Source organism: Equus asinus, chromosome 12, assembly GCF_041296235.1.
Source record: "Equus asinus isolate D_3611 breed Donkey chromosome 12, EquAss-T2T_v2, whole genome shotgun sequence".
NCBI classification, from domain to species: domain Eukaryota; kingdom Metazoa; phylum Chordata; class Mammalia; order Perissodactyla; family Equidae; genus Equus; species Equus asinus.
In genome coordinates, this window is record NC_091801.1 from 50,774,618 (window position 1) to 50,913,911 (window position 139,294).

At 41.5% G+C, this 139,294-nt stretch overlaps 1 protein-coding gene and 1 pseudogene across 6 annotated transcripts; both read left to right on the forward strand.

Moving 5' to 3' along the window:
• The first annotated feature begins 8,294 nt into the window (after window positions 1-8,294).
• LOC106848076 (putative peptidyl-tRNA hydrolase PTRHD1 pseudogene) lies at window positions 8,295-8,600 on the forward strand (annotated as a pseudogene).
• A 59,136-nt stretch (window positions 8,601-67,736) lies between these two features.
• ATP6V1C1 (ATPase H+ transporting V1 subunit C1) lies at window positions 67,737-111,316 on the forward strand. Of its 6 annotated transcripts, none has more exons than XM_014827771.3 (14): window positions 67,759-67,957; window positions 70,352-70,543; window positions 81,513-81,683; window positions 82,753-82,820; window positions 88,397-88,482; window positions 90,776-90,870; window positions 92,365-92,456; window positions 93,464-93,562; window positions 95,417-95,485; window positions 101,720-101,812; window positions 101,897-101,990; window positions 103,875-103,972; window positions 105,083-105,209; window positions 106,342-111,316. In XM_014827771.3, the coding sequence occupies exons 3-14, from the start codon at window positions 81,552-81,554 to the stop codon at window positions 106,435-106,437; spliced, it is 1,149 nt and encodes a 382-aa protein (XP_014683257.1). In that variant the 5' UTR covers window positions 67,759-67,957; window positions 70,352-70,543; window positions 81,513-81,551; the 3' UTR covers window positions 106,438-111,316. The 6 variants fall into 6 exon arrangements, with proteins under 6 accessions (XP_014683175.1, XP_014683257.1, XP_044599793.1 ...); XM_070481433.1 differs by having other exon boundaries at window positions 67,790-67,957; window positions 70,394-70,543; window positions 106,342-109,473; XM_014827689.3 differs by lacking the exon at window positions 70,352-70,543 and having other exon boundaries at window positions 67,737-67,957.
• The last annotated feature ends 27,978 nt before the right edge of the window (window positions 111,317-139,294 follow it).

The window sequence follows — 139,294 nt, forward strand, 5'->3', positions numbered from 1 at the left end:
CTTTAAATTTCATCTCCATGCTGAGGTCTTTCCAGTCCTGACCTCTCACTCCAACACCAGAACTCCCCATCTCATGACTGACATTTCCATTTGCATGTCTCACGGCCTCTCAAACTTAACACTCCCCAAACAGAACTTTTGATTTTCTCCCCCTCCATCCTTCCTCCTTCTATTTTCCACTCTCAATATATGCCGGTGATTATTTCCTCAGTTGTTTGACCAAAGCCCCCAAATCATCCTTGATTCTTCTCTTTCACTTGTCCCCCGAATGCAACCCATCAGTAAATCCTGTTGACTCTACTTCCGAAATATGTTGAAATCTGTCCCTTTCTTCCATCTCCAGGCTAGTCCAATGCTACTCAAGTGTGATTCAGAGACCAGCAACATCAGCATCACCTGAGAGGTTATTAGAAATGCAAAAATCTTGGAGTCCTCTCTTGAATCAGAAACTCTGGGGGTGGGACCCTCCAGAGGATTCTGAAACCCTCTAAATTTTGAGAAGCACCACTCTGGTCCAAGCCTTTATGATTTCTGTCCAACCTACCTCCATAGCTTCCAGTGGTCTCCATATTTACTCTCTTGCCTCACTATAATCTGCTCTCCTCCTAGCAGCCAGAGTGATTGTTTTTAAAAACAATTAAATCAGATTATGCCACACTCATACACTCCCTCATACATCCCCTCCCTCACTCCCTCACCAGTTGAAAGCTTTCCATAGCTTCCCATTGGACATAGTACAATCCAGGTTCTCTCTTCTGGTCCACAGAGCCCCAAGGTGTGACCTGGCCATATCTGCCACTCCGGCCTCTGCCAGAGCCTCCCTTCCCCCTTCCTCTGGGCTCCCGGTAAACTGGCCTCTCCCTTCTGCAGATGTACTCAGCTTGTTCTGACTTGGGACCTTTGCACTGGCTGTTTCTCTGCCTGAAATGCTCTTCCCCTGAACTTCAGTAGCTGCTTCCCTCACATCATTTACTTCTCAGTCTAACTGGGACCTCCTTTAGAGAGGCCTTCACCAACTAACCAATCCCAAGTAGCCTCTCCTTACCAAATTATACAGTTTTAACCCTCTGCATAGTACTTATTACTATCAATTTTTTCTTGTTTATTTATTGTCCAATGTAATATAAGTTTTATGAGAACAGGGACCCGGTTTGTCTTATTCACTGCTATGTCTGAGTGCCTGAAGCAGTGCCTGGGTTATAACAGTTGTTCCATGAATATTTACTGAATAATGAACTTCCTTCTTCCTTACTTGTGGGCCTGAGGTCACTATTTGTGAGCCAGTGTCCACTCAGATACCCACTTACTCCTCTCACGTGTCTGCAATTCTGGGAGCCTCCAGTCAGTGTCTCATCTCTGTAGGCCCTGGTGGTCCCCTCAGAGCATATCTCAAAAGAAAGCAAGAACCTGAGAAGATATTAACCTCTAAAGGAGGCAAGAAGGTGAGAGGACATTAGCCGGGTACTTTCTTGGAACTTCAGGGAGGGAATCTGAGAGTCAAAGCATAAGGGCCTCTATTTTTGTTGTGGTTGTTGAGTTTTGGTGAAGTTGCCAAGTTTTTAAGAACATGGGCTTTGTGGTCAGAGAAGCCTGTGTTCGAACCGTGGCTCTGCCACTTATGGCTGTGAGACCCAGGGCAAGCTACTTACACTCTCTAAGCCTCAGTTTCCCTATTTGTAAACTGGGGATAATAGCAGTACCTACAACCCAGAACTATTGAGAGGCTTAATGAGATGTCTGTAATGTACTGGCAGATGGTAAGCCACCCCATAAGTGTTAGCTATTATTGTTGTCAACAATACGAGACAGGAAACTATGAATAGCACTGAGGACTCAAAAAAAAATAAAAAAGGTACAACCATACTCATAATAAGAAAAATGCAAGCTGGAGTACCTTGAGATGTTATTCGTTACCTTCGAACTTGGCGAAGCCTAGAAAGTAGACCGACACTGCTGGTGGGGATAGAAGGAAGCAGGTGGGAGAGCAAATTGGTACAACAACTGCCCTGGAGAGAACATTGCCAGTAGCTAACAATACCCTTTGGCTCAGCTAATCCTCCTCTCTTTATGCTACAGATATTCTTGCACATGTGCAAAATGATGTATGTTAACGTTATTCATTACAGCAGTGTTTGAGTATCAAAATATTGGAAGTGACCTATATGTCCATGAGTAGGGAGCTGGTTAAATAAATCATGATATACCTATATATTGTAACAAATAAAATGAGAAAGATCCTTTATATACTGATGTGGAACACTTTCCAAAGTGGATTGTTAGGTAAAAAAGCAAGGTGCCAGATTGGTTGTATATAGGATATAGCAAAAAGTAGGCAGTGGGACAAAACCAGATATGTGCATGTATTCTTTTGTATAAGCAGAAGATCTCTGAAAGGACAGAGTAGAAGAAAAAAATTGATTGTACACTCTTTCGTATCTCTTGAATTTCGAATCATGTAAGTGCATTATCTCTTTAAAAAAAAGATGAAGATTCTGATTTTTTAAAACGTAATTGTTAGTACTAATGCTCAATGTCTCTTACTTGGTGAGTGATGACTGGTTCTAGGAATGCTGAATCTCTCTTAATAATTACTAATGTCAGAGGCAAAAGCAACGATAACAAAGACACTAACAATCCAGACATTCTTTGGGTTCTGTGCTTGACAGTGTAATAGTTAACTTACAAAAGAGATGCCCACATGTAAATAATGAACTGTGCCTGCGAATCTGTATCAGCCTGCAGAGAATGTTCTGAATTTCTCCTAAGTTTTTGAAAACAAATTTTTCCTTTCTCATTTTTCTAGCTAAAAACAAATAGTGTGTATCCAGACGGTTTCAAGCAATGTAATTTTGACTATGCTCTTTTGGAAAGAAGCAAGAAGGAAATCAAATATACTTTTCTTTACATTTCTTTTGCGTTCTTTTTAGCTAGCGATTTTGTAAGAGAACCTAAGAGTTTAGAGGAAGGTGAAGTCAGCCCTCCAAAGGGCATGGCCTCCCCATTTTGAGAGTTTCTCTGCATGACAGCCCCTTTATTCCTGCCGCATTCTGCCTGTCCCCACAATTTCCTTCTATGCATTGTCAAACCTTAAGCGTTTTTTTCCTTGCTTCTGATTTCTTTCTAACCCCCTGACTCCCTGCAAGCCTAGTCGCTCTGTATCCTGCTACCTAAGACTCAAAGGTATAGATGGGTGTTGATATTAATTGATTATTTAATTCCATAAACATTTATTGAGTTCCTACTATATATCTGGCACCATGTCAAGTGCTAGAAACTCAGAGAAGAATAAGAAACGATTCTGATAGTTGTACCGGATAGCTCATAGTCCTTTTGGGGAGACAGAATTATAATACAGAATGACAAGCACATGAATGTTATGTAAGCACTAGGAAGGGGCACCTAACCCAGCGTTGGTGGGAGGAGGGTGTCAAGGAGGGATTCCTGGGGAAGTAAGGTCCGAGCAGAGTCTTAAAGGGTAAGTGGAAGTTAACCCAGGGAGTGTAGTGGGGACAGGAGGATCTGGAGGGTGAGGAGGACCAGTCAGGGTTGGGCATTGGAGGTGAGGTCTAGAGTGCGGAGGGGCCTTCTGTGGTGAGGACAGTGGTGTAGCTCAGCAAGAGCAGACTTGAAGGTAGGAAACAAACCTGTGTGCGTGTGTGTGTGTGTATTCCTTCAGCTTAATGAGGGCATGATGATGTGTGCAGCAGAAGTGGCAGCAGATGACAGAATGGAAAGTTTCAGGAAGGAAGAAGTAACCAATAACATCAAATGCAACCAAGGACCATCCACTGCCAAGTAGTAGGTCATTGGTGACCTTTACAAAACACTATCTCAGGAGTGGTAGGGCCTGAGCCAAGTTCTGGTATATGGAATAATGAAAGGGAGGTGGGAATGTAGGACTCAGATAATAACGGTTTATTGACCATCTTCTGTGTGCTGAGGTTCTGTGTTAATGCATTTAATTCTCACAACAATCGAATAGGTAGATATTATCCATAGCCTTATTTTACAGAGGAGGAAACTGAGGCCCAGAAAGGTTAAGCAAAAGATCATACAGTTAGAAGTGGCAGAACTGGGAGCTAAAGTTTCCAGAATCCAAATTCTTGACCACTAAGAAGCTGGGATTCCCGTATTGTGGCAGTTGCTAGAGAGTGACATGAGGCCAAGGATATTAATTTTTAAATTAATTTTTAAGGCTACCAGAGATTGGAGCACGTTTATAGACTGAAGGAAAGGTGCCTGGAGATGTGGAGAGAGTGATGATTAATAGAGCAAGGTCCAGGAAGATAAGGCTGAACCCTTATTGGCAATAAGAATGTCATCGGTAACCTCAGAGACAGCAGGTTCAGCAGTGCAGGGGAGGAAGCCAGCCAGAAGTGGAGTGAGGAGAGTGAGAGCTTAAGTGTCACCATTAAAGCACAAGAGGTGGGACTGGCGATGGGTAGGATGGAAGCAGCCAGACTGCAGAGACAGCAGAAAGAGACAATGGTACATGCGACTGCTTGTAAATCTGGGTTTTGGAAAACAAAGTTCAGGAGTTGGTAGGCCAGGGCTGAGGGTCATGGCTTATCTCAAGTAACATATGTGGACTGAACTAGAAACAATACCCTAAACCAACCTCAGCTGGCTCCCTGAGGGCAGCCTGACCTTTTCCATTCCTCAGATCTCTTCACAAGAGTGGATACCTTACTCTAATTAGTAAATTATTTACAATCTTTCTTTTTTTTTTTTTAAGATTTTATTTTTTTTCTTTTTCTCCCCAAAGCCCCCCAAGTACATAGTTGTTTATTCTTCATTGTGGGTCCTTCTAGTTGTGGCATGTGGGACGCTGCCTCAGCGTGGCTTGATGAGCAGTGCCATGTCCGCGCCCAGGATTCGAACCGACGAAACACTGGGCCGCCTGCAGCGGAGCGCGCGAACCCAACCACTCGGCCACGGGGCCAGCCCCTTTACAATCTTTGTTATGAGCCAAAAAGGTGCTGGTTTTGTGATTGGCATTTAACAATTCCGGGTTATGTTCTGATGCTAGCCGCTTGCTAACCATAGCTGTTACCTTGTATCAAGGACTGGTATACATGTGTTGAACCCTGTGAAATGCATCTGCCCCGGACAAGGGTGAGGCTGGGCCCTTCACTGCCCTGTCTGACGTCTGCGTCTCAGCCAGGAAGCTTCACAGCCAGAAGTTAAACCCACATCTGTCTGACTCTAAAACCAAAAGCTCCCACCAGGCAAACACACCTGTCATCCAATACTTCCATCAGATTTCCTTTCAAAGCATCATATAGGAGGAATTTTAAATGAAGGGCTTGTAAGACTTTCAGAGAAAACAGACAGGATATAATTATTGTTTCACATTGTTTTTGCTTCAGAATACATAAAATACCTTTTTAAAAAAAATTTAAGAATTTTTTATCAGTCAAAATTCAAATGTTTATTTCAGATAAATTAAAATGGATGATGTTACCACACAGAACTGTCACACTTTGCTGTGTTTTCTCCCAGACTTTCTGTAGGCACATACAGTGTGTATGTGTATATATGTGTGTATGGATATATTTCTTTCCACAAAGAGCATCATAGTGAACATATACACAAAGATTACATACCATCCATGAGCATGGTCTCCATGCTGCTGCGCATAACCACCACAACACATAAAGTATAGTTTCAACGCCATTTTTGATGGCTGCCTTGAAATACTTTTATAATGGGCTTATCTGTGCCACAATGTGCTTGGGAAGATAAATGATGATGAATAAGAATATCTTGCAATTTACTTAATAGATGGTAGGAGGAAGTCTGTTCAAATTTTTTAATAATTTGCCTGGAGTGCCCTAATGTTTAGTATAGATTGGAGGGTGGTAAAGGATAGAGGTTAACCATACAGGCTCTCAGAAGCCAGACTGCCTGGGCTTGAATCCCAGCTCCCAGTGCTCCAATTTATTAGCTGTATGACCTTGAGCAAGTTGCTTATCTTCTCTGGGCCTCAGTTTCCTGATCTGTGTAAAGGGCAATAATAGGACCTAAATGAGTTAGCCCATCTAAAGTGCTTAGAACAGTGCCTGGCTCCTAGTAACATTCAATCCATGTTTGTCTTTCAAAATGCATTCATCTGTATAATGTAAATGTTCAAGTTGCTGAGTCATTTAGTTCAAAAAACCCAGAGTCAATTTGACACAGCTAAGGCAGAGATAGCAGTTTTTTGGGTTGATTTCTGGGATGTGGACTGCGAGTCTGTATTTTTACAGAGTTCTCCAGGTGAGTGAGTGTGCCAGTTTCTGAGCTGCTGGTCTAGAATACTGGACACAGTTGGAGGGAAGTTGGATGGTGGGTAGACCAGAAAGATTCAGAACAGTGTGTTTGAGATGGCCCCACCCAGACACACAGTGGCCCTTTGTTAGCAGCAAAGCAGACTGATGTGATATTTAAAACTGGAACTTTGTCAGCTGAGAATCAGTTGAGATACAGAGGCCCAAAGCAAGGAAAGGTGGAAGAAACCTACCGAGTAGGTTTCTTTCTGAAGTTAATCAACCTTTTTTTGTAGGGATATTTTTTTCTTCTTTTTGTTCCATTGGTTTTGTCTAGCTTATTTTTAAAAAGTATTCAGAGATACATTTTTCCTTCTTGTGATAAGACCTAATGTTTATTTAGTATGTGTTGAGCACTGTGCTAGGAGATTTTAGGCTATTTCATGTAAACTTCCAGACAACCGTAAGAGATATATACCATTGTTCCCATTTTACAAATGAAAAAACTAAAATTTGGAGATGTCAAATAACATGCACAAGGTACAATATTCATTTTCCCTTTCTTCTTTAGCAACACAATGCCAATTTTATTTGGAATGATAGTGCACCAGTGAAAAAACTACATTTCCCAGTGCTCCTTGCAGCTAGATGTGGCCATGTGTCTATGATCTGGCTAATGAGATACAAACGAAAGTACTAAGTGGGCCTTCTGGGAAGATTCTTTAAAGGGTGTTCACTCTGCCACGAGGTCCTTCTCCATTCCTTCTTCCTGTTGCCTGAAATGTAGACGTCGTGACAGGAGCTTCGGTAGACATCTTAGACTTTGAGGATAAAAACCAAGTATTAGATGATGGTGGAAAAAGAAGGAACTTTGGTCCCTGATGACTGTGGAACTACTATACCTGCCTGCCCTGGGCTGCCTATCTCTGACTTACACTAAAGAGAAACTTCTATCTTGTTCAAGTTTCTCTTATCTACTACAAACATGATCCTAACCATAATACTAGCTTATGCTTATATTATGCTTTATCTAAGCTGACTATATGCCAGTGGTTTCTATATATGGACTCATTTTGTCCTCACAGCAACCCTACGACATAGGTGCTGTTATTATTCCCATTTCACAAATATGGAAATTGAAGCAAAGAGAGGTTCAGTGATTTGCCCAAGGTCACACAGCTAGAAGTGGCAGAGCCAGCAACACACAGTTAATAGAATCAGACGTGGGAGTAGAATGCATGTCTGACCCCCAAGTCCAGGCTCATGGCCGTTATGCTATATGCTTCTTTCATACTCAATATGAATATGTTGTGCTGTGTGGTTTTCCTTACCTAAACTTTACCTTCTTTAATTCTTTAATTTTCCTTACTTAAACTTTAATTCACAAAATGGAGGACTACTAACTGGTGGCCATTAGAAGGAAACTCATGGTTTCTCCAGAAAATCAAAACAGCCTTCTTAGGGCCCACCTTAGAGTTCTAACTCGTTAGTAAAACCTCCAAAAGAAATGCCATGGGCGAATTCCAAAAAGTTAATTATTTTAAAAAGCATTCAAGACATCCCATCTGCCATCACTTGCATTACAAAATTGTTTTGCTTCTTTTATCAAGCAGAGCTCTATAATAAACAGAAGTGAGCCATCCATTATATGAGCCATTATATGCTGCTAGGAGAACAACACTGAAAAACAGGAAGTGAAAAACAGGAAAGAAGCCCCCTCTCCTTTCTCCCTCCCTCCCTCTTTCCTTCTCCTTCAGATGCCTCACATTGCAGAACGTAACAGGAAGCCAGCTAGCCGGGAGGTGGGGAGATTTAGTTTGCATCATCCCAACCCCATATTACAGAGAAGAGCTTAGAAGCTTATCTCAGAGACCATAGATAAATACCCAGCACAGGAGCATCAAGTCCAGTTAGGAGACCACTGCAGTCACCCAGGAGAGAGAAGATGGTGGCACGGACTATGGCATTAGCAATGGAGATAGTAAGAAATAGGGCAGGAAGACGGCAGCCTCTGGCACAGAGCTGCAGTTCCTGGTGCAATACTTGATGTTACGAAAGAATCTATCGCAGGCTCTGTTCTCCTGGCAAGTGGACACGTTGGTAGCACAGGCTTGTCACACAGCCACCGCACACAGCTGCTTACCCCGCCAGGAGCCAGAGCATGTGCTCAAGGTGATCCTTGAGACCCCAGAGGAGATGGCCCTAAAGGAGCTGGCTGAGACCCTGCAACAGAACATTGACCACATGCTGTGGCTGGAGCAGAGGGAGAATATCACCACTTGCATTGCGCTGAGGCCCTACTCCAAGGGAGAAGTGACCCAGTATGTGGAGAAGTTCCAATTATTCAAATGACTACTGTTATCAGTTGCTTTGATATATTTGAATATCAGCTGGATCCAGAAACAGCATGCCTTTCATCCCTAAGCAGCACCCGCTCCTTTCAATGGCAGCTCACTCTTCCCTTTACGTTATGACAATTTCTTGAGGATCCAACACATGTTCATATTAAAGTTGTCATTATTAAGTTAAAAGAAAAAAGATGGCAAAAGGTAGATTTGAGATTAGAGATAGAACTGATAAGAATTTCCTCAGAGAGCTTATATATGAATTTAATGTTCACATTATCAATACAGCTACCAGATACTTGCTCTTTGACAGCGGTAAGAGCCCAAGAAGGGCTGGAGAAGCTCCCAGAGTCTCAAGCAGAGGAAAGCTGTTAGCACTCCCTGGCCTGATGGGGCAGGGGAGGGAGCTGCAGTCAAGGAAGAGGGGACACTGACAGGAGCTAAGGTACACACAGGGCAAGCAGGGAGCAGAGAATAAGTGCCCTGCCTGGCCTTTCTCGCCTCTTATCCCCAATCTCCTGCTGTACCTCCCAACCAGAATCCAGCGGGTCAGGGAGTCCAGGTTCTGCAGTGGGTGGAGACCAGCCTGCCGGGCACGGGGCAGGAGAGGCAATGGATCTAGAGGGGCAGACAGAGAATATCTAAAGTATATGCTATAGACAATGAATTGTTTCTCTACATACCACTTTATATTTGTATAGCCCTTGAAATATCTAAGGTAGTTTCAAATCAATTATTTCATTTTATACTTAAAAGTGCTGTGATGTCTAATTTTATGTGTCAGCTTGGCTGGGTCACAGGGTGCCCACACATTTGGTCAAACGTTATTCTGGGTGCTTCTGTGATGGTGTTTCTGGGTGAGATTAACATTTGAATCCATAGACTGGGTAAAGCAGATGGCCCTCCCTAATGTGGGTGGGCCTCATCTAATCCACTGAAGGCCTGAATAGAACAAAAAGGCTGACTCTGCCTCAACTAAGAGGGAACTCCTCTGCCTGACTCCTTTCAAAATGGGACACCAGTTCTGCCCCGTGCCCCGCCTCCATTCCCCTCCATCTCCCCTAGACACCCCCCCCCCCCCCCCCCCCGATTCCAACTTACACTGAAACATCAGCTCTCTTTTGGTCTTCAGCCTGTTGGCTTTGGGACTAGAAATACGCCATTGGCTCTCCTGAGCCCCCAGGTTGCTGACTGCAGATCTGGGGACTTGTCAGCCTCCATAATCATGTGAGCCAATTCCTTATAATAAATCTCTCTCTCTCTATGTACTCCTATTGGTTTTGTTTCTCTGGAGAACCCTGACTAATCCAAGTGCCTTGTGAGATAAGCATCAACTTTATCTCCAGAAAGAGGTGAACATGACTGTTTGGAAGCTTCAGTAAGAGGACAAAAGTTAAAACGAAGGTCTTAGTTCTCATTCTTTTGCACCATCTATTTAAACCACACTTACTCTGTTTATGTAACTCTCAAGAGTGGCAAAGTTTCCTGTGATTGTGTCTATGCTTCTTTCTAAAACAGCATCTACCCACTCAGCCAAGTAAGGCCTCGAAACTCCTCTCTTTTCTCCTCATTCTAAATTGTTACCAAACTTTCCAAATATCTCTTTAACCTGTTCTCTTCCACATTTCTGACAGTTTAGGCCCTCTCCTTTTCTTCCCTGAAGTATACTCACAGTGTGTAATTGCACATTTGTGTAATTGTTGATTAAATTTGTCTCCTACACCAAGCTTAGGGGCCACAACTCAGTATTGTGACTCCAGCTCTTGTCACACATGGAAGCCTCAAAATATTTCTTGTTGAATTAACCAGTCTTGCTGTCTAGTCTCTTACTCTCTCTAATCACTGCCAAGAATGAACTTTTAATATGCAAATCTAATCCTTCCACTTCTCTGTCTAAAAGCTCCTTTCGGTCTAGCAGAAGATGCAAACTAGAGGCCGGTGGCCATGTCTAAAGATGTTTTGTTTAGCTCCCATAACGTACCTTTAAAATTTGGAATAATTGCCAACTTAAAAAATCTGAGTCTGTATGATAAAAATCAGGAATTCCAGCTTTTCTTGACAAGATTGGGTAACCTGGGCAAGTTTCAATGTCTTATCCTGACTTCTAGGGTCTTGTATTGTCTCACTGTGGCTACAGTCACTCCTTCACTGCCTCTTGGGCTCCAGATCCACATAACTTGTTTACAGGAGACAGTATGTTTTCCTGCCTCTGTGCTGTTGTCCTGGGAAGTCTCGGATGCACTTCTGACCAACATCCACTCCTCATCATCCACCTTAGGACTCCTACTCAGCCTATTAAGACTGAGCTAGGGGCCGGCCCTGTGGCCTATTGGTTAGGTTTGCGAGCTCCGCTGCGGCGGCCCAGGGTTTCACCAGTTCGGATCCTGGGCACGGACATGGCACTGCTTGTCAGGCCATGCTGAGGCGGCATCCCACATACCACAACTAGAAGGACCTGCAACTAAGATACACAACTATGTACGGTTGGGGGGGGGGGCGGCCGGGGGATTTGGGGAGAAAAAGCAGAAAAAAAAGGTTGACAAGAGTTGTTAGCTCAGGTGCCAATCTTTAAATAAATAATAATAAAAAAGACTGAGCTTGGTTCACCTCCTCGGGAAGGCTTCCTCCCTACCAGTTGTCATTCCTCTTCCCAAGGTACTACTCACATTGTTTTGGAATTATTTGTAACCTATAGGACCCCTTTCACCAGATTAAAGTACCAATACAATCGCATCTCTTCTGAGTGTTAAATGAATTGCTCACAGCCTCCCTTCCCCAATTAATGGCAACTCCGGTTGCCCACATTTGAGAAAGAGAACTGGAAAACCTCATCAGTACCCTAGTAGGCCCCTATTTTCCACCATGGTCAATTTTGTTACTACTCTACAGGGTTGATATTGAAAGTTGGTTTCGTAAAACAGTGTAGATTTGCCTGCTGCTGAGATGATCGTCTTGCGAGATAATATTCCTCACTGGCCATGCGGTCCTCTGAGGGAAGATGACTTTATTCCTGCAGTGTTGTCCTTAGTTGGAAATGTTTCTCTTTGACTCTTTAACTTACAGACTTGTGCTCATCCTTTCTCTCAAAGCCCACCCCCCATACCAGGCTGGTTGGGACATGAGGGGCTTCCCAGGGGCTCCCCTTTTGCTCCTGCTAAGTTCCTCTCTGGAGCCTTTTCTTCCTTTCTCATCAGGGGACCTCAGTAGGGACCATCCCATTTATAAGAGAGATTATAATAACGTTGAACCTCACAAGGAAGAGGATCCAAGTCTCTATTCCTCCCTTCCCAGGAAGTTTCTGGTCTCCTATACAAAATATCTTCTTTCTCAGCTGCAGACCAGCTCTGCACTGGAATGGTTGAGAGGGATGGGCTTTCTCATGCTACAGAGAATATTCTATGACTCTCTTCCTCCAGAGCAAAGGGTACCTTCTTTTCTATATTTACCCAAAGTGGAGGGACTATCTAGGTGATTCTTCTCCAAACAAAGGCTTGCTCCAAAGTGACCGGTATCTTCTATCTGGAAAGTAGGCTCAGGCAACTTGTGAATCTGACAGTCTTTCCTGATAAGAATTTTTTAAGTTGCACCTTCTTGTAAAATAGACTCAGAAATGGAGATTTGCATTGCAGACTATTTTTGGAGAGTGTTCTCAGGAACAACACCTATAGGGGAGTGACAGAAGCACGAATGGGCAAAGGGAGGAGCTGAACTGTGATGCAGTTGCAGCTGAGGCCTCAGCTGATCCCGCAGGGAGCTCTGGGACTGGGATGACCCTTCAGTGTTGTCTACAGTGGAGGTAAGAAAGATGGTCCTTGTACCCTCTCAGCAACCAGTCACTGTCATGGAATGTGGACTGCCCCAGCTCTAGAGGTCATAACCTTGCGGGAGGCAGCTCCTGTGAGCCAAGGGCAATTCCTGAGGATGTACTCATCTGTGAGCCTTTAACGTTAACACATTCCCATAGGTGGGGGCAAAGTGTCTTAGTCTTGATGGGGGGACTGGCAGTGTACCACAGTGTCCATGATACACCTATCCAGGCACAATTTATTTATAGTTCTGTCCCGTCTCCTGTACTCTAAGCACTTTGAGGGCAGAAACCAGGTGTTCCCAACAGAGTACCTGAAATATAGTATCCACTCAGTTAGTAATTAACAGATGAATGAATAAATATATGCATGAAAGAGTAAACATAAGCTCAATGACTCTGTAATAAATTATTGGTTGCATTTATGCAGAACTTTATGTATGCAAATTATTCTGCTAAAAATATATGTTATAAATATGTAAGTGCTACAAGCAATAATTTCTAATAAAACCTGTCATCAAAATGAATTAATATTTAGTGAACACAAACTAGGAGTACTATCCTGCATCAGTCAACTCTCCCAGAATGCATCTGCCTTAACAATAGAACTATTTAAGGGTTTCAGAACTAGCATCCTAATTTATCTCTCAAATTGCTTTTTAGACCCTCTGCTTTGTTCAATTGTAGGGGAGGAAGACATTTCCTCTACCCTCTCTGGGTTCATCTGGCTGGAGAACGAATTAAATTCATGCGACACAGAATAGCAGGAGAAAATTAAACAAAGCTTTATAACATGTGTACATGGGAGAGGCTCAGGCAAGCTGAGCAACTCGCCAAAATGGCTGAAGCCACCACCTTAAATATCATATCCAGCTAAAGACAAAGGAGGATGTTGGGGGTGGGGGGAGTCAGTTACAGGAGGTTACCAGAAACAGGAATAAGATTATTATGCAGATTTAAGTCCTTGCCTTTGGCATTGATTAAGAGTTTCTAGAGATAAGGTCATCTCCCCTTCTTCCTGGTACAGAGAGGGAGGCATCTTTACAGATGGAGATTTCCTTTACAATGCAAATGTCTCCTAACAAAGGGTAAGTAAATTCTACTTTTCAGTTGCTTTCCTGTCTGCAAAGTGACCAGCCCTAAATAATTATCATGCCAAAGAGACATATTTTGGGGTGGCCAATTCCAGGCCCCCACACGATAAATCTCCTCTCATCATGCCTAAATCTTGTTTTCATTATATAGGGTTTCTGAAGTTTATCGGGCATATTATCCTTGCTATCTGTCGACAAAAATAATCCATAACCAATCTATAAATGAAAATTTGGCTGAGTTTATTCTGAGGTGAAATCTGAGGACCATGGCCCGGGGCCTTTCTTCCCAAAGGAAGAAAGGGCACCAAAGAAGTGAGGTGTATAGAGTGGTTATATACCCCCAAGCAGGATGTTTCACATATGGTTGAAATGTCCCTCCCACAATAGTCACTAGATTGCCCTGTCAGCACAGTGCTTGATGGACACAGCAGGTAGTGGGTCTGCTATCTCAGAGGGCGTAGCAGAAGGCAAGTCTATTGTCTCGAGCTGGGCAGTCACAGGTGAGCACAGCAATCAGTTTCTAGCCTAAGGAAAGATGCTTAATCCTTAAGGAGATGCCAACGTTGGGAGGGGGAGGGAAGTTGCACCTTTATCTCAAGGGCCTTTGTTCTTGCCATAGGGAATATCTAAAGCAGATATACAATGCATGCTCAACAGCCATGGTCAGGCCCTTTTGGAAAGACAAGGTCAGGCCTAATTAGGTTTATACCAAATGGCTTCCTCATATTCTCCAATATATCCTATTGCTTGCCATTTTTATTTGTTATATCCAACTCTTTGATCTTGGCTGTTTTTGCATCTCTCCTGATGTTTGTAATTTTCTTGCCAGTAGTCCAATTTATCATGGACATTTGTTGTTTTGACTCTCTAGAACAACATCTCCCTTCTCGGAAAATCTGTCAAAGCCAAATGTGACCCTACTGGGAGGGGGCTGACAATCATGGAACTCTGTCCCCAGGGCCACAGTGATTGGCCCATGGTTAAGCACATGACCCAGGCTGGACCAATCACAGTTCTTCCCTGGGAACTTTTTTGGGGAGGAAAAAAGGAAAGAAGCTGGGAAAGAAGAGGGATTTTTTTCCCCTCTGCTTGTGGAATTGCTTGCTAGGCTAGGAGCCCGGGCTACCAGAGGTTATCCCCCACCCCATGAAAGAACCCTCCTGCAATAGGAGAAAATGAAACGACCTAAGGAGAGAAACAGGATGAGAGGTAGGAGAGTCCTGAGACCTTTCAAATCTCTGACTCCAGGAGCTGAAATCTCAGAGACTCTGTTTCCTGGGCTCCCAAAGCTTGACTGTCAAATTCAACCTTCATTCTGGGAGCCATCTCGGTCTGCTGTCAAAAATCTCCCTTTTAGCTTAAGCTAGTTTAAGTTGTATCTCTATCACTTCCTATTCAGAGAGTTCCCCGCCCCCCCCCCCCCACACACACATTTGCTACTATCACTTTGTAGAATTCATTGTGTTTAAACGTTGGTCTGAATACTAACCTTGTAAACCTTGAGTTGTCAATGCAGGCCATCTACACAGGGTGATAGAGCATGGAGTTTAAGGGCATTGACTCAACAGCCTTCTGTTCACACCCTACCTTCATCACCAACCAGCTGAGGGACCTTGGGCAAGGTACCTAAATTGTCTGTGCCTTAGCTTCTTATCTGTACAATTTGCAAAACAATAAAAGGGTCATTGCACGCATTAAATAGGATTATATCTTTAAAGTCCTAGGAGAGTACCTGGCACCTAGCAAGAATCCAATAAATACAGCTATTATGACCTTTTTCCTCTCTTGTCATTGATGTCTCCCATGGCAACCCCACCCTGTGGGATTCGGTACACATTGATTCAGTCCAGAACCTCAAATTTCTTTCATTTTTACTTTCAGATTGTTAAATAAATGTTTATCTTTGACATTTCATGGCCTTTCTCTTGCACTACATTCTACATCTTTTTCTTTTTGCCAATGGTTCCATCCCAATTTTTGTTTTTTGGTATCTTTCTCAGTTCTTTTTCACAATATCTCCTATTCCTATCCTCAACATCATTCTCTTCTTTCCTTATAAAATGCTTCCTATTATATCCACACCCTGAAACACTCCTACTACAAGGAGCAATTTGCTGTATGTTTATTTTCTTTGGAAACATCTCTCCTTTATGGAAGCAGGGTTATTTATCAACCTGTGATGGAGCTCTTCCTGGTTTGGTTAGGGCATGCTGCAAACTGCGCCGGTAATTGCAAGCCCCTGTAATAATGCTTATTTTGGCCAGGACACAAACCACAGTCAAAAAGGTCTTCCTGAGTTCTGAAGGTCAAGCAATTAGAATTTTCTCAGGCTTTTAGAAGAATGGAAGCCAGGCCTTTCCTCAGGGTGAGCCCTGGACTTACAGTTGGTGTTACGTGGGTTCTAGTTCTGCTCTGCTACCTCCTTTCAGGGTTCCTGACCTCTCAGAGCCTCAGTTTCCTCAGCTGTAACATGGGTTTACAGCAGAATTACCCTGATTTTGTGTGAAAATTAAAGTGAAACAATTTGGTAGTTTGTGAATTGTAAAGTGCTGCATAAACGGGAGAGGCTATTAATGCAAATTTTAGTAGGAACCCAGTGACAGATATAAAACAGGGGCTAGTCTCTCCAGTCTGCTGTGCACAGTGCCCTGTGCAGACAGTCAGGACGAAATCAGGATACTCTTGTGAAGAGCCACACTTAGGATCTTCCTGAGTAAGGCAGACAAATGGAGTCAGGAGCTCATGTCCACAGTCCCTTTGAGAAGTTCCAGAGAAAAGACACATCAAGGAATAATTTCAATTTGTGAATCTCAGTGCGAAAAGGCTTTAGAAGTAGAATACAATAACCTATGGTATAGCCTCTCAAATCGGCCTTCCCTCATTCCAGCTTCACTGCCATCATTCCTGGATCCCCTATCTTCCCCCAGCCAGGCCTGGAGGGGTCATCTGGGAAACTTTCTTGCCCCTCTGGCTCATGTGATATAGAGTTTTCTGGTGCCCACCTCCAGCGCCACACCGTTCCCCCCATTTTGTTGCTGTGCAGGCTCAGATTTTCTCCGCCTGCAAAATGGGGATAGTTAAATCCCTAACACATGCCTCAACAGAACACTGTGGGGATACAGAGAGGTGACTAACACTGCCTGGGGAAGTGCAGACTTCACAGAGAAGCTAATTTTAGAGCTAAGTCCTGAAGGCAAAGGAGGTGTTGCCACATGGTAAAGGGCTGGGAAGGAGCCCCACTCTCTGTCCCCTCATAGACGGAACAGCGTCTGCCTTTGACAAAGGCATGAAAGAGCTTGCTGTGTTCAGAAAACAGCAGGTAGTCGATCCAGGCTGGAGTGAGCGCTGCATGGGTGGGGAGGGGCCTGGTGGTTGCGGAAGGGTCCCCTGGAGTCCAGGCCATGCGAGCCTGCAACCTCTACTGCCCCAGAGCTTCCCCCAAACCTGTGAAGGAGGCATCACTTTTCTATCCCAAATAGTTTTACCAAACCCCAAATCTCAACTTGGCATGCCCAATGAGCAATAAGCCACTCACTGAGACATGGGTGCTTGGAGATGGAGAAAGGTTTATTTGAATTGGCCAATACAGAAGGCTGGGAGATAGGTTCTCTCAAATCCACCTTAACTAGAGAAGAAAGCAGGGGGTTTGATAGAGCCAAGGGGCTTGGGAGGAGGAGTTTCAGAGAAACAAAGAGGAAATCCATGTTTCTTTCACTCCGGGTAATCCCCTGGGCAATCAGACTTCTGGGCTTCCATGGCAGCTGGGGGCTGGTTATCTGGTGATCGTGAACTTCCTTAAAGGCATTCTTTTTCTTCTGCAAAGTAAGTTTATAAATCCTTGTGACTCTTGAGTCACCCCTCAGGCTAAGCAAGAAAACAGCAAATTAACAAGATTAACTTCTTTTCATGTGTGTCATTGTTGGGGAACAAAGTTGAAGGGTAATCATGTTCTTATTGAATATTTACAGTAACCCTCAGGCACCCGCCTTCAATGGTAGGTGATTTTGTTAGATGCTCTTTCAGCCAACCTTTGATAGGAGTTAGAAAAACTTTCCAGGTGAGCTCCCTGACCAGTCTTCTGAGGGGTTAGGGTGGCTTCATCGCCCCCATTTTTTTAACCTTAGCATCTAGTATGAGTCCTCCTTCAGTCATTCTCTGTGGGCACAGAGGGCGTCTTATGCAAATAAGACTCTGGAGGCCTGCTGTGACAGCCCAGAGTTACTAAGGTCAGTATTCAGATCAGGGTTTCAGTTCTCCTCTACGTACTCGCTGTAAACCGGAGCCAGTTACTTCTCCCTGCCTCAGTTTCCACATTGGTTAAAGGGCTTTTGCAAGGATTAGATTATGTGTGGGCTTCTCTGTCCCCAAATCCTGATTCTTTCCCAATGATAGGCATCAAAATTCACCCAATTATTAAAAGCAGAAACCTGAGAGTTATTCTTAACTAATCCCTTTTGCTAATAGCCATCAGCAGGTCCTGTCAATTCTACCTCCAAAATATACCTTTTCTCTCTCCACTTTACCTCCTTAGTCCCAGCTGACATCTCCTCTCATTTGACTACTGGACTATTGCTATAGTCTCCCAACTGCTTTTCTTACCTCCACTCAGAACCTCCACAAGGTGGCTAGAGCAATCGTTTTAAAATATGAATTAGATGTATCCTTCCCCAGCCAAAAACTCTCCAGTGGTATTCCATCTCACTTAGAGTAAACGCCAAAGTCCTTACCATGACCTACAAGGCCCCATATGAGTTGGCCTCTGCCTTCCTGTGCCCCTGTCCCCATTACTACTTGCCATCCTTCCCCACTAGTCTTTGGATAATTCCCAGAACATGCCAAATGCCAAGCTCTTTTGAGAGCTTGAGAACTTTGTCCTTCCCACTTCCTCTACCTGAAATACTCTTCCCCTGGCTTTTCATCTCTCTGATTCCTTCTTGGCTGAAATGTTGCCTCCATGGTGGCCTTTCCTGCCCTCCTTGTCTAAAGTAGGTCCCTCCATTTTTCTCTATCACAATACTCTTTTCCTCATAGACTGATCACAGCTTATCATCACTTACTCCCTTGCTGTCTTAGTTCAGGCTCACTAGGAAGATATCCTGAGAAGAGGATGTAAGTGCAGTGATTTATTAAGGACCTCCTCCTGGGGCAGATGGGTAAAGGAGTAGGGGAAGCAGAACAGAGATTGGGAAGAAGGCAAACAAGGGTGGGATTTCTGATAAAGACCCAACCTCGACCTGATCCCAGAGGGGAGCTCTGCAGTGTAGATCCTGAGTTTATTCCAAGTTGATGCAAATAAGCTGCATGTTCATATTCCTGCGCCAGTCAGTCATTGGCTAAGGGCAACTGGGTGTTGAGTCCTCCTTCCAGCAAGAGCAGGCTGCTGGAAAGTCACAACACACACACACAAGAGCCAGGGCAGAGGCACATGGAAATAGTGTAAGGGATCCCAGGGAGCAAGGCTGGGATAGTACTGGCTACGCTTGCTCATTGACTGCATGCCGCACTAGAAGCACCCCCCTCGCCCCGCCCCCAAGCAAATACCTCTTATTCCTATCCACCGTTATATCTCTAATCTCATTTGCATAGTACCTATCACATAGCTGGCAATCTATACATTTTTTGAAAAAATGAATGAATGAAGTTTGTGGTGTAATGTGTGGCATGTAAGGAATACTCAATTAATATTATTGGAAACAACCTGAGTCTACATGTTTTTTCACCCTGCTCTTCAGTTTCCAATCATAAGAGAGGGATGCTCAGGCATATGGCTTCAGAAACATGGGCTATTAAGGAAGAGAAAAAGTCAGCTCTGGGAAGAGAGAGACTGGCCCTGGAGAAGACACTCAAGCTATTACTAAATAGAAATCCCAAGTGTAGTTGGAGGCAAGTAATAGGGGTAGGGTGGGAGATGGATAGACCGATCCTGCAGTTAGAATAGGGAAAGTCTAGCTGCCAGACAGTTCCCCACATCAGGAAGTAACAGCCTCACGCTTCTAGGCAGCACAGGGTCTGATCTCATGCGGGAGAAGGCAGGATCTCAGGCCCTCAGTGGAATAGGCTTTGATTCAGGACAAAGATTTGGTCCTGGTAGGCATGGGACCCCTGGGCACAGATAATAAGGCAAAACCCTGGACCCATAGACTGTCTATTAAACACCTGAAAGGGCAAGGAGCAGTGACACTTTCTGGTCATCCAAGTTATTGAGAGTTATATCTGTTAGAATTTCTGGTTGCAAACTAGTGTGATCGACTCATCTCAGGACCCTCCTCAGTCCTGGGCGATCCAGGACAGTTGGTCACCCTATTGCAAGGAAGAGAAACTGTTACAGGTTGGGTTGCCCAGGGGACAGATTCTGAGACAGAGATCAGCTTGCAGCAGCTATATCAGGGAGTGGTCTTGGGATCATCACCTCGGGAAGGGAAAAGAAGAGACAGAAGCAAGAGTGGGCAGAGGGAGGAGATGGGCTGAAATGCAGTTTCAGGGTGACCTCAGCCAACCCCACAGATTGCTCTGAGGCTGGGATGGTCCTTCGGAGTTGCCCAGAGTTTAGTGTTGCCAAATTTAGCAAATAAAAATACAGGCTGGCCCGTTAAATTTGAATTTCAGATAAACAACGAATAATTTCTTAACATAAGTATGTCTCATATAATACTTGCGATATATTTACACTGAAAAATTTTTTCATTGTTTATTTGAAACTATCTGAGCACTGTGTATTTTATCTGGCAATCCAACTTGAATTGGGGTGAAGGGCCAGGTCTTTCTGTCCTATGTTGACCAATCTCTAGATTCAGACTGCCCCAGTAAAGGGGTTGTAACCTTGGGTGATGGGACTGTCTTTAGCTCAGGCAATTCTGAAAAGGCTGACAGCTGAGGGCTGCCTGCCAACAGCCCACTCAACAGCTGAAAAAATAAATCTTTCAGACTTGAAAGGGAATTTAGACAGCCCATCACAGTGTCTACTACAGAAACAGACTCGATAACCTATTTACTGGAATGTACTGGAAGGATATTGTATTCACAGAATCAATGGGAGGGCTGGAGAATCAGGCTCAGAAAATAGCCATGACAGCTGAGCTGCAGGAAAAACATGTCAAGGTCACACCACAGGAACAATCTGAGTTGCTGAGCTGCTGCTGCAGATGCCACAACCTACCTTCACCATCCAATGGACTCTCAACCCTGCCGCTGCCTTATCGAATAATGTCCCGGGACCATCGTGTCAGTCCTTTAAGATGCCAAGTCTTGATGTGGCTGATTTGGGTCACATATCCACTCTCCAGCTTCTGTAGTAGCAGGAGGCATCCTACTTCCTATCCAGTCTTTCACAGATGGAGATTACCCTAAAAAATGAAAAGGATAAATCAGGGCTTGGTGCTCGGGACAACATTAGGAGCTGGCGACGTCTCTAAGAGTGCCTTATGGTTTGGATTAATGCTCTTCCACTGGCCCCAAGGAATGTGATCATGGGAGGTGCAAGAGAAAACTATGTGTGATTACAGAAGATCTGATTTTCTCAAATACAAGATGCAAATAGCAGCAGATAACCCTAAAAACTCCAGGAGCAGGAATGAATCTTATCATGTAGGTACTTTATCCAAACACAAATGTGACTTTCCAATGCAGAGATAAGTGCCTTTCTTGTGCGGAATTTAGTTTCTGTGGCTATAGGACCGGCTGTGCTGTGTTTTATATCTGAGAGAGGAGCAGGCAGACCACTCCTTCAAATGATAGATAATATCTATCCCATGTTTAAGAAACATTCTTAGGTTTGTAGGTTGATAAAGTATATCAACAAGGAATATAAATGTTTAATATATGGGATGTTTTACAAATAAATGAATTTGGAAGCACATGATAGCAAAGGTGCATAGGAGCTGTTTCAGGATAGGTCTTAATGGGTAGATGTGACCTGGTGGAGACACTAGGCTTCACAGGTCCTCAGTTCCGCAGATTCAGAAACTTTATTTTTGTCTGTCTTCATCCAGCCATCCATCCATCCATCCATCCATCCTTACATCATCTATGCATGCCTCCAAACATTCATTCAACAAATGTTTGTTGAGCATCTAGTGTGTCTCATGCACTCTCATCAGTACCGGGGATGCAACAGTGAACAGGAGAGTCAGCTGTTGCCTTGTGTACTTTACGTTCTACTGGGGAGACAGACAAAAAAGCAAGTAAACAGACAAATTAATTTGCAAGGTTTCATCTCCAAGGAAGGAAAAAATAAGAGGACAAAATAGAAAATAAAGAGTGGGGAGAGAAGATAACTTATTTTGGACAGGATAGTAGGAATTTGTTCTTGCTAAATAAAACCACAGTTTGTAAACCAAAATGTATCTCTCCAAGGATAGCGGAGCTCAATTTTTTAAAAAAACTACTTTCAGAGAGAAAAGCCTTCTCTGTTTTCTATGTCCCAGTGACATGGGACAAATGTCTTATAAATATTTATGTTATACCTGTCCTGTATAGGCATTTGAGGTTTTAATTCTGGACTAGAGTCTTCTAACCAGGCTGCCCCTTCCTGAATTAGTAAACAGAAGGTTGCTTGATTGGCTTGGAATTAAAATGTAAGATGGACATTCCTGTAGGACAATATTCTTTAAATTTTGAGGCTATTGTGGGCTGTGAAACGAATTCCAACTTGTTACTTACTATTGTTATTATTATTTTAATAAGAGAGAATAGAAGACAAATAATCAGAGTGCTTGGCACATAGACTGGGTGTACAGTTTGGGAAAATTTCACTTGTTATATTTATGTGAGAATATATGCCGGGCTGAAATTCAAATCTACTTCTTACTGTGGGGCATAGAAATTTCTAGAGCCATAATATTGTTTTCTAAAAGGAAATGGAAATATGCAAGAAATAGATAAGTAAATGTGATGTTAAAAGCACAGCATGTCTGTGTTGCAGGAATATACACAAGGCTGAGAGGCAGAGTGACACAGAGAGCAGACATAGAAGCCAAATGCACCTACATTCAAACCCTAGCTCTGGCCTTATCAGCTGAGTGGTAGAGTTGGACACAGTACTAATAATGATAGTAGCCAACATTTATGAGCATCTACTCTGAGCAGAGCACCATACGTGAATGATTTGCATGTATTAATATATTTAATTTTCACAACCATCCTCTAAGTTAGGCACCATCAGTTCCATTTTTCAGATGAAGACATTTGGCCAAGAGAGTTAAGAACCTTATCCAAGATAACACGACTGGTAGGTGGTAAGCTGGGATTGGCGACAGGCCAGCTGGCTTTGCACCCACACTCTTAAACACTACACCACACTGCCTCTTATACAAAACCTCTGCCTGTCTGATTCCTCATTTGTGAAGGAAGCTCTGCATATGCCCCCAGGTTGCTGGTTCTTTTCTGCCCTTCCCTTTCCACCAGCTGATGAGACCCATCAGGTTAACAGAATCTGTCCTGAGTTAATGCCCCCCCTTCACACATCTCAAGCTTCACGTGTCATGGCTTTACTCATACTGTTCCTTCTGCCTGGAATGCTCAGGGATGCGACAACCCCTCTCTGCCCCTTTATTCCCTCTGCCCTGGTGGGGTGACTTGGGGACTCCCGGGCATGCTCAGCCCAGCTCTGCCTCTCTTCTTTTTGGAGAGAGCCTCCCTGAAAGGGCAGGCGCCCCTGCTTCGCTCCCTGCCGTGCGGGGAGGCCTGTCCGCCCTATTCAGCATGGCCGTGAGGAGCTGGTAAGTTTGCCTGATTTGCGGGTTCAGTATTTGTGGACCCTCTTGCCTGAAGGTGGAAGCCATGCCTTTCAGCCCAGCCTCAGTCAGAAATAAAGGTGATATTTGGATCTCCACATTTACTCTTTTTCCTTGTTCTCTCAAACTGTTCAGAACTTGTCTACTTATCAGGGACGCCTCAAAACCCCCAAACACAGACTTACTGTATTTTTTTTTCATGAAAATGTCTTTTTTTATTATAACAGTGATTAATACTTACTGTAAATGTTTTCAAACAATACAGAAGAGTGTAAAAAGGACATAATTACCTGAAATATCAGTGGAAAGGGATAACTCCATTGATATTCAAACAACTCTGTTCCTTCCATCTCTCCAGGTGGGCGCATGCGCGCAGCACTCACACACTCACACTCACAAACACACACACACACAATTTACATGATGGGATCGTGTTATACATGCTGTTTGCATTGAGAGACATTTTCTTTTTCTCCCTATAGTTTTCTTTGCTTACTTCTTCCGCTCTGTTTCCCCACAAATCAATGTTAACAGCTTTGTATATACTCATCACTCACTTCTCAGTACTCATAAAAGCTGATATAGACATATTTATATATTTGTATGGGGGAATTTTTGTTACTTTTTAAAATGAAATTACATAACATACACTTCTCTAGATCTCATTTCACAACAAACGTGGAAATCTTCCTGAGTCAACATATTCTTTTTCAAATAATATAATTCATTCTTTTTAATAGGTGAATATTATTCCTCATGTGGATGTATCATGATTATTAAGTAGATGGGCATCCATGTGGTTTCCAAATTTTGCCTCTATGAATGATGCAATAAACATCCTACTTCTGTGGAATATCTTCCTTGGAAAAGGATTACTGGATCAGAGGGTATTTTTTTTGTTTAACTTTTTATTAAAATATACATACAGAAATTATATTAACATATAACTCACATAAGTTGTACAGCTTGATGAAACTTTACAAACTGAATACCAATATCAAGAAATAGAACATTACCAATACCCTAAAATCTCCCCTCATGCTGAAAAGTCTATATATTTAATATTTTAATAGAATTGCATAATTGCTTTCTAAAAGCCTTCACAATTCCCATCTGAGAATGTCATTTTCCCTACCAGCACTGGGCTGCTGCTCATGGTGTCACACTGCACTGTGTGATAATGGGATGCACAGCCTGAAGACCATTCACAGTGGAAGCATCCTCTTTATTGCTTTTTAACTTTTCTTGTATTTATGAAACGGCATCATACTCCTCTGTATTTATTCCTCCTAGCAATTGGAACATACTAAGCCCTTAAGAAATACATGCTGACTACATCAGACTAAAAAGATTTGGCAAGGCAAAGGAAAGCACGAACAAAAGGAAAATACAACCCACTAACTGGGAGAAAATATTTGCAAATCATATATCTGACAAGAAGTTAATTTCCAAAATATATGAAGAACTCATACAACTCAACAACAAAAAAATAAACAACCCTATCAAAAAATGGGCAGAGAATGTGAAGAGACATTTTTCCAAATAAGATATACAGATGGCCAACAGGTACATGAAAAGATGTTCAACATCACTAATTATTAGGGAAATGCAAATCAAAACTACAATGAAATATCACCTTACACTTGTTGGAATGGCTATGATAAACAAGGCAAAAAATAGCAAATGTTGGAGAGGATATGGAGAAAAGGAAACCTTCATACACTGCTGGTGGGAATGCAAACTGGTGCAGCTACTATGGAAAATAGTATGGAGATTTCTCAAAAAATTAAAAATAGAAATACCATACAATCCAGCTATCCCACTACTGGATATTTATCCAAAGAACTTGAAATCAACAATTCAAAGAGATTTATGCACCACTATGTTTATAGTAGCATTATTTACAATGGCCAAGATTTGGGCAACCCAAATGCCCATCAACTGATGAATGGCTAAAGAAGATGTGGTATATATATACAATCGAATACTACTCAGCCATAGCAAAAGACAAAATCGTCCCATTTGCAACAACACGGATGGACCTTGAGGGTATGATGTTAAGCAAAATAAGCCACACAGAGAAAGATAAACACTGCATGACTTCACTAATATGTAGAAGTTAAACAAACACATAAAGAGAACAGATTAGTGGTTACCAGAGGGGAAGAGGAAGGGGTGGGTGAAAGGCGTAAAGGGGCACATACGTATGGTGACGGATAAAAATTAGACTATGGGTCGTGAGCATAATGCAGTCCATACAAAAACTGATAAACAATAATGTACACCTGAAATTACACAATGTTATAAACCATTGTGAACTCAATAAAATAATTGAAAAAAAAGAAATATTTGCTGATTTATTGTTAAAATGATGAAAACATGTCCCTTCCTCTCCTCAAAATACTTTTAAAACTTCATCTTTTGGGTCTAATAGTGGATGTTGTGTTGCATGCAGAGACAAAGGAAGGTGGAATTTGAACCAGAAGACTTGAACTCAAGCTTCAGCTGTATGATATTGGAAAATAAATGTGACTTCTCTGGGTCAAAAATTGCTTCATATGTAACACACAGAATAAAAGAAAACCACTAACAATTTAATTCCTACCTAACAATCGTAAAAGTGAATTTAGAGAATGTATGTAAAAAGTTGTTTGTAAACTGACAAATGCTAGTTAACTATTAGTTAATGTAACAGTTATTAATCTCAATATGTATTTAACTTTTGATTATTAAAATACTTTACAACTTTTATTTCTAATTCCACAAACACATATTTTATTTCTTGAGCATATATTTGCCTTCCTCAAATAGGAACTAAGAAATATGTTTCTTTGTTACTTTATTTTTTTTCTCTCTTTTAAAACAGCGGCTACCAGAACAGTCTCCTAAAAGCTTGATTTTTTTTTTTTTTAAAGATTTTATTTTTTCCTTTTTCTCCCCAAAGCCCCCCGGTACATAGTTGTGTATTCTTCGTTGTGGGTTCCTCTAGTTGTGGCATGTGGGACGCTGCCTCAGCGTGGTCTGATGAGCAGTGCCATGTCCGCGACCAGGATTCGAACTGACGAAACACTGGGCCGCCTGCAGTGGAGCGCACGAACTTAACCACTCAGCCACGGGGCCAGCCCCTAAAAGCTTGATATTTTTTGTGGGCAATTCAAGAGTTAAATTTCAATGGCCTTCTGATTGGACTGGAGAGAAAACCACGAATACAGACTGCTCAACCCTGCTAAGCCACCCCTCCTGACCCCTCGCCTTTCTTCATCTTCATCTTTCTATTACCTTCCTTGCAAGGCCCTCGGTGGCCCCAGGCTCTTTCAGCTCTTTGACCTTGGGCTGCAATGGCTGCCTGTTCCTTCTTCCCAATGATCATTCCTCTATATTTCAGTTATTCTCATACTAAGTCACAATTTGTGTCATACAAGTACCTTCTGTACATAGATACAGGATATTTACATCATGCTTTTGTTTTTTTAAATTTTTATTGTGATATAGTTGACATAAACATTGTGTAAGTTTAAAGGTATACACATGTTGATTTGATACATTTATATATTGCAATATGTTTACCACCTGTAGCATTAGCTCACACCTCTATCTCATCACATAATTATCATTTCTTTTTTGCCATGGGACATAATGTTTTAATTTAAGTCAGTTTACTTTTATGAACTTAAATACATCCACGCCATTATTACATGAATTCATTTTGCTTGTATTTTATTTATATAAAATACGTTTATCTTGAAAACTTTATGTCACTGCTCTAAATGAATGAAACAATTACAGCTAACTGTAAACATAATTAGTACAAGACTTTTACTGGTTAAAAGAAAGAAGAATAGCAAGTATTAGAGAAGTCTTAAAGGCACTTGGTACCTAACCAAGACTTCCTTCTTGTAGTCATCAGAAAAGGGATAGAAGGAAATTTAAAAAGAGACTGCTGTGGCAGCCTACAGAATGGGAGACGGGCCAGAGGATTGCAGCGCCCCTCGGGGCCGGGGATGGATGGATGGAGTGCTCTGGCAATGGGAGAGATGTGGGGCAAATCTAAATCTTAGAGGAAAAGGAAATGCTAAGCAATACACACCAGCTTTAAATCATTCATAAAGCACTAGCACACACCCACAAAACCACAGCACCAAGGAAAGGAAAGCATTAAATGACCCTATTCCCCTTGATTGCCATGTCACTCTGTCAATCATTTCTTTAGAAAACACACATGAAAATATCCAATTACAGCACAAGGCTAATCTGGTAGACAACCATGATCCAGATGCTCACGTAACCATTTCCCTACTTAGAATGAAAATGCCAACAAGGAAAAATAAATAGGCCATCCCTGATGGCCTTGTGGTTAAAGTTCCACACAGTCTGCTTTGGTGGCCCAGGTTTGGTTCTGAGGCACAGAACCGCATCACTCATCTGTCAGTAGCCATGCTGTGGCAGGGGCTCACATAGAAGAACTGAAGGACTTAAAAGTAGAATATACAACTATGTACTGGGACTTTGGGGAGGAAAAAAAGAGAGAGAGGAAGGTTGGCAACAGATGTTAGCTCCGAGCAAATCTTTCAAAAAAGAAGCAAGCATAATTGGTTTCAGCTTCCTGTAGTTTCCCTTGTCTGGTTGTCCATTAACTTTTGAAATCCTCAAGGGCAAGAGTTTAGCTTTCTCTAGTTCCTTTGAAACTCCTCGAAGCAACCAGTGAGATGTCCTTCAGGCAACGAGTCTAGATTGATACTGCGGTGTGTTGACCCAAATCATCAAAGCTAAGTGGGAAATGGCAGTTAACTGGGAGAACTGCCATTTAGGTTTGCTAATCACTCGGAGTCATCCTGGGAGCCCCCCCACCGTCCTCAGAGAGAGCACCCCAATCAAGCTTGAAGCACTAGAACGCTAAGTGATGTTTGGTGGTTGGCATTAAGTCCTATGCATCAGCCTAAATTAAAGTGGAAATCTTCAGGGTTTGTTTTTTTTTTCTTTGGTAAGAAAGTGACCTGGTTAAGGGGTAGACAAACCACGGCTAGACAGCTAAATCTGGCCCTGTCACCTGTTTTTATGTGACCTTCAAGCTAAGAATGGTTTTCATGGGTTTAAATGGTTGAAACAATAAGAATTTTTTTTCATGACACATGAAATTCAAACTTCAGTGTCCGATGTCAGTTTTACTGGAATACAGCCACGTTTATTCATTTATATATTGGCAGAGTTGAGTTTGATTAGTTTAGTTTGTGATTGATTAGTTGTGATATGGCCCATGAAGCCTAAAACATTTACTGTCTGGTTCTTTACAGAAAAAAAGTTTGCTGACACCTGACCTAGACCATTCGTTTCTAATTTGCTTTTTTGTCTTTGGGGGTTTTTTCCTTTTGGTTTTGTTAGCTCATGGAAGATTCACCATGAGCTAATATCTATTGCCAATCTTCCTCTTTTTTTGCTTGAGGAAGATTTGCCCTGAGCTAACCTCTGTGCCAATCTTCCTCCATTTTGTATGTGGGTCACTGATACAGCATGGCTGACGAGTGGTGTAGGTCGGCGCCCAGGAACCAAAGCCAGGCTGCTGAAGTGGAGCGCACCAAACTTAACCACTAGGCCACAGGGCCGCTGCATATTGGAGTCGTCTGGGAAACTTAAAAATTACTGATGGTACTGATGCCTGGTCTGAGAAATTCTGATTAATTGATCTAAATACTGGGACTTTTAAAAATTCTCCAAGTGATTAGAATATGCAGCCAAGTTTAACAACAGTTGACCTAGACCAGTGCTTCTCAAACTTTAAGGTGACATGAATCACCTGTGGTCTTGTTTAAATGCAGGTTCTGATTTAACAGTGCTGGGGAGTGGCCTGAGATTCTGCTTTTTTAATGAGCTGCCAGGCAGTGCCAAGGTTGCTGGTCCACGGACCACACTTTGAGTAACAGGGACCCATTCTAGCCTCTCCTGGAATGAAGGGGAAAAAACTTTCCTTGTGTCTTTTGTCGTCTCTGAAAGGTAGGTTAAAAGATGCCACAGAACAAGTGTGGCTTGTATGGAAGACTTCTTAAGCAAACTCAGTGGATTGGAAGTCCACCCTGGACACTGAAAGGGGTTTTGATCCTTTCCCAGGAAACAAATGGTTTTGAATACCTGCCTTAACATCCATCCGTTCATACTTCCCTTTTTCGCTGAAGCAATGAAAGAATCATCACAGCTTTCTCCTTTCCCCTCCCACTCCTTGGAGAACGTTTTTGAGGAGTGTGTGTGAGGAAACCCTCTGTTGGTTAACAGCCCTGAAATCGTGTGTGGATTAACAACTAGTCTGAATCCAGTGACTAGGGGAACGCTTCCCTGACTGGCCGTGGTTGCACTTCAGGAATTAACTACGAGGAATAGAATGTCCTTCGAGTATGGAATGCTCTGGAATCTGAATCGGCCTGAGTTATTTGAAACCCCTTTTGGGTAAAAGTGAAAAGGGAGACACTAGCAGATCCCATGAAGACATTTTACCCCTAACTTCTCCACCCTTTGCTATGAAGAGGATTAAGAATGTGAAATTTCAGAATCTCTTTCCCTTATCTTGTTAAGTTGGTGGATATATCCTTTTAAGCACATTTGCCTGCCAGTTACCTACAGTATTCATCATCCTAAACCTATTTATTATTGGGATCCACTTTAATCTTCTGAAATATAAATATGCACGAACCTTAAATATGTTAAAGTGATACTGATGGGTTCTATGGAAAAAAGTTTCCCTTCTTATTTCCTTGTCTCTGAAGTGAAAAGCCATCTCAAGGAGATTATCTTATTGTAGCCCCAGTTTGCATGGGAGAAAATTCTTCTTTCCCTAAGTGTAGGGGGTTTGTTTTTGGGATGCACATGACCTCACAGCGACTGAAGCCTTGATGACTCAGCCCAAGTTTCACCCTGCAACTGAAAGTCCACACAGAATGGAGGCCCCAGGATGCCATAACACAGCGGTAGTTAACTGTGTATGGGGAGGAGGGTGGCTTTTAAGGGACAAGGAAGCTCAGTGGGAAACACCCTCGGATTAGCCTGCATCCAATCAGGTGTCAGCTTCTTTATACACACCCCTGCAAGGTCCACGCTTCTCCACCCACATCGGCTACTCTTCCCAGAATGTCTTTAATTAGATGAAGACTGATAGAGATAGAGGAAGAAGCAGAAGTTAAAAAAAAATTATGTATAGTTTTATTGAGATATAATTCACACACCATAAATTCACCTGTTTAGAGCATAGCACTCAGTGGCAGTTAGTACATTCACAGAGTTGTGCAACCATCACCACTGTCTAATTTTAGCTCATTTTCATCACCCCAAAAAGAAACCCCACATCCATTAGCAGTCATTCCCCATTTCCCTCCTGTCCCCAGCCACTGGTGTACACTGCTATACTTTCTGTCTCTACAGAATTGAGGAAGAAGGTTTTTGTAGTCAGAAGGCTGGGTGCTAGTTTCAAAATGTGGGACCTCTTTCACTCCAACTCTCTGGGCCTCAGTTTCCTCACCTGCCAGATGGGTGGTTCTCAGTTTTGGGTGCACATTAGAATTAGTTGGGGAACTTCACCTGGGACCAGCTGGGAGACTCTCAGCCTCCTCCCCAGACCTGCTGAGTCAGCATCTGGGCATTAACAAGACCCCAGGTGTTCCATGTGCACATTAAAGTTTAGAAAACTCTGCTCCAACACCCCCTGCAGCTCTAACAGTCTGTAGTTTGTGATTTCTGCTCCTGCCTTCGTGGGCCACCAGGAGATTTAAACAGTCAGTTCCCACAAACCAGAGTGTAGCCCACACTGGAAAATTGGTTCTCAGTTTGCTCGCCGAACAGGATATAGGAATATGCCATTGGCAAGGCCTTACAAGAAGTTTGTTCAGTGATAGTTAATTACACAGCAATTTGGAAGAACATCAAGTCACTTTAGAGTTGTTTTATCTACTGTCCAGAAGCTAAAAAAAAAAAAAAAAATGGTATTTAGGTCTCAACCTGTAGCCAATTTAGAAGTATTCTGTGCTTTGCAAAAATCACATGTCAGGCAGGCCATCCGGTTCCCATTTAAAGCAGTATAAGCAGAGTTTCTCAGCCATGGCTGCCCATTAGATTCAATCACCTGGGGAGCTTTTAAAACTCCAGCAGTCCAGGCTCCCCATCCAGACCAACTAAATCAGAATCTGGTAGTTTTTAAAGCTCCCCAGGTGATTGTAACATTCAGTCAAAGTTGAGAATCACTGGCATGGAGGTTTTGCTGCTGTTATTCTATTTGGGATGGACTAAAATCTCCGGGTTTTGTACCTTATTCAGGTCTAAGGCTGTGTTTCCAATGCGTTATTGTTGATCTGTTCAGTGGCCATGTGCTGAACATCTTCATGTCTCAAGCCCCACCAGCAGGATTTGAGAGAAGGAGCCTACCAGTGACAGAGACCTAGTCAGACACCTGGAGAAGGCAAGCCCCTTAACCCTTTGCTTGCCCCGTGCTCAGACAATGACACCCCTGACACTTTGTATCCATTCTCCAGAGTTCCACATGCATGGGAAAGTCTGCATGGACATTTTGAACAGGACCTTCCCTCCCTGACTGTCAATTTCAGGAAGTGTGTCATTGGATATGCAATTCTTTCTCTTGGTCCTTACATCCATGACGATGGCACTAAAAAGTTAATCAGTCAACAGATATATACCGAAAGGAGGAGCTGGAAGAAGAGGCCTCCAGGATCTGACCAATGAGATAAAGCATCCATAAACGGGACAGGCAGTTAGCAAACAGTGCATGGCAGAATATAGTCCATGGTTCAGGTGGTGGTAAAATCAGCAAGGACTGCAGAAATTCAGAGGAAGAGGAATCAGTGCCCGCTGGAATAGGATGAAGCAGCTGCATAGCAAAGATGGCTCTCGGAGTGGGCGAGGAGGGTATTCTTATGACTATTTCTTACACAGAGCACTATCAGCTATGTTTACTGTGAGCCAGGCATTGTGCTAAATGGTCTCCGTCTATTGCCTTACTTACTCCTCTCAACAAGAGGAGGTAAGAACCATCTCGTCTTATCTCCATTCTGTAGATGATGAGACTGAGCACAGAGAAGTTAAATAACTTGCCCCAAGGTCACCTTGAATGTGGTCTGTATGCTCCCAAGCCCATGCACTCCCCCATACTATATTGGAAATCCACGTAACATTTATTAGTGTGTGCCGGCAGGTAGGTTCCTAACATTTTACACCCATTATCTCATTTAACCCTTAAGACAACCCTTTCTGGTAGGCAGTCCCATTAGTCTCAAGTTCTGGGTGAGGAAATTTGGGAACAGAGAAGTTAACTTGCTGGAGGTCTAGGGTTGCCAGATAATATTCAGGACACCCAGTTAAATTTGATAAATAACAATAGGTTGGTATAAATATTGCATGGGACATATTTATATTAAAAACTATTCATTGTTTATCTGACATTCAAATTTAAATAGGTGTCCTGTTTGCGTTTGTTTGTTTTTGCTAAATCTGGCAATCTTACTGAGGTTGCCCTGCTGGCGAGTGATGAAGCGAGGGTTGAATCAGGTGGGGGACTCGCTCTGACCACTGCATTCCACTGTGGCTGGAGATGTGGGGTGGCATTAATCCCAGCATATTTGGGAGGAAGTGAGTAGACTCGCCTTCTTGGCTCCGAGGTTAGGCTGAGGGCAAGTGAGAAGCAGCCGTGAACCTTTCCAGCCCTCCCTCACCTCCTGTGCTCTCCAGATGCTGCTGCTATCCCCACCTGCTGGTGGTACAGGAGTTAAAGGAGCTGAGCAATGCGGTTCCAGCCTTCGGTAACAAATGCTTGGTTCTGATGCCAAGTACAGAAGGAAAAGGAAAACAGGAGAAAATAAGAGTGGGAGAGAGTTGGTGTGGGATTCTGCAGACACTGTCACACTCACACCTTCCTTTATAAATCGCAGGACCTCCCACGGGGGTTAATGCATGTACCTAGAGAGTCATAACAGACACCTGTGGCATAACCACAGAGGCTGCACTTATGTGATCATCTTATGGGCTACTATTGACCAGGGAATCACGACTCTGTCAGGGAGGCCTCCAATCAGTCAGCTGATATAGACCCAGGGCCATCAGCCCTCCGGCAATGTGGCCAAGAGTGTCGCTTAGGCCGGGAGACCTGAGAGAGTGTGACATCTCCAGGGTAGACATTGAGTTCAACTCCAGCACTTAATGCCAAGGAACTGGCTCCACTAATGAGCAACAGGGGTGCTACGACTGCAGAAACGCTTTCCTGTCGTGAAAGAGGTGAGCGCTTGCATAAGTGAACATCAAGCAAACATAGAACAAATCTGAGAGCTTAATGGGACCAGTGTGATACTCAGGAAGAGGCAGTAAGACTCAGCAATAAGAAGATAAGCAGCGGCAAATAAACTAGTCCCTCTTGTGGAAGAACAGGGATTCATAAAAGAATTCACCATATATAAAAACATACACGCATTTATGTTTGATAAAGCTATGCACTGTATTGTATAGTTTATATTTAGTAGTGTTTTAAAAATTATTTCTATTATTTCCTTTTGTTGTTTTCCAGACACCTGATTTAAAGAACCCCTTGAGGTAGGATATACATGAGGAGCACTGAAATGGCTGCGTTGTGGCCCAAAGATGCCAAGCATCGGCAATTTAGATCTCTTTTCAAGACTATTTGGAAAATTTGTTAACCAGTCGCCTTGCTCCCAATCTCCCTGTCCTCCAGTATTTCTCCACTCCAGTATTTCTCCAGTATTACTCCTCTAAAGCCTGGGTGGTTTAGATCACTATCAATTTCGTAAAAGAGAAAATTGCCTAAGTTCAACTCCTTTGGCAATCTCTTCCCAAACTGTTTTCCAAATTCTTCTTTCATGATCTGTTTCTCCCATCACAGGCTACACCTGTCTTCTCTTTGTGGATTATCTGGTTCAGAATTTCCATCTTTTTTCCAGCCCATATCTCACCCTCTGCAGGACAACAGCTAACTAACCACCAGACATTTTCAGACCTCCATGCCTTTGCGTGTGCTGTTCCTTTCATCTGGTCTCTCCAACACTGTGCTGGAGCTGGCTTTTACTAGCTCATGCACATCTAGTCCCAACTTTGTTCAGTGATATCACGTTGATAACCTTGAAATCCACTGCAGTAGGAGAATTTACACCATGGAAATTAGCAAATGCACATCAGGGCTTTTTTTCCCCTGCTAGAGTGCTGGTTGTTAAACATTCACTAGGACACCATTGCCATCCCCCACTCTGCCTGGATGATTCCTACTTACCCTCCAAGACAGAGGGCATCTCTGTGAAGCTTTCTTTGACTCCCACAGAGGAGCAGGGAGAAGAAAGCAGCTCCTGTGTGCTGAGCATCTGGGCTGGGTGCTTTACATACATAATTCTCATGCCTCTGTTAGAGCAGTTGTATCACAGTATAATTATTTGTTTGTGATTGCCTCCTTGATAAGTGCTAAGCGCTAAGATTGCAATCTATGTTGATCTTTAAAACCCCAGGGACCTTGAAGATATCTTTTATAAATAGTAGGTTCTTAGTGAATGTCAAGTATTTAATTAAGTAAAATCTAGGAGGAAAAATGGCATTGTTTTGTTTCATCCATCTCTGTTCTCCTGGAGAGTAACCCCTCACATCACAAGCAAAGCTGAATATTTTGCCAAGGTCTTCTATTGAGTGACTTTTTATTCTTATTTATTTATTTATTTTAGAGGTATAATTTTATATACTTATTTATTTTTAATAGCAGTAACATTGGATTATAACATTATATAGCTTTCGGATGTACGTGGTAATATATTTTGAATTCTGTATAGATGAGTGACCTTTTAAAATCTACAATAAACAAATTTATACAAAGGTGTCTCTAGTATAATACTTGTGGCGTGTTTACAGATGCGGAAGGCGCTGTAGGAACCGGTGTATAAAATGGAAATCTTGGGTCTATCGGAGGCAGATGGGGAAGGCATTTTTAGTCAGAGGGGCTTTTTAGTGGCCACTATTCTTAAACCCGTGAGGATAGAGGAGTGTTAGCATAGCACCCGGCCTGAAGTATGGACTTTATAAGGGTAGCTACCACCACCACCACCTCCATCCTCATCCTCTTCTTCTTCTCCTTCATCCTCCTCATCATGGAATGCTAGTGATGAGCAGGGCTACCCCAAGCTAAGAAACCATTCAACTGACTTGAAGCTGGGTTTGGAAGCTTATAGTTCCTGTTTCACCCTCTCGCTTTTCCTTAAATTTATTAAAGCATCAGAACTCTGCGAAGAAAGCTTTTTTCTGTGGCTTTTTTTCTGTTGGGATGCTTTGCAAATGTGACTCATCCACCTTCACCTTCCGGTGAGAGAGACAGACAATAGATATAACTTTAACCTGATTTGAACAGATGCTGTGAAATGGTTGGCTGAAATGATCTTCCACGTAATTTACTCAAGCCAGCTTAAACAAAAGCTGGTAGATAAAAAATTATGTCACACTCATCTTTAAGAAAGCAACAGTCTATGCAGAAGCAACAGTTTAGTATGCCTGCTGTTTTCTGATCGTACTGCTGCAGTAATAAGTATTTTGCAGCAACAGTAAAGTATTCTGCTCTTATTGCTTATTGACCTTTGTCCCAAAGCCAGAGAGTTGCGGCAACAATATCAGACTAGAGATTATAGAGGGCTGCAGAGGGGCCTTCATGGAAGAGTTGAGACCTGGAGCACAGGTAGAGATGGATTATGAAGGATGTTCTGAGGGAAGAAGGGAACTGGGGTAAATGTTGAGAACAGCATTTCCTGCACTGTTTTGCAATACAGCATTTGGTAAAGAGCATTCTAAGACCAAAGAAGTTTGGGAAATACTGCATATACCCATCGTGGATTAGACTATTATGTGCTCTGAGAAACCTGAAGTGAAGAAACCTCATTGGCTTTGCTTAACTTGTTTCCCAAATGTGCTGGATCATAGGATCTGCTTTTGGAGAATACCTAGTAATCTCTTTCAGAATGTTCAAGTTCCATGGAAACTTGTCGGGAAGCACTAATTTATAGGGTGATGTTTCTGGGAACTATTATTTATTTGTGCCTTTTTTGAGGCCTCAAAAGAGTCAACCTTACTCCTCAGTTCATACTACCTTATGATCACATTTCCGGCAGGGCTTCTCTTGTTTTATTTTATTTTTCCCCCTTCATCCCCAACCTCCATTCCCCACTTTAAGTACCTACTTTCGTGTGTTTCATATATTTTCTTAAATATGCTTTTATCTTATAATAAAATTAAGTATATTGTTTTGTGTGTATATGCTATAAATTTTGTTTTTTCTTACTATTTTTTTAATCAGCCAGCACTATATTTTAAAGAGCTAAGCTTGTTGTTGTCCATTCATCTCATTTGTTGTTTTCATCTGCTGCACAGGATTCCAGAGTATGCAGTCCACCCACTTTACATCCATTCCTCCACTAATGGGCACCAAGTTTCGTGGCATCAGGGATCTTGAGTTTGGGGCACTAGAAAAGAGAGTAGTGATATCTACTGAATAAAGAGTTTGAACAGTTTTCTTCTATTAAATAAATAAATAACCTGGTCAATTTTGGCAAGCTGACCTGATCAAGTCCCAGTGATGATAAAGAGTGAATTTCAGAAGCCTTCAGATCATTTGCTAGAACAGGGACTGAAAATCTCCTGACTCGGATTGTCCAAATCTGCCATCCAAAACTGCCAACTTCACGCAATTTTCAAGATTGTGCCCTTGACCTTAAATATGACTGTTGAAAATAGACCATTTTCTTAAAAATGCAGAGAGGAAAACAGACGGTCTGTCATAGACCTCTGGCAAGTGAGCTTGAGCTGGAGATTGAGCAGACGGCCCAGCTGAGCAGGTCAGGAGAGCAGGCGGATTGGCATAAGGTCCTCAGGAGTCTCATGGGACGCTCATAATGAGATACGCTGACCTTCTCCAGATTATCCATCCCCAGGACCATCTACTTCCTGTTTAGTGCCCTAAACAAAGTATGTGATATTAGCAATCCCCTACTTCAGGTGGTAACTATGAAAGAGAATCAGAGCAATTTGGGGGAGTCAAGAGAAATGCCAACTTCAGAGGAAGCTTTTAATGGTGTTGAACAGGAAGTATCATAGAGTTCAAGAACTTCTGAGCAATAGAGGAAACTCTTCTAGGTAAATTACCAGGAATTTGTTCTCAACTCGGAAACTTTTCACTTCCTTCAAAGAGTGAGTGATTGTGAAACCCCTCTCAATACTCTACCGAAGTTCTGGTGGACAGTGAGAGCTGTGTTTCCACGCAAAGGGGTGACGGGACATGTTGTTTCAACCTAAACTGTGAGAAATATATGTTGAAAAAGTAGAAATTTCTTAAATTCCAGCATTATGGGGATTCCTGCCATAGCCAGTATTCATGAATATTATTGACAAAGAGATGGCTGAACTTAGAGAATGAACTTTGTGTGTGTACAACTGGAGAGACAGAATTTTCTGTAGTTTGGATTAACAAGCACAAACCCTAGGGTAGAGTGAGGCAGGAAAGGCTTTCTGGACAATGGAGGAAAAGGGGGTGAGTTGAACCACACAGAGAGTCTTCTGGATGAGAATGTCTATGGTTTTTACCAATTCACTACAGAGGAAGAATGGATTTATATCCAAAAAAGTTGCGTATTATGTGTAGTGTTGCTTCCTGCCCTTAGCTCTGTAGCTCAGTGCCTAGAATGTAGGAAGCACTCAGCAAATATCTTTAGAATGAATGAATAAATATAAGTAGCTTAAATTAACTGGTAGCTATTGCATAGAGTTCATTTTATTTATTTATTTACATTATTAAGACTTTTTTTTTGCAGAAGGTTTAAGTTTACAGAAAATTGGGGGAAAGGTACAAAGATTTCGCATATACCTTGTGCCCCCACACATGCATAATCTCCCCCATTATCAACATCCGCCACCAGAGTGGTACGTTTGTTACAACTGATGAACCTACACAAACACATTCTAATCACCCAAAGTCCATAGTTTATCTTAGCATGCACTCTTAGTGTTGTATACCCTATGTATTTAGACAAATGTATAACGACACGTATCCATCACTGTAGTATCATACAGAGGATTTTCACTGCCCTAAAAATCCTCTGTGCTCCGCCTGTTCATCCCTCCCCACCCCCCCAACCCCTGACAACCAATGATCATTTTACTGTCTCCATAGTTTTGCCTTTTCCAGAATCATACAGTATATAGCTTTTTCAGATTGGCTTCTTTCACTTAATAATATACATTTAAAGCTCCCTCCATAGCTCTTCATGGCTTGATATCTCGTTCATTTAGTGCTAAATAATATTCTTTTGTCTGGATGTACCACAGTTTATTTATCCATTCACCTGCTGAAAGACGTCTTGGTTGCTTCCAAGTTTTGGTAGTTACGAATAAGGCTGCAATAAACATCCATGTGCAGGTTTCTGTATGGACATAAGTTTTCAACTCTTTTGGGTAAATACCAATGAGTACAATTGCTGGATCATGTGGTAAGAGTATGTTTAGTTTGTGAGAAACTGCCACACTGTGGTTGTACCGAGTTCATTTTATTACATACATTTATAAAACTGAAGGTCAAAGAACCCCTTTAGTTACCAACATGTGAACTACACCTAAAAACTGTAGTCAAGACCAGAGGGAAAGTTCAGATGTGCAGCCAGCTAACAGAAAGGGATCCTAATAAGGCTTGGTTTTGGTGAGATCTGTTGCATGTTGGATTATCCTAGGAGAAAAAAAGCCAAATGTTGGGCCTAGTACCAATGTTTGATTATTGGATTAGATTCGTTTGGTGTCTCTTAAATCACAGGAACAAACACCCCTCCATCTCAAGTGTGAGATTTCCATGTTTATGTGCTCAGTTCAGAGCCTTTTGCTCTGTCCTGGTGTGATATAGTCGAATGAGCTGTGCCTAGATTAGCCTCTGGTGTAATGCAGCACCCAGCCACATGTGTGACTCTGTAGCCAAATACAGCCCAACCTTGCCAGATGTTTCAGCAGTGCACAAAACCCATCTGTTCACTTGGCACTTTACTGATGCATGTAGGAAGGGGGACCGATGCAAGAGCCTGGCTTCCAATCCCAGCAACAATAGTAATGACTTAAGAGGAATATTTATTTTGTGTATTTACTCAGATGTTTGGAAATGAGCTTTAGGAAAATCAATAAAAATAACACAAACTGTGGGGAACTTTGAAATAATCAGTTTCCTTCTCCCTGGTATTGAACAAGAATTATCCAGTAACTATGCATTTTGAAGGAAAAAAACAAAACCTTTTTTTTAAGTGTGTACTCAGGCATGACTCTAAAATCCTCTCTCTTTTTGTGTCTCTCTTGGCATATATATACATACATACCTCCAGCTATACGTCTGTCTCTATCTATACATGTATCTGCACACATACATATACAGATAAGTCTTTCTATCTATACATATACAGATATCTATTTCAACGTCTTATTGGCTAAATGGGGAGGTAGAAAAAATATAAGTTATGATCTTTGTCCATTTCTGAGAAAGATTTTTGTCCTGAGGCACTCAGGAAGTTCCACTAATTAACCCCTTCTGCAGGGGCTACTTAATGGAGCAGCCTGCATGAGGGGTCAGAATACCTGGACTTACCCTCTCACAGTGCTACAGAGAAGTTGTAACCTTGTGGAAGTCACTGATTTCTCTGGATTCAGTTTCTTCAGTTGCACAATGAAGGGGTTGGACTGGGGGACCCCTGAGGACGCAGCTATGTCTAACATCCTGGGATTCTGACTCCCTTCCTGACCAGCCTCTCCCCTCTGGAGCATCTGACTGAAGAATGGGTGGGCCTTGGTGGTCTCACCATCCAGCATTCTATGTGAGGAAGGAGCGTAGAGGTCACGCAGCATCCATGCCCCCTTCCATTGGTAATAGCTCTCTGAGTTCCTTTAGGGGAGCCACCCCTGCCCCCATTGTCTGTCCATGTCCTTTGGGTGGGGCTCTGATCCAGACTCCAGGACAAGCCTGGACATCAGTGCCCCAAATTCCCCAGGACCCATGACTAGTCCAATCAAAATGAATCCCAGGACTTGTGCTGTCTCAGGAAGAGACCTTGCCTTTCTACCTGAACCTGGAAGGAAGGGCTGCAGCCATCTTACCACCACAGGGGAGCACCTGGCTCAGAAAGGAGCCAACTAAGAAGAAGAAGAGCTCAAGAGGTGGAGAAACAAAGAGATCCTGATGACACAGTTTGAGTGCCTGAAGCCTTGGGCTTTTCAGTTCCTGGAATCAATAGGCTTTCTTTTTGGCTTAACTTACATTGGGTTTTCTATCATATGCAGAAAGAGCCCTAACTTTTCAAAATCATGTTTTACTAACACTCAATTTTATTAAAAAGGATTTAACAATTTCAAACGTTAACATTAGTTGTCATATGCTGAGAGTTTCCCTTCATTCGCTGACCATCTACCTGAGCTTCTTCAGGTATTTTGAATTTTTTTGGGCAAATTACATATAAGACCATGGTCAAAAAGAAGTCAAAGAAGGTAACTCAAAAATTTTTGAAAGAGCACAATAAAACCTAAAGACATGGATTAAGTCAGTGTCAGTGCTACTCTACAGAACTGCAAGAAACCAGCAAGCCAGGAGTGCACTGAAGGGAGAACTTAACAGTAAGGAGGAAACTATAGAAAGGCAGAGAGGAAGCGGAGATGACTTCTACTTTGTGACACTCAATTGCGTAAGAAGCATTTCCAAATATTCTTAAATAGGCAGCATCTCATTTTCACCTTGTTTTGCAGTCATTAACATGACACAAAGCTTAGATCAAGAGAAGAACCTGGGAAGGAGATCAGTGCTCCTCAGTCCCTCCGTTACTGCTTGCTTTTGTGTTTGATTGACTTTTTTGGTAGTGTACTGTTTTGATTCCTCTGTTTCTTTTTCTGGGTTTTTTTTTTACGTTATATTCTTAGTGGTTACTGTGGAGATTACAATTCAGCTCTTAAACATATAACAATCTATTTTGAATCACTATCACGTTAGCTTCAATAGTATACAAAAACTCTGCTTCTATACAATTCCATCCCCCTTTTATGTTATTATTGGTGTCGCAAATTACATCTTTATATATTATGTGCCCATTGACATAGATGTATAATTATTGTTTATGCATTTGTATTTTAAATCATATGGGAGAAAAATGAGTTAAAAACTAAAAATATAATAATACTGGCTTTGTATTTACCTATGTAATTACACTTACCAGTGTAATTTCTTCATATGGCTTCGAGTCACTCTCTGGTATCCTTTCATTTCCTTTTGAAGGACTGCTTTTAGCATCTTTTCTAGGGCAGGAGTATAGGTTGCACGTGTCAGGATGTGGAAGTGTGAACCAACCTGGGGCTTTCTGGAGGAAGCACTTGGCAGCCTTTTCCCTAGAAGCCTAGGCTGGAGCCAAACTCCACCAAAGAAGCCCATTTTGAGCTGTATTCAGAGAACCGTCATTTTCTCTGCTTCATTCAGGCTTGGAACTGCGAAGTCAGAGCATCTAAATTTTAGTCCTGGTTCTGTCCCTAACTAGCCATGTGCCCGTGGACAAAGTCACTTATCTTATTTGGGTCCTTTTCCTTATCTGCAAAATTAGGTGTTCTAAATCAGAGTTGTCAAACTTTTTCTGTAAAAGACCAGATAGTAAGTATTTTAGACTGCAGGCCATAAAGTTTCTGATACAACTACTCAGCTCTGCCATTGTGATACAAAAGCAGCCGTAGACAATAGGTAAATGAATGGACATGACTGTGTTTCAATAAAACTTTATTTATGAAAACAGGAAGCAGGCCGATTTGACCTGTCAGCTGTAGTTTGCCGATGCCTATTCTAGATGGTCTTGGAAAGTCCTTCTAATTTTAAAATATAAAAGGTCTGATGACCTGCACTGTTGTTATCAGTGTCCTTTTACTTCTTCACACCATTCTAGAGCATTATCTCTATCAACAATACAATGGTAAGAACCACTACCACTGTTTGTATATCTATGGACCAAGCAGTTTTGGAGGTACTTTATTCATTCCTCCCAACAAGACTATGAGGTGGATACTATTATAATCACCGTTTAACGTAAGAGGGAACTAAGGTAAGAGAGGTTCCCTAACATGTCCAAGACCACAGAGTTGGTAATAGCAGAAAGCAGGCCAGTAGGATTCCAAAACCTTTGCTGTATTTTCTCCATCTCGTGTCTTCTAGATTAAAAGTTTTTAGTACAGTAGAGAATCCAATTTTCTTCAGCAGGGAAAAAAATCTTAAATATACTAATTTAAAGATTAAGCCACAAAAATTTCACACAGACTGCTTTTTAATTATAAATACTAAAGTGATTAGTTGCTGACTTAAAAGCCTGTCTCTCAAGATGTAAAGCCAGCAAAAGAACATGTTGATGCCCTCAAAAAACTCAGATCTGTCTGGCAAGACACATGAAAGATTTAGGAAACAAAATACAGTTCCAAATTAATTACAGTAAAGTGATTAATTACACCACTTACTGCACTTGCCAGACAGATGACACATTCCCAAAATGCCACTCTGCCCACAGCCCTCTGAGTGCCTCTCCAGAGCAGCACACGGGTCCTGTGTTGGTTCCCTATGGCTGCTGTAGCAAATTACCACAAGCATGATGGCTTAAGACAAGACACATTTATTATCTTACAGCTCTGGGAGTCAGAAATCCAAAATCAGTCTCACTGGGCTAAAGTCAAAGTGTTGGCCAGGCTGGTTCCTTCTGGAGACTCTGGGGGACAATCTGTTCTCTTGCCTTATTCAGCTTCCAGAAGCTGCCTTGGTTCCTTGCTTCATGGCCTCTTCCTCACATCACTCTGACCTCTTCTGTAGTCACATATCGTACTACTGACTCTGACCCTCTTGCCTCTCTCTTATAAGGCCCTTTGACAATATGTCAGGTCCATCCAGATAATCCAGGATAATCTTTCCTTCTCAAAATCCCTAACTTAATCACATCTGCAAAATCCCTTTTGCCATATAAGGTAAAATCACAGATTTCCTGGGATTAGGACATGAACGTCTTTGGGGAGCCATTACTCAACCTACCACAGGTCCCATCCCCCAGCTTCTCCCACAGGCGAATTGTGCACTTACCAGCAGTTGGTTGTGTTTGTTTCCAGATGTGTTTTTGTGCTTGTTCTTGTAACTACCTAATTTAATTTAAAAATTGTGAAACCAATGAAATCTGAGGGCAAAACGAAAGAGTTGTGATGTCTGTGGAAAACAAGTAAATGAACTAAAGTAAGTCATTTAAGAAATGCAATCAAATTAGGTGTGGCCAGGAAATCCACGAAAGTTTGAGAAAAAAAAATCAGACTCCAGAAGAACGAAACAATGTGTTATAGGGATGGCTTATGTACACTTCTCAAGGGAGACACCCTGGAACAAAAGGACTAGGCCTTACGTTAAAAAATTGTTCAACAAATGTGCACTTAAATATTTTTATTAAAAGTTTAAAGTAGTTATGTTTAAATTACAATATTCTCACTTTAAACAACTTTTTAGGTTAACTAACCAATCTCTTGGCAGTTTTAATAAAAGGGATTCTATTAAATTTGATTCAGGGTTTCAGAGAAAATATTAATTATTTACGGCTGCAAAAATTGGGGAAGAAGGTTTAGGCAAAAAAAGTGGGGCTTAAACTACACCTTGAGAGTTAGTAGGATCTGAGTAGGTGATTGTGGTCGAGGAAGGCACAGAGGATAAAACAAATAACACACTCAGAACTGTAGGGGTCGAAATGAGCAGGAATGATGATTTCAGCCCATGAGGGAGAACCTTGGTGCTTCGAGTGTAGATCTCATTCCAGCAGTGACAGCAACACCTGGGAGCTGGTTAGAAAGCTGGACTGTCAAGCCTCACCCCAGACCCATGGAGTCAGAATCCACAATTTAACAAAATCCCCAGGTAAATTATTTGCACATCACCTGTAAGAGGGGCTGTTTTAGAGCAGGAATCTTCCTGAACTGCACCGAAGAGTTAAGACAGCACACACCGAACACAATGGCGACTGAGTTTGTTTGTTTATTTATTTATTTGAGGAAGATTAGCCCTGAGATGGCATCCACTGCCAATCCTCCTCTTTTTGCTGAGGAAGATTGGCCCTGAGCTAACATCTGTGACCATCTTCCTCTATTTTATATGTAGGACAGCTGCCTCAGCACGGCTTGATGAGCAGTGTGTAGGTCCATGCCTGGGATCCAAAACGACGAACCCTGGGCCTCCAAAGCAAAGTGCGTGAACTTAACGGCTACGCCACCGAGGCCAACTAAGTTTATTAAGCACCTATTATGAGCCAGGCAAACTGCCAAGTGCTTTGCAAACCCTGTCTTAATTCTCAAATGCCCCAGGCTAGTGGAATAGAGTTGTTCTTTTTTCTCAATAATGAAACAATCTTCTCTGCTCTTTATGATCTCTTTGGTTGAAGTTGGTGTACAGAATACATTAATGTCTCACAAACCTCAAATAATCGCTTTTTAAAATTCAATATGCAAAATATTTTGACAGAATATTTCTTTGCTCTCTTTGTTTCCTGCATTGCAGACTCTTCCAGCTGGGATGATCTCAGATGCCTGGATAATTTCAACCTATGAAAGGCAGCTCGAAGCACTCTGGTTAGGACAGGGGTAAAAAGTAAAATAAAATTAGCAAGAAATACATATGTTAAGTGGGATTTGGGAATGATAAATCAGATTGAGCCAAATCTTGGCGAGTTCGGAACAGATTCTGGGTACTCCTACAGTGCGGCAAGCCTTAGCAGTTTGTGCAAACAGAGAGGGCCCAAGGAGGCGTTGAGACAGTCTCTCCTCACCTTGCCCAGACTGCAAAAGATGAAGGTCTTGGACCTTGCTCCTCCCTGAGCTCGGTGCTCAGCCCACACTGAACGTGGTAGAAGGAGCATCAGCAGCCGCCCAGGTGTTGGGCACTTTGGAGAGCATGTGTGTGTTACTCACTAGGTTGGTTTTCAGTGGGCCTCTCCTTCTGACTAAACTCCTTTCAATAAGAAAGATTCAGTAGGTCTCCACCCTGCTGTTCTCTTCATACAATCTGGGGGTGGCAGACAGAGGGTCCCTCAAACCGCTCCAAGTGCCAAGTGGTAGGCTGTGTCCTAGTGCTCACTGCCGCTGGGCTTAACCCCAGAACTAAACCTCATTGTGATGGGGATGGGGAGGCGCCAAGCAGATAGGAGGGTTGGGTTGTGAGGGGCATTCCTTTCCCTCATACATTCACAGAGCGCATGTTGTATTCCAGAATCAGAAATCTGAGCGTGGGAAGAAGTGGCTTAGCCCTGGAGAAAGAGAAATGAGGACCATGGATCTCTGCATAGAGCTGGAAGCTAAAACTCAGCTTGTGCTTGCTTACCAACCATGATTCAATGGGCTCTTTCTTTGCCAGCTCCCAGTACAGCCTTAAAAGTATCAAATCCAAAAAAAATTCCTGCAGAGCAAGGGATCTTCCACGCCTTTACTCTCTACCACCAGGATCCTTGCCGGGAGTGTAGTGGGTGTCCAATCAGCCCATTTAAAAATACTTTAAAAGTTCTATATATGTATTAATGTTTAGTATTGTTTTTACATTATTTAACAATTTACCTAAATGATATGATAGTATATGTATTCTGAAACTATCTAGTCAATGACTCAATATTATGTTTGGAGATTTATATTGAGATTTGATATATTTTATAAATTATATATTTCATCTGTTTTAATGAACTGTGTGGTATTGTAACTCATGAATATATCACATTATATTTATCCATTCCCTTACTGGGAGGCATCTAAGTTGTTCTAACTTTTGACTATTTCAATTTTTCACTATTAAAAGCCTTTTATGAATAACCTTGTATTTTCTCCTTGAGCACAAGTGGGAAAATTTCTCTGGGATTTATCCCTAGACATTTTGCAGTCCATCTTAACTCTTTTTCCTCTGAGGAGAGAATGCAAATGTCTGCCTAGCTCATGGAATGGCTGTTTGGAACAGGTAACCTGTAAATATAAAAGTGCTTTGTAAATTGTGACACACTATGCAAACATACAGCAATATCGTTCACAACTTAGTATAGCAATCTTTGCATCTGGGTTACTGGAGATCTTATATTTAGGGAACTATCAGCTTTCTTCCAATGATAACAACTTTACCATCACAAAGTAACATTTTAAAAAATTACTTCTCAAATAAAATTGAAATATGAAGATTATGTTACAGGTTGTTTAACCCAGCAAGGTCTCAGGATACCGACACATATTGTTGAAGGTTGAGTTCTCTAGGAGCAGACACTGAGATGGAATTTGGAGTATAAGACGTTTATTAGGGATCAACACTTACAAAAGGATGGGGGGAAAAAGCAGGATCAGGCAGAAGAAGTCGAGCTGTGATGCAGCGCCACAAAGCCTTCAGCCCGGTGGGGAGCCCTGCAGTGCATATGGCCTATCAGTGTGCCGAGTCAGATTGAAAGGGCTGGGTCTTCATACTTCTGCCTTACTAGGTCATCAGAGAAAGGTGTGAAGGCCTTCCTTTCTTGAAAGGAGGTCCTGAGCTGTGTATCTTCATGTCTACTATAGTCCATCCCTTATGCTGCTTGGATCCATTCTCCATGGGCATTGAGAAAGCAGCTTCTCCAAGATTCTGGTGGGCCTCTCTTCTTAAGTTATACTTTTTTTTTTTTTTTTTGGTGAGGAAGATGGGCCCTGAGCTAACATCTGTTGCCAATCTTCCTCTTTTTGCTTTAGGAAGATTGTCCCTGAGCTGACATCTGTGCCAATCTTCCTCTATTTTGTATGTGGGATGCCACCACAGCCTGGCTTGACAAGCGGTGGGTAGGTCTGTGCCCAGGATCTGAACCCGCAAACCCCAGGCTGCTGAAGCGGAGCTTGTGAACTTAACCACTATGCAACCAGGCCAGCTCCTTAAGGTATACTTTTTGAGGGACAAATTCTGCCCTCATCTGTGTAATTGGTCTCTGGCCACAATTGACCCACATCATTTCCCTCCTTCACTATCTATTCTGGGTCCCCCTCACCCATGGCTATCAACTCTTCTGGCCTTGGAGTCTTATCTGGTGGCTTGACCTAGACTCTCATCACTGAAGAGCCTGAGCCCTAGTCACCATTCCCTTCTCAGGCCAGGCTCCTGCACCTGTCCATTTACAGTCATACCTGAGCAAGGGAATACCAAGACACACCCAAAGAGATCACGTGAGTTCTACACATATTTCTTCCTGCCCCACTGTGTAATAATATAGCCTTACCCCCTCTGATGACCAGGGTCAATTACCTCCACCAAAACAGTGGCATCTCTTCTTGCCTCCTGGTCCCTTGACACGAGGAGTCCAAAGTGCCCAGGCAGCAGCTGTAGTTTATACTTTAGTGGATTCCTGTGGGGTCCCCTGGCAAAAGTGAGTGCTTACTGGGGCTCAGAACCTCTAACCCTGCAAAGCCCAGGGAAGTGCGGACAGGAAATACAAAGTCCCTCAGAAGTAGGTCACTGAGAATGATAGTAAGTGGGCCCATTCCTTGGTTTCTGGGCCTATTTATTCTTCCTACTGGGGACATAAGGCCACCTAAAGACTTTGGTTTAATGCACATACTGTGCTCTGGAGGATGCATCTTCACAGAGTATTGTCTCTGAGCTGGCACTTCAGCTCTGTCTCCAGCAGGCTATTCCAACCCAATCAGTCTTGGCAGCGCCTGGATGATCTGAGCAGTGGATCCATGGTCACAGCCCATTTCCACACCTCCTTTCCTGTTAAGTTGGTGGCCTGGTCTGACACAATGTTATATGGAATCTGGTGCTGGTGAGTCTAACACTCTATAAGTACTTAGATAGTGGTGCTGACTGAGGCTCTACAGGTAGGAAAGGAAAGCTCATGCCCAGAATATGTCCCTGTGGGAACAAACCACTGACCTTCTAAGATAAGGGGCCTAATGTGGCTAACTTGCCACCAAGTAGCCACTTGATCTCATTGAGGAATGGTGTCACATCAGGAGCTCAGTGTTGGTCTCTGTTGCAGACAAATTGGACATTTGACAGTGGCAGTAGCTAGGTCAATCTTGGTAAGTGCTGGAAGTACAGTTAGTCCTCACTTTGCATAGTTCCAATACTCACAAATTTCATTTACCATGATTTAAACAATACCAGCCCCCGGCCAAAATGGTTCAAGTTTCAGTTACAGTAGTGTATTAACTGTGTTTAATTGCATATGGTATAAACCTCGCTGTCAGCTCTTTAGTCCACAAATCACTATGGAAATAGAAGATGCATATCATGATCAGTAATTAATCACATCACTTCTTTCAAAGTCCGTTGGTGTTTGGTCATGGCCCATCTGTTGTTCAGGTCACACACAGACAGCCAAGCATGTAGTTGTGTTGCCTGTTTCCCTGTGAATAAACCCACGTGACAGTTTACAGTAAGGCATAGTTGAAAGAGGGAATTGGCCAACAAAGATGAAGGTGAAATCCGAAAAAGTGATAATGCTGGAAGTGAAACTCGAAGCAAAGGATTTATAGAAAAAACAGCTGATGTGGGAATTGGACATGGCCGCCCTTCGGAAGACTCTAGATGTGCAGCAGAAGAACTTAGTGAAGGCAAACTGAGCAACGTAACTGAGAAAATGGTTGTAGCGAAAGGACGAAGCTGGCCCAGAGGAAATGGATCTGGGAAAGCTTCATGTTGAAGTAACTTGTGGGAATTTCTCATGGCATTGACAGCACAAAGGATAAAATGTTGGAAGCTGATCCAGACGCAGAAAGGAGTACAACAATTCTCCATAGAGGCTTAGGAAACATGCTCTCTCCATGTCAAAAATTACACAAGAAGCAGAAGAAAAGCACCGTCCAAACTACTCTTGCTGAATTTACTTACAGAGAAATAAACCACTTACTTTTCAGTGTTTCTAATATTTTGTTACAGTGCACTAAATAAATATTAGTTGCCTTGTTTTTTATGTCTCTATACATTTGTAACCTACAGTAAAACTGTTTTTAATATTTTGACAAAACTTTTTTAAAGTCACAGAACAACTGTAATTTTTCCCGCTGATTATTAAGATTTCTGTGCACAGTTTCCGGTTGTATGGTCATTGTCACCACCCTACGCTGTTTGTTGTGCAAGACGAGGACTGCCTTCATGTGCTGTTGGAAGTATTTGCATCTCTGTCACCATGGCCGCTCCATTCACTTGCCCATCATGCCAATCCTAGGGTGGCCGATGGCTTAGGAAGTTCAGAGTCTGAGTTGTCAAACTCTCTGGGGACATCCACCAAGATATCTCCATTCCATCTGAGAGGACTAAGGGTTTTTCTAAGCTGAACTCTGACCTTGACACAGACCTGCCTTGATTTTTTTATGAAGTTCAGTCTCTCGGCTGAAAAATTCCAAAACATTTTCCATCCTGCCATTGCAGGGTTGAAGGAGCATCCTTGTATATCCAATGAGCCTTCTCACTTTCACGCCTGGATTTTATACTTGGCTTTCACCCTCAGCTGCTCCTTATCTTAGTGTAGCACGTCAGTGGCACTTAGCAATAGCCATCCAGTCCTATTATCCTTCGATCTACCTTTTCCTTCAAAGTCTCAAATACCTGATACATTGCACCTGCCAGTGCATTTTCTCCTGCTGGTACACACGCCCAAATCACCCCCTGTGGAAGATTTAACAATTGAATGGCCACCTGTGCTAGCAGTGTCTGGACTCTACTCGCCACTAGTGATGGGATCCTCATGGCCAGCCCAGTGGTGTGTGATCCACTTCCAAACCCTCACTTTATTGCTTGCTTTCTGGGACCACTCCCAGGACCAACTGTTGCAGTCGACCCAACGAAAGCTTTGGCAACCCAATAGAAAAATCTAGAGCAAGTATTGCTTGTCAGGGTTTCCTAAGTTAGGCCAAAATGGTTATGCCTTTATATCCCCACTTTCCTCTTTGGATTCAGGTTGTCCTAGAAAGGGCATGACCTCAAATGAAGCAGCTTAAGCAGCTGAGGCCCACCTTGAAGGAGCTGACAGCCAGAGGCTGTTTGCTGGCCACACTCCCCACAGCTGGGCAGCACATCCTTTCCTGCAGGGAGGTCTGGGAGGCACATCTGTGTCTGCCACATCACTCGGGTCACGTTCCTCACACCCAACTCTGCCTCAAATAACAGAATTGACAAAAGTTCATTCCAGTTGTAAATTGATTGTAAAATACCATAAAAAAAGAATACAAGTCTAACAGCATAAATCTCATCCTGAGACTGAAAAAAAGTCATTTATTCATATATTTTGGGGAAAAAAGCCACCCTTTGCTATCTATTATAATATGGACACTGACAAAAAGTCATTTATATTTCCCTCTTTTAAATCTCCCAGAAAAAAAATCTTGAATGATTTTTCCCTTCCAGTATCATTGGAAAAGCAGAGTCATCTAGTTAACCCTGTTACCAATACACAATTAGATGGTACAAAATTAAACCCATCTCACATGACTGTCATGGGTTCCCTCCGAAGAGCTGAATCACGTATACAAAAGAAAACTCCCCTGGAAGAGTAACAGAAATATGGAAAATGAGAGGAAGTCTCACTGTCAGAGACCCAGCAGGAATGGAGCTGGGAAGGCAGTCACGACCTGCATTCCCATGGTGCTAAAATAATAAAACGATTTTAGTTGACCAACAAATGTTTACGGAGCCTCTTCAGTGTTGGCTCTAGGATTGCACGTGGTCCTGAGGGGAAGCTGAAGGCCACAGGGCCTAAATGACTCCTCCAAGGTCATGCAGCTGCCAGAACTGGGACTAAAGCCTAGGCCTCTTGACTCAAAGAACGACGCTTGTTACTCTCTTCAGCCCTGAGTGATGTGTTTGGAGTCCATATGGATACAAACCCTGGCAAAATCAGAGCTCTGTGTTGTTTCCTTTGATGATGATGCTCCATTTTCAAGATCCCCTTGACAAATGCTGTCAGTGTGTACTGGCTCTGGGTATGCTTTCCCCCACTGGCCACACCTTCTTCTTGACCTGTGCTCCTAAGAAAGCCACATTTTCGTGGTGATTATCCCCCTCCACAGACCCCCAAAGTAGCCCTTAATCAGTGACTGGCAGATATGGGGATGCAAGTGTTCCCATTCCTTTCCTCTGATGGGACAACTCTGAGATGAGACCCATCCCTCTCCTGAGTCACCTCTGCTTGGCATGACACACTTGGTCCTCTTTTCTTTCCTGCCCCACTTCTTTATTCTCCTAACGATTTTTCCTGGGAACACTGTCTAATACATCATTTTCGTATGAATTTTCTGTGTCTCAGAATCTGCTTCCAGGGAATCCAAATGAAAACCCATCCACTCTCAAATAATAATAATAATAATAATAATAATAATAATAACAACAACTACAACCACCCTTTCTTGAGCACCTACTGGGTAGAGCTAGGCCTCAGAGAATCTTGGTTAAAATCTTGGGTCCATAACCAACTTGTTGTTTGTTTTTGGACATGTTATTGAGCCTTTTGTAGTATCTAAGTTTTCTTCATGGAAAATATGGAAAATAATCTCTCTCCCAAGGATGTTAAGTGCCTTTTCTTATGTGGGTGTGGGTTGGGGGCCTGGCACTCAGAGAAGAGGGTCAGATCAATGCCTTTGTGTATGATGAGGCTGCAGCCAAATAATTCGCAGAAGTGTCTATCACTGATGCCTTGACCACAGACTGAAAAAATTATTTCCAAACCTGGTTGATCAGTGGGGCAAGAGAAATGGTATGTTTCTATAGCCCTTATAGGATCAGACTGCTGAAGAGTTTTGTAAGCACCTTTTTTCCTTAAAGATTGGCACCTGAGCTAACAACTGTTCCCAATCTTCTTCTTCTTCCTTTTTTTTTTTCTCCCCAAATCCCCCCAGTACATAGATGTATATTTCAGTTGTGGGTCCTTCTAGTTGTGGCATGTGGGACGCCACCTCAGCATGGTCTGATCAGTGGTGCCATGTCTGCACCCAGGATCCAAACCGGTGAAACCCTGGGCCGCCGAAGTGGAGCGTGCAAACTTAACCACTCAGTCATGGGGCTGGCCCCTCGTAAGCACTTTTGACAGACTTGGGAACACAGTCAGGTAAGCTCCCAGAGGGGACAAGAGCTTTGTAGGGGACACAGTGGAAAGTAGAAGCTGAAGAGGACAGAGTGGAACAGGTGCAAGCTGGAGCATCAAGCCTGAGTTGGGGAGCGGGGAAAGGGGACCTGGTCCAGTGAGGTTCTGGGCAGCATCTGAAGATTCCAGAGAGGGAATGGGAAGGCCTAGGGGCATAATTGGAATAGGTGAAACTGGATGGGGACACAGCACAGGTAAACACTCAAGGAAGAGAAGCTTCCAAAAAATCTGTAATCCCTTACTAACTGCCAGGTAATATGGCAGGTAACTGTCAGAGAATTATGGCTAAAAAACCCACAAAACACCCTATTTGCAAAGGAAGAGCCTGCACTGGCCAACTGCCATGACTGGAACTCCCACAATTCATCAAGTCATTTGATTAGGGCAAGATTTCTTAACCTGGACCCAAGGCCCAAGGATCTTGAATTCAGGGGGTCCATGAACTTGGATTAGGAAAAAATTATATCTTTATTTTCACTCTCATCCTACTGAAATTTTAATTATGAATGTAGTCAACAAACCTAGCACCTCCTAACATTTTGTCACCAATAGAAATCACAGATATTTTCATATAACGTTACAGTTTCTGAGGATATTTCAAAATATCATGTAGGTTCATCATATTTTGAAATTGAGAAAACTATTAGACCTGCCTCTAGATCTTGTTTTCTAATGTATAATAAAGAACAGGGATTACTATTTCACATTTTAAAACATATTATGAGAGCAGTATTTCAATATAATTCTTTCCTTTTTATTTTACTTTATGCATTTAAAACCATTATTCTGAAAAAGGGTCCACAGAAGAAAAGAAAAAGAAAGAATTAAGGCATTGAAAGTTACAGATAAAAGGTCACGTGTGTAATAGTTACGTTTTCCTTTAACACTCATGAGATGAGCGTCATCTTCCAGTGAAGAAAGGGTCCCACAGAAAAGGTGAATTCTGATGAGGGAAAGAGAAGAGAAAGATCTGCTGTGGAGGACAGAGCCGGGGGATGGCGCCACCCCGGGGGAATCTTCAGCACCCCGGAAGGACAGGCTTCAAAAAGAGAAAGCCAGAGGACCTGCTACCACAACACAACGAAGAGACAAACAAATGAAAAACAACCTTCTTTCTGCAAAGCGACGGTGGATTGAGGGATGAGTCAGCCAAAATGTGGGTGTTTGTTAAAAATACAGATTCCCAGGCCTTGGGTTGAGGCCTTGCCTATATAAGAATGTTGGGATAGAAGAAAATGCTGTAGTGTTCCAGGGAACAACCTGGCTGTCCTCGACATGCTAGTTTGTACCCAAATTCTCAAGAAATGGAGACGGCAGTCCCTGTGGATTATAATCCAGCCCCCTAGTGGGGCACATAGGCCTTCCACCCTCAAGAATTTTAAATCCTGTGTCATTCATGAATGAATGGTGCTCTATTTCTCAAAGCCCCGTGTCGGGCCTTTCCTTGGACCAGATGCATCTCTTTAAGTCTGTCTGAGTTCTAACCGCACTTCCCATCTCAGTCTTATAAAGAATGAAACATTTACTTATTGACAAATGCTTATTATGTAAATCACAACATTCTAACCTTAGTGTGACTGGATGCAGTTTTGCTTTGGCTTTTTCTGGAAGTTCTGAGAAGTAAATCCACCGTATGTTTCAAAGAGAGATTTAAATTGCTAATTTCCCAGCATTGGAATGTGAGGAAGGATTTTCACAGATTTAGCATGAAAGCCACATATTTAACATTCTCATGTAGTAACTGTCTTTTAAATTGCGTTTTGGTTTGAGAAACAGCAAGAAGAAATTCAGCATGAGGGGGAAACTTTGTTGTTTATTTTAAAGGGAATGAACATTTATGAAGAGCTTCTATCAACCAGAAAAGAGCTTTCTCTTTGGTCTCCCACATGATTTTGTACTTCTGATCACATCGGAAAGAACTTTTTTCCTAATGCTGTCTGAGTTCTGCATTTCGGTGCCCAGGACAAGGAAGTGAAGGGATACGTAAGACACACACATAATAGAAATGTAAAGAACAAGCGTATCATCAGACAAGGTATGTAATTTGGACAAAGACATTTTTGTTTGCCTCAGGCTCAGAAAGTCATGCCAGGGGATGCTGTGAGGAACCGGAACTGGGCAACTCCTTTCCCAAACCCAACATTGCGTCTTAGCCACTTCCTCAGCGCTCATTCTCTTTTGAGTGGCCAAGACATGGCATTTTGACTGATGGCAAAACCTGTGACATTTCAATGGTATAATTAACGACAGTTCAGTCCATTTTTATTGGGCACCTTCCACATATCCCAGGATCTGGGTTCAGCCCTTTACGTACATTGTCTCATTGACTCCTCACAATAACTTTATTAGGTAGGTTTTATCATTCACATTTTACAAGAATGGGATTTTACAACTTCTGGCATATTGTAAGCACTCATTGAATGGTATATATTGTTTTAAATCATCATTATTATTTTTATGAATAACTTCCATATGAAATGATGAGGACAATTTCAGACTCTTGCGTGGGCGTTGGGAAATAGGTTCAGTTTTGGTCGATGGAGACAAAGAGCAGTCTAATATAGACCCAAGGCGGAAGAAAGGAAACTGTCAGGAGGACTTGGGTAATGAGAAGTGAAATAACTCGTTTGAATTAAAGGCTGTATATAGAGGCATATTTGGAGCCACGCTGAAAGATAACTGACTCTAATTTTGGAGCCTTGCTGGGCCATGGAATTTGGACACGAATGTAAGGCAGTGGGAACTCACTGAAGGGTTCTGACTGGGGAGCTGTTCTGGAGTATGCAGGAAGGGTTTTGGGTGGGGCAGGGGGAGAGCACGGAGAGGAATGCATTTTAGAGATATTGCAGTATTCCAGGTTCAAAGTGATGAAGTCAGAGCCTGAACCAAGATGGTGGCTGTAAGAACGGAAAGGAGGGGGTGTGTGCAAGAGAAATTATGCAAGAGGACTTGTTAGGACTTGGGGCCAGCGAAAATTATGAGGAAGACAGAGAAATCAAAGAGGATCTCAAGGTCTTAAGCTTGAAAGAACTGCAGTATAATTTCTAGAAAAATAAGATGATTTTCAGATACAAATTGGTAGGTCTGACTTTGAACATACTGATTTTGATTCGAGTGAGACACCTAGGTGAAACTGTCCACTATGTGGGATGTTGCAAATGTGGGATGAGTAAATAGTTTAAACTCTAGTAGAACGGAAGAAATGGAGAACGGAGAATCCGTTCTTCGGAAAGACTCACCTTCTGTAGGTAGAAGAGAAAGGGAGCCATTGAAGGAGAGAGAGGACAGGTTTGACATGTAGGAAGAAAAGTGACATAGTAAGCAAGTGTCAGATAAGCCAAGAGAGGAGATAGATAAAGGCCAGGCGATGAGGGGTGGTCAAAAAGGAAGAGGACACTGGTGGCTCCTAGACATTTGTGGGGGCCACTCACCTTCTTCTGACCTTCCTGCTTCTGAATGGCACATAAGAAGGTTATAGGGCTTAGGAGAAAGAGGGTATCTCTGTAGAGTAAAGATTGTAGGTCTTGCATTGATATTTTTATTCACAGCCTCACAAATAAATCTCAATAATAGTGAGCAGCACCATCTTGGAATATGGAAAGTCTATCATTTTATTTTTCACATAACTGTCAACATCATGTTTTTTTTTTTTTTAAGGAAGATTAGCCCTGAGCTAATTGCTGCCAATCCTCCTCTTTTTGCTGAGGAAGACTGGCCCTGAACTAACAGCCGCGCCCATCTTCCTCTGCTTTATACATGGGACGCCTACCACAGCATGGCCTGCCAAGTGGTGCCGTGTCCGCACCCGGGATCCAAACTGGCGAACCCGGGGCTGCCGAAGTGGAACGTGCGCACTTAACCGCTGTGCTACCTGGCCAGCCCCTCAACATCATCTTGAACTGACATTTACTGAGCATCAGTTAGGATGCTGTGGCTGCAAGTATAGAAACACAGACTCAAACTGGCGTTAACAATAAATTGGAAGTCCTGAGGTAGAGTAAATGTTGCAGTTGGTTGATGAGTGGCTCAACAAAGTAATTAAGGACCCAGGTTTTTTCCATTTCTCTTCTCTGCTATCCCCAGTGGAAGCTTCTTCCTCAGGGAAGTAACAAGATGGCTGCAGCAATTCCAGATATCACAACAGAAGTATAACTATGTGGAGGAAGAGAGACCACCTCTTCATGTGGCTCTGTTCTAGGAGTAAGGAGACTTCACAGAAGCTTCTCAGCAGCCTTCCCCTCCTGCCTCATTGGCCAGAATTAAGTCACATGACATGACACAATCATTGGGAAGGGAAATGGCATTACCTTCAGAGGAATAGGACACATTCCTGAAAATTGCCTCGGAAATATTTGGCTATATGGATGGGTCCCTGAACACAACTGGGATTCTGTTAAAAGGGAAGAAGGGAATGGACCCTGGGTGGAAAACTATTAAATGGAGGGTACACTATCAGTCTCCAGGATTACAAAGAAATGTTTACTTAGGATCCGTACCTGAAAGGGCCTTTTAATCTGGTTGGTGGTAGATACATTAAAAAATGAATTTTTAGGACAGTGTTGGACACACAGTAGACATCTTAAAAATATTTGTTGAATGAATGAATACATACTAACACACCCTAAATGCTAAATGAATAATACAGCCATGCCACAGAGGTTTGTAGGAAGGAATGCTCAACAAGTGCTAGTGCAATGATTGATCAAATTTAGTGAGCTTCTGTTAAATGTAGATACCAAGGCCACGATCCCTGATATACACTTTCCGTGTTTTTCACGGGCCTCAGTTATTTGCACTTTTAACAAGACTCCTAGGGGGTTCCAGTACAAGCTCCATCAGTTAGGGAGGGGAGCTGTAAGGGTGTGCTTGGGGTAGGGAGGTATAGTTAAAAAAAAAAAAATCATTTAATGAATCATCAAATTAAAGAACTAGCAGTTTACCTTCTGATATTTGTAAGCTGGTTGCTAGAATACAAAATAATGTTTTATAGCTCTTATCAAAGAACCACATATACAAAGGGAACTTATTGTGCAGCTTCTCCCTTTTGGACCTAAATTTATGAACTGATGAAAAAAAGGCGAATTATCTCTTAACAATTAAACAGTTTCCAAGTTCGAAGGTATTTGTTTTATTTCAGAACACAATCACATAAAATTAGCAAGTTGCTTTTTAATAATGGAAGGAAAACATTTGCTCATATTTATCATTCCCCAACACCAATATTCCCCCCAGATTCCTTTATAATTTACCGTACGCAGCAAACTTAAAGGTGTGGGGCAGACCATTATTTCCTCCTTGATTGCAAAATTTACATTTATTGAAAGAAAACCTTAGTTTGCTACAGCTCTTGTTTAACTGTCTAAAGTGAAGAAATAGAGTCTAAATTCCAGCTAGCAGGTCACTCATGCTTGCTTTCATGTTGCCAATGTCATTTGCATTCATAGTCCATAAATATTTATCTCCCTTTCTTAATTCACCCTTTTACATCTAGGTTGCAGTCACTCCATTTCCTGGGGGTGGGGAGGGGGGGTGCTTGTGTATTTTATTCTCTCAGTGAATGCGCTGGTATTGATACACCATTTTGGATTGGATATTTGTAAAGCCTAGTTGGAGAACGTATATCATAATAAAAATTATATAGCAAGTATAATTTCAAAGCACTCTCACTTCCATTATCTCAAACCTCAAAATTTATGAGGTGCTAATATTAACCTCATTAACACGCTAGGCACTTGATATTTTCCCAGGATCATAGAGTTAGTAAATAGTAGAGCCAGGAAAAAAAATCTTTTTTGGTATGACAGGGTGGATTTGTTAGTGTCATATAAACTGGATTTAATTTTATAGGATTAGTTTTTTAAACCTGACAGTCCATCTCATATGCTTTTACACAATATTAGCTATATCTATCTAGGTGCTCTGTAAGTAAATTGATACTTTTGGGGGATTATTAATGTCAGGGATTGTTTTAGTGCAATCTGGGTATTGAATGGTATTTTCAGTTTTAAAAAAGTATGTGTGTATGTGTGTGTGTGTTAGAAAATACATTAGGATCACTCACATGGCTCTTCAGACACTGCTCGTGTTCAGCTTCTGCGGCTGTTCTTTTCTGGAGTCTCAGGGCTCTGTTCCAGCCTGAGACCAGAGCAGAGATGTGAGGCCCTCTAGCTCACATGCTGAGATTCATGATCATCACCCTGTGCCTTACAGCTTTACAACCCTCCTTCCCTTTAACCAACCCATGCTCACTGTTGAAAATCACAAAACTTTCATGGCCCCCAGAGAATTAGTGATGTCAAAAATACTTTGTCAGATATTAATTTGTATTAAACACACAGTGTCCCCCCCAAATAAAGTGATATGATATTTGATATTAATTATACTTCTCAAAGTCCATCCTCACCCTGTTTGAGAATCCCTACTTTGGAATCCACGTCCCATATCATGCATGCCTTTTGCTGCTGTACAGCTCAGGACTAGAACCCTACTGCTGAACTCCAGGCCAAGAGCGAGGGTCCTTCCAAAGGCTCACGGACTCGCTCACTGAATGACTGCTGGAACTGCCTGTCACCGTGCTATGCCAAAGTGACTTATTGCGTGTTACTCATAGATGACTCATGCACCCTCGTGATCACATGTCAGCAATACCTGAGGTCTGTTCCTGCATCCTCCAGGTACCAGGTCTTATGAATTGGTCTATACTTTCTCACACCTTGCAGATAGCTCTTACCTGTCCAACTTTCCCAACACTCCACTTTCTCTCACCTTCACCCCTATGACCGCCTTACCCCCATGGGCCTGTAGTGTGTGCTCCGTTCCCCTTCAATTAGTAGGCAAAGACTGATTGATATGACTAAGTTCTATGCAGACACCAGCCTGACCTCTGACCTCAAATTCATTCTACACAATTGTTAAAATAGATTATTAGCCCATTTTAGTGAAGTTCAGTCTATATGTATCAAACAGAAACTTGTTTCATGCCTTCAAAGAGTTGAGTTGGTGGAGGGAGAGGGGGATTGTCAAAAAATGTGGAGGGTTTGGGATTTTATCCTGCATGTGAGTTAACAAGTTAGTCTGCTATCTTTTAATGGATGTGGGTATAAGACACAAATCTCTTGGATCAGAGAAAAAGGAGTTTATTACTTACCACACGGTAAGCAGCATGAGCATCATCATATTTATGTTGGCTCCCCTTGCCTCCGAATCCCACACGGTTGATGTAGACAGATCCAGTTGGATCCCTGGACACACAGTGGGTTGCATTACAAGAGAGGGCTTTGAGCTTAGGGAACCCAAATCTTTCAGACCAAACAGTATAAAACTTACCTAAACAAATGTACCATACTAATATAAGATGCTGATAATAGTGGAACTGAGTGTAGGATTTATGGGATTTCTCATAAATCTAAAACTATTCTAAAATAAAAATTTGTTTTAAAAAATGCTTACCTGACACAACTAGAAGGACCTACAACTAAAATATACAACTGCATACTTGGGGGATTTGGGGAGAAAAAAAGCAGAAAGAAAAAACATGCTTACTTGACCTTTGCTCTGAAGAGAGATACTATCTCTCTCTTTCAACACTGTTTGTTATACAAACATACTTGAAAAGAGAATCCAGAACAGGAGAAATTCAAGAAACCTGTGAAGCACTGTCTTCCAGCAACGTCTACCCTTCATTTCCATACTGTCTTGGCTTCTGATGAATTTTCCCATAAATATGCCACTCTACTGGCCACTCCAATTAATCTAACTGACAGAGGCTAGGACCAAATCTGTTCAATTTGTGTCATACAGCATCTTATTAAGGCTACTATGAACAGGAATCCAGCAGCAGGAGAAGCCATCCTGCAGCAATGGCCTCAGCTATGTCCCCCAGGTTCTCAGAATCAACCCATTGAACAAATCCCATAAACCACCAGGGTCTAACTTCAGAAAAATCATGGGGCTCTCCCCTTAGGTTTCTGTATTGATCTTTTCCGTTGGCCCACGGCATTAACATAGGCACAGAAGGATGTATTAGCAATCCTATAGACTCTGCCTTGGCCCATGAGGAAGAAGTTTAAAGCAATTCCACCACCTGTAATGTCCCTGGTTAGTAAGTTGAGGCTGACTTGAATGTCTTCCGGGGCCAAGGTGGTGTCATTGATCACTTCAGCTTAAGTAAAGTCAGGGACAAATTTTGTACTGTTTTTTATAATGGGATGGCTTCCTTCGTAGCAATAAATGGCCACAGATTCTGCATAAATAATGAGTCAGCTATCCTTTGGGAAAGCTCTTGCAGGTAATGAAAGGAAGCTTCATTTTGGACTCACAGTCATTTCAGGGCTGTGTGATCTGCTAGCGGTGTTTCCTTGAACACTTGAAGGTCTCTTATGATCACTCGTAAGTTGCAAGTCACCATGTTTTGGGGAGTAAGTAAAGATAATGACTGGCTTCCATGCAAGCAATTCAGTCCTGGGAATGCACAATGGCAGCCCCGGAAAGAAAGTGTTGTTTATAATTGTTGGAGGCCCTCAAGTCAGACATAGACCATTCAGTGGGTATAGGTCAACAGTGCCACCAACATGGCCTCTCCACCAGCTGTTAAATCTTAGGGTTTGCAGGTTGCTTTGAATAATTGAGCCTAGTCCTTGTTTATGGAGGAGGTGCCTGAGGACAGTTAGAGTAAACGCTCCTGTTTGTCCATGTCACCAGGAAGGTGGTATTTATCCATCCCAAGAAATGACTGAGCAATGGCTATGGGAAGGGGGGGTGGGGAAGACATCCAGAGGTGTTGACAGGTGTTTTGTGTGGCAGGTGCCGGAGCTGGGGACATCTCTTGCTATTTCAGATAGACATCTTGGTAAGGTTAAGGGGAATGGCGATCAAACCTCAAACTGTGCTCAGAGTCATCTGGAAGGGGATGGCAGACCAGCAGTGAATTAAATCTAAGGTGCTTGCAACAGTTTAGGAGAATCACACGAAGATGTTTTCTTTCCTGAGGAAGGCTTCAGGGATGATTCCAAAGGACAAAGATCCTTAAGGTCTTTCTTTTCTACATCTGCTGAGGTATAAGGTGTCACTTGCCCAGCTGCTGGATTGTTCTCTCTCCACCGTCACAAACTCAGTGTGTTCCATTCCAGTAGCTATACCTTCACCTCTTCCCAATCATTCCCTACTCTTACCCAGACCTTTCATCAGGAAAAGCCATCCAGAAGGGACAAAGCATTTTTATGAACTTACAGCCATTTATTATGTTCCCACTTTGGCCCACATGGGCCACTGTAGGGAGACTTGGCCAATAGTGTGTTTAGCCAAGTGGTTATTATCCTTATGATCTCTATAACTGTTGTTTGAGAGGGGGTGGGACCTTCTGCCTGCCCAGGAAAAATATTAACATTAGTTATTATAAGAGGTGGACCTAAGGCTGATTGCCAGAATGGTGAGGAGGTGTCTCTGCCTGGGGGAGAGTTAGTAGTTAGTAGGATAGCAACCGTGGCCCCATTTGTAGCCTTTGAGACTACATGGCCTGCAACCACCTCCCCAGTCCCTCCTCATTAACAGGCAGTAAAGGAGAGGGCAATTTATTTCTCAGCAGACCATACAATTTAGCCTACAACTGATTCCCAGGGACCATACAATTTGGCTTACTAACAATGTCCACAGACTTCTTGCAAATTCCATTAATTGGCCTATGAGATGTTCATCCTTTCTCTTCCAGAAAGCTATTTCTCTAATACACACATCCTTGTCATCAACACTGTCAGGAACTGGGAAGGGTCTGAGATTTTAACCTACAAGCTAGCCTGGCCTGTCAGTTTCATGGATGCTGGTAACGGACACAAGACCCCTGGGTCAGAGACAGAGGACTTTTACCCACAGCACAGCAAGCAGCACGAGCACCAGCATGTTTGCATCAGTCCCCTCTGCCCCAGTTCTCACAGCAGGGACATGGATGGGCCCAGATGGATGTGGGGATACACAATCGATTTCATTACAGGAGAGTAACCCTGGGCTTAGGGAGCCCAAATCTTTTATACTGTGTTTAAGTGTGGCTGTCCAGCACTTCAGAAGGAGACATAATCTCTGTCTTCCAATGCTGTTTGCTATACAAACATCCTTGAAAAGATAAGAAAAAGGCAGTCAGTGCTTCTACTCCCAAGAGGTGCAGAAATGTGAGAGATCTGCAAGAATTCTTTCCCTACCAGAGAGAGCCACATAAATATATTCAATAAGATAGTAAGGGCTGCGATAGAAATATTCAAAGGGCACTTAAAATGAGTGTTATTTCTGTTGATAATTTTTTAAACACATTCTCCCCTCAGTAAATCAGTTGCCCTACGTATTACTAAATATTTTGAAGATGTATGTTTGTAAATTGAGGATTTAGGTGAAAGAATAAGTAGGAGACTAAAGAGAAGACGTTATAATTATTAAATGCAACAGGTATTTTTGTGTATGTTTTGGTTTTTTTTTTTGCTTAATTGATTGGTTCATTAAAACTACTGAATGCTAACTTCCTGCATTATTACTTTTAGGCTATTAGTGTAAATAAGATGAAAATTAAATAGATTTAGTCCATACGCAACCACTTCTTAGTACAGAACAGTAGTTCAAAATCTTTCCCATTGTGTCATTTAAAGCTGGATCGAGCACATTAGGAAGTAATAATAAAGGGAACAAAACATTGACGGTGAGACGGCAGAATGACTTAAAAAAAAATTTCCTACTTCTATGAACATTTGCTGCTCCCAAGAAGGTTTCATAACATTTCCAAGGAAATAATGATAAAGATGATAATTTCTGTTAGTTCAGGGACCAAGAATACAGGGAACAGAAGAAAGGAACTGACAGGTTTAATTACTGGTAACCTCTTCCTTTCCCCTCTATCACAAAATGTTTGAGAATCTGGCCTTTCCTTTAGTTGTGAAATCTATTTAATTATCGCCTATTGAATGTTTACCATGTACAATGCACATTCAAGACTCTTTGAGTAAAAGGTGGTCTTGGTAAGGTTGATAAAATGTAAGTGAAATTAGGAAAATACCTTAAGAGTGCCGTGAGAATTCGGAGTGTAAAAGGAGTGTGTCTAAGAGACACACAGCGCAGGGAGAGACAGTGCTGCAGGGTTAGGAGCATGGACCCAGGAGCCAGACAGCCTGGGCTGAGTACTCAGATCTGCCACCTGCTAACTGCTCAAATTACATAATCATCGTGTGCCTCAGTTTCCTCATATGTAAAATGGGGATAATAATAATACTTGTCTCTCAGGGTTGTTGTGAGGATTAAATGAGTTATTACATGCAAAGCCTATAGAACAGTGCTGAGCACAAACCTAACTGCTCTAGAAATCCAGCTGTTATTGTTGTTGTTATATATAATTATGGGAGTCACACAAGGCTTCAAGGATGCGGAGGCATTAGTGGTGATCCTGGTGAACGGCAGGGAATGGAATGCAGACAACGGAGACACCCCATAGCTGACAGCCCAGCTGAGGCACCAAGAGGACAGATGTCCTCAACTCTTGCTCTGGGGAAGGTTAGAAACAGACACCCTCCACCTGCTTCCCTGGGCCTATGGCACAGGTTGAGAATGTGCATGCATCTGAATAGAAATATTCTTGGGGCTGGCCCCATGGCCAAGTGGCTAAGTTTGCATGCTCTGCTTCGGCAGCCCAGGGTTCACAGGTGTGGATCCTGGCTGCAGACCTACACACTGCTCATCAAGCCACACTGTGGTGACGTCCCACATACAAAAAATAGAGGAAGATTGGCACAGGTATTAGCTCAGTTACTATCTTTCTCAAAGCAAAAAGAGGAAGATTGGCAACAGATGATAGCTCAGGGCCGATCTTCCTCACCAAAAAAAAAAAAAAGCTATTATTCATTAAATACTCAGCATTTATTGATTAAAAAATTTCTGTATTTTTCTCAAGCAAGGGGCATGATATGTAGAAATTTGTGATTGTGATAAGTCAGGAATTCACTACGAGGCTGGCATACAGGAGTCAATCTCTTAGCTAGTGAGTGAGCCTAGCTGACATCTCAAAGTGGCAGTGTAACCATAATTTAATACATGATTCCATTTTGTTCTTACAACAATAGAGGTAGATATTATTGGCTCAATTTTACAGATAAAAAACTAACAGCATTACATACTACGTTGTTAATCATGAATTTGGGAATCCGAGAATATCATGGGTCTGGTGTTAGGGTTCTTAGCCTCAGCACTGCTGACATTTTGGATCAGATAATTCTTTGCTGTGCATTGTAGGATGTTTCACTGCATCCCTGGTTTCTACCCACTAGATACCAGTAGCATCCCTCTCCCCACAGGTTGTGACAAGCAAAAATGTCTCCAGACATTGCCAAATACCCTCTGGTTGAGAACCACTGGTCTAGTGTATTCTATTTGTTAACCCTGAACATTAAATTTGAAAAATTCAAGATCTAAACCTCAAACCATTTTCAACCCTTCACCTTCATAGGGGGCTTAGGTCTTCAACTAAATCTTAATGTTGTTGATCGTGAAAACAGACATTATGATGTAACGAACATATTTTGCATAAATATTTTCCTATCTTTTCCATTTATTTCCACCCTAATGTGGATAAAATGGAATGAGCATCTTTAAGGCTTCTCATCCATACTGTCAAACTGCTGACTGTAAAAGCTGTACCAATTTATATTTGCACCAGCAGTGTAAGAGATTCTATCTTATCACAGCTTCACCAGCATTTGCTATTATGTATATATCTCCATCTTTGCTAATACAAGTTATTTATATTTATATATTTATTTTTATAAAGATGCATATTTGTATTTCTTATTTATATTTTTGAGCACTAGTAAGAGTGAACATTTTCCCATATGTTTTAGTCAGTGGCATTTTTTTCTCAGTTGTTTGTGCTTTTTGCTCACTTGTGTGTTGGGATCTTGGTATTGTTCTTATCATTTTGTCTGAGCTCTTTATATAATGTAACCTGGATAGCATAAATTTCTACAAAAAAATAGCTCATATAAAGCACTTGAGCTTAGACTTCATTAAAGATTTGGGTAGATGGCAAAGGATTTACATCACAGCAACTGAAGCAATCTCGATGGAGTTCTAAACGCTCCTATTTTTACAAGTCGTTTACCATGTTGCTTTCTCTTTCTCTTCTCTCTTCCCTTAACTTCCCTACGCCTTCCTCTCGTGTCTTCACCCACCAATTTCTTTTCCTTTCCAATCTCTATTGGAAACTAGTTTAATTACATCTTTAGTTTCTTAGTCTCCATTTACCCAAGCTCTCAGTTTATCTTCCACTCTGCTAGTTTATCAAGGTATTTTCCTAAACAAGGACATTTCCTTTTCTAAGGGGAACACCAGTACTAACTTTCAAGATATTTTAAATATTGTAGGGGGGTGAAAAATGATTTTGATTCCTACTATGATATTAGTTTCAAATACTTTCCCCACTTTAATTAAAACATTCATCTTTTTCCCTTGAAAAAATTGTAAGAGAAAAATAAATCTTCCCTATGCATTTTTTTCTGTGTTTTAAGCTTGGAAGGTGCTTCCAGATGGGAATATTTAGACAGTTGGAAATGCAGGAAAAGGTGTGGAACGCCTGTTATACATACTTAGAAATCTAAGATGCTCCTATGCATAGTATAGAAAAGCGAGCTTTCCTCTTGATAAACGCATTTTCTTACTACTAGAAGCTATTAGAAAGCAATCATGCCCTGCTTGTAGGAAACATGTTTGCTAGATTTTTTAATGAGATATGCTAAGCCCAATAATAATTAGAGCTGATATTAATTGAGCACTGCATTATACTACCTCTCAAGTAAAACATGATGTGCAAAATGCTGGAAAGTGTTGGGAGCTCAGAAGCAGATGCACTTAAGTTTATAAATTCAGAAACTGAGATGAGAATTCTGCTTCAGGGCCACACACAAGCATAAAGAAACCAAAAACTTTCAAATGCAGACTCTAAAATTGCACTGTCCAAAGCAGTTGCCACTAGCCTCCTGTGGGTATTTAAATTTTAATTAATCAAAGTGAAATAAATTTTAAAATTCCGTTCTTCAGTCACATTAGCCACATTTCAAGTGCTCAATAGCCACATCAGGCTAGCGGGTACCATATGGACAGCACTGAATAATCTTTCCATCATCGAAGAAAGTTTTATTGGACAGTACAGATCTAACAAAATATTGCCTTTAGGCCCATTTTGTGATGCCAGATAAAGCCTATGGAGTTCCTGACAAGTTTCCAAAGCTGGGTTATAGAACTGGTTGGTAGAATTGCAAGAACTTCATTCGAAATTGGTGAAAGGCATCAGGTCGGGGATAGTTTGGTTGGTTGTTAGAGCCTAATATCGAGGCTCTAAGAAATTCTGTGGTGAATTTCTAAAGGGACACAACAGCAGAAAAGGCACAGGATAGGTCAGAAAATCTGGGTCTCTGTAGTATATAGCAATAAGGGTGAGCATTTACTGGGTGTTTCTTATATGCTAGGTACTGTGCTAAATGCATACTTCATTTAATCCTCCCAATACCTCTACAAGGTACGTATTATTACCACTTTACAGGTGAACAAGCTAAGTTTAGAGGCCTAAGGTCACACAGCTAGTCAGTAGTGGAGCCAGGATTTAAAATCAGATACATCTATTCCCTTGCACTAAACAGCTCTGTGACCGCTGGTTCTTTACCTTCCTCATCTGCAAATCTAAAAGGACTAGATTAGAAAATCACCAAGTTGTCTACTGTTTCTAAAACTATGTCCTAAATTAGAATAATACCAGCTATCTTCCCAAGCCAATGAAATATGCAGGGTTCAGAAGAGCAGCTTCCTACCTTATTTTCCCCCAAAGAATATGCTTTCTCCTGTCCATGCCTTTGTCCTGAAACCTTCCTTGGTTTCCCACTATCTACTGTGGCTGCAGCTATTTATGACGTTTATCGCTCGCCACACACACCCCTGAACCAGATAACATGCTCTCTCACGGCAAGAAGTGATTCATAACCCTACAAAATCAGCACAATGCCTAGTACACAGAAGACGCTCCATGAACATTTATGGAATTAACTTGAAGTGGACTGGAAAGAAAATGTGAATCAGTGAAGGGAACTATTAAGGATATTACTCAGGGAGCGGAGCTGTCGGAAGAAAACCCCGAGCAGAGCAGCCTGTGTAGGGGCTGGCGACAAATTCTGACCCGCAGAAACCTGAAGAAGTGGGGTAACGTTAGGGATGGGGGCGGTGACGGTCACAAGCGGCAGAGGAGACTCCGCCGGGACACTACGAGAAGCGAAAAACCCCGCCCATCCCAAAAAGCTGCCGCCAGCGCCCACTCCTGTCTCCCGGGCTCCCAGGGGACCTCCCTGCCCCGCCCCCTCCGGAGGTCGCGGCGGCGGCGGCTGCGCAGTGCGCGCATAGGCCGGGCGGCGAGCGCCGCGGTCAGCTGACTGCTCCGCTGGCACGTGACTTGCTCCGTGGGCGCTGGGGTCTAGGAAGCTGTGAGGCCGGAGCATAGGCCCGGGAGGGATGGAGCGCTGAGTCGTTAACGTCTGCCGGGCTGTCTGCCTCTGTACCTGGTCCTGCTGCCACTTCCTTGCTGGGTCAGTGAGCGATGGCTGCGCCGGATGGGGAGTCCCGGCCAGGCCGCGCTGGCGCTGCGGTCGCCGCCTGGGAGGGCTGGGGGCGGGCGCAGGGGCCGAGGCTGTGGCGTTGGAGCTGGCTGGGGGGCTGGGTCTGGTTTCTCGGCGCCGGTTCGTGGCAGCCTTGGGCCTAGGTTCCGTCTCTAAGGAAGAGGAAGGAGGGAAGAAGAGAAAGGGCCCCAGGGGGTACTTAGTAGGAGAGGCAGAAAGGAGAAACACTGCGAGTCTAGTACATTTCTCCTTCGTTTGGGTGGGTGGTCACAGCGAATCCCCGCCTCTTTAATTGAGGGGTATGAAAGGTGACAGAGTGGCCCAGATGAGGATCTCGGGTGGTGTATGTGAGGTCACAGGGAGCTCAAGAGCTTTCACTGGGTTTACGCGCTTGTGAGAAGGCGGATGGCAGTTTAAAGGGTCTGGGGGCCCCTCACTGCAGCCAGGGGGCCCTCACAGAGGACGCAGGGTCCTTGTAGGCGGGAGAAAGAACAAGAATCCAGAAAGCTCAAACCATTTTTTATTAGAATGGGGGAAGGGTAGGCAAGAAACCCCTGAAAAGGAACTTGAGGGGAGAGTTACATAAGGCTAATTGAATCACCTGAGAAACAGGAGTAAGGGGAAGCTAATATTCTTTTCAGAGGAAAAATCTGGTATGTTAGGGAAAAATAAAATATTTCAGTGAGCACTCAGTCCTTAGCACTGCTCTGGGAGTGGAGGAGTCGCGTGTAAACAGTCCAGCCTTAGGAGTTCTCGCTAGTGTTGAGGAAATAAGTCACACACACCATACATTGACATACAGTGAGGTTATATGTAATTATCAAAAGAGAATGCTGAGTGCTTTGGAATTGTGAGCAGGGGCAGACATGTGAACTGGCACTATCGGGAAATATCCTGAGGGAATGGTAACTAGAGTTGGGTCTTGGCAAGCCAGTGGGATCTGAAAAGGTGGAGAGAAATGGGGAGAACTTTCTAGGCAGGGAAAGCCACAGGATTTGAAGGCCTCAAGATGAGGTAAAAGAGTGCTGCTAGGGGAGTCAAAAGTCTGGGTCTGTGGCGGATTTGAATTGTGGAGAAGTGGGAAATAAAGTTGGGGTCAGATAATGAAGACACTAGAATGATATTCATTTGTTCATTCAACTAATATTTATTGTGTTATATACCAGGTACTGTGCGAGTGCTAGGGTTTAGAGAACAGACTCTCTCATAGAGCTTACAGTCAAGGAGAGAAGATGGATTTTAATAAATAGTCACGCAAGTGTGAAATGTTCATTGAAGGAATAACAGAGTGGTGTGAAAGATTTGTCAAGCTTGTGCCCTTTATAGAAGGTTCAAAAAAGGCTTTTTGGAGGATATGACTTTCGAATTGACATCTGTGAAGGGTGTGAAAGTGTAAGTGAAAACAGTGCAGGCTTGAGGGAATGGCGTATGTCAATGTGAAGATGAATAAATCTTGTGAGAGGTTGTAGGAGGGCTAGCATGGCTGAGTTGGGAGGGAGCTATGTGAGAGAAGCAGGTGAGGGAATACTGGGGGTCAGGCCCAGCAGAGCTGTTATTCTAAAAGCAGAGGGAAGCCAGTGAAGATTACAGACAGTGGAGTGCGTCAGACGCGGGTGGTTTTTCGCAGGGAAAGAGTCACCCTGAGCTGACATCTGTTGCCAATGTTCCTCTCTTTTTCCCTCCCCAAAGCCGGAGTGCATGGTGGTATAGCCTAGTTTTAAGTCCTTCTGGTTGTTCTATGTGAGTCACTGCCACAGCATGGCAACTGACAGACGGGTGGTGTGGTTGCACGCCCGGGAAACAAACCTGGGCCGTGGAAGCAGTGAGAGCGCCAACCTTTAACCACTAGACCATCAGGGCTGGCTCCAGACATGGTTTTTGAAAAGAAAATTTTGTTGATAATGTAGGGTGCAAAAGTGAGTGAGAGGAGACCACCTCAGGAGGACATTGTTGTAATCCCACCAAGAGAAGGCAAAGCAATTTAAACTGTTTCCTGTAGGGAGTGGGGAGCCGGTGAAGGATTTGAAAGCAAGATACTTTCCTTCTCTCTCCACTAAGGAATTAAGGAGAGTGTTAAACTGTACTCGCTTTTAGAGGGGCTAAGGAATTGGAGAAGGGAATGAATGATTAGATTCTATTTGCACCCTTCACTGAGGGTGGTTATGACTACCCTCTAAGCAGTTCTGAAGTCCACCGGGGAGGCTGGATCATTTTGGGGTTGATGGGAGATTCCTTTGCAAAACTCTGTTTTGGCTTTCCAGCTTACCCATCAGTAACGTCATCTACTCCAGAATACCTTTTATTGAACAACAGATAGTCACAGGGAGGACTCGATTGCCTTTCATGTTTATTTTGTTCTCACAGGTCTTTGAGAGAAAGTAGATGAAAATGCTATTCATTCTATAGATAGGAACCTGTCTCGACCCTTGGAACTAGAAACAGAGAGAAAGTGATTTGTCTAAGTTTGGCATAACTTCCGTGGTCTTCTCCCTGCTGGTGTATTGTTCCTGCTGATCACCTCCACAGTACTTCCCACAGTCGCATCTAGAGAGAAGGGTGAGTTTCTTGAAGTGCGTTGTAATCTTTGATTCAGCACTGTGGGTGAACTTTTTCTAGTAGGACAGCTTCAGGGGATTTGGCAGTGCTGGGTCAGTGCTTTACAAACTGCTTTTCTGTCAGCTTGGGTAAAGCTGTTCAATTTACAGTTCAGCTGGAGGAGATAATGGGCGACCAGTGTGAGCTGAAGGTGCTCAAGTTGTTAATCACGGGTCTTTGGCAACAAGCAAGTCTGGGATTGTCCTGAAGACCGAGCCTCAGGATTGTGTCTCAGAACTCCTGGAGGATCTTTCTCTGTTTGGTACACCTTCGGGAACTAGATTAAATCTAAAGAAAACAGTACTTGCGATCTGACTAAAGTAAATGGTGAGAGCTGGGTGGTTAGTGTAATTCTGCTTTTAAAACTGGGCAGGAAATACTCATTTTTTGGCATATTGGTCTTAGGAGCCTCATTTACACTGGTTTTTATAACCTAGAAGGAAACTTTTGGGCTTCAAAAATCTGATTCTGTGATTATTTCCACAACTTGTGAAATAATCTCCTTGGCCGAAGAGCAAAAGTGGAATGCCAAAATAAACCTTTGCAAAAGGAGGTCCTTGTGGTTCACCAGTCCCCCAGGCAGTCAGTCTTCCTTTTGAACTTGAGTCTGCTTAGGGGTAGCTACAGTTTTGGCTAAGTACCTCCTACTTAAATTTTCTTCTTGTGTGTATTCTGCTGTATTTGCAGCAGTAAATCTTTCTCATCCTTTGGATGTGGAATTTTATACCATTTTAGTTATATTCTAATGCATGTTACATTTCTATTTCATTGACGTTTCTAAGATGTAGTAGAAACCATTAGCATAGTGCCTTTGGAAAGATAGCTCAGGCAATGAACCAGGGCAGTCTGAAATTTCCTGTTGACACGAGTGACCCTTGGAACTAGAAATTTCACGCTATATTCTTGATAATGAAGTAAAATTCTTTTCCAGTGGGAAATCTCCCTCTAATGTTGTATCGTTGTGCAGATCTGCTATTTATTGAGTTCAGAAAGGACCCAGGTGGGCAATGAAGGAGAGGTGCTTTGGTTACATCAGAGGATAAGAAGGATGGAGCATTAGCTCTATATCTAAAATAAGGTGTGTGTGTATTTCAAAATAAAATGCAGGTAAATGCAAAAAAAAGGTGTTATTTAAAGAGATTGATGTTGTCTTTTAAGATATTTTAAGCAAACTGTCAATGAATAAAAAGTTACTTCATAAATTAAGATAATTAACGGGGATTAACTTTACCATGGAAGGTTTTCTTTATGAACCAGCCTATAGTTTAGTGATTCTGTATGGATGCTGTTGGCGTTTTGGACAAGAGTGTCCCTTGTTTAGCCCCCATCCACTAAAGTCTGATAGTGACCCCCACATTGGGACAACCTAAAACACTCCCATGTATTTCCAAACTCTTTTGGGGGGAGAGGTACCATTCGGTTGCAAAACACTGCATGTGGTGCCATCATTTATTTGCTGGACAGATGTCTGAGTGCTTGTTAGTGACAGGCATTCTACCTGATGTTGGAGATAGAGAGGTTAAGGGTAGTATTTTAATAAACTGGCATGTAAAATGTATGCACTCATTAGCTGTGTGATCATTAATTGTTCTCTCATCTGCGAGCAGGGGTGGCGATAACATCTTTAAAGGAACTAAGTACAAAATTGCTTAGCGTATTGAAGTGCTTATCACATAGTACATATTTAATAAGTGGTTGTCATTAGTAGTGAACAGAATCTCAAGCTTACCAGAGTGACGGATTGGGGAAGACTAGTTTTAAGTCTTTAATTTGATGGATTTCAGGCTAGAATACATTGTGTTAGAGATACCAGCACCTTTCAGTGGAATGTGGTATTGTGGTCCAGTCACTATTATAAAATACCAGAAAAAAAGGAAAGGGAAGTAATGTTTTGGGAGCCGTGTGTGTAGACTCAGGGAATCCCCTGGCATGGAAGGAGTTGTTTGCTCTTTGGGGATTGTTGAGGTGCCTAGGGATAGAGGAAGTCTCTGGGAGCTCAGAAAGTTCTGATGATTACTTTCAGTAATGGGTGTACACCTCCCTCCCCTGCCATGTCTACCAATCCAGCCAGCTGTACCAGAAACTACAGGAAATTTTTTAACATTGTGTAATGTGTTGTTACCTCCCTAACCCACCCAGACATGTTTCTGTTTGTATGATAGTCATCTATGTGAGGGTAAGGCTTGGTTTTTACAAATTTATTTGTAGCCAACTCTGAAATAAAGACATGGTAATTGTTTATATAATACATCTATTAAAGATTAAATTGTCTTATAGTTAAGTATATTTGTGGCATGAAATTCAGGCAAGCTTTTATAGGATGATAGAGCATTTATAAATACTCTTTCAGTTGAAAAGAAAACATGCAGAAGTTTATTTATTTAAAGAAGGTATATGTTCTGACAATTTTTAAATTTCATTCTGTATGAATCACGAAAGTATTCCTTGAGAGGTAAAATCCCCCTTTGTTATTGGAAACTTTTAAACAAGTTTTATTATGAGCAAGCCCCTCCTGCAATCCCAATTAAGATGCTTCTGATTTGAAGGATAGAATTTTAACATTCAAAGAGGAAATTGATATTTTTAACTTTTTATTTGTATAGTGTTAATTTCTAGGGGAGGATGTGGCCACTTTTTTAAATGAATGGATTGTGGTAAATGTTTTACACTGATCAGTTCTGTTAAAAGTTGATGTGCCACGATTGGAAGGCTGTGTGATGTTTCACTGATCTGAGGTATGCCTTCTTGTGCTTGTTGAAATAAGCCACTTTAGTAAACTTGGTGTTTTTAAGGCAAAAAGGAAGTTTTGCATGTAGACTGCCTTCAGCCTTAATTTATTGTGAAATTTCATTTACTGTGAAAGATGGTTGCATTTCAGAGACTAAAGTGTTGGTTTCTTGAAAGCATTAAAAGCAGTTAATTATTGGAGCACTAACTGGGGTGCTGTACTGTTTTCTGTGGTTGCCTCTGTCTTGGGTCAGGCTCATAAAAGAGATGCTTAAGTAGCTCTTCTGTTCGGGCTTAGTATCTCCACCTTTTGTGGTGTTGTGATAGTTATTGCTTTACTGTTTTTATTTTATATTCAAATCAATTGTGATAGGAAAATAATCCACAGCCTTCAAATTCCCAGAAGTGGGTGATACAGTAAATGAACACTCTCAGAGCTTTGAACCCAGGTTTTCCCTTCTTCTCTCCTTTCCTTCATTGCATTTTGAAAAAGAATTTTTACTTTTTTTTTTAAAGCAGCATACTTACTGCATCAGATAAAATAGAAGTGTTTAAAAATTTGACTAGCGTTTCTGTTATGCCTCCAGTGTATTCTGCTTTGATTTTTTATCTTGTCATTAGCATCGTTTCCCTCATCCCTCCCTGCGCACACGGACCTAACTGCTTATACAGATCTACACACACGTGGTAAGCTCCTTCAGGACAGGGGGTACATCTTTTTGTTTTGCTTCTCAAAGCCTACCACGGTTCTGGGAACTTAAGCACCCAAAACATTTGGTGAAGATGAATGATATGACCGTAAATTGAAAACAGTTACGGTCAATTAAGAGATATGTGATAAAACACAAAATAGATGTCTGCTGAAATGCAGTTTATTATGTGGGTTTAAATGGACATACGGGTTGAAGGAGTAGCAGTTTGGGATTATATTAATGAGTTTGGTGCTTGGTTGGACTTAGTTGGGAAAATCTTTTTGTTCAGGGAAGTTTGAGTTGGTTTAAATGGGAAGAGAGAAGTTGTTTTGTGCAAAATGGACTGTCTGAGCAGAGGCAAGTAAGAAAGAGAACTGAAGGCAGGCCTTAGGTCAAGATGGACAGAGAGGTCAGGAAGATGGTGAGGATAAGGCAGAAAAACTCAGACAAGGAGGCTGGTAACGATGATGGTGACAATTGGCAAATTTCAGTTTTATTTCCAAGAAAGAAGCAGGACTAGGGGCATACATTTTTGTGAGTTGCTCAGCCTTCTCTCGCCTAGAGCAATTTTTTTTAGAGCTGGAAAAATTTTTCAAGAAGTTTCGGGAATAAATCAGAACTCTACACTGTGGTCACAAAGCCACCTGCTGTTTGTACCTAGGGCATTTAAAATCCTCTGTATTCTGTCCTTCATAAATGAAATAAAATTGTGCATTTCTTGAGCAAAGCAAGAGTTTATCCAGGTTCTGTTTTGTCCTGTACTTGATTTCATAGACCATATTGCTTTTTTACTTACGTTTTAAGTTTGTAAGTCGCCATAGGAAGCATGCAAAAAAGTAGGTTGATATATTTAAGGTGTTAAAACTCCATAGAACAAAAATCATTTCTGTATTATAGAACTAACAGTACTGTGTGATTCTTGATAATGATGATGTAACATTTAGCCATCTTATTAAAGAGTATTTGTCATTTCTTGTAACATTCACTATATAGTCAATGTATAATCATTATGTAATTCCCTATATAATCATGAAAATGTCTGTTTTAATACAGTGGTTCTGAAACCTGACTGATCATCTGAATTACCTGAGGAACTTAACAAGAAAATAGAAAAAAAGTCTTGGGTCTCACGCAATATAGATTCATGGCATATAAGAGCAGAAAGGGATCCTGGATATCGTAATCCAGTCCTCTCGTTTTACAGCTCAAGAAACTCATGCGGACAATGATATGCAGAACTGGGATTAGATTCCCGTCCTCATCTTCTCAGTGCAGTGCTCTGGCCGTTACATTGTGTTTTCTGAAGTTGGCGTTTGGGTTTTCTCTGGCTGTAATTCCCAGTGAGATCAAAAGGCTGTTTACCGATTAACTGGTACCATAGTTGCTTTCCCACCACAACCAACCAGACTGGACAAAATATATGAAAAAAACTGCTGCCAGATATTGGACAACAGGTAGTGTAGGAAATGAGAGACAAGTAACAAATGAAATGAGCTCTGTAATCCCTCTGGCTTTCTGCCTGGAGTCACTCCCTGGACCATGATTTAGGAGGGGGAAGCCAAGCAGAGCATGTTGGTCTTGCTGTCTTGCTGAGTTGAGGAGAATGGAGTTGGGGAGGGCTTATCTGGCTAGAATTTGCAGGTCAGAGTGGCAGAGAGCAGGGAGCTAGTCAGAACACCCACCATCTATATGGGCGTCTCTGCAGGAGGGCCGGCAAGGAATGACTAGGAAGCTTTAAACTGAACAATCATCAGGGCTTGTGGGGTTGGGAGGCGTTTGAATACTTGGGGCATCCAGTGGAATCCCAGGTCAGGCCTTAGTAGCAGAGCTAAATTATCCCTAGAGTGAAACCTTAAACACATCCTAACAGAGTTTAAAAGCAAGCCTTGAATGGATCATGCTGATCCTTAGGTAACTTAACTGCCTGTCAGAACAAAGTACAGCATTCTTAAAAGGAACACAACAAAAGCCAGTGATTAACAGTGTAACATTGTGAATTATAAATATGCTCAGTGATTTAACAGAAGACATGAACGTGAGGAAAGAAATGAAAAGTTTTAAAAAAGGAACTTAAAAAGCTCAAGAAAATATTTAAAGCGAAAAATTCACTTCATGAGATAAATAGCAGATTACTCTAAAGAAAAGTTCAGCAAACTGGAAGATATAGCAGGAGAGTATCCAAACTGAAGCACAGAGAGAAAAAACTGAAAAAATGAATAGAAGCTTGTTGACCTGTGGGACAATATCAGGTGGTTTAACATTTGATTTTTGTCTCAAAAGAAGGGAAAGAGAAGCAGAAAAATATCTCAAGAAAATAATGGATGAAATTTTTCCAAATTTGATGAAAACTGAAAACACAGATTCGAGAAGCTCAGTGAAATCCAAGTAGGATAAATCCTTGTGACCTTGGGGTAGGCAGATTTTTCTTATGCCACAGAAAGCATATATTATAAAAGAAGAAATTGATAAAGTAGACATCAGAATTGAAAAGTTCATAGCACTAAGTGTTGGTGAGCCTGTGGAACAACTGGAACTTGCATACCTTGCTAATGGGTTATAAAATGTTCTATCTACTTTGGAAAACAGTTTTGCGGCAGCTTCTTATAAAGTACATGCTAATCATTCAACTCAGAAATTCCACTTCTAGATGTTTATCCAAGAGAAATGAAAATATATTTTCACAAAGATCTTTGTAGAAGAATGTTTATAGCACCTTTGTTCTTAATGGCCCCAAACCAATAACAATCCAGGTGTCCATCAGCAGGTGAATGGAAAAGCCAACTGTAGTATATTGATGTAAGGGAATACTGAGCAATAAAACAGAATGAACTACTGATGCACACAACATGGACAAACGCCAACAACATGCCGAGCAAAAGAAGCCAGACACAAAGGAGTACATAATATCTGCTTCTATTTACAATGAACTTCTAGATCAGGAAAAATGAATCTGTAGTGACGGCAGATCAGCATTTGCCAAGGGCTCGCAGTAGGATGGGGAGTGAGTGGGACCAGGTGTGAGGGAAGGCTTTAGGGTGACAGAAATGGTCTTAATCTTGGTTTTGGTGGTGGTTACACAGGTTTGACGTTTGTCAAAAGTTCATCAAACTGTACTCTTATAATGGGTGTATTTTATTGTATATAAATTATATTTCAATAAAGATTTTTTAAAAATATGGGGGAAGTGAAGGGAACTAACCAATTATGAGCCAGATGCTTTAACTATGTTATTTCATTTAATCGTCATAGTTATTTATTCATTCAAGAATATTCGTCAAATAATTTTTGAGGGTTTACATACCAGCCTCTGTGCCAGGTACTGAGGATACAGTTTTGAGCAAAAACTATCATGGTTTCCACTTATGTCATGGCAGTTTATTTGGAAGACAGACATTAATAAAAAGTGTCCCTCAGGGAAATACTGAAAAGAAGGTACTATAAGAGCATATAATACATTCATCCTTAGCATATATGCTCTCATATGATATATGACATGAGACGTATTATATATGTCATATAATATATGGGGCACTTTCTATGCCTTGGTTTCTTCATTTGTAACTACTACCCACCTGGTAGGGTTGTTTTAAAGGTATGGATGAGTTAATACATGTGAAGTGTTTTGACAGGAGCTAGTAGATAGGAAGTGCCCAATAAATATTTGCTGCTATCTTGATGACGTTTGACAGTTCTCACTGTCTAATGTTTCAGGAGTACACCTGTACTAACTCAGGACCAGGTTTGGGGGAGGAGATGATGAGTTTGACTAGAAGTGTTGAGTCTTAGGGAGCTTTTGAGACATCCAGGTGGAGATGTCTTGTAGTCGGTTGTGGAGACTTGTTGGATGCTGGGGAGGGGCCTGGGCTGGAGACAGAAATTTGGGAGAGTGTTCAGCATCTAGACAAGAATCACCTTGAGTGTAGATAAGATCATCAAGAGAGAAACTGTGTACACACGTTTATACACACATGTAAGAGAGGGACTTAGACCTGGGTTTGAGTCTTGAGAAACTCCAACTTTTAATTGGTGTGCCTTTTTAATAATTTCCTCTCTTGGTTAGCATGTGATTTGGCTTTATTTATGCCTGACTTCCTGTACACAAGATGAAAAAAGGAAATAATTAGGAATAAAAACAGAAGTCATTCGAAGTAGTCAGAGGAGCTGGAGTTGTCCATGTTCTTAGTGAGATGGTAACCAGTGGATACTAGTTTTGACTCTTTCTACGCAGCTGAGAGAAAAAGGGAAATGTTTTTAGCAACATGGATTTCATTTTCTGACCAAAAACATATATATACACATCTGCAGAGAGAAATTTTGTTTGGGACTGAGCTTAAATTGTTCTTCAATTTCAAGGAGAAATTTGTGTGACTTGTATAAGTGAGAGGATAACAGTGGACATTGTTTAAAAACAGAGAAAAAAGGGATTTTGCAAAAGACTTCTTGATGCTGTTCTTAAATTCGTCCTTGGATACTTAAGTAGCTTGTGTCTCCCATCAGGCTCTTCTTATAGTTAGTTTGCTTTGACTAGGGGATAGAAGAATTGAGGCCATGGTTTTGCCTAAAGTACAAATAGGTTCTTTCTCAAGCCCTCTCTTATATTTTTGGCTGTATTCACCCTTAGAATAACAAAAGACGTAGGCTTAGTAATCTGCAACTTTACCAATTTTTAATTTTATGAGCTACTCTAAAATTAGGATGTTTTCTGAAAGACTCTAGATAAAAAAAAATTGAAGAAAAATACAATTTAAATATTTTTTGGCCCTTATTTTTTCTCTGATCAGACTTTTTGATTGATTCAGAGTCATTGTTATAATGACATTTCACTTATTAATAAAACAAGCAATTTATTAAGTCCTTGCTGTAGGCAGGAATTGTGTATGCTGGGTTTTAGGGCTTCACAGAAGAAAAGTTTCTGGCCCTTCAGGATTTCCCAGTCAGGAGAGGAAGAAACGAGGGAAGATAGTGGGATAAGTGCGTAATGGTGGCATTTATAAGGTATTAATTAAGTAAACAAGATGTTTCCCACCTGGGACTGGGAATAGCCTTTGGAGGTAGGATGGGTTGGGACAGCAGCCCATAGTCACCCAGGAAGGGAGGCCAGGTGGGAGGGAGAGGATCTAGGTTCATCGTTGTATTCGTTCCTTCCAGCAGCTCTGTCAAGAGATTTGTAGGATTCCACTTTACAGATGAGGAACCTAGTAGAGGGGTAAAGTCAGATAGTTAACTATTCTGAGACTCCAAAGTTTGTGCCCTTTCCTCTGTGATCTCCAGGTCTCTTGAATCTCTAATTTAAAAAAAAAATTTGCTTTTCTGTTTGGAGGAGTCATTGCTCCTTATAGGAGGTAGGATAGTTTTGGATGCTGGGTGATGCGGTTTTAGAAATTGTGATGATCCTGGATGAAAAGAAGAAGGAAGGGAAGCTCACATCCCTTTGTCTAGTGGAATTCATTAGCCCTACAAGGTGCTGTGAGCCTGGAAGAAAGCATAGGGTGAAAGAGTTGAAGGTTGCATGTGGATCTCTCTTCCAGTAGGAGAGCTCAGGTGAGCTTGGATACAGAACATTCTCTCTCCTAGCATAACACAACAGAAGGAAAATGGCCCTTACAGTCAAACACAATGAGATTTGAACCTCATCTGCCGGTTGTGTGACCTTGGTAAATTACTAATGTGTCCGAGTATTACTACCTAGCTCATTGGGCTGTCGTGAGAATTCAAAAAGATAATGTATTAGATGTTATAACACAGTACAAACAGAAGACACCGTTTCCTCCTCATCTCCAAACAGGCTCTAGAGAGGGCTCCAGTAAAAAGACGGAATTAGAGAACTTTCTGTGGTTTTCCTAGACATTTCTGGACTCTAGCTTTGTTTAGCATTATCATGACTTTATTTCATTTGATCTGATAAAACCTCTGTGAAGTAGCTTAGGGCAGGTATTTATAGATGAGAAAATGGGATTCTCTTATTTCTTTAAATCCTTTGGAAATCTGTTGGACGAAAAAGATTTTCTAGAACTCTAAATGGTATGATAGTGACATCTGCTGTAATAGTTCATATTGTTACAGTCTTTGAAGAAGCTGCAGTTTAGATAATTTAACAGTATCATCAGGAGGAACTTAACAATTGATTTTATCACCTGCCATTTTTGGAGGAGAGGAGGTATAACATGACACATATTTAATGTGTCATCAAATATGCTTTTTTTAAGAGAACCACTTGTATAAATAATTATGATAAAACCTCAGTTTTTCAAAAAATACCATCACTTAGAAGATCTGGATTGTTAAGAGAGGTTTAAAGATGTTACTGGAAAGTGCCTAGCAAGGTACTCAGTGGTGGAGATTTACGTATGGTAATGAAGCAGAGGCAACTCCAGGTCGCCTCCAAGTCCGTCTGCACAGCCGATGCTCCCATAGTCGGGTCAGAGCTGGTTTAGAGCGGTTTGCAGTTGCATTTCTCTGAGGCGAAAGCCCAGCTCAGCTGAAAAACATCTCAAAGGAAGATGTTAGCTGTGGACCAAAGCTAAGTTCTTCTGTTAGGAATACATATCGGTGTGCCAGGGTTGTGTATGGATGACATTTTGTGGAATGAAACTGTTGGTGGCTGGTATTTTGGGTAGTCTCACTTCTTGAATCCATTTTAGGATATTTTGTGATTTTTAAAAAAAATTAGATATCTCGTGTATTAGTTCTTTATCATCTTGTTTTCTTAGTATCATAAGTAATTCACCTTTTACCATTTACAGGTTCCCCATACTATCCGCTGAAACCTTTCATAAGCCAGAATGGCCTAAAGTGAAGAAGCAATTACCATTAATTTATATGGGAAAAATTTTGAGCAGACCCCAAAAATAACCTACCAAAATAAATCAAGCTACAGCACAGATGCTCACAGACAGTTAAGAGCTCTGGCTGCTGATGCTTGGTGTAGTTCCCGGAGAAGGAGCTTGGCAGCAGCACTTTTGCTGCTCATGGTGCATGCTGCCTCTATGAGGGCTCACTGCTAGACAAAAGCTGAATGCTATTTTCGCACAAGCAAAAATCCTCTTTGGATTTCTTTCGGTTATCAAAAATAGGTACTAATGTAGGTCTTTCATAAAAGCAAAGCGGCATAAAGTGAACATTAGGGTAGCAGGGGAGGCCAGCCCCATGGTATAGTAGTTAAGTTTGTCATGCTCCACTTCAGTGGCCTGGGTTTGGATCCTGAGCCCAGACATACACCACTTGTCAGCCATGCTGTGGCAGCAACCCATATGTTAAAAAAAAAGTGGAGGAAGATTGGCACAGATGGTGGCTCTGTGCTAATCTTCCTCAGCAGGAAAAAAAAAGGTAGCAGAGGAAACCTGTACAGGGATTTACTTCCAGGTAACTAAATTTGACTTTGTTTCGTGTCATATGCCAGTGTTGGATTAGTTTTGAAACAGGTTATACTTATCAATTATCCTGTGACTGTGAAATATTAGAAACAAATGATACTAAATGTATTTTTTGTTTTATTTTGTTTGACTTTTCAGAGTCTCTCTTGATTTTGGAACAAATACTTGGTAACAAACATGACTGAGTTTTGGCTTATATCGGCTCCTGGGGAGAAAACATGTCAGCAGACATGGGAGAAATTGCACGCGGCAACTACAAAGAACAACAATCTTGCTATTTCTTCAAAGTTCAACATTCCTGACTTAAAGGTCAAACTGCACTGTGCAAAGTAGTGTGTGCGTTCTTCAGGAAGGGGAGGGCAGTTGTCTCCACTTGCCTTCTTGTAGAGATGAGGTTCCTTCAAAAGAAAACTCTCCCATCCCTAGCCATTGGCATAATTTGAAATCTGTTCTTTCTAATCTTCAGTTTTTAGATAAGGAGGAAATTGAGATTTTAGAAATAAATTACCAAAATGAAATCACATTTTTCCCAAGTTTTTGTGCTTTTCTAAATCTTAGGAAAATATTTGATATATTACATTCACAAATGTGACTTGCAGAAGTGAAAAATCTTAGTTATATATTCTTAAATATCACAGTGAATCCACTTTTCTGTTATTAAATTCATATAATGCTCACTAATGTTATACACGTTTTACCATTGCACCTCTTTAATCATACTTGGCAAATCTAACCTAGTTATTTGATTTAGTCCATCTGTTTAACATTCATTAAAGATCAGTAATCTAGCGGCCTCAAAGTGAAGCAGGCTTGCCAGTAAGCTTGACTGAACTTTTAGAAAAGATCATGATATTTATATTTTGTTGGTTACCTAAGTGAGGCAGTTAGACACAGCACTCATTTAAGAAATACTTAAAATTACTGATTCTTAATATTTTAGGAGTTACAAATTCCTTGGAGACACTGATAGAGACTGTAGACATTTCTTCCAAAACGTGCTCATTTACACACATAACAGTTTTGTTACAAATTCAGTTACAGACCCTCCAGGGCATGGTCATGGACCTTTGCTTAAGAGCTGCTGTTGTAAACCATGGCTTCAAATGATGCACTGTCGCTGGGTGGTGCAGGCAGAGGCACGGGCCTGCCTGGCAGTCTTCACTTCTTAAATGGTGGTTGTACCCATGAATTAGAGGATTATCTCGTACACATAAACAGCTTTGAAATGTCTGGAAAACATTTTTTAACCACTCTTGCACATTATGAAATAAAATATGCAGAACTTAAGGCCCTTCAAATCAAGATGGGGTATCATCTTGTTTTAAAAAAAAAAAAGGATGTGAAACCTAAGTAATAAAATGCTGTATTTCCCTTGTAGGTTGGCACACTGGATGTCTTGGTTGGTTTGTCGGATGAACTGGCTAAACTGGATGCGTTTGTAGAAGGGTAACGTACTTTTTATGTAGACTAGAGCAAAATGAGAATATCTCATTAGACTATCTGGCCATTGGGTTTGTTATATGTATACGTTGCTTGTTGGAATAGTTTTAAAAAAGGATGACTTTTTTTTTCTTTGTAAATCTATGAAGTTATAATTTACGTACGATAAAATGCACTTGTTTGTGAAATTGTTGATTCTTTCTGGTATCATTTTTTGGATATAGTTTACATACCATACAGTTCACCTGTTTAAAGTGCACAATTCAGTGATTTTTAGTATAGTCACAGAGTTGTGTAGCCACAATCAGTTTTAGTACATTTTCATCACCCACCCCCCCCCCACCCGCCCACCATAAACATCCTGTTCCCAGTAGCAGTCACTCCCTGCCCGCCACAGCCCACTAATCTGCTTTTTGACACTTTAGATTTGCTTATTCTGGACAGTTGGTATAAATGGAATCATATAATATGTGGTCTCTTGTGACTGGCCTCTTTTCCTTAGCATAATGTTTTCAAGATTCATCCAGGGGCCGGTCCGGTGGCGCAGCGATTAAGTGCACATGTTCTGCTTCTCGGCGGCCCGTGGTTCACTGGTTCAGATCCTGGGTGCAGACATGGCATCGCTTGACAAAAGCCATGCTGTGGCAGGCGTCCCACATATAAAGTAGAGGAAGATGGGCATGGATGTTAGCTCAGGGCCAGTCTTCCTCAGCAAAAAGAGGAGGATTGGCAGTAGTTAGCTCAGGGCTAATCTTCCTCAAAAAAAAAAAAAAAAATCATCCATGTTGTAGCATGTATCAATATTTAATTTCTTTTTATTACTAAATAATATTCCATTGTGTAGATATACCACCTTTTATTAATCGTCAGTTGATGGACATTTAGATTGTTTCCACTTTTTGGCTGATACGAGTAATGCTGCTATGAATATTTGTGTACAAGTTTTTGCGTGCTCATATATTTTCATTTCTCTTGGATATGTACCTAGAAGTGGAATTGCTGGGTCAAATGGTAACTCTGTTTTTAACATTTTGGAGAACACCAGAATGTTTTCCAAAGCAGCTGCGCCATTTTACAGTCCCACCAGCAGTGTATGAAGGTTCTCATTTCTCCACATTCTTGACAACACTTGTTACTATCCACTTTTCTGATTATAGCCATCCTAATGGATATGATGTAGTATTCCTTGTTTTTTTTGTTGTTGTTTTTTTTGTTTTTTGGTGGGGTTTTTTTGCTGAGGAAGGTTCGCCCTGAGCCAACATCTGTTGCCAATCTTCCTCTTTTTTGCTTGAGGAAGATTTGCCCTGAGCTGACATTCCTCTATTTTGTGTGTGGTTTGCTGCCACAACATGGCCGCCAACAAGTGGCGTAGGTCCATGCCCAGGAACCGAACCCAGGCTGCCTAAGCAGAGTGTGCTAAACTTAACCACTAGGCCACAGGGCTAACTCTCATGTGTTTTTGATTTGCATTTCCCTTATGGCTGATGATATGTTGAGCATCTTTTCATGTGTTTATTACCCATTTGTGTTTCTTCTTTGGAGAAGTATCTATTTGGATCCTTTGCACATTTTTTAGTTGGCTTTTTTTATTATTGAGTGTAAGAGTTCTTTATATCTTCTAGATACAAGTCCCATATCAAATATGACTTGCAAGTGTTTTTCCCATTCTATAGGTTGTCTTCACTTTCTTTGTAGTGTCCTTTGAAGCACAAAATTTTTAATTTTGATGTTCAATTTATCTGGTTTTTGTTGCTTGTGTTTTTGATATCATGTTTAAGAAACCATTGCCTAATCCAAGGTCACATGGTTTTATGTCTATATTTTCTTCTCAGAGTTTTATAGTTTTAGCTTTTACATTTAGGTCTTTGATCCAGTTTGAGTTAATTTTTGTATATGGTGAGTCCAGCTTCATTCTTTTGTATACAGATGTCCAGTTGTCCTAGCACCATTTGTTGAAAAGACTGTTCTTTCTCCATTGAATTGTCTTGACACCCTTGCCAAAAATCTATTGAACGTAAATGTGAGGGTTTATTTCTTGACTCTCAGTTCTATTCCATATTTCTTTCTGTTCTGTATTTCCATCCTTATGCCAGTACCACATTGTCTTCATTACTGTAGCTGTGAAGTAAATTTTGAAATCAGGAAGTGTGGGTTCTCCAACTTTGCTTTTCTTTTCCAAGATTGTTTTGGCTGTTCTGGTTCCTCTCATTTCCATATGAATTTTAGGATCACCAAAAGAAGTCAGCTGGAATTCTGATGGGATTATGTTGAATCTGTAGATCGATTTGGGGAGTATTGCCATCCTAACAGTATTAAGTCTTTGAGCCATGAACATAGGCTGTTATGCCATTTATTTGAAGATGGTGATGCTTTTGTCTTCAAAATTCAGTTATATTAGAGGAGTTTAGTTAGTTAGTTAGTTTTACTGAGGAAGATTAGCCCTGAGCTAATATCTGTGCCAGTCTTCCTCCACTTTATATGTGGATCCCCACCACAACATGGCTGATGTAAGTCCACACCTGGGATCCAAACCTGCAAACGCAGGCCACTGAAGCGGAGCATGCCGAACTTAATCACTGTGCCATGGGCCAGTCCCTAGAGGAGTTTTTTTAAACTACAGTTTTAGTCATTTTTGAAATTCAGTATATATTAGTGTATATTACACAGTGTATACAGTGTATATTAGCTGAAATGGGTATAGAATCTTTGATAACTTTCTGCATTTTGATTAATTGGCAGAATCAGTCTACAGTTCCTTTGACTCTTAGAATGCAGAGCTTTTAAATACAAAGGGCTTAGGTAAATAGGTGTAATTCATAAAACACAGAATTTTGGAGAATCCTAGAAGTGTACATTTGATTGAAGTTTTAAGGAAATGGATTTGAATAGAGGGGAACTTGTTTTTGAAATCTGTGCTGAAGGGTTTCCCATTTATCTGTTAGGTTTTTCTGAATTGATGGAACCACCATAATGAAATGGCTGTGGTCACAGAGGCTGAGATGTTGCAGAGAGACCTCTTAACATAACAACGTGTAGTAAGGAAATAAACAGATCTAAAGATGTACTCATGGTCTTTAATATTAGAGGCAAAAAGGTCAGTTAGGAGACAGTTTTACAGTAGATTTGGCAAGAAATATTAAAAGCTTCAGTCACCTAAGGCCAGGCACTTGGCAATAAGAATGAAAAAGAGAAGATGAAAGAAAAAGTAACAAGTTACTTGTAGGGTTCACAATTCCATGTATTCATATAGAGCAAATGTGAAAATAATAATTGATGATATTCTCAAAGGACCTATTGATGGTAAGAATTGTCTCTTGGTTTCTTGATTATAGGTTTTTAGTTAAGAGTTTGAGGAAACTTTTTGAAGTTGCTGTCCCTGAGGTGGTTGTCTTCCCTGCATCCCCATCGACCTCATTATGATTTCAGGTCATGCAGCCAAGAGACGTCGAGGAGGGAGGTTCCTGAGAATATAATTATTAACCCTTATTTGGATCCTTATTAATCACCTCAGTGGCTTTATAGATCTTTCTTTAAATTGTCAATGGGATGTCCCAAATATACTTTGCTCACATTTTTAGGGAAGGAGTCTGAAGAGTATTTAGGGCAAATGCAGTTCATTTGGTCAGTAGAACTGAAAGTTACCTGTGCAGTTTGTCAGCTGTTCTTTTCCGCACTGTTATGCGATCTTGTCTTCATCAGTCTTCCTGCAAGTTATGAGGAACTTAAAAATCATGTGGTTGTTAGACCTTGGTAGAATTGACAGATGGTAACTTAATGACTTAAATGTTCCAGTTTTTAAAGTCTGAACATTGTGGGGTACGGAGTAAATCATAGTTGATACTTTTTAAGTAATCTAATCATTAGAGCAGATTTGTTTTTTAAGGTGACCACGTGTACTTTGGCAAAGATACTCTTGTAAAGATGCACAGGTAGCTTGTGACGGTCTGAGTTATGCAATGTTAAGTTTATAAATTTGACTCCAGGCAATTTTATATGCTGAACTGTTTCTCTGGTAAACGTGCACCTTTTTGAATGTTCATAGCAAATGGTTCTTTTTACAAAAAGCTTGTCAATTTGTATGGGAATGATGATTTGTCTCCTTTGAAGGAATGGGTGAATTTTGGAGACATAGCCAAGTATATGTACAAATCCCAAGTTAAACACGTTGAAGATTTATGGCTTACATCATTTTTTCTGAAATTGTTCTACTTTCTCAGGTTTGAGGTCATTCAGTATAGGATTCTCATTCAAATTTAGCTCTTCTGTTGCTTTTTTCTGGCCCTTATTGGTTCATATTGCAGGAGTTCCTTAATTTGTCTTCCAGTTTGCCCTCCCTGCCATTGAGCATATAGTTATCAGAAGAATTCTCCGAAGCCCTGTTTCCGACCGTGTTACACCTCTCTCTGAAGTCTGACATCAGAGGCTATCTGTCTGCATTCTGGCCCCAGCCTACCTTCTTAGCCTAACCTCCACTTCTCAGCACAACATCCAGGCAGTTTGGACCCATCATCATTCTCTGAATGCCCATTCCTTTTCTCCCTCTCCTGATCTTGACTCATATGATGCCCTCTGCAAGAATATACTTCTTCCCATCAAATCATCCTTTCAAAACCATTCCTGTCCTTCAATGCCCTTCCATGAGCCATTATGCTTTCTTGATTACAGTAGCTGGAAGTGGTCCCTTTTTTTTTTATGCTTCTGACTAACCTGGTAGTCTCAGCTGGCACTTACCACAAATTGCTTTGTATTTAGTCATTTCTGTTTTTTAGTATCTCTCCAATTCGACTTTAAGCACTGTGAAGCTGGTGATTTTGTCTTGTATACTTGACTCCGCACTCAGGTCAAGACACCGTGTTTTGAACACTGGACTCCAAAGTCAAGACCCCATGTTTCTAGTTACAGCTCTGCCAATAATTGGTTTTGTGACTTTGTGACTTTTGTGACTAAGTCACTTACTCTCTTTATACCTCAGTGTCTTTACTTATAAAAGGAAGGGATTGACAAGGTAATACCTAGATGCCTCAGTAGTTTTGGCGCTATGGTTCCCTCTTTAGCGTTGTTCCTTGCAAACAGTAGATGTTCAATAAATAGTTAATGAACAAATAATGCAGGACCTCTCTCTTCATCATTACTGTTGCTTGTATTCTCTTGCCTGTTGGATCCCTTTTGTCCTAAGTGAAAGCATATAATTGGTGAATGCTAACTCCCTGCGTCCTGCTTTGTTCTTGGTCCTTGCAGTCAGGTCTCTTGCCCAGTTTTTCGGCATATAACGTCTCGCTGTTGTTTCTCACCAGCTTCCCGCTACTATCTTTCCAGACTTAGTAAGCATATATTGTGTGTAGTCTACTTTAAAACTCTACAGTTATTCAGTTGAGTTTTGCATATAACAAACTCTTGGTCCATTTTATCCTTTGAACATTATTTATAGAAGTTAGGTCACATTTGTTCTGTATTATATAGACACGTGTAATGGGAACATATGTAGTCAAATTCATGTCTTTATATAATGTGTTCATTGTATAGCATGCAAGTTAGGTCTTTTTCCTCAAAATGATTATGGGTTTTTTTTTTTTCCTCCTAAGGGTGGTTAAGAAAGTGGCTCAATATATGGCTGATGTATTGGAGGATAGTAAAGATAAAGTTCAGGAGAATCTGTTGGCCAATGGAGGTAAGCTAATGTTTCATGATTTGCTATTGACTTGTATAAAGTGAATGACTTAGCTACAAAAACAAAAAAACAACGTATAAAAAAGATCTATAGATAAGGATATTGAATGCAATAGAAAGCCATTAAAATGTAATTATTATTACTGAATTTGATGATACTGCCAGTTACATTCTGTCCCTGAAACACAGTCTTATGTAAGACAATCTTATGTAATAGAACTTATGATATGGATGTCAACTCCTTCCAAAAGCAATATTACAAAGATTTACCTTAGTTTTTTCTGAATCTCTTTGTTAACTCACACTTACAAGTGTGTTTCCAAGTTATGTGTCTTGTTCCATAACAGCATTGTTCCAGTTGAATACTTATTTTCTCCAGCTTTTCATAACTAATAGCATCCAACTGCTACAGCCTTAGAATAGAAATTGTTAATTTTTTTGCAGAGTAAGGCCTCCTACCCTCAAATTTGAATATGGCATTTCTTTAGTACCCATAGAATAGTCTACTACTGACCTCTTTGTAGCTAGAAACTAATATTTACATAGGGTTTGCTCTGTGTAATGATGGTTTTGAAAGATGACTTTGACCTCGTTGTTGTCTTTGTACTTGAATTTGTTGTTTTTTTAATGAAATACCACTTTAGCATTTTCTTCGTTTTAAATTAGGCTAATCTTCAGTGATATGATATTATAATAACAAATAACTGTTTCCTTTCATTCTATCCAGTATAGCCTACTGTGATAAAAGTCACTATTGTGACTTCGTTAAATTAACGTTTGTTAAGTAGAACCCTGGGGTGTCATGGGATGGTGAGCCACAGTCAACAAAAGACCTCAAGGGAAAGCAAAATAGAGAAGTTTATTACTCACAGGTCCTTGAGGAGGAGGGGCCATGTGGAAATGTCAAGGCGAGGTGCAGGCAGAGAGTGGTGCAGAGAGAGCAGTGGGACCTGGGGCACATGCCTTTCTTAGGGTTCGTGGGTGGAGTACGTTGGGGTTCCCAGGCTAAGTCTGAGTTGGTCATTTCAAACCAAAAGCGGGGCTTTGGTAAGTTTTGAGGGGGTCTTATCTAAGGGGTACACAAGAGGAAGGCCCTAGGCAGTGGGGAGAGTACTTATCACATGGGTCATTTCAGGGGGTCATATCAGGAACTTATATTTACTTGTGACTCTGCAGGCTGTTATTGAAGGAGGGGCTGGTGTGATTTCTAGGCCCCTGCAGGCACTTGGCCACGTAAAATGGATCTCGAGGCAGCAGTATGGAGTAGTTTGGCTAAAGTCTCAACAGTCACTGTATTTTAAAACCAGTGTTTCTCTAATCTCATTTGTTCTTGCAAATAATAGATGCTCAATAAGTACTTAATCAGCAAAAAAAAAAAAAGGAAAAGAAAGAAGAACTTAACTTGTTCTTGCTTTTTATATAATAGTCATCCTGACCTAATTGTTTACTGTTTCTGTCAATTTGTGTTTGGTGCAGAAGGAACATATGTTAATTTAGGGTGCCTTTACTGATCTTCTAGGTATTCAGTGAGTTAGGGCGGTCAGCCTAGGAGGTGGAATTGGGGTTGACAATCTAGGGAGCATTGCATCTAAAATTGCTTTTGGAAATGCCACCTACGTTGTTGACTTGTTGGTATTATGTAGGGAGAAGTTGACCGAGAGATTTTGGTGTGAATTACTTTTTCCAGTTGGCCATACTTGACATTTGGTTTCTCTGACCTCGATCCCATCAGATTTGAGGGGTAAAGTCATCTTAATTACTAAGCTTTCAGTGAATTAGTTGTTGAGTGTCTCTTTGGCTCTACGTTTTTTATTTTTTTCATTTGAAAGTGAGAGGGTCCTAGAAACAATCATCGCATGGTTTTAACAGACAAGGTCATTTTCAGTTTGTTTAAGTTGGCAAAGAGAAGATACTTTTGTCAAATTCTGCTTATTGAGACAATTTGAAGTAGTTTCTTAATCTTTGTGTCTCTTTCTCCTGAATATGAGGCATATCATGGGTATGTGCATATTCTGTTTATTAAGTCGTCAAAGTAGAAGGAGCATTTATATATATGTATATATATTAAATTTTGAGTAAGGAGAAGAGATCCAATCAGATTACAAGGTAAAAATTTTGATTAATCCAGTTACTTAATGCAGTTTCACGTCTATTTAATCAGGACTCTTCAGAAAAGACAAGCATCTTTACTAATTTTTCTCAATGCCAATTTCAGCATTTAAATCTATTACTGTTTAGCAAACTATAAAAACATTCTTTTCCTTCTCAGTAATTAATTTATTCCCTTATTTCAGTTGACTTGGTTACTTATATAACAAGGTTTCAGTGGGACATGGCTAAATATCCAATCAAGCAGTCCCTGAAAAATATTTCTGAAATAATTGCCAAGGTAAGATAAAAAATGACACAGGTAGGACACATTGATTTATAGTGGCATTTTTTATTTTATAAGGATTTAGCTATGAAATATTCTTTAGGTTTTTTGACAAGGCAACTTAATTATATGTGACTGACACAGACAGGAGGTGCCCTTACTACAACTTTACCAAAAAAGAAAGATGTTAAAAAGTATAACACTGTCATGTGTATCCAAGTTGTGTAGTTTACTTATTTATGTTGTTAACTATTGCATCAACAATGCTTAAATAAGAAAAGAAACTTTAAAATTCTATAATGATTTATACAAATTTTAAGGGTAACTGAAATGATGTAGAACAGGAAATTGGAATCTCTTAAAGATTCCTGAGTCGTTCAGGTGGATGTAATGGTCACTTAAGTATGTTTATGTACAGTACTGATTCAGGCGTTAAACCTCTGACACCTTCTGACATATTTAGTATTCATCTTCTACCCAGAAAAATGCCAATATTCATGTGCCATGTTATTTTCTGTAGAGTTTCAGGGAGTACACAGATCATGAAGCCCATCCATGAACTCACTGAGCTAAGAGCTCTTTTTATATTTCAGAGTCCTTGAGCTTGAGGGAAAACATAAAAGTATCACCTGAAACTATAAGGAGCTATTAGTTGTTTGCCAACATTTTTATGACCTGGCTAGAGTGGAAAGTGTGGTCTAAATTACTTGGACAGACTTTCCTTGGCTCCCAGTGACTTTATTTGTACAGTGTTCTCTATGGATAAATATAAATGAATAGACTATTAAGGATTTTAGCTAAAATCATTATATAATTCAATGCAAATGAGTAGTTCAGTAATGTAAAGCAGTGCTTTTACTATGACTGAGCCTTATTTTCTTTTGATCCTTGTCAAGGAGTTAGTGGTCTTCTTCCTGATATTATTCTAGATGAGGAAACAGCTCAGAGAGGTGAACTGACTCATAGCTAATAATGGTAGAGCTGAGTTGAAGCTAGTTCTTCTAGTGTTAAATCTGCTGCTTTGCTTTTCTCCCTAAGTTGTTAGTAGTTTCAGTCAACTTTTTAAAAAATCAGCTTTTGTAGCATTTCTAAATAAATTCAACTACAATTTCAATTTCATTGCGAAAATATTTTGGGTAAGAATAGTGGTGGTGTGAACAACAAACTCTATGTGGTTTAGTTCCTTTTGGAAATTAATCCTTCAGTCTTGTGAATTAAAATCTTTTATTAGTAATTGTTATACTTAGTGGCAATAAGTAAAATATGTGTGGACTAAAACATTATCTTTAGTAGAAAAGATTCATATGGAAATTACCATAGTTATTAAAAATGAAGTAAGTTATTTTTTAAAATTACCTTTTAAAGTTTTACTTTAAAATAATAGAATATTCCTACATCAGAAACTAGTGGTGTTTTGTTTTTTTTAAAGTTAGTCTTTAAGTACAGCTACTTTAATTGTATCAGTAGAGGCAGATTTAGGAAAACTTTCTCTGTTCTTGTTTTTTAAAGGGAGTGACTCAGATTGACAATGACCTGAAATCTCGAGCATCCGCATATAATAACCTGAAAGGGAATCTTCAGAATTTGGAACGGAAGAATGCGTAAGCATATCAAGTATATGTGGATATTAAGAATTGGGGGAGCACTCTAGCATATGCTGAATGAGCTATTGTTGGCTGTTTCTATAATCAAATGGTGTTTTTTCACTTCATGAGGAAAAGTTCGTGAATTTAGGCTAGTCAAAATAGATGCAAGGCTGATTTATTATGCTTGTTTCACAAATAATACTTGAGAGTTGGGTCCTGGTTTGTCCCTTTATCCATTTGATTTTTCATTGAAAAATTGTCAAATTAATTCTCTTAAATCATAGTTTAATTCCATAGCAATTATCTGCTACTCAAAAGAATTCTTTGGAAGAATCCTTTTATAATGTAATCATTCTTTAATTTATCTGTTTTCCAAGTTTACATTTTTTTACTTGTTAGGTTTTCTTAAAACAGAACACAGTTGTTTTGGTTGATCTCATTGTAGTATGACTACTACAAGTGTAGCTTTAAGCACTTAGCTATTCAAGTTATGCATTCATATCCCAGAGGGAAAGTTGGTTGGACACTATCATGGAGCAAAGAGGGCAAGTCATTTCATTATGAAAGACTGATCTGAAAGAGTTGATTATTGGGTTAACTAACCAAAATTGCCCAGTGTCAAATGATACCCAGGGAAAGGGAGGAAAATCCAAGGTTGTGCTTAGATGGTGTAATTTTGTAATTATGATGACATATGCTTTAATTGATATCTAATGAATAACACTTTCCCAGTCAAGATATTATATATATAATCAAGAGAAGAGCTGAGTTATAATAATTAAAGCAAACACAAAGGGAGACACTAGAGGCAAGTTTTGATAAATGTTGACATTTCTTTGGTTGCAGAGGTGGGAGATATTCAGCTAGATTTTGACTTCTTATAGGTAAAAATGTTAACTAAGGCTAATCCTTCTCTTGAGATGTATATATAATATATGTGAATATAATTAGCCTGCTGTTTCTTTATTTGTGTTATGGAACCACATAATTATCAGCCTAATGATTTTTTTCTTATTCTTCAGAGGAAGTTTGCTAACTAGAAGTCTAGCAGAAATTGTGAAGAAGGATGACTTTGTTCTTGATTCAGAGTATCTCATCACATTGCTGGTTGTAGTTCCTAAGTATGTCTTTTCATTACAAAAGGTTTTTGCTTGTTAAAGTACAAGAAAAATGATACTGCAGTATTGATATTGTATGTGATATGTAATTGATATCATTGCAATATGATACTGTAATTTGAAGTTTTCCATAAAACCCAAGTATAAAGGGAATATGACCTTGTTATTCATTCTGTCAACCAACATATATTTATGTGGCACATACCATAGAATTTAGTTGATAACCTGGTAATGGGGATGTCAGTTATAAATTGAGATTCCAAATCAAGTTTAGCAGCTTAGTAGTGTTGGCTCATTAAAAAATGAAGTAAGGCTAAATTATTGGATTTTTTTAAAATACGGATTTTAGATTTTTCAAAATAGGAAGCTCTTTGTATTTGTTTTTCTGAAAAATCTTTGATTGGTTAGGATGAACTAAGCCCAATAAGAAGCAAAGCATGGATTAGATCAGAGGTTAGCAAATTTTCTATGTAAAGGACCAGATAGTATTTTACACTTTGCAAGTCATTTGGTCTCTGGTCCAACTACGCAACTCTACCACGTCAGCTTAGCAAATTTTCTATGTAAAGGACCAGATAGTATTTTACATTTTGCAAGTCATTTGGTCTCTGGTCCAACTACGCAACTCTACCACGTCAGCTTTGTGGTTGTAGCTGAAAGCAGTCATACACAATCTGTACACGAATGGATGTGGCTGTGTTTCAGTAAAACTTTATTTACAAAAATAGGCACGGCCTATGGACATAGTTTGCTGGATTAGGTAACCCTTCGATATCTTCTTTAGATTAGGCCTTCTGTGTTAATTAACATTCGATCATAGTTAATCTTGGTAAAGTGAAACCTTTGGAAGATTACAACGCTGTGTGTATTAAACACTGTTAATGGTTTCGCTTCTGCTGTGCACTGAAGTCTCACTATCAGGGCGTCTGGAGGGATCCAACCTGAAGCAGGAGATTTGGGGCCTCTTCAGAGCGTCATTGCATGAAGTCCTCCCTTGCTCTGTTCTCCATTTTATCTGGTTAGGATACCAGGAATATTGGAAAATGATGCCTCCTGGAAAGGGTTGGGAAAGCACCTCCATTGTATTTACATTGGCTACAATATTATCTGACTTCTGCTTTTTTCTCCCTTCTAGTAGAATACTAGAACACAGATTATTTATAATAAATTTCTGTGTATCTGTGTTTTTATACTATGTAGGAAAATAACCTTTGCCCAAATAAAAGATTTGTCCCATTCAATCTTTATTTTAAAATACTTAGAATTATTCACTATCCTGGCTTACAAATACTACAGTTCTTTATTTTAAATTGCAAACATAATTGTCTCTCCGTACGTCCCCAAAAGCCCATGGTCTCTAGAAAAGGTTGTTGCACAATGTTCTCTGACATCATAGTTTACTGTCACCTTTTTACTCAATACTTCCTGGTACTCTGTGCTTTCAGTAAATATGGTTTTATCCAGTCCTTCCTAATGGCCACTGAATAGAAATGGTAGTGATTTCAACATGGCCTTTTTCTTTTTTTGTGAGGTAATGTGTATTTTAACCCTAAAGTTTGAACGTAACTTAGAATCTATACTTTGCTTTACTTTCCTTCCAATCTTAGTTCTAGGATGTGCCTCTTTTGCAATAGTTACTAGATATAATAGGGTGGTGAACTGTATTTCCTGCTTCACCATTCAGTGTATTTGAAATTTATTCTCAGTAGAAAACTTGAATTTTTTTTGTTAAATAGATTTGGAGTATACTTAATGTAGTTGAATTTCCTATTTATCCCATAGTTTTTTCTCTTTCTGGAAATGGCAGGCAGCGGGACTTGTTTTTCTTTTCCAGAACTTATTGTACCTTTTCTTCAGGTTAAACCACAACGACTGGATTAAGCAGTATGAAACGTTAGCTGATATGGTAGTTCCAAGGTCTAGCAAGTAAGTAGTAGTGTTTGTAAAACCCATTTCTTTCCTGGAATTCTTTTTATAGTTTGGATGTTGGATTAGAAATATCTGTATGTTTCCTTTGTGGTCAGTTACAGTTTAGAACTATCTTTTCACTTTATAAATGAATTATGTTAACTCTAGTTACCATAATTTTCGACCTGGAAGGGGATTTTCAGCCTGATCAACTCACTCATGTTTATAGATGTAGAAGTTTGAGGCCACAAAGGTGAAGTGGTTTGCCCAGAGTCACATGTCCCATTAGTGGCAGGGCTAGAATTAGAACCCAGGTCTCTGGTGTACTTTTCCGCTGTGCTGTGCTACCTTCTGAAAATTCTTCATTCAGTGTTTATTGTGTACCTACTATGTGACTATAATTCCTCATTTATCTTGCAAAGGAAGTATACCAAAATGGCTATGTAGAGTACTGTGTTAATCTCCAAATAGTCACCATCACTTTCCAGTGAGCATAGATTCTACCTAATCTATACTGTCCTTAAAAAAAAAACACTTTTAGTAAGTGTTTTTTAGTTTATGGATTAACATACGTTGTCTTATTGGGTATTACAACAATTCTGTGAAGTACTTTGGACAATTATCATTCTTATTCTCATAGATGAGAAAGTAAAAATGCAAAAGAGTTAAATAGTTGCCTAAGGCATGGCTGTATAAGTGTTCAGTGGCAGTTAGGATTAAAACTGAGGTCTTCTAAATCCAGGTCCTGTACTCTTTTGAACTCTACCATGTCATTTTTTCCTGAATTCTGCCATTCCACGTGGGTGTTCTTTGCAAAAATACTCAATACTGTGTATAGGCACATCAAAGGATTCTTTTGTATGTATGGGCTTCAGGAGGTAGCGATGTGATGAAAGAAAGGTATAGGAGATAGTAAAGAGGTGGCATTAGTAAGCCTAGGTCCTTGAAATATTTTCTTTTCCAGTTTCATTGTGTCATAGCTTAGTGTAATGGCGGGAGCTTAATGTAATGGAGAGTCCTGGGCCCAGGGATCTGAAGTCTGTTCCTGGTTCTGTTCCCAACCTGGGGAAAGTCTTTTAAGTTTTCTGGGCCTCATTTTCTTTGTCTGTAAAACGAGCATAGCACTTTTCCTGTACACGTTATGTGGTTATTTTAAGGCTTGATAAGATATATAAAACTTAAGGTAATATGATGATTATTGTAGTTTCATAAATGTTGATTTTTTTGAGAACTAAACCTGTCTCAATGAAAGCCTCTGTTCTACCTGTTTCTCAGTTCAAAAGACATTTGGCATCACTGATTGTAAACTCAGCTATTTAAATTTGGTCATCAAGAATAGAGCAGTAGCCCAGCCAGCACTGTTAAGAGGATGGTTGGTTCATGTAGGGCACACACACTTCAGTGGGTTAGTCTGAAATTTTGTCCACTGCTTAGGAAAGATCTCTGTGACTTGATGCTGGATTTTTTGCTTATCATAGTAACTACATTTTTGAGTAATTACTATATGCTAGTCATTGTTCTAAGTCAATTATAAGTAGTAATACTTTCACTTGCTGCTTTTGGCATGATGCTTGAGTGATTGATTACTCTTGGGAACGGTGAAGATGAAAGTGGAATTTTGAGGGAGAAGAATAGGTTGAAAAATATCATCTTCAAACCTGAAAAAAAAAATTTCACTTAAAAAATACACAGTCTAGGGGCTGACCCGGTGGCCGAGTGGTTAAGTTCATGTGTTCCGCTTTGGTGGCCCAGGGTTTCGCCAGTTCGGATCCTGGGCGCAGACATGGCACTGCTCATCGAGCCATGCTGAGGCGGCATTCCACATGCCACAACTAGAAGGACCTACAACTAGAATATACAACTGTATACCGGGGGGCTTTGGGAGAAAAAGGAAAAGTAAAATCTTAAAAAAAAATACACAATCTAGCTATTTGCAAAATATTCTACATAAGTCTGAAAAGACTGGACAATTGGAAATCCTGCCATTATTGTGTGGTTAAGCGCAGGGATGTGTGTAAATACTATGCCAAAGTTATGGTCAAAGAAGTGGAGGCTGGGTTGCTGGGCTGCTGCTGCTTGTTGGAAAAATCATTTAGAAAGAGGTGCTTTTCACTGGTACTTTCACAATTACCATTTTCCTTTTGTTTGTCTGCTTTTCCTTGTTAATAGTCTGATTGAGTCAGATCACTGGTTAATTTTTGCCTTTTCTGTGTTGTTGGAAACAGCAGCAGACTCTTTCGGTGCTTCACAGTGGTTTTGGTTCAGGGAGCTGCGGCTCCAAATGAAGCAGAGGAGCCTCGCTAGGAAGGCCTAGAAAGAACTACCCTAGTGGAGCATTTCTCTTGTCTTTTGGAGCAGGGGTTGTAAAGATAACTTTCATAGAGAAAAGCAGGAAAGATGCCTTGGCAATGAAACAGGTAGATTGATTAGGGAGCAAATATAGCAGAGGAGGGAGGTAAGAAATCAGAAGCAGCAGGAAGAGCTAGTAAGCTCCAGGAGCACTGCCACTCACATGAGTGACTGAAAATGCCATGAAACATCTGAAAAGTGTTGACTTTTAGTTTCCTCTAGCCCTGGTTACGCTTAGAAAAAGATAGTGTTACTACTTCTACATAACAGTAGAACTAAAGAGAGTGAGTTTGAGTCATTTATTTGAACCTGATAGAACTTTTGTAAGCTGGGTTAAACTAAGCCCCCTTTCAGGCACAGTTCCTGGCCACCATCATATCTGGGGAGAGTTCAAGTCCATGTGTAATCATGAAAAGATGGTACTTTCTTACCTCTTTCCTCTCCTTGTGGCCTTCATTTTGTTTATATGAGACTTTGGTCTCATATGTCACAGGGTCAATGCCGCTTTTGTCTTGGTTTGAAATCCATCCAACTTTTGGCTTCTCATCTCCCCTATACCTGAAGCTCACAGACCGTCACCTCTACTTGGCTTTCTACACGCTCTGCCCTTGGCCTTCCCCTTGACCTCTAGAAAGGCTTTACCTCTGGGATCTTAAATCTGTAATCCACCTCTTGAACCAGAGCCTTCTTTCCATCTTTTTCACTGTCGTGGAACCTGCTCTTTGACCTTGTTTACATCTCCAGTCCCCACCCCTTTGTTTGCATTGATGTTGTTGATTTCCTTCAGTCATGCTTCCTCTCCTGAGCCTGCACTCTCTAGTCCTCACTTCAGCCATTCTCTTGCCAGCACCATCATCTCTGGTCCCTGTGACCTTCTGCAAACTCCCACCCCAAATTAATCTTTAATGTAGTCTCCTGGCTTCTACACCCGAATTGCTCGAGTGAGCTGGAGAGAATCTGGTAACCCTGAATATGGACCAGTCTAGACTTAGGCTGTTCTGTCTCAGCGAGGTGGTCCATTCTTTTGTCAGTGCTGTTTCAGCCATACCCTTGGCTCTGACCTGTGCCTGTAGCTTTAGGACTCCGAGATCTCCATCTGTGGCCTGTTTATCCCCATAGCTTCAGATCCACATACCTGGGTTCCTCCTGGACCACTCCACCTCTCTGTGCCCTAGGTAACTACCGATACAAGTTTGTCACCCCAATCTCAGCCTCCGACTCCCCATCTCCCTTGTAGCGTATCACAGCAACATCTGCCTAGTGACCCAAACTAGCAGCATGGTAGTCAGTCATTTTGGACTCTTACCTCTCCCTCATCCCCCCATCTAATGAGTTGTGTCATTTCTACCTCCCATAGTATTTGGTTGAACCATATGAAATTGCTATTTTGTAGGTCAAAAAGGTCAGATATCATTAATTTCATATGGTTCAACCTACTTTAAACTATCCCACTGTACCTACTGCTGCTGCTTCAGTTTAGACCCCAGCTCTTGGACCATTGTGATTACCAGTAGCTGGTCTCCTTATCTCCCACATTTTCTTCCTCTCATCAGTCTTCTTTCTGCATTGCTGCCGTTTTCATCTCTGTGGTATACAGATCTCTTTGTTACTGGCACACGCACACGCATACATACACACAAACCCTTTCTACCCTGTGTTCCAGCTCTACTTATTTCTGGCAGTTTCCCAGATGCACTGTGCTATTCCACTCCTGTTTGTATTTGCATATGGGGTTCTGCCTGGAACATTCTCTTCCTTCGCCTGTCTTTCAAACTTCCACTTGGCATCACCACTGTAGTGCAACTCATTTATGTCCCCCAGATAAAGTTATTCATTCCCTTTTTTGTCCCAATATATCATATATATTTTCTCTTATAGCACTTACAACTCTGTATTGTAGTTTCCTGTTTATATGTTTCCTTTATTAGACCCATGTCTTGAGGTCAGGGAACTATGTCTTATTAGTTTTATTCCTAATAGGCAAGAGCTGGGCATATTTATAGAGGCTCAGTGCATGTTAAATGACCGAAAGTCCATTATACTAAGGACTCATGGTTTATTTTTTATAAAGTTTAAGAAATACTTTTCCTGGGGAGAGGAAGGAAAAGCAAATGACTTCTATTTATTTTTTCTTAATAAGGTAGTGCAAAGGGACTTAGTCATAAAACAAGACTGAATTTTTAGCCTGGCTTCTTTCACCACAAGGATTTTGAGTAAGCCAAACAACTTTACTTTGACCCAGGTCTTACATGATGGATGGGAGCCTGCATAATAGACACCTGGCTCCTTGACACAGAGCTGTGTCAAGCATCAAACACTTTTGAAACAGCCTTCAAGACAGCAAAGTACCGTATATGTTTAAAAGATTAATATGATAATGGTGGAATATTGTTATAGGTCTGAAATAGCCTGTCAAGTTGGATTTGGATTTGTTTTGATCTCAGTCAGTTTGCACATTACTGAGTCTATCTATGCTGGCAAACCGAAAGATCATGAAAGGTTTTTTTATTGAGTTCTGTCACTTGATAGCGACCTTGCTTTGGATTTGATATGCAGTGGGAGCAAGAACTAAGGGCAATAGTTTTGAGAGGGCACAATTTAAAGAGAGGTTTAAACATTCTAAATCTAGAGTAGCTCAGTTTATCGCCATGTCCGTGATTACAGTGGTCAGTTCTCCCAGAGGCGTCTGCTGGTCATTCTGATGGGGAGGGACCCCTGCTGGCTGGCCGGCCAGGAGCCAGAGTGGCTTCAGTTCTTAAAGCAGTTCTGCCATTAAGCGTTGTAGTTGTCTTCTGAATTTACTTTGCTAACCAGGCAGTTCTTAGCTTCCTGGAAAAACTAAGCTTGCTTTTTTTTCCCTTTGTCGTATTTAGTAAAGTATGTTTCAATTCCATAAGCAGTGCCTCAGTTTTGTAAAATTTAATAATTTTTCTGATTTCAGAAGTACCATATTGTAAATAAAAACTAAACATTAAAAAAAACTCCTGATACATGAAAGATAGAAAGGAGAAGAGACCCCCTTCTCCCACCTAACTGGTGTTCTCCCACCCCAAGATCATCCCTGTTCAATGATTCAGTGTGTAGCTTCATAGAGCTTGCATATGGGATTCTCTGCATGAGTAGCTGTGAGTAATTTTTGAAAGCCAAATTAGGGTCATACTGTACATGAACTATACAGCTTGCCTTTCCAAACAGTGGACTTTCCCCCAGGGCATTGCAAATTTATATGACAGTTAAAATTTCCTGACAGTTGTGTCTGGAAAGGTTCCAGTAATGTCCACGAGAGCTGTGACTGGATGGAAGTTTTGACCTCACTGGGATCTTCTGAAGCCCAAAAGGAAGCCCGAGATGCATAAAAGTGTGTTTTGTCAGAGATTATTTAGACAGTTTTTGATTTAGCTTGTGATTGGGGAGGAAAGTAAGAATCTGAGGTGGAAGGTACTGGCAGAGAGGGTGGGCCAGGCCTCCATGGGGCTGGGCTGGAGAGAGGAAGAGAGAATTAGGTTTCCAGAAAAGAAGAGGATGCTTAACAGGGAAGCATGGAGACTCTGGAAACAAACCAGCTACTGGGCAATTTGGGCTTGGCCAGCCTGACAGTGATACAGATTGAAAAGCATGGTTCTCTCAGAGACTGGATGCTTTACTTGAGTTAATGTTTAATTTTGTTGGGTTAGGAAGAAGTAAGTGTCGTATAGAGCTATTAAGGTTCTACAAATAAAAACATCAAAAACAATGAGTGTCTTCAGTGTTTGAGGCAATGCAGATGAATAGCATTGAGGTGCTTTGGGAAGGGCTGCCATCCCCTGCTGCTCCTCCTCCTCCCCTGTTTCTGAGTTCTGCCCTCACTATGGAAGAGCGTAATCAGGATAAAGCTTTAAACAGGCTTCGTCTTTTTTTCCACAGCGTTCTCTCAGAGGACCAAGACAGTTACCTTTGTAATGTCACCTTGTTTAGGAAGGCAGTTGATGACTTCAGACACAAAGCCAGGGAAAACAAGTAAGATGATTATTTTATGTTTTTTGGTTTGTTAGATTACCTATACATGTTGTGGACAATTTTGTTTTCTCCCCCCAAATTTAGATTCATCGTACGTGACTTCCAGTATAATGAAGAGGAGATGAAAGCAGATAAAGAAGAAATGAACAGGCTTTCTACTGACAAGAAAAAGCAATTTGTATGTGGTCTTAATATTTAGTATTATCAGTGTTAATCAGAAGAAAAAGCAGTGTTGCTTTTCCTTGATTTAAAAGAAAGAAAAACTTCCCTGCTTTTGCTTTTAAGACATTTGATTTTTGTTAGTTTTTCTATTAAGTAGTCAAAATGATTCTATAAATAAGCTTAGATCTGTGAATAGTTGTTTTAAAATACATACCTTAAAATTAATTACTCCATCTAAATCCCTATCAGAAATTAATTTTAAATGCAGTGTTTTGATTAATATCCCTGTAGTGAGGGGTTATTTTAGTTAAACAGTAGTTTTCTCTTTTCAGTAAGAATTTTCATTTTCTTGATGCAAAGTGTTTTAATGCCACAATCTTTGACTGAAGTAGTTTGTACTTAAACCATTGGAGAGTTAGTATGTTCTTGGCAAAATGGGGAACAGGGATGGAATTGTGAAAAGGAAAGATGGTGTCAACTTTCCTGCCATCTTGAAGTACAGAATTACTGTGAAGACTAAAAGTTTGTATGGAAGGGGAAACATAGTGGGTGAAAATGTATTTCTCTTATAATGCAAGAGGAAATAAAGACAGATTCCATTTAAAATTATTTCTAAGTACTTCATAAACCATATCATCTCAATTGGGAGATAACTAACCCTAGCCAAGTTATGTCCAATAAAACCAACTTACTATGAAGATCCAAAACTCTTTTAAAGAACAGATATTTTAACCAAAGATTTTCACCTGTTTTGTTATCCTTTTTGTTTAAATTAATTGGTTGGTACATCCAAATGAGCCCAATAAATGTTATCCAAATAACTGTTAGTTGAACTGATCATGTGTGTCTGAAGTATGGAGAGGCGATATTAAGTTATTTGAAATCTGTTTCTTTAAAGAAACATTTTAATTGAGTACTGGAAATCATAGTGAATATTTTAAGTTCGAAAAGAATTTATACTATGAAATAGAATCATTAAAAATTTAGAGCATGAAGAGGTTTTAGTGATCTAGATCAACCCTGATTTTGCAGATGAGAAAACTAAGACTTAGGGATATTAAATGACTTGCTACGTAACTATTTATCTTTGCTCCTGGGAAATTATTTGTAATTTGAATTCTATTTTAAATGGATGAAATGTTTCAGAGCATGCATAGTAAATTCTGATTTTTATATTTTGCTTTTCAAACCTTTGTCAGTGCTGTTGAGTCAATTCTGACTCCTAGCGACCCCAAGTACAAGAGAGTGGAACCCTGCCTGGTCTTTTCATGTGATCCTCTCACCTTCCAGCGCTATATCACACCAGGCTCCACTGCTATTCATGGGCTTTTCATGGCCAGTCTTTTGGAAGTGGGTGGCCATGTCCTTCCTAGTCTGTCTAGCCTGGAAGCTCTGCTGAAACCTGTCCACCATGGGTGACCCTGATGTAATTTGAAATACCAGTGGCGTAGCTTTCAGCATCACAGCTGCCACAGTATGACAACCAACAGACAGGTGCTGTGGTTCCCTGACTGGGAAACAAACCCAGGCCACAGGGATGAGAGCACTGACTCTTAACTGCTAGGCCACAGGGCTGGCTTTTCAAGCCTAGGGCACCTCTATATTCTGTATCACTTTAAACCACTTTCATTAAGATATGTGCCTTTTTCTGTGTAGTGAATAGGTTCGATGAATTTTAGTGTCTACTGAAGTTATAGAGTAGTGGCTAACCTTTTAATCTAATTTAAGTAAAGTATTCAAGAGAATGAGAATAACAAAACATTTTTAAAGTGAATTATAATATGATTTAATTCTCCTACAGATTCTTAGTGGATGTTCACTCCTTTAAAAGTACTTGGTTTATCTAATTTATAATTGCCATTTCCAAGACTAAATTGGTGGTGATTTTTTTTTTTTATAGGGACCACTTGTACGGTGGCTTAAAGTGAATTTCAGTGAGGCGTTTATTGCGTGGATTCATGTGAAAGCGTTGAGGGTTTTTGTTGAGTCTGTTTTAAGGTAAAGTAAGTTAACTGAGAAACTTGGAACTGAAGACTTCGTAGATCCCTTTACTTTAGATCTCTTTATTATAATACACAGTCCAATAATAGGAAATGGATTTGGAGAAGCCAAAGGGCCGGTCGTGAGAGAGAGATTGTCAATATCACATAGTTTATTACATGCATATAAGTCTTGTCCCTTAACACCAGGTTTGGAAAAAGAGATCCATCCTGCTGTACTCTGATTCTTTTTTATGTAGTTATTTAAGTTAAAAGTCAATTATAAAATATTGGCCAGTGTTTGTTTAAAAGAAAGATCTTTTAAATATTTTACATGTAGTTTGGTACACAGTATGCTAATGACTTATGTTAAGTCATTGTTTCATGTTAACCTAAAATATTTTATTATTTTGAGATTCTTAAAATCTCAATCATCTTGTGATCCTCTGTACATGTTGTTTATACTAGAAATAGTTAAAAATACTTATCTGTGGTCATGCTCACTATTTTTTTTTTTTTTTTTTTTTTAAAGATTTTATTTTTTCCTTTTTCTCCCCAAAGCACCCCAGTACATAGTTGTATATTTCTCGTTGTGGGTTCTTCTAGTTGTGGTATGTGGGACGCTGCCTCAGCGTGGTCTGATGAGCAGTGCCATGTCCGCGCCCAGGATTCGAACCAACGAAACACTGGGCCGCCTGCAGCGGAGCGCGCGAATTTAACCACTCGGCCACAGGGCCAGCCCCATGCTCACTATTTTTAAATTTCTTTGAATTTTCAAAGTAGATGTAGGTAATCTCATGTTGTTTATCATCACTAAAGTATCTACTAAGTTTATATATTATTACTATTTCCTGAGGGTATTCATAGATTACCTTAAAAATTGAAGAGTAATTAATTAATAGTAGACAATTGGCTCTCATTTTAAAGAAAGATTTCTAGTGAACAGTGCAGACCAGAGAAGTTCAAGTCTCTTTGTATATTAGTTGAACTTGTAAAGGTGGTCATTAAAATGAGAAACCGTCCTCCCGTTAATTATGATTAAGGAACAGGAGGAGAATATTTGCTTTCAAAAGAAAATCTCTTTATATGTTTGCTTGTGTTACATACTGTATTTCTCCTTCCCTCTAAGGTATGGCTTGCCAGTGAACTTCCAAGCGATGCTACTTCAGCCCAATAAGAAAACAATGAAGAAACTAAGAGAAGTATTATATGAATTGTATAAACATCTGGATAGCAGCGCAGCAGCTATTATTGATGTAAGTACTTCTTAGATAGCCTAGTAGCGTAGAAACTGGAATGAATTTCAGAAAACGTTATTGGAAGAAGATAGAAAAGGGGTAGTAAGTATTGTGATGGTCTTTTTCTTATTTCTCTCAGGTTCTCAGAGTTAATTTGTTAGATAAACATAGCAAGTAATTTGCCTTGTTTACTCTGTTTTATACTAGTTAGAGCTGTGCTTTGCTTCTTGGTATTTCTAAAAGCCGGTCATTATCTTGCTGTAGGTCAGATTTTATAGCTCCAGAAATATAGAAGCAACCAATGATACTAGATGATTACAAAAATTATAAATTGCAGGGAGGAAGAAAATAAGTACTTGCTTTAACCTTATTTGGCAGAAGTAGTAGCGTCAATAGATAAGCATTTTAAAGGGAACTGTCATTTTTCTAAAGTGGTGTGTGTTTTTATCTTCTTCTAAACAGAAGGTATAAACAAAGTGTGTGTGTTTTTTCTTGTTGCTGTTGTTTAAAATTGTAGTGGGCTTTTATTTTGTTGATTTTAAATATCTTGATTGTTTTCCTCTTTCGGATGGTAGTATCTCACATGTACATTAGTTAGAACCCATGAAAAGTTAGTTTTTCTTGATAGAAGAAAATGTAGGAAATGATTTTCATGGAATTGTTGATAAAATATGAGGTCTGACTTTGATAGATAATTTCCTACCAGTAAATTCTTATAAAATAGGTATGTAGTAAGTGATATCTTTAAAACCATACTTAGTTTATTTTTATAACATTTTATAACAAACATTTTATAAACCCTGTATCCCATAAACTCAGTACCCCAAGCCTGGATTTGAAAAGCAGTTGTTTACAGTATACATAAAAATGGTTACTAGGGTCAAGATTAAACACCTATGGGCTTTGGAGTCAGAGTGCTTGAATCTGGCTTTACCACTCACTGTCTGTGTGCCCAGGCCACGTCAGCCTTTCTGAGATTGTCTCCTCATTTGCAAAATGGAGGTGATAATACCTAACTCAGATTACATTAACATAAATGCATTAACTGAGCCCAAAGTAGGTGTTCAGTTGGAAGGTAAATGGTAATACTTTATTTCTTCTTTTGCTTTTTGTAAATACTTAATTGAATAATTGTCTGATTTTTCCATAGGCTCCTATGGATATTCCAGGCTTAAATCTGAGTCAACAGGAATACTACCCCTATGTGTACTACAAGATTGATTGCAACTTGCTGGAATTCAAGTGAAAATGAACTCCTCCCCAGACAGTCCTGTCCTTGTGTTGGTGTATGCTCACAGACGTAGATATGACAGTACTTTTATCTCTTTATTATCCTTTGCTTGCCTCTGACCCCTTTTCCTAAGTGAGTTCTCCCGTAGTGGTCCATTTCTCAGCATTTTCTTTTTAAAGGAAAATATATGTCTCATTTCTTTTTATTGATCAGGTCTGTAAAATGTGTACTGAAAAACTCAGAGTTTATTTATAAACAGAATAGTTTATTTAAACAGAAAGTCTTTCCTCATTGGTATCGTGGTATGCATTAATTCCATTTGTTACTATTGTGCACAAAAGCCTTGTTTACAAGGGAGTGGTGTAAACATTTATACCATTTTGTCCACTGTGTTTAGTAGACATAACTGTTCAGTAGTTATTAAATTGTGATGTAAAGAAATGTGAGAATATTCAGGTATGTGCTTTCTGAATGTTTCAAATTACAGTCTATGAGCACTGTTGACACCCACAGGAGAGAATAAAATTACCTGTGCAAAGGTGTATTGTGGTGTGTGTGACTTCAGGAGATTACACTTCAGTTTGAGAGTTATTAAATGATATCGTAGCTAACTTGCTATGCTACTTGTAAGATTTTGTTATATACTGAGGTGTGACCATTTGTGTCTGACTTGCATATGATTTAAATGTGCCAAATTTGGGTCAGAGCACAAGACACTAGACTTTTAGGTCTCTAAAATAATTAGGAAGTAGGGCCCATTTTGAATAAAGTTTAGCAAAACTGCAGCTTTAGTCATTTGTTTCGTCTAAGTCCTTGTTTTATGTGGTTCTTTTTTAAGATCTATAATTATAAAAGCTTTCATTTTGACATTTATGTCACTTATGACATAGTCTGAAAATAGAGGCATTGCTGGTCTTAAAAACCTCCAAAATGAATGACTCAGTTAGCTTCATGAAGAGCTGTGAAAAAGGACCACATGGGCTTGCTGCCCTTCCTGTGCACTCACAGGCCTGTAAATGGGAGAGAGAAGTTTACATTTTATTTTAAGGGCATTTATAAACTATTCTATTCCCTCTAAGAAATTAGTCTCCAAAATCCTTTTTATTTCAAAAGCTTATATTATTTCAAAAGTAATTGTTAACTTCAAACAAATATAGACTTACATAAAGTAAAACATGAGAGACAAACCCCCCTCACCCAAGGAAGTGTATCCCCACAACATCTCTCTCTCTCTCTCTCTCTCTCTCTCTCTCTCTCTCACACACACACACACACACACACACAGTTTTATAGTATATCCAGGATGTGTATGTGTCCCTGTATCTAGAGCTACCTTGTTCTTTAACCAGCTCCATGGTTGTCCGTGCCATAAGACAGCCTGGATGGATATTCACATTGTTTTTAGTTTTTGCTGTTACAAACGCTGCTGCAGTAAACGTCTTTGCACAAATATCTTAGTTTACCTGTATTAGTATTTTCGTAAAAGAGATCCTGCAAGTGGGATTAGTAGCTCATAGGGTATATTTAAAATTTTGATACCTACCTACAAAGTTATCTCTCAGAATTCTAAATTCAAGACGTCTTTGGGATGCAGATTTTATTTTCAGTTTTCCTTTGGCTAAGGGGAGGCTGAAAAGTTTTCTTTTGGATGTCAGAAAATTCTGCTTCTCTTTCTTCTTTTGCAAGTGTTCCTTGAGTCTTAATATCTGTAAAATAGGTTTAATTTCTGTATCATAGGGGGATTGACAAAGTAAAAGATATGTAGGCTACACGATGGCTTTAAGATTTTATTTAGACTTGAATATTGTTCTGCTATGAGTAGGTAGGAATTGTGTCGTTTAAAATCCCAGAGTATGTTGGGGACTGTGGGACTCTTGCTGTAATTTCTCTGAGGGATGCAGTAAGCAGAGTGGCTGAGAGTGCAGCTCTGTTCCTGAAGAGCTCAGTGATCGCCAGGCCCCCGTCCCCACTTTGTGGAATGGGGATGAGTAGAGTGCCCACCTCCTGGGGCCGTTGTGCTGAGCGTGCACATAAAGTTCTTAGGATGGTGCCTGGTAAAGATTTGATCCATGTATTTACAATCCTAGAGGAGGGCCCGTAGCCCCTTTTTCACTTGTGTTTAATCTGGTATATGTAATTGTGGAGTCTGGAGGGTAGAAAGAAGTAATTACATGGGTGGGGGGATGGTGAATAATAGAGTCTGTGTCTATAACATAACATTAAAGCTGTTTGCCTGTCTCTGAGCTCAGTCCCTGTTGGATTATTTATATTGTTCATGGCAGCTGCCATCCCTGGGAAGGGACTGTTCCCGTAGCTTGCCTTGGTTTGTTTGCTGCAGAGTCCACTGGCCCTTCTCTAGGATAGAGCTCAGATAACTGAGATCCATTAAACATTTATTGAATGTCTGTTAGAGACCATTCTGCCCAGGCTCACATCCATCACCTCTTCCTTCCTGTGGTGTTCATGCTGGGAGGAGTGACAGTGCCCATTCTGCACATGCAGAGGCTTGGAGTCAAAGCAGCTAAGTGATTTCTTTGTTAAAACTCACGAATTCTAAGTCAGAGTCTGAATTTGAACCTATTTCCTACTGCCGGGTTTTTCCTTCCTACCATGGCTCTGGCCCTCCACTAGGTACTCTACAAGGGAGCCAAACACATTCCTTAATTGTGGTCCAGGTTAGATAATGGTATAGAAAAGGTGTTAGATGTGGACCATCAGAGATTAAATTGTGTTGGTATTTGGCAGGAACCTAGGAGCCCAGAACATCCCCTCAGTGAGGGGTGATGATGTGTCCAGCTGCTGCATGCTCATTTCGCTGGTCTAAGTTATTCAACCTAGAGGATTTTCCTTCCTCAGATAGTATTGCTGAAGTTGCTTTTAAGACACTGTGTGGTCTGAGTGGAACATACTCCTTATGGCTTTTTGAATGAGCACACGTCAAGTACTATCTTTAATACTTTGTACATAACAAATACTCAGCAAATGTGAACTTTTCTGTGCTCTCATTTCAAAATTAGTCTCAAATATTGAAAATAAAATATAAGAAATTGATCTGGATATGAAGTTATTCTTCATTCTCATCTGCCTTTATTTTTAAAGAAGAAAAGTAACGTATGCACAAGGTTAAAAATCATTTACACAAATATTCTAGAACAGCTTATAATGAAAACCTTGAAGGCCTTTAGAAAAAATGTGGTTATTGTTTCTGTTGACATCAGTAAAAGACGGTTTGTCCTAGAAGGTCTATGACAGTATTATGTTCTAGAGGAAACGTATTGAAAACTTTCCTAATTAAGTTCCTGTTGACGTTTACCCATTTCAGTAATGTAAACTTATTTATGGTCTTTATTTTTCTAGCATAAATAGCTGTAAATTAATATATGAATGTAATTCTGGCTTTTTTTTTAAAAAAAAAGGAATATAATACATCAGAACCATTTTATTCACCAGCCAGTTTACTCTTAGCATTTAGATCTGAGCCCCTGGACATGGGAGAAAAAATAAACAGAGTAAAATCATGGAAGTGAATCAGCAGTAAGAGAATATCTTTTGGGGTCGTTAGAGAAGAAAATGAAACTGAGGACACGCAAGACAACATCCATCATACCAGGAGTGGTCAAATAACGCAAGAAGAAAACAGCGTACAACAGGTAGAGGGCAGCCCCGCAGACACAAACAGGACGTTTCCTGACAGTTGCTCAGTATTGAAATTGATTGTATCCACAGCAGTTCTTACTTGGGGAATTAATAAAAATGCGGGTTCGTTGCCACGCTCCACAGAGATGTGATTTATAATCTTGAGTAGGTCCGAGGGAATAGTCTACATTTTTAACAAACACCCAGGAGACTCAGGTGCTGGTAGTCAGTCAGTTAAATCTGAGCTGCCTTTTAAAGTTTCTTGCTCTGAACCCCCACATAGGGTCATTGGCTTAGAGTTTGTGAGCATCTGGAGGTCTTGTTCAAATAGTGATTCTTCTCTGTTTCACTAAGACCACACTTAATAGGATCACTGTGGATAAATCAGCTTTTCTCATCCTGTCACCTGAAGAAGTGTTCTACGTCATTAATCAATAGAACCAGGAAGTTCTGCCTCAGCAGAAACTGATCAACGTAGATGTCTCTTATCCTTGCAAGGCCGTAGAATATCACATTGAAATTTGCAAAAAAACTGTCTAAAATGATCAAGGTTACATTTTTATCTTTTAATTGAAAACCCACTTTGGGTGGAATTTATCACTGTCTATAAAGTATAAAAGAACAATCAAAACAGACTTTCAGAGAATGGTTTGTATGAGGAAACCAAAAAAGGAGTGTGAAGATAAAAGTGAAAAAAGTTGCATGCAGTAAAGGTTATTTTGATGTTAGAGGAATAAACTGAGTGTACAATACTACTTTGAACTTGAAAGTAGTCATTTTTTTTTTTGACCAGAGGATGAACAGAAACTATCCAGAATATCAAACCTAAAGAGAGGCTTTTGTGTATTTAGCCATTTCCTAGATATGTGGATGACCTGTTTGGATATTTCTATGACAAATTATTCTTAATTATCCTTTTCACCAACACAACTTGCCAGATTTTGTATTTATATATCCAGGTACTTGTTTGGGCTGATTCTCGGATTAACTACAGGTCAGTACCGGTTTTAATATGTTATAAGCATAAAGTCCCTCGTTTTTTAAAATAAAAATGGTGACTACACGGGTGCTATATTTTACCACAAGAGGGCACTCTGGTGTCATAGAAAAGCAAACAGGAAGTTTCTTCCCCATGCTTCCCTTCACCGTTGGTTGTGAAACATAGAGTTGATGTAAGAATCCCAGAGATGCTCGGTAGCGTTCTCATTCAGAATATTTTGGTATGACTCTTTGTTAATATAAAGTTTTCAGAAAATGTTAGATGACTCACGTTCATTTTGTGACTCTGTGTGTGTGTGTGTGTGTGTGTGAGTTTGTGTGTGTAGAACCAGTGTATAGAACCCAGACATTTTTCAGGTGACTACTGCCAGCCAGTGACAAAGTTTTTACCAGTCAAAAATAAAATGAAAAATGTGATATATTTATGTGCATATTTGTCTATGTGTGTTTGCATATATAATCACTCATTCAGCAAGTCGTTCCTCAGCTCATCCTGTGAACAGGCCTTGTTTTGAGTACTGGGGAAATGATGCTGAGCAGTAGAAAGGCACAGTGCCTCCCTCGACAGGCCCTACTACTCATCCAGTGGCACCCTTACTTGACAAAATACAAATTTGGCAACCCAAAATTAGAAAAAGTATTTTACTGATATGTGAAATCCAGAATCTGAAACCATGCTTAAAAGTATCTGTCCAGAAAAGTTGGCCTATAATGTTAGTTAGTGGGTAAAGAATAGACTCATATTTTTTCACATCTGACCACACAGTTGGTCTGGTTCAGCACTGTCCAAAAGAATTTTCTATCATGATGGACATTCTTTATCTCTCCTACCCAATATGATAGCCTCTGCCACACGTGGCACATCACTTGAAATGTGGCTGGTGTGACTGAGGAACTGCATTTTTAATCTTATTTAACTTTAATTAATGTAAATAGCTACATGTGGCTAGTGGGTGCTGCATTGGACTGAGCAGGTCTAGTTGGTCACACTTGAGCAATGAGCTGTTTTGCCCTTGAGTTTCCAATATGCCCCATATCCTGTGGCTGTTTTTATGCCTTTAACTTAAAGAGCCAGCCTAGCTTCTATTTACTTTGATTGCCAGATTTAATTTCCCCACAAGCCTGAGAAACAAGGAGAGGAAAAGATTGCTTTCTGAATCGTTATTGATGTGCCTCAGATTGCTACACAGACAGCTTTCTCTTTGATCACAAAAGACAACTATGTATACTTTGTGCCTTTATGTGCATGAGGGTAAACCGGTTGCAATATTGAAAGACCAAAAGCTGTCTGATGGGAAATATTGAATCAGCGGAATTGAAAACACAGCTGTGTGGTTCTATTGGGAATATAATTTCTTCTGTCAGTCAGTGCTCACTCAGTGTTCATTGTATACAGGGCATTCGCTACACCAGGCTCTGTAAGGAGACATTGGGAAAACACTCAGCACATGTTCTTGAATGACATTATTTGTCTCTATTGACTCTTAGGAATTCAAGAGATTCATAAAATCGTGAACGGCTCAGGTCTCTAGCAAGAAGTCTAGCGACTTACAGGGAGCCCTTGGAAAGAGGCTAGTGGTATATGAAAGGGATAGCAACCCTGTTGTTCTCATCAGTGATACATTGACATGGATCTTACTTCTTCGTGAGCCCAGTGGCACCACTCTGTGGGGCAACTGGCCCAGGGAGAAGGGAGTGCAGTCAAAACCCAAGCTCCTCCCTCTCGCCTGGCGCTCCCATGTCTGCCCCTTGCTCCTCTCTCTCACCCTTTGCGCCCAGGCACTCAAGCTCCCCGCCCCTCCCCTCCCAGCCCTCCTCTCCCTAGTCGATTTCAACAGCCTCCTGACCGGCCTTCTTGTCCCGCTCTCTGCTCACCTTCAGTTCACCCCAGCTCCGCTGCCAGAGGAATGTCAAGTCACTGCTCACAAAGCCTGAAGAGCTCCTCATTTACCCACAGAAGAAAGTCCCTTTGTTCAAATTGCATTTTTTTCCCTCCTTTTTAATTTAGCTTCTCCATGTCTTTTCTGAAAGCAGAATATTGTTTAATGTTTATTTTTTAATTTGACCAGAGTCTCTTCAATGGGGGAATATACACTATGGACATTTGTTGTGAACGCTGTAGTGGTCTGCTTTTCTCTTCTGGCCCCTCAGAGCTGCCATGTCTGCCAGGGTCAGATCTGTGCTCTCTCCTGGTGTGATCTTGGGCAGCCTGACATCCTGGGGTCTGAACTGGTTTCCTCATCTGTAGAAGAGGGATAATTATGATATCATCGGATTATTGGGAGGATTGAACCTCATGGTATGTACAAATTCTGGCAAGGTCCATGGCACAGAGGAGGATTTGACATGGTAACTGCTATTTTTATGGTTAGTATTATCCTTTTTTATACTATTTGATTTTCATTTCTTTTTTGCTTTTTTCTGTGTCTTATATGAATTGAAGTTAGTTTCCCTTTAATTAAATCTATTTAGAAGGCAAATAGCCCCATTAAAAACCCACCAGGATCATATGGCCATCAATTCCACTCCAAGATATATATCCAAGAGAACTGAAAACATACATCCACACAAAACTAGTACAAGAGGTTCATGGCAGCATTCTCTACAGTAGCCCAATAGTGGAAACCACCCAAGTGTCCATCAGCTTATAATGAATGCATGGATAAACAAAATGTGGTACATTCACACAGTAGAATATTATTCAGCCATAAAAAGGAATGAAGTCTCCATCCATCCCACAACATGGATGAATCTTGAAAACATTATGCTAAGTGAAAGAAACCAGACACAAAAAGGCCCCATATTGTATGATTCCATTCATATGAAATGTCAGGAATAGGCAAAACCAAAGATACAGAAAGAAGATAAGTATCAGGCAGGGACCAGGAAGAGGGAGGGGTGTGGGAGTGACTGCTAATGGTACCCGGTTTCTTTCCGGGGGAATAAGAATGTTCTGGGATCAGATAATGGTTGCACATCTTTGTGAATAGACCAAAAAACATTGAATTGTGCACTTTAAAGGGGTGAATTTTATATCTGTGTTATTTCTCAATTTAAAAACCTACCAGGGATTAAGTTTTTTACAAATTCTCTCAATTCTTTGCTCATATGTTTATATATCAATGTAGTTTTTAAAAATTAATTTGAGGGCCAGTCCCAGCGGCCTGTTGGTTAAGTTCAGCGTGCTCTGCTTTGGCAGCCTGGGTTCAGTTCCCGGGCAGAGACCTACACCACTGTGTTAGCAGCCATGCTGTTAGCCGGCCATGCTGACCCACATGCTAAAAATAGAGGAAGATTGGCACGGATGTTAACTCAGGGCAAATCTTCCTCAGCAAAAAAAACCCAAACTCACTCTTGCCCAAAATCCCTCAAGAAGAGTGCTCCACTGTGTGTGAGGCACTGCCCTCCGCCAGTCCATGGATTGCTTTCCCTTGAATAAAGAACATCAAACTCGTTACTAATTTTTTTCTTAAGAAAAAAACTTAATTTGAATTCCCCTTTGTGAGGAGTTTTGCACTTTAGTGTTTTACTCCTTTCAATACCCTTGCTATTTTTTCTGAGGTTTTATGGTCTCCTTTTCTGTCCTTTATTAAAAAAAAAAAATTTATGTTTTCCTTCGTTCCACTCGTCATCCCAGTTAGGCTTGGCTGCAGCGGTCCTCAGACCCTCCTTTCCAGCAGTTACCCCTCTGGTTCAGGGAGCTCGCGTGTCACTGGCAGTCAGGTCCGCCGTCAGCACTCACTCCCAGCAGTGTCGGGGAGAAGATAAAGTGTCTGGGACTGCAGTGCTCTGAGGATCTCTTCCCGCTGCGTTAGTGTATATGGCACCGACGGCTTGTCTAGGCGAAAGTATCCATAGTTCCTTCCTTCCTTCAACAACCAGTTACTAAATGTGAACGTTACAAGTTCCTCGAGGGCGAATCCTCATAACTCAGCAAATATTTATTAGTTGCTGAATTCCTAGGTGCTGGGGTGAGAGCATTTAAATAAGGAAAGGGAACCTGCCCGCAAGCCACTTCCCCAATAGTGATTGATAGGCAACTGACATGTAACAAACAAGACCTTTCACCTCTGAACCTGTGACGTGATAGACAGTGACCTGAACTGGTAGGGATGGTGAGTTGTGCCCTGGAAGATGCCAGCCATGTGAAGATCTAGGGAAAGAACATCCCTGGCTGAAGAGAGAGCAGATGCAAAGGCCCCTGAGAGGGAACCAGCTCAGAGGCTTTGAACAGCAGAAGGTCCGCATGGCACCAGCTCAGTGAGGGAGGGGTGTAGAAAGTGCAGCAAATGCGAGTGAGGCAGGATCTTCTAGACCATGGGGAAGAGTTTAGATTTTGTTCTAATGACAAAGAGAACCCATTGTGGGGTCTGATTTACAGTTGTGACGAACCACCCAGCAGGGGTCTGACTCGTGTTTGTAACCCCAGTTTCTTAACATCGTGTTTGGCACCTTCATAGGAGGCCCTGGTTCATCCAGGGGGTGGGTTTATTGAGTATATCCTGTGCCGGGAAGTGTGCACCCACAAGCTCTCCACCTTGTCACTCGTTGAGTGTTTTGCAAACACGTTTAATGCTCTCCTGCAAATGCTCATAAAGATCCAGGGAGAATTCAGTAATTTGTACACTTTATTACTGATTTCTTTTGCAGCTGCCCTGATTTCTTTGAAATCATAGTCATTTCATGTTTATGAAATTAGTTGGCATTTAAATCATATTTGGTACCTAACTGGCTAATTGTAGCCCTAAACTAGTCCCACAGTAGTCCTTTTAGAATAGCAAACATATGACAACAGGGTTTTGGGGGGTAGGGGCATTCTGGTTTCCCTCTCATTTTCCCAGTATGTCTGTGTTTCTCAGTTCTGCATTCCTTAGAGGAGAAAGTTGTCTTTTTGCTTCGGACTCTTATGGCCGTTTGCTGGGAGAAAAGAGGCAACACACTCTAATGATCAGCTCAATACGAAAAGTGTAAATCTGTCATGTAAATTGTTGCTACTCCAACTTCCCTCGTGCTTCTGCCTCTTAAGTCATTTAAGGTGTCCGTTTGGCTCGGCCACATCAGATCCCTAACATTCTTTCAGGGGAAATACTGCAACCTGGGAGAGACGGGAACATTGTGCTGTATGAGTTGACTGCCTGAGAAGCGTTAGTGTCAGCTCTGGAATGGGGCCCATGTAATTAGGTCCTTAAGTTGAAAGGAAGCGTCAACTTTTCCATAGTCAGAGCTTTCCAGATTTTAATTGGCAGCTTGCCCTTGCATCAGAATTTCTTTTCTAAAATAAATGATTTGGAAGGCTCTTATCTTTACACCCAGACACGCAGCTTCAGTTCCTCCTGCCTGGGAAAGTTAACTCTCCAGCTATAATATGGGACGCAGTGCTGTTCCTGTTTAATCAGCCTCCAAAAACTCACTAATTCCCACATTTAAATTGTAAGGCCACAGTAACATTTATTAGACTCTTCTTCCCACCGTCACCCTCCTGTGATGCCATTGTTTATTTTGCCTTTTTTGGTTTCCTAGTTTCCCCCCCTATTTTTTGCTTCTTCATTTTGTTTGGTCAGAATCTTTTAACATTCGGGGTCCCTTTTGACTGGTTGACCCTGGTAATTCTTCTGTTTATTCTCTCTTCTTTTTTTCTCCCTTTGTTTCAGAACCCCTTTCCAGTGAACGTGCTTTTTCTCCTGTCAGGATTGCAGTTTAAAAGGAAGCCTACTTGCCTGAAATTCCATGTTGCTAAGCAGCCATTTCAAATCCTTTCTGAAGTTATATAAATATCTATATATATCACATGATGAGATTTATTATAATGAATTGGCTCACACAATTATGGAGGTTGGAAAGTCCAGAATCTCCACAGCTGATGTCCCGGTTTGAGTCTGAAGGCCAGAAGCTGCTATAGAGCTGGGAAGAGCTGCTGTCCAGTGCAAAGGCCATCAGGCAGGAGAATTCTCTCTCCCTTGGGGGAGGTCAGCCGGTTGTTCTAATCAGGCCTTCCACTGTTTGGACGAGGCCCACTCACCTTAGGGAGGGCAGTCTGCTTTACTCAAGTCCACCAATTTAACTATTAATCTCACCCAAATATGTCCTCACAGAAACACCCAGAATAACATTTGACCAACTATCTGGGCACCTGCTGGTCCAGTCAAGTTGATGCATGTAGTTAACCCGTCACAGGCAGCTCTTGCTTTCTTAGGAACTACACACACCTGGGCTTGGGCTGCTTTGTTGTTTGATATACACAGAAGTTGAACCAAAAGAAAAAGGACTGAAATCTCAGTTGAGCACTGTGACTATGAACGTTATTATTTTTTAAGTTGTATACCACTTTGGTTTTACATCCTGGTTATATACCTTTTATCATGTTCTCTGCATGGGTTTTTTACTGGCCTCTGGTCAACTGTCTCCCATTCCCCACAGGAATTGTTCCAAATCTCCTCCTTTCTCAAGGCCCCTTCCCGACTCCTGCCCCTTTGCTCTCCACTTAAGACCTGGCCTCCTCTTTCACAGATGGGCAAAACAGACTCAGAGTTACTGTGCGTGAGGTCACACAGCTGTCGATGGTCAAACTGGGCTTTAATTGGAAGCAGTTGGGCTTGCTAGTTCTGGGAGCCTGCTGGGTACTCAGCACTGTGCCAAGTGCTAAAAGCCCTCGTTTTCTCAACACCTCCAGACTTCTCCCTGCCTCTGTTCTTCCCGTTTCTGGAAAGGTACATCCTGCTCCACCAGTACTTCCCTGCCCCACCACAGGCAGGGCTCCGCTCGGACCTTACCGCGCAATGCCCGCCCCTCGGTGCACGGGCCTCCTGCGCTTGGTTTGCTCCTGTAAGTTTCTCCTCTTTCCTGGTTTTCCACTTTACATTTGTATTCTATAAGCATAATTCTGTTCTTTCATCATAAAATCTCTCCCTTGACCCTGTGTCCCTCTCGAGCTACTACCGATCCCTCCTTTTGAAAAGCTTTTACTCCCCATTCTTTATTCTTTTTAACTCCAAATAAGCCCTCCGCTTGCTGAAAGCCACTTTCCACCTGTCCACTGGAACTGTTCTTGGAGAAGTCGCGGAAGCATCCTATGTAGTCAAGTGTAGTGCCTGCCCTACTTGATGCCATAGCCTTCGTCCAGCAACTGTCCTCCTTTCTTGCGCCGCCCTCCTGTGTTTTCTGTCCAGCCCTTCCACCAGTGGTTCTCACACCTGACTGAGCTTCAGGATCACCTGGAGGGCTTGTCACACCACAGCTTGTTGGCCCCACCCCAGAGCTTCTGATTCAGCAGGTCTAGGGTGGGGCCCAAGGTTTTTCTTCTAAATGGATTCCAGGTGATGCTGATGGATTCCAGGCAAGGCTGATGGGTCCCAGGTGATGCTGATGCTCCAGAGACCACACTTTGACACTGATATCACTAGTTTTTCAGAATGTTCTCTTATTGAGAGCTCTCCTTAGTGTCATCCTGTCTGTCTCATGGATTCTGGTATCATCTATTTTCTGAAATTGTTGCTTACTACCACATCTCTCCAATCTGGCAGGTGGATGTCCTTTGAGATTGTCTTCAGTATTTGTCGGAAGGGATACTTGGCATCTGGGAAGTGACAGTTCTCTGTGGAGTGGGACTGTCCTATGCCTTGAAGGGTGTTTGGCCCTACCTAGTCACTGGAACAACCAAAACAACGCCCGCCCCACCCCCCCACCCCCGGAATTCCAAGTGCCCCCAGGGGTGTGATGCTGTCCTGGTTGAGAAGCACCAGCTTCGCCCCTTGCCTGCCTCCTGTGTCCTAGCACACGCCTAGTCCATCAAGCAGAGACCTTTCCCTCGTACCTCAGCCTTCCTCACTTTTAATTGGTCACTAAATTCCATCCATTTATTTCTAAAATAGCTCTTAATTCTGTTCCCTCCTCTGCATTATCCATAGCATAGTCAAAAGCATAGATTTTAAAGTCTGGCTCCTTGACAGGAGTTCAAATTAAAATCCCAATTTGGGCATTTAGCAGCTGTGTGACCTTAGGTAAGCTAACTAACCTCTCTGAGTCTCAGTTTCTCCAATCTGTAAAGAGAAGGTAAGAACTCCTTCATACAGTTATTGTGAGGATTAGCAGTGAGAAGCACTGAGCACTTTTTCCTTGACCCAGGTGGGCCCTCAGCGAATAATAGCTCTCTCTGTGGGCCTGACAATTGCCACCTCAGACTACTGCAGCTGCCCCCTTCCTGCTTCCAGGCTCAGTGCCCCAACCCTTGCTTGGTACTGCTGCAGAAAGTAGCTTTCTAGAACGCAACCTGGCCAGGTCACCCTCTGCTTAGGAATCTTCCTGGATCCCCATTGCTCGTAGTAAACTTAAACTCCTTAGCGTGGCCTGCACAGCTCTGTGGAAATACGATTCCAACCTAGTTTTCCAGCCTTACTCATGTCTGTCGAAGCTCCCTCAGCTCACCCACCTCCCCCAGCACTCTCTCTCTGAAAGATTCACAGCCCTCCCGCTTCGCCTCCTGTCTGTCCTCCTTTGCCTAGGAGGCGCCTGTTCCTCCGAGGGCAGCTCCAGGCGCCTTTCTCTTCTCCATGGCACCTTTTCCCTCTCTGCCTCCTTTTGCTCTCAGCCCCCACTGTGTGATGTCTCTTTTGGCGTGTGTGTTGTCTTTAGCTGATTTCGGGTTTCTCCTTCACTTGCTGACTGTGATGTGGTGGAAGGAGCCCGGGACGACACCCACCTTGGGCTGCACCCTGCCTCAGCCCCTCTGGAGGCGTGTGACGTAGGCACGCAGCCCCTTGGTGAGAAGCGTGTGGGTTCTCCTGTCTGCCTCTCAGGTCAGAGGAGATCACATTAAGGCACCTGATACACTTCTCGGGGTGAATACGTTTAGAAAAACACTTCTAGGGACTCAGACCTTTCTCCTTTGAGAGTCACTAGCCAGGGCCATGCCTGTTGAATTAGTTCTCTGTCACTGCCATAACCAATTACCACTAATTCAGTGGCTTTAACAACATGAGTTTATCCTCTTACAGTTCGGTAGGTTGGAAGTCTGACACAGTCTCATCCACTAGATCCAAGGTGTCGGCAGGGCTGCGTTCCTTTTCGGAGGTTGTGGGGACCATCCGTTTCCGTAGTCATTTGGGTTGTTGGCAGAATTCAGTTCCATGAGGTTGCAAGACTGAGGTCTGAGGTCCCCATTTCCTTGCTGGCTACTGGCTGAGCGCCCCACCCACCCCTCCCCCTTAGCAAATAGCAGTTTCTCTCTGATCCTTGCATGTGGTCCCCTAGAACTTAGAACCAGCAAAGGAGGGTATCAAATTCTTCTCACTCTGCCACCTCTGATCCACCCTTCTCTCCCTCTTCTACTCGTACGGACCCTTGTGATTACTTTGGGCCCACCTGGATATTCCAGGCTAATCTCCCGATCTCAAGGTCCATAACCTTAATCACATATGTAAAGTCCCTTTTGCCATGAAAGGTAACATAGTCACAGGTTCCAGGGACTTTGGTGTAGACGTCTTTGAGGGGCCCCTACTCTGCCCGCCACATTTCTCATTTCTCTAAACTCTGCAATATCACTATGAACATTATTCCCTTCTTTGACTATCCTGTAGTCATTTTTTCCGAAGAATCCTTTCTTTCTGTGACACCAGACTGCTCTTGTGCGTGGTGAGTGAGGTGGTTATTGGCAGCCCAGATCTGGTCCTCCTTTTTTGGGTAATGGTACCCCAATACTCCTTGGAGGAACTTCCCAGCCCCCTTTCTCAGTGTAGTTGAGGTGCTGTTGACCCAGCAGGCTAGCTCAGAGGTGGGCCCTGACAACGAAGCTTAAGAGTTATTGGGCCAGGAATAGGGGACCTGACCCACACCCGGTCAATAAGATGCAGTCCTGGGACTTTTGCTGGAATTGTTGGGAAAGAGGCCTTTCTCCTTCCTGTGGGATAGACAGCTGGATAGAATGTCAGCCCAGAGATGGAGGTGGTTATCTTGACATCACCAGGGTAGAAGAGAGCATGCCAGAGAACTCGGACAACACAGATCAAAGCAGACCTAAATAATGGAAACTGGTAGATTCCTGCTGAGTTGGTTTGAGCCCCTGGATTCAGAATTGCCTGAAGCCTAATGAGCACCTGGACTTTTAAGTTACATGTGCCACTAAATTCCATTTTTAGTAGGTTTAAGTTGGGTTTGTGATGACCGGGTGTCCTGACTAAAACAGTGAGTGGAGGTGGAATTACAGGATTTATGTGTTCAGGTAATGTAGCTCTGTCTTCCAGGTCTTCACTGAGATTTTGTTGAATGACCTTATACTATTTGTGGTGCTTGTTATTATTTCTCTGGAGTTCATCTGAGGATCAACAGCTCCTATAACTTAGTGGAAGAACCTCTTTATTCCCTGCTCCAGCCCAGGTAGAATTTTTTAAATTTTTTGATGAATTTTTAAATTTCTTGATGAATAATTCTGTGCCAAGCTCAGGAAGGAGATGTGTCTGCTTCTGGGGCACTGTCAGCAGGGCAATGAATGCTTGTACCCATGAGGCAGGGCAGGGTTCTGAGGGGCTGTCACACCCAGCAAGAGGAGAAAGGTGTCCTGCCCACTCCCCCCACTGCCTGTTCCCAAGGCTGTCGCTAACCAGAGGCGGCACTCACATGCAGACCTGGAGGGACGCTCAAGTATAAAGATAACATCCATCCAGGAATCTCCCACTGTGTGAGGAAAACCAACATGGTATACGGGAGGCACCAAACGAAATGAACAGCAGGGAAGAAAACATGAATCGCTTAAGTAGAGTAAGACTTTTGAATAAGTATAAGAGGATATCACATTTATGTTTATGGGCAAAAGCTAGGTTTCTTGGGAAGTGTTAAACATTAAAAAGTGTTGATTACTAAGAAATAATTTACTCTCAATCTAATTTAACATTTTAACAAATCCTCCTAAAGCATGTGGACATAGTGTGCTTGGCATGGTGGTTTGCACACATGCTCCATAAACATTGGCCATTATTCAAGTTAATAAATTTAAAAAAGCAAGTTGAAGAACAATATTGTAAATGTGACGATATTATTAAAACATAGAGCAAAACTCCAACTTTCTATGTAAACCCCTGTGTGTGTAAAGGCTAGGAAAGACCTGGAAAGAGTCAGTGTCGGGGAGAGGCCCCGGGTGGGAGTGGAGTGGGCCACGAGGACCTTGCCTTTAGCTGTATGAGCACAATGCCACTGGATTCAAGTCCAGTATAATTATTATTTTAAAGAGTTGTTTTGTTTAAGTAAAGGAGTAAGTAATAAAATCCCACAAAAGTCTGCTCTTAGAGTATAGTCTATAACCTGGGAATTAGTTTATCCCCTTAGCACCAGTATTATAAGTGACTTAAATATCCTTTGTGTTAATCCTTGTTAATTTATAATCACCATTTGATCCAGTGTTTTTAAGATGCAGGCCAAGATCCATTAGAGGCTCGTGACAGCAGTGTAGGGGTTTCAATCAGCACTTGCTTAAAAAAAAAGAAAAAGGAAAGAGAGAGAAGGAGGGAAAGGAGGGAGGGAGGAAGGAAAGGAGGAAGGAATAAAAGAACAGGATAGAATAAAGTAAAAACCATTAGCACGCTTCACAATCGTAAAGGTAAACACTGTTTTGTGAAACTTTATGATGTGAAATGTATTTCTTGCTATGGCTCGTGGCCCAAAAAGTTTGAAAAACACTCATTTAACCCATTTTTTCCTGACTCTGTAAAGTGGCTAAACAAGACTGAATTTTTTCCTTGGCGTTTTTGCAGTCTACGTTATCCTGAATAATTAAATACTGAAGGGAAAAGCAAGCACTGCAGATATCTTCTTGCCATTTTCTTAGTAAGTTCAACTTTGAAGGGCAGAGGGCAAAGGAAGTTGTGACTGTTGACGTTGGAACGTAGACTGCCCCTTACACGTGCTCACAGACGCCCTCAAAGCTTCTCCCTGTCGAGGCTCAAGAGGCTTCTTCTGGATTCTAAAGTGAATCATTCCTTTGTAACTCAGTGAGGAGCGAGCCAGCAACTAAATGACCTGCCAAGGTTTCTGTTAGCCTCAATTCCCTATTGCAGAACATCAAAGAGACATTCAGAATCACGAGTATTTCAGATTTGTCAATAAAGGATCAAGAAGTCATAGCACATAGATGGAAGCATTTAGAAGGTGATTTTCTGAAGTCATGTGTCAGGACAGGCATACAGTTTGTCTTTGTTGTGCAACAATATAGTTATATTCATGTGAATATGAGTATGGTTAGTAAGAGAAATTTCCAAGCTGAACACACATGACATGCATTTAAACAGGAGATTGAACTGTGCCTTCTCTTGCTGCTTTCCGTGATCCCAGTGGCTCACCTTACTCGTCCTCCCTTGGAGCTCGGTCAGCTGTTGACAAGTCCACTGCAGTGCAGGACTCGAACCTGGGGCCTGCAGAGCCCCGGTGTGAGGGAGGGGAGGAGGCCCTAGCAGAAGCTTGCTCCAGTATGTCTGCAGCCAAAGTCATTTAGTTGTCTGTCATTTCTGTTTTCCACAAAAGAGAACAGCTTAAATAATCCATAAGCCCACATACCTGTATTATTTTCACATATTATATATGATACATGTATGTGTGTGTATGTATAGTGTAGTTGTGATTATTTTTTATGGCCTGTTAGGTGTTCTATTTTCACTTGTCTAATGCATTCTTATTTAGTGTACTTAATTATCCTCTCTTAATTTTACTGCGAGTGTTTGGGCTGTTTCCTTTTAATAGAAAAGGAAATGGAACTAGAGATGATCATGTTATTCAAACCTATTCTTACTTACTGAAGCAGTGCTCCTGCTGTTTGGCTCTAAGAAACAGTGAGTCCTACATAGAAAAGCAACAACTCGTCTTGCCTTCTTTCCTGCTGAAGTAAATTCCACGTACCAGCATTCTTAGAATCAAGTTCTATTTCCAGTCCATATTATTCCTTGGGATATTCTACTTATTCTGGTGATTGGAAACAAACTTTGGGGAAAACCTTCAATTCTGAATTCGCACTTCTCATGGTATTTTGCTCGTGGTCATTTTGATGGCAGACCTCACATGGCTAAGAGCCTTCGATGTTCTGATATGATTGTTTGCTTAGACAATGGGAGCTGGGGCGCCCCTGTCTTGGCTTGAAGGTGTAGCAAGGAGTTGAATCTAGAGCAAATGCTCGAGTTAGCCCTGCCCAGGTACAAGTGTGGAATGTGTCCCTCCCCCAGTGCCATCACCTTGATAGGTGTCTAGAGACCTCCGTTTCTCGAAGAGGCTTTATGCGTGTCCTGAGACATTATAATGTAAGTTATAAAGGGTCCAAGTCTTGGGCCCAGACAGGTGCCACCTGTCTAATGGTACATGGAGGATGGCTAATGGATGGCAGCCAGCCTGGTATCAGAGAGGCTGGTCATACACTGTTGGTTGTCTCTCAGTAGTGTAGTCCAATTCCTTTTCTCTGCATACCCTGTTGGAAGAGCTCATCTCCCACAATAGAGACTGAATATGCCAGATATTCTCAGCTTCCATTGCAACTAGGAGAGGGCATGTGACCCAGTCTTAACCGATGAGGTGTAAGGAAAATCTGCTGGAGACAGTCTAGGAAAGATTTTCCTCTCTGCTAAAAAGAAACATGCACAAGAAGAACTCTTCTTCCCTGTCTCCTTTCATTCTGTCTTTGGATGCAGTTAAATGAAGATGTGATGCTTGGAGCTCTGGCAGCCATCTTGAATCCATAAGGTAACAAGCCTAGGAAAAACTCCAATCCTATGAGACAGCAGAAGAGAGCCTGGGTCTTTGATGATACTAAGCTGCCAAACCAACCTTAAGACATCTTTCTTAAGACTTCATATGTGATGATTAAGTGTCTCTATTGTTAACCTATCTTTAGACAGATGTATTACTTGCAGGCAAAAGTGTGGTAACAAGAATTCAATGAGAAGGACATCTGAGAACTCCTCAGCCCTGGTGGTGTTTGGTGCTCACTGGGGTGGAGGCTGAGGGTACCGACTTAGCTCCTAAACCAAAGGCCCTTTCGGGTATAAGGGCCCCTTGTTCTGGGCTCCGATACCTCTCCCTTTGTTCCCCTCATTCCTGTTGCTCTCCTCATCTCCACCCCCAGCAGCCTGGGTGATCTTTTTGTGGTTTGAGGGTGTAAAAATCTGGCCTATTCTCATGATGAATTTTCTGTGCTCTGAATTTTCTCAGAGGCTAGTCTTTTAGAAGTAAAAACAGACTCCTTTTTTTCCTTCCACTGTAGCATTTTTCAATTTACAAAATAGTGTAGATGCTTAAATGGGGAAAAAGCCAAGACGACGTAGGAGGCTGGAGGCTCCCAGGCCCTACCCCTCCCTCAGAGAACAGCAGGGTGGTGACAATGAGGCTTCTGCCATGGCTAGTTCTGGTTGGTATCCGTGTAGCCAAGGGCTCCAAAGAACCTCAGGTACAGAGGTGCAGCGAGAGGAGGCTCGACCCTTCGTGAGGAGATGAGGAGGATGGAGGCTCTTTTCTGGGGAGGCGGCTCTAGAATAATCAAGAAGCATCAAGAAATCCCAACTTACCCCACTCTTGGAGAGCATGCCCTGTTACTGTAGAGAAGACAGATCTTCTCCTGTTCTTAGCCGTGTGGGACTTATTCTCCTGGGTTAACCAATCCTTCTGAGCCTAGAAGGCTCCAAGGAGTTCGTCTGGAAATTGGATGGAAAAAAACCCAAAAACCGTGTAGTTGGGGCTCCTCCGACAGTAGGGGGCTCCAGTTGCCCATATGACAAATGTAAAATAAATATTTTCACCAAAGGAAGTTTGTTTTGGTAGCATATTGGACATAGAATTTGACATACATGCTTAAATATCTTTTACAAAGGGAATCTTAACAGACTGTCATTATAGACGGTGCTTAAAAAGTAAGACCAGAGCCATTACTTACAGTATCCAGTATCAGATATGTAGCGTGAGATAATTATTGAAAATTTAGAATATTATCGGCAACATTTATAGAGGGTGAATAAACGTCAGGCGCAGTGCGCGGTGCTCTGCATCCATTATCTCGTTTACTCCTCATAACAATCCGGTGATGATGACCGTGGTCACCTGCCCAGACAGGGCTCTTCCCCAAGCCTGCCTTGGCCCCAGAGCTGTGTTCGTAGAACCACTTGAACTCACTACTTGGGAAATCATTCTTTTCCTTATAAGTGGTCTCAGGTGTTCTGGAAACCAGCCACGCCTTTTACAAGAAGGCTTTTGTTTTGGACTTTGAGGGGCAGCGAGAGAATGTTTATCACAGTCTGAGGTATAAGAAAAAAAGAAATGTTCTCATTTGTTCTGAAATCTGAAATCAAATGTCCAGTGGTCGAATCATTTCAGCCAAAGAAGATTTTTGTCCTGTTTACTTGGCCTGCTTCAGGTGTATTTTAGAGATCCGTGTGTTCAGATCCAAAGGTCCTTTTCCCTCTCTCGTTGGTTCAGGATTAGGCCAGGAGGCAGGAAACCTTGGATTCTGGCCCAGCCTGCTCTCCGGCTACCTTGGGTCAAGTCCCTCAGCTGGTAGAATCTTAGTTTTCCTGTGTGTGAAGGGGGGCACCAGAACCGCCTCCCTCAGAACTCGGGTTGGAAATGTCAAGTCTACGCAAACATGCAGCATCACTGTTGTCAGGAAGACGCGGCGAGGGGGGGCGTTGGATTCAGGCACCTGATGGAGAAGTAGCTGTGCGCAAGATCCACGCAGGCTTCCTTTTAAGGGGCCTGAGTGAGGGAACGGGCACGCTGCTGAGAGTGGAAAACCCTGCAGAGGTATATTTTTGAGACTGATGCAAAATCCTAGGCAGTGACGTTCCAGTGACTCAGCCCAGTGGGTGGAAGTGATTTTAAATAATGACAGTATCAACCGTCTTCCTCCTCCCTCGGTGTCACACATCACCAAACACAAACTCTCCAGCCCTGCACCCACTGAGTCAGCTACTCTCTGCAGGGCTGCAACAAAGTGAACGACGCGTGTATGTCACAGCGCATCCCTCTGAGCCAGTGGGGTAAAATGACGCATCTGTGGAGCACTGTCCTTCTCACCCCCAGAAACAAGTCCAGATAAACAAGGGGTGACACAAAGGTCACCTTATACATCCCCCACTTTTAAACAGAACTCTCGGAGTTAAGTGAGGCATAATTATAGCTGCCACCATCAGGAAAGAGGCCATTTGAGTTAATTAGAAAGGGAAGCCACCCAATTTCAGTTAAAAACATTTAGAAAATGGTAGCATTTTAGAGAGAAAGAAACTGTAGTAACTGGATGGGGCAGCTTACAGACATCTCTTTTCTGACAGAACAATGGGGGCATCAGCTCAGGAAAGACGACGCAGGTCATGGCTGGGTTTGGATCTAAGGAGCTTCTCTGTGAGGGGCGCAGAGGTTGACTCATGGAGCCAAATGGGCTCCCGGCCGCTGTGTGAATCTTGTGTTGTCCTCGACCCCGGGTGCCTCCAGAGTGAGGGGTCAGTTAGGGATTTGCTGGGGCTTCTGAAGGATTGCAGGGGCCCAGGCAGAAGTCAAAGCCCTGGAGCTAGCAGTGGGGGGAAGGAGGAGGGGGATTTCTTAGCAGCAGCCACTTCATGAATAAAAATGAGCCGGAGATGGGAAGGGTTGGATGGAAGAGAAATGCTGAGCATGGAGTCCACCACGTGAGCCAAAGGTTGCAGGGGTTGGAGCCTTTGGGTCCGTCTCTCTCACCTTTGCTCACCCCAAGGCCTGAGGCTCCAGACTGGGAGCTGGGACCAAAAATGATTTATTTTATGTGCATCATTTTAAGGAACATTCATTATGTATTGTCAGGACAAATATAAATTAAAAACAGGTTCAATTCTCCCTGTTGAAAATAAGGAAGAGATCGCTCTCCTTTCTCTCTGAGCATTGATTTTAGGAAACTTATCATTGTAAGTACCTTCTCCCCTCTTTGAAAGATATATAAATCCTTTTGAAGATTGGATTGGCATTTTGTCAGCTTTTTGATCCAGGCATGTCTTCCCGGGGACCTGGGAGCTATCTCTTTGAAGTGTAAACATCAAGGGAGAGAGCACCCCTGTCTCCCAGCTCAGGCGGGGGGTTGGGGGGGGGCGGGATAGGAGCCAACTTCCGTGTGTGCCTCCTCCCACCTGCAGAATGGCCTCCTGTCATGAAGCAGAAGTTTGTTTTTCCTCTGGATAACGCCAATTAGCTAACACACGTGGTCACTCTAATTCCAGGCAAAGTGAGAATGAGCTATGTGTGACCAATGGTGCCGTCAAGTGGTAGTTGAGGACTAGTGATGGTTTATCTTCAGAATATGTATGGAAAGGGTGGTATCTGCTTGGATCTATAAGAGGGTGAGGTTTCTTTCTGTCTGTGCAATTTTTAGTGTGTTGTCTGTGCTGTGCATCACATTCTGATTTAATGCTTATTCTGTTATCTTTGTGGAGAAGATTTCTGGGTTGGGAGAAGATTTTGTTTTTAATTGTATTTCCCTAACAGTACCCATCGTGTGTGTGTTCTGTGCCTGACCTCCTGCACTTGGTCCATATTTGTAAGTACAATGTATGCCACCTTGACTTTTTATAGCTAAAGTTCTCTTAAGGGACTCAGACATTTTCCAAGAGGTGATCTTAAAGCTCAGCGAAGTAAGAATCAGCTATTACTACTTTCATTTCGAGGTGGTTCCAGAAGGTAAGAGGCTTGTCCAAGCTCATGCAGACTGGAGAAAAGCAAGGAATTGTTAAATTCCTGTGCTCCAGGACTTTCCACACCTGCTGGCATGTCACCCATCCTACAGGAACCCACCCCATTTGAATTTTTACAGTATTATAATTTTCTTTTCTAATCACCTGCAGTGTTCACATTTCCTCCCAATTCCTGGTCATATCTGCATCATCACGTTTGATGACTTCTTAAAAAGGCAGTTTGCTCTACTTCTAGGATGTGTGCAAGAGAAATAAGTGCACATTTCCACAGAAAGACTTGTACGTTAATATTCACAGCAGTTTTATTCATGATAGCCAAAACCTGGAAACAACCCAAACCCCTATCAATAGGTGAATGGATAAACCAATTGTGATACAGCTGTACAATGGAATACTACTCAGCCGTGAAAAGAAAGAAACTACTGATACATGCAATAACGTTCATGAATCTCAAAAACATCACATTGAGCTAAAGAAGCCAGACATGAAAGAGTACACACTGTGTGATTTCACTTACATGAAATTCTATAATAACCAGAACTAATCTATACTGATAGCAGCTCAGTGGTTGCCCGGGTGGGGGTGGGAGCGATTGACTGTGAACGGGCATGAAGGAACTTTTTGGGATGGTGGAAATATTCTATGTCTTGATTAGGGTGGAGTTTGCACAGGTGTATCCATTTATCAAAACTCAAACTGCATTCGTAAAATGGGTGTAGTTAATTGTACATAAATTATACTTCAGTGAAGTTTATTCAAGAAATACTAAATTTTTTCTTTATGCACAAACATTGAAATAAAAAATAAATGCAGTCTGCTTTCCTCAGCCAAGGTGGCCTGGTTCATATGGTGATGGAAGAGTGGATCTTCCGCAGAGCACTCTGAATATGTCATGACCTCAAAGCTGGTGTTCAGGGGCAGGCCTGGTGGCGCAGTGGTTAAGTTCGTACGTTCTGCTTTGGCAGCCTGGGGTTCACCAGGTTGGAACCCCGATGTGGACCTACACACCACTTGTCAAGCCATGCTGTGATGGCATCCCACATATAAAATGGAGGAAGATGGGCATGGATGTTAGCTCAGGGCCAGTCTTCCTCCACAAAAAGAGGAGGATGGTGGCAGATGTTAGCTTAGGGCTAATCTTCCTTAAAAAAAAAAAAGCTGATGTTCAGGTTGTCCTAGTCTGTGCCTCATCTCTGAAAAGAAGTAAACAGAGGGCTGGTTCATAACAACATGCAGCTGGGAGTGGCGTGTTCCCAGAGTTCTTCTCTGGGGAAGGCCGGCACTGTCAGAAGAATCATGTGCAGCCCACAGCTGGCAGGGCTTGTGATGAATCATGATGTTTTTATAGGAGTGAAAGGGCTGTGATTCACACGTATCAAAGTTGATGGAAATGTTAAGGCTACCTTCGCCAAGGTGGGGGACATAGAAAACTCTCTCTTTAAATATTACCTTTCTCTTTTTAAAAAATGTCACTTCAGGGGCCTACGCTGTGGCATATTGGTTAAGTTCGGCAGACTCTGCCTCAGCGACCCGGGTTCACAGGTGCAGATCCTGGGCACAGACCTATACCACTCATCAGCCATGCTGTGGCAGTGACCCACATAGAAAGCAGAGGAAGATTGGCACAGATGTTAGCTCAGTGACAAGCTTCCTCAAGCAAAAAGAGGGATCGGCAACAGCTGTTAGCTCAGGGCTAATCTTCCTCAGCAAAACAAAAAAAGGTCACTTCAGCTCCTCCCCACTGATTCACTTGGGAGAAATACCTGTTAGGTTTTGTATTTGGTTAAGTCAGATCCTCCCTCAGAACAAGACAGTGAAGGGTGTAGGAAAATCACCTGACTCTTGTCAGTGTTTACTAATGTGGAGAGAAAACCTGCTTCTCTTTGTCATTCAAGTCGTGGCTCTTGCTAGATGAAGGCAGCAACATCATCCTCCTCTGACAGGTTTTCCCACCTTCAGTGAGGGGTCGGGCACAGGACCATGAGCCTGAATTGTGATTCAGTGTTTTATTTATTTATTTGCTGGGAAAGATTGGCCCTGAGCTAACGTCTGTTGCCAATCTTCCTCTTTTTTTTCCTCCCTAAAGCCCCAGTACATAGTTACCATTGTTCTCTTTCATTAATTTTATTTAGACTGAATCTTGAGTTAGCAATAAAAAAGTGGGTCTCCATTTAAGAAATGCTATTTGCATTCAAAGGAAATGAGACTATTCCTTAAATTGTACTTGGCCGTGATGTTTGTGAATTGAGATGACTGGAAGAGATTACATTTCAGTTATATAGGTCTTTAGGCACTTTGAAATTGATAGGAATGCGTTAAATTGTAAAATATTGTTAGAACAGCTGCATAGTTTACAAAGAATCCAATGTATCTTGAGTCCCACAAATTCTAGTGCTTGAATCTGATACATATTGCTCTCGGTGTTAGGACTTCTGTTATTAGAAATGACAGAAGTCCAACTCGGACTAGCTTGAGCTAAAAGAGAATGCATTGGTTCATATAACTGGGAAGTCCAAAGATGGATTGGGTTTCAGACGTGGCTGGATATGGGGCTGCTTCTCTGTCTCTCAGCTCTGCTAGTTATGTTCCACTTCATTCAACAAACTTTCCTCATACGGGGGGCAAGATGTCTCCTGGCCCCCTCTGTCTCCCACACTCCCTTCTTCCCAGCTCAGCAACCACAGTCTCATCAGTGTCCACATAGCCATAAACCTCAAAGACAACTCAGGTCATATTTCACCCCTGAACCAACCTCTTTGGCTAAGAGAGGGGAAGCTCTGATTGGCCATCTTGGGTCATGTGGCCATCTCTATGGAGGGAGGCTACTGCTGCATGGTTGACAGTCCCATTAGGACCTCCCAGAGTGGGCAAGCAGTTCCTCCAGAGGAACTAGTAGAAGGAGGTGGAAGAGCATGCTGTCTTAGCACACTACAAGCTCCATTTTTTTCTCTATTCACAAAGAGTATTCAGTTGGCACTTTCTAGGCCTGGAGTTGAAGGGATACCCCTTCACCCTGTGCCACTATTCTCCCCTCCACTCAGAGTCAGCCTACCTGTCTGAGCCCAAATCATGGAACTACTGGCCTGGAAAGAGAACCTATTTTAAGTGTGTGTAGCTTTCTCCTTAAGGCAGCAGAGTTTATGTTTTTTAATCCATATATCTATTTCTTTACAAGTTATCTATACGTTATTTGCTTCTGGAGAGGATCTAAGGCATCTTATAAAAGCACAAATAGAATATAACCAGTAAGGTGAAGGCAAAAACAGCAAACACCAAGTAAGAAAGGCAGTGGAGAGAGAATCATAAAAAAGCGCTAGCTAAAGATGACTCTTGCAATAATATACTTGATAAGGAGTTAATATCCAATATCTATAAAAGAACTCATACAACTCAGCAACAACAAAATAAACAAGTTAAAAATGGCCAGAGGACCTGAACAGACATTTTTCCAGAGAAGACATACAGATGGCCAACAGGCACGTGAAAAGATGTCCGACATCACTAATTATTAGGGAAATACAAATCAAAACCACAATGAGATCTCACCTCACATCTGTCAGAATGGCTGTTATTAAAAAGACAAGAAATAGCAAGTGTTGGAAAGGATGTGGAGAAAAGGGAACCCTCTTACACTGCTGGTGGGAATGCAAACTGGTGCAGCCACTATGGAAAACAGTATGGAGATTCCTCAAAATATTAAAAATAAAACTGCCATATGATCTAGGTATCCCACTTCTGTGTATTTATCCAAAGAACACAAAAACACAAATTCAAAAAGATATATGCACCCTTATGTTCATCACAGTATTATTCACAATAGCCAAGACTTGGAAATAACCTGAGTGCCCATCAACAGATGAATGGATAAAGATGTGGTGTATACACACACACACACACACACACACTGAAATACTACTCAGCCATAAAAAAAGTGAAATCCTGCCATTTGCAACAAAATGGATGAAGCTTGAGGGCATTATGCTAAGCAAAATGAGTCAGACAGAGAAAGACAAATACTGCATGATTTCACTCATATGTGGAAGATAAACAAACAGACAAACACATAGATCCAGAGAACAGAGTGGTGGTTACCATGGGGGAAGCGGGATCGGGGGAGTGTGAAAGGGGTAAAGGAGGACATTTGGCAATTAGACTTTTGGTGGTTAACATAATGTAGTCTATACAGAAGTCAACATATAATGATGTACACCTGAAATTTATACAATGTTATAAACCAATGTGACCTCAATTAAAAAAAATAAAACAAAAATGACTACTTGCAGGTCTACTTCTGATAATGGTTGAGTAAGCTCTTACCAGACCAAGCCTTCCACATATTGCACCTATAAACTTTGGACAAAGTACAAAAACAATTACCTGAAAGAACTGGAAGGGAACCAATACTTGGAAGATAGGAATGGCATGTGGTGAGTTTTCGGTTTTTATGACTTCTAGACTAAGGCCTCAGTCTGCCCCATGAGAGGTGGCTAAAATGCCAGTAGAAAATCTGAAGTCCTTCTGGCCTGAAGAATCAGATGATAGAGTTCAGGGAAACGGCAACCCCTGGAAAGTGAGAGGGGGAGGATATCCAGGAATGGAGAGAGCTAGAGAGCCTAAATTCTGTATATAAATTTTGCCCAAATATCTGATTGGTTCCTAAACCATACATACACAGGGAAGATTTCAAGAAGCCCAGTGAAAGGTATAAGAACTGAACTGAGATTTGAGCTACAGCCCAAGAAACAGAGTTTGCAGTCTGAATCCAACCAAGTTTATTTCCCTGCAAAAACAAAATTGACACTGATTGAAGGGGTGTAGCAGAATCCAGAGTCTCCACAATGTAGCCTTCACAATGCCAAGGTACAATCCCAAATCACTTAACACACCAAGAAATAGGAAAATATACCCCATTCTCAAGACAAAAAATCATCAGTGAAGGCTGACCCAGAGATGACCCAGATTTTGGAATGAGCAGACAAGGCTTTTAAAGCAGTTATTATGACTATGCTCAATGACATAAAGGAAAATATGCTTATAATGATTTATAAGATAGGAAATCTCAATAGAGAAATAGAAACAATAAAAAGAACCAAATGGAAATCATAGAACTGAAAAATCCAATATTTGAAGTAACTAAGTTCACTGATAGGCTTAACAGCAAAATGGAGATGAAAGAGGAAAAAATTTGTGAGTTTGAATATAGTCCAGTAGAAATTATTCAATCTGAAGACGATTACTTCCACTTTGCAAAGTATAGCTAAGTTTACTGTCAACTAAAGCACAAAGGGAAATGGGATGGGTTACCAACTGAATTACTTGCCTGAAGAGTTGTCACATGTTGCAAGGGGTTCTCACAGCCAGTTCCCTCCATATTCTGAAACACACTGTGTGGCGATTATTAATCTATAGTCTCTCAGCTAGAATGCTTTTCTATACTATGTTCTATGATGCTGGGGTGGGTACTCTGCGAACTCCATTTCTTTTTTGCCGGCTGGTTTCTTGTTGGGTTCTGCCTCTAGGGAGCATGAGAGAGAGACTGGAAGGCTGGCAGATGGAGAAGGGACTTCTTTTCTGTTTGCTCACCATTCCTGTTAGCATTTCTCCTGGCCCTCTCCCCTGGCAGTTGCAATTTCTTGGCTCTGACTTCTTTCAACATTCCACCAGCTGGGCAGTGTCTCCTTCTTAGAGGCCTATTGTTCCAGTTTTGTGGGGCCCCTCTTCTAAGCACATAATTTCTAATAACTCCAAACTCTTCTCTTTGTTCTCCTAACATTAGGGGTGATAGCCACTGCCTGCACTTACTATCTCTGTGTAACCGAAGTTTTTCTTTTGAAATTTTCATTCTTCTAATACTTGTTTTAAATTTTCTGTTAGAACAACTCATGTGGTTTCTGTTTTCCTGACTGGCCACCAACTGATCCACATCCCTTTGAGACTGATCACCACATGCAAGGCTGGCTGTGGAAGATGAAGTTTGTTCTTGGATCCAGGACATCTTCTTTCAAGGCTCTGACTCCCAGATACTGCAATTATGTGATGTCCCAGGTTCCACACCATCCTGCCAGCCTTAGACCCTTTCCTTTCTGTCATGCACACCCTCAGGGACTGCATTCTGATAGGTAGCAATACATAGTCATGGATTTTGATATGCAAGCTAGTTAAAATGTTTCCGTACCAGATAACCTCTTCCTTGGCTTAGAAAAGCATGCTGCTTAAGAAGATCTTCAGGGAATGTCATAAATGGAGGAAATCTCAGGCCCAGTGGCTGACCAATAGTTTGTATGCACACGGACACAGTCATCTACTCTGTCCATGTGTAAGGTGACATGGCGGTGCTTGGATGTTCCATCTTCCCTTGGGCCGTCTGGGCCGGTGGAAAGATTAAAGGAACTCATGAGTAAGGGCAAAATCAGACTAATGCATTCCAACATTGCTTGGTGTAACAAAGGGAGGCTGCCAGAGCCTCAAAGATGCTGTTTGTTAGAAATACAGCAAGTCATTTTTAGCTGGTACAGATAAATTAGTTTAATTTCTCAAGTAGTCAGTTTAAATGTAATTTGCTAAGCTTTGCTTTGAGTAATTGAATGCAATTTGAGTTATGAGGTGTGTGTAACTCATATATTTGATAATGAACAACTATCCCTACTTCCCCTCACTGTGGAAAAGGATTTTATTTTCTGTGATTCTTTCAGATCCTCCATATTATGTATATTTCCATGCTCAGCTCCTAAACCTACAATCTAATCAACAAATCCAGTTTCAGTATAATACGTGGAAGTCACAAGGCATATGGCAGGTGATCAGTAAATGGTAACTATAATAATACTGTGTCAGATTATATTTTCCCAAAATGGTCCTGATCTTTTCCACCGCACATACTCCTTTAGAACTTTGCCTCTCCCGCATCAAGAGGTGGAGTCTATGTTCCCTTCCCTTGAGCCTGCATCAGCTTTTGTGCCTGCCTTGCCCAACAGATTATGGAGGAAGTGATGCTCTCAGACTTCTGATGCTAGGTCATAAAACGTCTCTCTCTCTCTCTTTCTCTTTCTACCTCTCTATCTCCTTTCTCTCCACTTTCTTTGGAGCCCTGAGCCTCTATGTAAGAAATCTGGCTATTTGAAGCCACCGTGCTGGAGAGTCCATATAGCAAAATGACATAGAGATAGAGAATGATGCTCGAGGATCCCTACTATTTGACTATTGGCTTTGTGAGATGTGGCGGCCTGGAATTGGCCACCCCAAGATATGTCTCTTTGGCATGAGGATTATTTGGGGCTGATTGCTTTTAATAAACTGCAGATGGGAAGAAGGCTCTGAGGAGTGGAACTTGCTTGCCCTTTGTTAGGAGACATTTACATTGTAAAGGAAATCTCCATCTGTAAAGTTGTCTCCCTCTCTGTACCAGGAAGAAGGGGGATGACCTTATCTCTAGAAACTCCTATCAATACAGAATGCAAGGACTTAAATCTGCATAATAATCTTACTCCTGTTTATTGTGCTTGTCTGGTAACCTCCTGTAACTGACTCCCCTTACCCCCAACATCCTCCTTTGTCTTTAGCTGAATATGATATTTAAGGTGGGGGCTTCAGCCATTTTGGCAAGTTGCTCAGCTTGCCTGAGCCTCTCCCATGTATACATGTTATAAAGCTTTGTTTAATTTTCTCCTGCTATTCTGTCTCATGTGAATTTAATTCATTCTCTGGCCAGAAGAACCCAGAGAGGATAGAGGAAATGTCTTCCTCCCCTACAGAGACTTCTCAGCCCGGGTGCCAGACATACAAGTGAATCTTCAGATGGGTCTAGCCCCACTCCCCATCTGACTGTAATTGCGTGAGAAACCCTGAGGGAGAGCCCCCAGATCCATGAGGCAATAATAAATTATTCTTATTGTTTTAAGCCACTGAGTTTTGGGGTGATTTGTTATGTCTCAATAGCTAACTGATACAATATTTAATATTTGGCAAGTACTGTCTATGAGTCAAGCAGTATGATAAATGCTTTTAGGGATTACCTCATTTAATCCTAACTATCCCTATTAGATAAGCATTTTTACTCAGTCTTAGAGAAGTTAAGTGACCTGTCCAAGGTCACACAACAGTGAACCTGGGGTTGCAATCCAGAGACAGTCTGATCTAGGGCCCAAGTACCCAACCAGTAAGACCTCCCAGGTGCAGTGTTCCCTTACTGACGACTTTTCTGCTGGGTAACAGCACCTCCCCTGGTCCTGGCACACCTATTGCTCTGTCCCCCAGTAGCAGAGAAGTGGAGCCAGTGAGCAGAGGAGGGGCCAGCAGGACCTCACAGATCTAAGATGATCACTTCCAGCCAATGCCTGAACCCCAATGTTATAGTTTTATTCCTTTAGCTTTAAGACTGTGCATTGTGTTTAAACAAATCCGCACTGGTGCTGGTGATGGTGGGAGGAGACATATTATGTCTTATTACTCATTTATACTTAGTGAGGATGAGTTTATAGGAAGCTTTCCTATTGGAAGATTTTAATGGCAGCTGGGGTAGCAGAGGGAAAGAAAAAGAAAGAGGGAAGGAAGGGAGGGAGGAGGGAAAGAAGGAAGGAAAGAAAGTCAGCAGTGAAAATGTACAGACACCCAGAAGGAAAAGGGTTCAGAGGAGGTAGGTGCCAGAGGCAAACATTCATTTGTGTACGGACGCATTCATTCATTGTCATTCAAAAATTGTACTGAATGTCCACAACATGCCAGGCCCTGCATTAAATGCAAAGGCCGGGTATTTCCTACCCTCAGTTAGCTCATAGGAATAGGGATGCATACAGTGTATTACAGGAACACTTACTCCTCAATGGGTGGAGAGATCAGGGAAAGCTTCCTGGAATAGGTGACAACTGAGCTGAGGTTTAAAGGACAACAGTTAACCAGGCAAACAGGAGGTGGAAGGCATGGGGTGGAGGGAACAGCATGAACAATGGCCTGGAATGGTATATGTGGGGGTGAGGAGCAGTTTTGCGGTACTGGAAGGTAAAGTGCAAGTCAGGTTGTGCTGAGGATGAGCCCGGCCCAGAGGTCACAGAGAGGCTGTGGTGGTCATCACAGACTTTGAATTTTGTCTTGTAGGCAATGCGGAGCCACTGAGGGTCTTCAGGGGGCTGCGCGAAATCGCTCATCGCCAGCCCTCCCTCCTGCCAAGCTCTGCCCAGCAGGATTTGTTGTTTAAATCCTACAGGTTGAAGACCTCACCTTAAAACCAAACTTGTTCAGATTCTGGTGGCAAAATCAGAGGTGGGAAATGCCTGCCAGGATGAGGAAAACTTCCCAATGGTGTCCATGGGCTCAGCAAGCCCAGCTGGGTGTTCTCCTGGCAGAGTCGTCATTGGTGCCACGGCCAGCTCCATCTAAGGGCAGGACTTCATTGACTTTAACAGCATTCAAATCCTCAGTTAGAAAAAGAAAAAAGTTATTAAAAACCAGCAGTGAAAGTGAGATGAGGAAGAGCTTGTCTGTGTCAGGCTGGGATGTGGGTCCAGAGAGTCAGCCACACGCCACACAGGGAGGGCTGGGCAGAGGGAGGGAAGGCCCTGGCTGCAGGCCCCAGCTGCTCAGGGGCTGGGAGGGAAAGGCTTAGGGTCTCAAGACTGGCGAGGCCTGAGACTGGCGAGGCCCGAGACTGATGAGGCCCGGTTCTCCAGGAGTTTGGGAGGAGTGAGCAGCCTCCTGATGCAGTCCCCACACTGGGGTAGCTTGCTCGGCTCCTGTCACTCCTCCTAAGGCGTGGGGGCGAGTCAAGTGGACGGTAGCTGCAGGTTTCCTGGGCTCCCTTCCCCAACTGTCCCTTCTTTGAATTCCTTTGACAATACCCCAGTCACTCATTTGGGACTTACATTGTGTCAGCTTGTATGGTTAATTGATTTTTACTGTATAAACACTAACTCTTGGACTAGACCATAAACTCCTTCAAGGTCGGAGTCTTGCTTTGATCATTTTGTGTCCCCATTTATCATTTCTTCAAAATAAGGTAGGCCAGGTAAGGTGCTCGGGGCTGGATGTGGAGGTAAGCGACCTGGCCCACCTCGGGGACTTCACAGCTGGCCTGGGGAGCTAGGTAAGTAAGCAGAAGGTTTGGGGTGTTTGCTGTGGGTTATAAGCTGGCGATTTGGGTCATCCTGTATCTATCCCCTCACCTTTCATCTCGGGAACCATACCCTACCTGAGAGGCCGCCTCCTCCCAACTTCCCAGGTGGCACGTGTGGTCTAGGCCACAGGTGTTAACACTTCTGTACTCATTTCCTCAGCTACAGTGATGAGACATGTGACCAATGAGAGGGGCCTGCTGAGGGAGCCAGGTGTCTGCTTTTCTGCTGAACTTGGACCTGGGAGGGAGTTAAGGCAGGAGCTGCTACAACAGATGCCTCCGGTGCCTGAGCCTGTAAATTCTCCTTCAGCTCTGTCAGTCTGAGCTGAATTTTCTATCCACCGTAGAAAATGCAGAAAGGTGTTATGAGCAAGGGGTGTTATGGGATCATATACGATTGCACGTCACAAATGTGTGTATGTGTCTGTTGGTCTGTCTGATGGCTTCTAGGAGGAAATTACAC

Coding starts and splice junctions, on each gene's coding strand:
- ATP6V1C1 (XM_014827689.3), top strand. CDS start 81,552: ATGACTGAGTTTTGGCTTATATCGGCTCCTGGGGAGAAAACATGTCAG. Junction 90,871..92,364: donor TTTCTGAAATAATTGCCAAG/GTAAGATAAAAA, acceptor TGTTTTTTAAAG/GGAGTGACTCAGATTGACAA. Junction 93,563..95,416: donor TTGCTGGTTGTAGTTCCTAA/GTATGTCTTTTC, acceptor CCTTTTCTTCAG/GTTAAACCACAACGACTGGA.